General features: G+C 42.1%; 12 protein-coding genes across 18 annotated transcripts in view; 6 read left to right on the forward strand and 6 right to left on the reverse strand.

Moving 5' to 3' along the window:
• Window positions 1-19,597, forward strand: part of si:ch1073-396h14.1 (disintegrin and metalloproteinase domain-containing protein 10) — a 24,259-nt gene extending 4,662 nt beyond the window's left edge. Inside the window, exons 5-15 of the mRNA XM_034531776.1 lie at window positions 2,376-2,461; window positions 3,260-3,382; window positions 5,992-6,084; window positions 6,529-6,697; window positions 10,611-10,774; window positions 13,487-13,658; window positions 13,809-13,953; window positions 14,161-14,344; window positions 16,326-16,425; window positions 16,791-17,011; window positions 19,105-19,597. Of these exons, the coding sequence (XP_034387667.1) occupies window positions 2,376-2,461; window positions 3,260-3,382; window positions 5,992-6,084; window positions 6,529-6,697; window positions 10,611-10,774; window positions 13,487-13,658; window positions 13,809-13,953; window positions 14,161-14,344; window positions 16,326-16,425; window positions 16,791-17,011; window positions 19,105-19,209 (1,562 nt within the window). The 3' untranslated portion in view covers window positions 19,210-19,597. The remainder of the gene's footprint in view (window positions 1-2,375; window positions 2,462-3,259; window positions 3,383-5,991; window positions 6,085-6,528; window positions 6,698-10,610; window positions 10,775-13,486; window positions 13,659-13,808; window positions 13,954-14,160; window positions 14,345-16,325; window positions 16,426-16,790; window positions 17,012-19,104) is intronic.
• Window positions 19,598-20,882: 1,285 nt separating this feature from the next.
• Window positions 20,883-27,987, reverse strand: LOC117730019 (lipoprotein lipase). 2 transcript variants are annotated; one of them, XM_034531469.1, is made up of 10 exons: window positions 27,747-27,987; window positions 26,733-26,929; window positions 26,229-26,408; window positions 25,728-25,839; window positions 25,403-25,636; window positions 24,061-24,303; window positions 23,533-23,653; window positions 23,054-23,272; window positions 22,783-22,890; window positions 20,883-22,141 (listed from the first exon to the last, which is right to left on the reverse strand). In XM_034531469.1, the coding sequence occupies exons 1-10, from the start codon at window positions 27,844-27,846 to the stop codon at window positions 22,120-22,122; spliced, it is 1,536 nt and encodes a 511-aa protein (XP_034387360.1). In that variant the 5' UTR covers window positions 27,847-27,987; the 3' UTR covers window positions 20,883-22,119. The 2 variants fall into 2 exon arrangements, with proteins under 2 accessions (XP_034387360.1, XP_034387359.1); XM_034531468.1 differs by having other exon boundaries at window positions 20,883-22,890.
• A 6,294-nt stretch (window positions 27,988-34,281) lies between these two features.
• lpl (lipoprotein lipase) lies at window positions 34,282-41,916 on the reverse strand. Its single transcript, XM_034531224.1, has 10 exons — window positions 41,666-41,916; window positions 40,582-40,787; window positions 39,806-39,985; window positions 39,062-39,173; window positions 38,060-38,302; window positions 37,287-37,529; window positions 36,447-36,567; window positions 36,006-36,188; window positions 35,804-35,911; window positions 34,282-35,677 (listed from the first exon to the last, which is right to left on the reverse strand). The coding sequence occupies exons 1-10, from the start codon at window positions 41,766-41,768 to the stop codon at window positions 35,626-35,628; spliced, it is 1,551 nt and encodes a 516-aa protein (XP_034387115.1). The 5' UTR covers window positions 41,769-41,916; the 3' UTR covers window positions 34,282-35,625.
• An 8,329-nt stretch (window positions 41,917-50,245) lies between these two features.
• Window positions 50,246-58,789, reverse strand: safb (scaffold attachment factor B). The gene is made up of 21 exons (XM_034531733.1): window positions 58,465-58,789; window positions 58,056-58,152; window positions 57,457-57,521; window positions 57,049-57,318; window positions 56,891-56,947; window positions 56,765-56,804; window positions 55,531-55,957; window positions 55,126-55,169; window positions 54,934-55,040; window positions 54,675-54,824; window positions 53,989-54,077; window positions 53,670-53,719; window positions 53,479-53,558; window positions 53,220-53,362; window positions 52,814-52,931; window positions 52,434-52,630; window positions 52,020-52,197; window positions 51,709-51,791; window positions 51,546-51,604; window positions 51,229-51,283; window positions 50,246-51,116 (listed from the first exon to the last, which is right to left on the reverse strand). Exons 1-21 carry the CDS (start codon window positions 58,615-58,617, stop codon window positions 50,999-51,001), a joined length of 2,580 nt encoding a protein of 859 aa, XP_034387624.1. The 5' UTR covers window positions 58,618-58,789; the 3' UTR covers window positions 50,246-50,998.
• Window positions 58,790-58,890: 101 nt separating this feature from the next.
• Window positions 58,891-67,146, reverse strand: malt2 (MALT paracaspase 2). Of its 4 annotated transcripts, none has more exons than XM_034531731.1 (17): window positions 67,066-67,146; window positions 66,165-66,965; window positions 65,498-65,664; window positions 64,766-64,896; window positions 64,481-64,637; window positions 64,195-64,382; window positions 63,795-63,891; window positions 63,625-63,675; window positions 63,163-63,255; window positions 62,841-63,044; window positions 62,440-62,617; window positions 62,246-62,320; window positions 61,988-62,115; window positions 60,844-60,993; window positions 60,583-60,740; window positions 59,815-59,952; window positions 58,891-59,621 (listed from the first exon to the last, which is right to left on the reverse strand). In XM_034531731.1, the coding sequence occupies exons 2-17, from the start codon at window positions 66,299-66,301 to the stop codon at window positions 59,190-59,192; spliced, it is 2,484 nt and encodes an 827-aa protein (XP_034387622.1). In that variant the 5' UTR covers window positions 66,302-66,965; window positions 67,066-67,146; the 3' UTR covers window positions 58,891-59,189. The 4 variants fall into 4 exon arrangements, with proteins under 4 accessions (XP_034387622.1, XP_034387623.1, XP_034387621.1 ...); XM_034531732.1 differs by having other exon boundaries at window positions 66,165-66,335; window positions 67,066-67,139; XM_034531730.1 differs by lacking the exon at window positions 67,066-67,146 and having other exon boundaries at window positions 62,440-62,554; window positions 66,165-66,335; window positions 66,759-67,051.
• A 302-nt stretch (window positions 67,147-67,448) lies between these two features.
• On the reverse strand, window positions 67,449-69,390 carry mrpl54 (mitochondrial ribosomal protein L54). Its single transcript, XM_034530890.1, has 3 exons — window positions 69,177-69,390; window positions 68,722-68,878; window positions 67,449-68,147 (listed from the first exon to the last, which is right to left on the reverse strand). Exons 1-3 carry the CDS (start codon window positions 69,301-69,303, stop codon window positions 68,015-68,017), a joined length of 417 nt encoding a protein of 138 aa, XP_034386781.1. The 5' UTR covers window positions 69,304-69,390; the 3' UTR covers window positions 67,449-68,014.
• Window positions 69,391-69,507: 117 nt separating this feature from the next.
• On the forward strand, window positions 69,508-72,277 carry fam32a (family with sequence similarity 32 member A). The gene is made up of 4 exons (XM_034530891.1): window positions 69,508-69,633; window positions 70,181-70,325; window positions 71,706-71,759; window positions 72,057-72,277. The coding sequence occupies exons 1-4, from the start codon at window positions 69,560-69,562 to the stop codon at window positions 72,123-72,125; spliced, it is 342 nt and encodes a 113-aa protein (XP_034386782.1). The 5' UTR covers window positions 69,508-69,559; the 3' UTR covers window positions 72,126-72,277.
• A 144-nt stretch (window positions 72,278-72,421) lies between these two features.
• fh (fumarate hydratase) lies at window positions 72,422-74,455 on the reverse strand. Its single transcript, XM_034530888.1, has one exon. It carries the CDS (start codon window positions 74,385-74,387, stop codon window positions 72,888-72,890), a length of 1,500 nt encoding a protein of 499 aa, XP_034386779.1. The 5' UTR covers window positions 74,388-74,455; the 3' UTR covers window positions 72,422-72,887.
• Window positions 74,456-75,388: 933 nt separating this feature from the next.
• Window positions 75,389-82,175, forward strand: hdgfl2 (HDGF like 2). The gene is made up of 16 exons (XM_034531549.1): window positions 75,389-75,657; window positions 76,167-76,243; window positions 76,781-76,922; window positions 77,420-77,599; window positions 77,723-77,842; window positions 77,955-78,023; window positions 78,125-78,305; window positions 78,461-78,545; window positions 78,652-78,949; window positions 79,068-79,201; window positions 79,340-79,407; window positions 79,514-79,584; window positions 79,678-79,779; window positions 80,360-80,528; window positions 80,628-80,745; window positions 80,987-82,175. The coding sequence occupies exons 1-16, from the start codon at window positions 75,586-75,588 to the stop codon at window positions 81,084-81,086; spliced, it is 1,986 nt and encodes a 661-aa protein (XP_034387440.1). The 5' UTR covers window positions 75,389-75,585; the 3' UTR covers window positions 81,087-82,175.
• A 289-nt stretch (window positions 82,176-82,464) lies between these two features.
• Window positions 82,465-106,008, forward strand: ap3d1 (adaptor related protein complex 3 subunit delta 1). Of its 3 annotated transcripts, XM_034530388.1 has the most exons (34): window positions 82,465-82,833; window positions 85,644-85,739; window positions 86,688-86,768; window positions 87,435-87,515; window positions 87,622-87,729; window positions 87,907-88,036; window positions 88,661-88,800; window positions 89,237-89,310; window positions 89,418-89,467; window positions 89,637-89,686; window positions 90,098-90,146; window positions 92,027-92,172; window positions 92,669-92,817; window positions 92,929-93,159; window positions 93,565-93,796; window positions 93,967-94,112; window positions 94,295-94,436; window positions 95,748-95,819; window positions 95,944-96,019; window positions 96,568-96,767; window positions 97,137-97,210; window positions 97,519-97,542; window positions 98,765-98,933; window positions 99,130-99,276; window positions 99,706-99,759; window positions 101,618-101,710; window positions 101,953-102,114; window positions 102,481-102,528; window positions 103,488-103,677; window positions 103,814-103,902; window positions 104,364-104,449; window positions 104,798-104,919; window positions 105,221-105,300; window positions 105,418-106,008. In XM_034530388.1, the coding sequence occupies exons 1-34, from the start codon at window positions 82,738-82,740 to the stop codon at window positions 105,511-105,513; spliced, it is 3,783 nt and encodes a 1,260-aa protein (XP_034386279.1). In that variant the 5' UTR covers window positions 82,465-82,737; the 3' UTR covers window positions 105,514-106,008. The 3 variants fall into 3 exon arrangements, with proteins under 3 accessions (XP_034386279.1, XP_034386281.1, XP_034386280.1); XM_034530390.1 differs by lacking the exon at window positions 99,706-99,759; XM_034530389.1 differs by lacking the exon at window positions 97,519-97,542.
• A 2,948-nt stretch (window positions 106,009-108,956) lies between these two features.
• cdc34a (cell division cycle 34 homolog (S. cerevisiae) a) lies at window positions 108,957-120,303 on the forward strand. Its single transcript, XM_034530035.1, has 5 exons — window positions 108,957-109,402; window positions 115,656-115,742; window positions 115,934-116,031; window positions 117,163-117,297; window positions 117,426-120,303. Exons 1-5 carry the CDS (start codon window positions 109,220-109,222, stop codon window positions 117,649-117,651), a joined length of 729 nt encoding a protein of 242 aa, XP_034385926.1. The 5' UTR covers window positions 108,957-109,219; the 3' UTR covers window positions 117,652-120,303.
• A 5,823-nt stretch (window positions 120,304-126,126) lies between these two features.
• Window positions 126,127-129,052, forward strand: LOC117729190 (C2 calcium-dependent domain-containing protein 4C). Its single transcript, XM_034530034.1, has 2 exons — window positions 126,127-126,210; window positions 127,093-129,052. Exon 2 carries the CDS (start codon window positions 127,147-127,149, stop codon window positions 128,389-128,391), a length of 1,245 nt encoding a protein of 414 aa, XP_034385925.1. The 5' UTR covers window positions 126,127-126,210; window positions 127,093-127,146; the 3' UTR covers window positions 128,392-129,052.
• The last annotated feature ends 11,213 nt before the right edge of the window (window positions 129,053-140,265 follow it).

Here is a 140,265-nt window from a genome sequence, read left to right on the forward strand (position 1 = left end):
TGTTTGTATGGTTCACACTAGGGTCAATGGATATATATTCCTGAGGAGTCTCTAAGAGATACAGAGATTAGTGTTATGTTAAATGTAGGATTGAGATTATTTTACACTTGAGCGAACCAACGGGGCACTTGAGGGTACTTGACCTGACCAAAGAGTGATTTGTGGGGCAGTTGTGCAATGACATTAGGGCAGAAAATACAAGAGGATGCATTTCAATACTCAATGCCTTTTTAAGCCTGTGTTGTGTTTCCCCCCCAAGGAAACCAAACTTCCTGAATCAAGAATACAAGTAAAATTTACTTAAATTACTTTTTCAGTGTTGCTCAAATATACTTTCACTGTTCAAGAGAGTCCAGCTGAAGTGGGGTTTTTGGGGGGGGGAGTTAACAGAATAACTAGTTTCCAACAGCTGCTGCAAGCCTGGACTGAAATGTGATACGATTTTTTTCATTTGGGAATCTACTTTCTTTCCCAGGAAAGTCTTGCACTGATAATTCGGCATTTTGTAATTATAATGTAGCGTCATTCATTGCAATGTAATCAACAAAAGCAAATTCGGCCAAACATACCAGAAACATATGCATCTCCTGTAGTGTGAGGGAGAAGGAAGAGACGCAGAAACCAACTGGGAAAGAGGGAACAAGTAGAAAGGTCTGGAAGTAATTCTGTCAGTGGGTCGACGCCCGGCATTTAGGCCTCCACATCCACCTCTCCCCCCACACATGCATGAAATCTATACAATGAATTACTGGTTTGTGATTGGCTAGAGGACCCTTGTAGAATGGTGTGATCCAATCACGTGCCTGTCGCTCATTGTAAACCCATATCTGAGTCAGAGGTCTTGTGGGATTGTACTGCTGAATGATTGTTTCACATGCACCTAAACACACATGCATACATGCAAAGACATTGTGCATTGCTCCTTGAAGTTCTTGTAGGTCAGAATTACCTGGTCAAAACATTGCCTGATTCTGTCACTCATATTACTGCAAAAGACACGTGAAAGTGATTATCGTGGCATGTGACTTCTGAAAGCTGTGGAATTCAAAGCCCCTTTTTGTGCATAGGATTGTAGCTGGAATAGTTTGTTTTCTGTACATAAGAATCCCACTGTATAATTTTACATAATTCTGTTACATTTCGCAGCAGATTACTTTACTTTACATGTCCTTCTTTCCTCCATATTCTTATGCAGAGTCCCCACAGTCCCTGATTGTAAACCTAATGCACTGGCTCCTTGCATTTAGAGGAATTCTGTGTCTTTGCCACTGTAACAAGACGGGACAATTCATGCATTTGCAATGCCTCCCTTTGACTGCAATCCTATCATTATTGCATAAATCTGAACGAGGCAGCCGTCCCAGAGGTGTTGCAAATCGCAGACGCTGGTGTTGTTTTAGTGAAATCCCTTCACAGCGGTTTCCACAGGCCGCCCAATGGCTCCCACTCCAGACCACAACGCTGATTTCCAAATGTGGGTCCTCTGGTTACTAAGGAACCAATTTCAATTGGTTTCTGCACTTTTTGTTTTAACTGAAAAGGATCGTTCAGTATGGAAAAATATCATGAAGTTTTGTATCTTAAATCCAGAAAGCATTAAACTAAGCCTCCAGGAAACAAGCCTATCATCTCTGATATGACGGGTTATAAAGCAATAGGTGTCTTTACTTTGTGTCAAACACAGACTTACTTTGTTACAAGACCTCGAAATCCCAAGAAAGATATCAGGAAACATCATAATAACACCTAAATGCTCTTAATTAAAATATCGTCATTGATTTGACAATGTCTCCTATCCGATAATGACTCTATTTTATAAATATTTCCTACTTTTTACCAAAGCACCCTTAAAGAGATAATATCTGTAATAGCCTTAATATTTAAATCCCTGATCATAACGCAACAGGTTGTACCTTTTCAGCACAAACAACACATTTTTTCAACATCACTATCACTGGTGTGTTTTATTTGCGAGCTAATCTTACACAACAGTACCAAACCATTCACTATGATTGGCAAACACTGTATTTATTGGGACTCTGTACACGCATATTAAAGTGAGTCACTGAAATGTTGCAAAAATATCAACACCGATATATTTTCCCACACACATATATTCACTCACTGACACAAATGAATTTACTGCCGTCCACATCTCATCTCTTTTTGTGATTTGTTTTATTAAATAAATCAGGGAATTTAAGTGCATTTTTGGTGTGCACTCTCCCTTTTGCGAGGGCTCTTCTTATCGGTCACGACAAGAGACGGATGACAAAGAAAAGGAGACAGAAAAATGGTTACATGTACCTCGACATATGCACATCTATATCTATATACTGCACATGTAACTAGTCTCTCTGCTTGTTTTTGTGTAGTCCTACCATCCAAGAGAACCGGCCATGATGGATTCTGTGGCGCAGAACATCTGAACCTCCTGGCCCAAAGCCTCAGACCAGCTGAGGTAGGGCAGTCCGGGCATTACCTCAGTGAAAGCTCCCACAAAAACACTTATGCACACTCTGCCCTGCTTTCTTTTTCTGTCCTCGCCCTGTACGTTTCCTCCTTTGCAAAATCCATTTATAGACAATTAATTCACCAGCGGGTCTGATTCATCTGTAAATATAACTGACCTTTTTCATGAGCGCATTCATTCTTTTGGTCACTTTTTATTTAGCCTGTTGAGTCACCAAGAGCAAATTACAGGATTTAATTCCAGCAAGGTGACAGTCGCAGAAATGATGCGTAAGATACAGAAAATACAGAAAGCTTAAAAATGAGCTGCCACATTCACAGCAAAAGTTGTATAAAGTTTAATGCTGCAGATCCAAACCAATCAAATAAGGTTGACTGTAATTATAAAACCAGGTATGACGCAATAAACATCTGCTAAATCCATTTCACTAATCTTCCCTTTGGGTATTTATTGTTGACCTTTGACAAACTAGGCGGTGATCCCAATGTTCATTGTAAACAATGGATGTCGGGACATTGTTATTGATCCATTTGTAGCAGCGTGCCTGTTGGTGGAGATCGTTTCCACTGTTTTGGTCTTGGAATGGTCTGAACAGATGTTGTTCCAAGTGCAGCATCCATGTTGTGTTCCTGGTGTCTACAGGAATACTGACATTGAGTTTTGATGTTTCAATCTGCAAAATAAAGACGCACATGCGGGTGATTTAGCAGGATTCAAATCTACCTTTTACACCGTGTGCCCTTTAAAATCTGTTCAGGTGCAATTCCTCTGCCATGTCACCCACAGGCGGCACCAGCGAGCCGGTCGAGGAGAACTGTGGATGAGTCAAAGATCAGTTGTCTGCTGCACGTCCATGCTGACCACCTCTACTACAATAAATTCAAGTCCGTTAAAGCGGTTGTGGCTCAGGTGACTGGTTCAAATCTGTTCTCTTTATCTTTATCTTGGTTTGACTTTGACAAGACACGATTGTTCATATGTAACACACAATTAGTCAGCAACGTTTCTTGATCTGCTGGTAAAAGGGTTAAAAACCAAATGGCAATCACTTATGGTCATATTTTTCTAAACACAAAGAAGATTCCCCCCCCCACCCCCCTCCTCAGAGTGATGCACTTAGATGCTGCTGATACCTGAGCTGCCCGATGTTTCAGGACCCAGAGAACACAATGTACGCCGGAGCAGTTCCACTGAAATGGAACGTGCAGCGTGAGCATCAAAACATAACAGGATTTCCTCGGCTGCTGGCTGAGTTTACAATGCTGTCCCTGAATACGGTGTTCGGGACCTTGGGAACATGGTGCTGCAATCAAAGTTCACACACATGTAATTCTCAGTCCCACAATCTTACCTTGAATGACACCAGTGAAACTATATGCAGGTAGTGTCATTTGGCGCTAGATTGCCCTTCTTTTAGCTGAACTGACCTTATATGAGCAGTCTGTGTACTCAGTTAGAGTCCTTGTGAAATATTTAAAGCTCTCTGATAAAGGAGCCGTTTCTGATCTTGATTGAAACTTTTATTTTCGCCAGTTTTACTCGAATGACCAACATCTAACGACTAAAAGGAAATGAGAGGGAAACAATTAGTTTTGAAGTGGTACATTATTTATCATTGAGATATTCAACAATACTATAAATAAAGGACCAAACCGTTGCTGCTGCGAGGCAGAATAAAGCAACACATGCCTGCACATAGGCACGCAGCTGTCACATCGCAGCACTAGGGAGCCTTCTCGCCCTCTGAGGACATGATGGCACATGTATTGCAGACATTTGTCCAAATAAGGTTGTGCGGTTGTAAGGTAAAGGCCTGACACGGGGCCGCCCGTCCACAAGGTGAACAAGCAGGACCGGTCACCTCCTCTCCTTCCCTTCAGCTGAACCCTGCAGCTCCTGTATGTACCTTCAGCAGAGAGTAACAGCGCTATAAGCGCCGCACCAAGGACACGCTGCAGATATAGTTAAAAGTACATCATTGCAATGATACAGCCTGATTTGATCTGTTGCATTTAATTCCCTCTGAGAACTCTGACGTGGTCATTACATTTAAAATGTCAAACAGTTTCACCCCCTGCACTCTTGACCTTTGACCTTATTAGAGCAGCAAAATGTCTGCAACGAGCCTCAGAGCTTCACTGAGGAGGGGCCGGTGGGTTAAAAAGCATTTGTTTGATCTTCAGAATGCTCTTTTTTTTTTCCCGCACAAGTGGCACACAAACCAGAATTTACTGATGCAAAGTTGAAAAGGAAGAATGCATTTCTGATTTCCTGGTTTAAACTTTGTTTTTGTGTTGGCTGAGCTGCGGTGAACTCAGGTTTAAGTGACATACTGGGTTAAAAGCTGCGTGCCTGCTGGCGCGCCTGCATTGCCTCAGTGCCGTGATAAAGATAACAGTCTTTCTGTGTTGAAGTTTCTCTGTCTGAACAAAGCGCTTGTCATTGGGGTCAGACGTCACATGAGATGCTATCCTCAAATTGAGTTCAGCCACATACTGATTTGGGAATTAAGTGACTTAACTTCAACATACTTTTGTAACTCTCCCTAAATTAAAACCAATAAACAGTATTTATTATTACATTCCATATTACATCCACAGACGTTTAATTTAATTTGATTATTTTGTATTAATTCTCAGCGTCTGAACCAGGTTTAGTTTGGAACAAGTTTCACATCTGTGATGGTTTTTAAATAAAACATTATTATTCTCTCTGGCCTTTCTCCTGCTGTCCACCCTCGCATCACATCTTTCACCTTAAACACACACACACATACACACACACACACACACACACACACACACACACTAGCTGCAGACCTTTGTTCCACCGGTTAAGAAAATACACCGTAACTGAAGCCGTGGTGTGATCTTTCAGTGTAAATAGACAAAATGCTGTTGTCACAATCTCTGCTGACCTGGTTTCAGTGTCACCGGAGGTTTCTAAGGTGTCAATATTTACATTTACGGATAATCTACTGTATGTTCATGTCCTGCTGTATGGACTCAGACCTTCACATGTGACTGGTTTGCACCTGTCTCTCTGGATTAATGAACGGCTGTTCAACCCACCTTACTTTTACCTCAAGTGGTCCGTTAATGAATCGTGGTCAGAACTTTGGCGAGGATGAATGGGTTCAGAGTTCAGAGGGAGTCAAGTATATTGTCAAAAAGATAAAATGCTAAATCTACTGTGAAATACTATTTTGTGACATTTTCACTTCCGTCTGGTGCTTTACGGTGAACCTGAGAACTCACTGCGACTTGAGAAATGTAAACAGAGATGACATCTTTACCAAGTTGGTCAATGTGTTTGTCAGTTTGCTGTTTTTCTAAATGCTGTATATGTGATGTCGAATTGAAGACAATAATATGTTCTTCATTTGCGTGTGTTTTGTCCAGCTGTCTGTGTTCTTCAAGATACTTTGTGCTCCCAGGGCCACATACACTTCAGCCACGCAGCAAACTGCTCTGTACGCACCAGGAGATGTCATTGATTGTGTTCTCCCATAAACGTAGGTGGCCTCCTACATACGAGCTGTGAATGACATCTTTGACAAGGTGGACTTCGCTGGAATGAAGCTGCTCAACTTCAAAGTGAAATCCATCCGCGTAAGATCCTTCTGCTCTCAAGCAATGACTCGATTGTGCCACATCTTAGGGATGTCAAGATTTCCACACTCTTATTATTGCCAAAAGAATTCACCATACCAATATTACGACAATATTTATTTATCAAATCAAAATAATAATAATAATAATAATAATAATAATAATAATAATGATGCTACCACTCAAATCTTTAACTTTTTAGTTTTTTGATTTTTTCTCGTTTTTGGCAAATGAATTACACTCAAAATACAATGTATGGAGACGGAGCGAGAGTCTGTCACCATATTATATACACAATATTATCATATGGATATTACTAATATTATATCAATATTTCATGTTTTCATAACTCCAGACATCACATTCTTAGTACACAGACTAGGACAGAGCTTAGAGCTGTGAAGGAGGTGTGTAAAGTGAGCTCCTTGTCTCATCTCTCTCCAGGTGATGACGGAGGAAGATAAAAACGATCCTCTGAACCCTCTGTACATCGGGCCTGAGAAACTGTTGAGTCTGTACTCCGAGAACAACTGGGGCAACTTCTGCCTGTCCTACCTGCTCACGAACAGAGACTACAGCGGAGTGCTGGGGCTCGCCTGGGAGGGCAAAGCTGGTGAGTCAGACTCACCGTGGCACCAATGCACGGACATCACAAACACATGCACTCACGCATTCTGGATATATATACAGTGATTTGCAGATTTAAAACAAACTCACGCTGTGCAGACACATATTGTTTAAAATCAAGTATGAAATGGAATTAAGAATATTTTCATTTGATGGAATAATGGAGTCTTGAATTACATCATAAAGCTTGGGATACGGAGTAAATACGGTATGGTCAGACCCTAAACCTAACCCCTGATCCTAACCCTGGAAACAACATGGGGGAAATGTGTGTTAGTGGGTTAAATTGCCTAATTGAACCTAAAACCTTCACCTAAACTCAGTTTGCTGCCCTGCCGCTCTGTTTAAATCTCTGCATGAATCTCAGTTGATCTGTCAAAGTGCAGCTCCTTCTCTGGCCCCCAGGACTCTGCGGCCCTCATTTGACACGAGTTCACGAGAGGCCACGCTCAACACTTGCAAGACACACTCACAGTTTGCACAAAGCAGGTGTAAACACTGCCCTGCAGGGCTGGTTCATTAGTGGGGTCAGTTAAAGAGCTGCAACAGATAAAGATGCATGTGAGCCTCCCTTGGTTTTCTTGGATCAAATGATGTTGTGGCACACAGAGTTGCAGGAATTAGCAGCTCCTACTTCAGGCCTTATATACAAGCAGTGTTTTGAATCGAGAGAACAAAAACGAGAGAACAAAACAAAACGTGAGTAAATTCCTCAATTAACAATCACCAGTGATTTGCATGTAAAGCTGGCTGTTGTTTGGAAATGCATTTAGGGACTACAGGGACATACTTCATACTTTAGTTGTGTTATTTACAGAAAAGACCTTAATGACACACACATTTACAACAACAAAATAATCTTTTACAAATTTACAAAAGAAACTCTTTTGCATTTTTGCTCTTGCTCTTTTCAATTCTTCTCAATGATGTACCAATAGAATTTAGTGAAATCCTGAAATCGGCCCCCTTAAGAAACATGGACATGTACTGTTACACAATATATTTGAGAGAAAACTCTCAAAGCAATGTTACTGAGTTTAATAATAACTCATGTCTGACATTTTAATAAAGAACAATGTACATCGTTTGTTTTAAGATTTTAAATATAAACACAAATCAGAAACTTTCTCAGTCAACTTGTATATTTAGGACATTATAATTCCATGACCTAAATAAACAAATTAACTACAATGTAACTAATAAACCACGTATATCAGCTCTGGTAACAGACTCTCTGTGTGTAGAATATTCTGTTGGAGGAAGTTGGACACATATGTTGGATTTGTTCTGGGAGGAGGTTCTTCCTGCTCGTTTCTATGACATTCACTCAGATGTTGCGTATGATTGGCTAAACTCAGGGGTGTGAGAGCAGACCACCACAACGACATGAACCTTTGACACACACACACAGACACACACACACACACACACACACACACACACACACCACTCCCAGACATCTTAGTGAGGATTTCTGAGCATTCCACAGCTTGATTGCCATGGCGACATCTCACGTGGGGCACAAAAACATTCGTGGTGGCTGGCAGTGACATTGTTGTGACCTACCTTCACAATAGTCTTGATGGCCAAGGTAATACATCTTAAAAGACGTTATGTACCAAATTATCCCAAACATTTCACAAGCACTGAAGTGTTTTTAATGATATGTCCCCTTTAAAAAAAAAGGGATTTTCAGAAAGTCTAGGCAATCTATCTCGTAAAAAAAAAAATATATATATATATATATATATATATATATATATATATTGCAGTGGCACTTCCTGGTCCTACAGTGATTGTGTCTCACTGTTGAGGCATAGATATAAAAGTATTTGCTGTCTAGCCAATCAATTTTCTTGTTGCGCGTGAGTCACATTTTATCTCAACTGCATATCAACGAGAATACAACTAAAACAAGTCTCAAGACGCATTACATTGTTTTCACGCAACAAAGAGTTAGTCGGTCTCACAACATAGTGAGTCAATCCTATTAAAATGTGTATAAATACGATGGACATTTGTAATGTGAAGGTCAATGAACTCCGGAGGCAAAAGGAGCAGTGACGGAAAGTCCTCGGCTTCAGTTATATTATGGAGAACATGTCCACTGTACTTTTCTGAGAACTTTGGTCGGTGTTATTAGCGGTGAAATCCGCTCGCTGTGTCTGTTTTTGTTGTTAAAGATGTTATTAGAACACCCGGACTCCCCCCACTTGTTTATCCTGGCCCTTACTATTGTTTGTCTGCTCGTATTAAACCGTGTGAAAGAGTGTGCGTGTGCGCTTTTTTTCTATGTTTGTGTATGATGTTAAGTGATACCATAATATTCCATGAAGTGGGTGTTATCAGGTGTGAGTTTCTGAGGATGTGTGTCTTGTTTCCTCTCGACGGTGAGTGAGTGCATTATGTGATCCGGCGGGTCGCTTGTTTCTCTTTACTGTGTTTTTCCAGCGAGCTAATAATAGGAGTCTTTCATTGCAACTCCTTTCCGTGGCGAAGACAAGAGGGAGGAGGGGACACAATCACAGCCCTTCTCTTCTCGCGCTGCTAAAAACCACAGTGCGGTCTGCCAAAGCTCTTTCTAGGAAACCCGGCTCTTTGAATGGCCCACCAGGGAGGCCATTTTGGGTCAAAAGCTGGGAATGCGAGAAGAGATGCATCCAGAATTCTTGATTTACAGGGCTGGATTAACAGTTTGTGGACATAAAACCGATGTCTTTATACTTTTAGCAAAGACGAGTACAGTTAACAATGACAATTCCTCTAATTTGTGGCAAAAATCATCATGTGATATCAAACACGAAGGGATCAAATAAAGTCTAATGTTACTGTATTATCTCTGGCAGCGTCCTTCTAATGGTCCCCCGTCCCTGAACGTCACACAACAGTGTAACAAAAACATGCCGGTGCAGGGCAATCCAGATGCCCGCGCCTGGTTCCCACAGTTCTCCACAACGTCGACTGAACTCAGATTTTCTCTGAAAGAGGCGCTGAATATCTTTAACAGACGCACACCTCACAAGCCTTACCCCTCAATATGGTATAGTGCTGACCACATTGTGTAGGAGGTGTTACATAAAGGTCACGTGACTGCAGAGACCTCCAACCTGAACCTCACATGTGCTTGAATGGAGGGAAACCAATGAAGAAGAGAGAGGATGGACACATGGAGAGAACTCCCACTTTAGCGGATTGAAAGACTTGGTGGTGGCAGTAAGTGCAGAATAAATGATGATGGATGCTGTAATAATTGTTCATTTTATTAGATTAGATGTACAGGTGGTTAGCATCTCCAGTATTACACGGCCCCCGTATTTAGTAGATTGTTGGCCCACGTGCTGTACAATAAGAGCCCATTCAAGTGGTCTGGTTGAACTACCTGAAGTCAAGTCTGACCGCTTTACTCAAATCCACAAGCTGCCTTTTGGAGGAACCATATCATCCATGCTCAGTTTGACCAATGGGATTTATTTCTGTCGATGCAGTCCTCTTGCTGGCCAGCTGGAAAATGATGTCACAACCCAGCCGCCCATTCATGTGAATGTGGCCAGCTGTTTGTAATTGTGGGAATGGCTGTCAGGGACATTACGTAAACCCAAAGGCAGATTGATGCGAAACTAAAGAAGCTCAGCAGGTCCGATGGTCTGTCTGCCTGCACCTCCCAGACCGGGGCCTCCAAAGGTCGCTAAACATTGTTGGTTTAAGGTGTTTTCCAGTAGCACAAGGTCAAATCTGAAACCATACTGTACTGCAAAGTGACAAGTGGGCATGTTTACATTATATATGACAAACTCTCCTTTGTTTATGTTATATCATATTGACTTTAATTGTCACTTAACGTATGAGACCTCAGTGGAAACCAAACTCAATGTGTATCCTCTTATCTGTGTTCACTTCAGGTAACTGGGGAGGAATATGTTCAAAGCAGACCGCCCTGCGTAACGGCCGGGACTCCACTCTGAACACAGGCGTGGTCACAATACAGAACTACGGACAGTACCTGCCTCCTCGACACGTCCAGCTGACCCTCGCTCATGAGCTCGGCCACAGCCTGGGATCCCCGGTTAGTCGCCATCACTGAGTTTACAAAACACCTAAAACATCTGTCTGAAACCGAATGAAGAAGGGGTCTTTCAAAAAGTGTCTCAATCAAACCCATCTCTCATGGTTACAATTAATATGGCACACAATCTATCGCTTCACAGTCGCCTGATGTCAATTTCAATGGTACTACAGTCACATAATTTGCATGTAATATTTAAAACTAAGATTCTTTAACAGACGTAAAAAAAATAAAGTTAATATCACAAATTCAACTCACATTTAAAGTTACAAGTAGACAGTTGCAAATAGCTATCCGTTGTCACTGACATTGCACAATGAACAGTCTACTTAAAGGGTGTATTTTCCCTCTAAATTATTGTTAATAAATAGTGGTTTACAGACATATAACTGGTAATGTTTGATGTTTTCGGTGCTACTTGATGTTTTAGGTTTGTCCATCAATCAGAGAGATCCCCGTGTCTGCTAGTCCACGTCGGTGTGTCCTTGGGCAAGATACTTAACCCCAAATAGCTCCTGCGGTGCCTGACTGGGTATGAATGTTAGTTAGAGTCCTGATGGGCAGGGGGCACCTTGCATGGTTGCCCCTGCCTTCGGTGTATGAATGGGTGTGTAAAGCGCTTTGATTCGTCGGAAGATACGAGTACAAGTTTACCAATGGCTTGAAAAGGCTTTTTTTTCACTTTCCATTGGAGAATTGACCGGTCCCATACTAATAACTGTGGCTGCGCTGCAAAGCGTTCAGGATCCTGGTATTGTGGAAGCCTGTTTAATCGCACTCGCATTGAATGGAGCAATCTGGGATTTAAAAGAATGTTTGTAATTCAAATGTTTGCAAAACGTTACCAATTTTACTTTGAACACATTTTGGTGCTGGTGAATCAGGAATTCAAACACTTTCTAGTCTAACATAAGCCCGCGTGGGTTGTGTACTGAATGATAATTCAACATGAGAAATCCCTGTGATACTAAATGTAGACATACCTCACGTACTCTCACGAGGCATACATGGTTGTTTGCACTGCACCGCAACAAATTTGCCTGTGAATGATTCACTTATGTGGGCATTAGAGACCTTGGCCTGTAGTGACTGGTTTGTTTCATAGATACTCTTGGCTCGGCCTTGCTGGTTAATCTGAAATAAGAGAACAAGAAGATCTCTGATTTCCCCTCGCCATAGTTATTTTCATTTATAACCTCTACTCCCGCCATAACAACACACTGCTAATGTGAACACACAAATGCATGCAGCTGCCATCTTGTTTGTTGGCTGCTAACACCTGCAACCTTTCTCTCAAAGCCCAAAATGCCAGCCACATTTCCCCCCCCCTCCTTCCCTTTGTTATTCACACTTCCACAGACCAAAGAGTACTGTGGGGCGTTCCTGAGCAGTTTAGTTCTGCCATCAACCTGCAGGCTTTTTATAAGTTAAACTACTGTAATTGATGGTGTCCTGGCTCCTGTGACAGGCATGTCTCATTGTTTCCAGGCCGGACACCTGAGATTGGTCGGAAATACGGTGGAGCAAGGGGGAGGGGGGGGGGGGGGGGGGGTAAACTGGGTAAACGAGTTGCTTTGGCCTTTGGCCAATTTCCTAACAACCACACATTCATAGAGTAGCTTTTTAAAACTGTGGGCTATTGTCCAATTTGCTGCTCAGGGGAAAGATAAATTGAAATCTAGCAATGCATTTGTCTTTTTCTGTTGTTGTCCTGCTCCTTGCATTGTATTTACTACAATACAATACAACAGTCCAAAACCACAAGACTTTCAGTTTACTATCGCACAACTCTAATTCTTACATTAAAATAGCTGGAACCAGATAATCTCTGAAAAAACACTGAACATATTAAATAGTTGCCAATTACATTGTTGTCAATTGACTGATCAATGAATTGACTTGTTTCAGCTCTATTTTAAATGAGATCAAGATCAAGCCACAGCATTAGATTTAGAAAAGACTTGCCTTCTTGAAGGGACGTTTATCCTAAAATTGTATCCTGGTCCGTTAACAGGAAGGTTAAGAAATCTTCAAATGGACACAGTACAGTAACACACTTGCCTGTTCCTCCTTTTCTGACTGCTTCCCATTGTTTCTTCTGTTGTTTTCATGACTGCAGCGCTAAATGTTAATGTTAGTATCCCAATCCCAACTATAAAATGTAATCCACTAAACTGATCAAGACCAGATGCAGAAATACCTCAAAACATGAACAAGATCAGAATGTGTCCCATGTTATGTTCAAGGCCTCTTAATTCACCAGTGAGTTTGACATCCAGAGGACACCGGCTCTAGAAAATGCTTCACAAATGCATCTCCGAACGCAGCAGGAGGAGCTCTCTGTCCTGTTCTCGGTGTCCCGCATATGAAACGCAACATTCCTCTGCTGTTTCATGGCCATCGGATATCAGGGAAATCTTTTGAGTGCGAAGAAAGGATATGTTTTTTATTTGGAAATATAACAAAGATATTAAAGTTACAGAAAACTGTCTTTGGCCTATTCAGAAAGGGCCTGTCACGTAACTGTCCATGAACATCCCTGAAAACATGTTTACTGTGTGCGATGGTGACCTTTAACGAATGGTTTGTTTCCCCCTGCTGTTTATATCTGCGGCCGATGCACTTTCGATGAAATGTCCAAAAAGATACATAATGAGTCCCGAAAAACACCGAAATTAAACGTTAATTTCTGATGTTTTGTTTGTGTTCCAGCACGATGAGGGCTCAAACTGCGGCAACCTCGGCTCCAGCGGTGGTAAAGGCAGGTATCTGATGTTCCCTCAGGCCACAGACGAGGTGCGTGAAAACAACGATAAGTTGTCGTCCTGCAGCATCGAACACATCAGCAAGGTCCTAGAGCTGAAGAAGGATGACTGCTTTGTGGGTGAGGAAGAAAAGATGGGACAGTGTCCACGTGCATGCTGCTCGCTAAGTTGGGGGCCAGATGTGTGTATTAGTCACTGTAAATAATTATACATTCTGTGTGTGTGTTTACTTGTGCGTGTTTCTCTGCATGCCTGCTCTTTCTGGCCAGTCAGTGATGAGCCCATCTGTGGAAACCAGATTGTCGAGGAAGACGAGGAGTGTGACATTGGTCACAATGACGCCGACCTCTGCTGCTTCAGCGCTAAGCAGCCTGTCGATGTCCAGTGTCGCCTCAAGCCTGGTAAAACCTGCAGGTACCAGTAGAGTCTGCGTGGAAGGTTTCAAGCATTGAAATGTACACATTTCTAATGACAAAATGCCGCATCTGTATGCAGACATCCACATTCATCTCAAGTATTTTGTCGATGTTCTATCTCCTCTGTGCCTCTTTTACCTCGTTTTCGTGTGGCTTTCATGTTTATGCGTCACCCTGGCTCTTTGCGTATAATGCTTTCACTCAGTCCGAGTCAGGGCCTGTGCTGCGGGCAGGACTGTGGGTTTAAGCCAGCGGGTCAGACCTGCGATGAGGAGACGGACTGTCAGAGAGAGGGTATGTGTTCAGGCTTCTCCCCGCTCTGCCCCGAGCCCGGCGCCAAGGATAACCTCACAGTCTGCAGTCAAGGAACACGTGTCTGCCTGAACGGGGTGAGGCGGCCACATCACCGCATGACTCAATATCTTTCAGCTACATTGCCCAACAAGCCAGCATCCTGCAAGTGTACAGTGTTGTTGCAAAGCTGGTCCTGAAAAGAAAAGTAATTGTCTATGTTTTAGAGGTCATTCTTGACCATGGAAATAATCTCACCATAAGGTCCTTTTAGTAGATGTTCTGGAGCTTTCAGTATTATTGTATGATATTCACCAACAGAGCTTAGTTGTCAACTAACCCAATTAATTAAGAAATAAGTTTGAGCTATTCATAGTTTATTTTTTACTAAGAAACAAATCTAGTGGCATGCGACGTGCTTATAAATCAGCTAACATGAGCAACAAACATAACACATTCTGGATTCAATCAGATGTTTCATCCAATAAGTGCGTTTACTGCTCACAGCCCCCTGCATTTGTAAACAAACGCACCATTACAACACAGTGTTACTAAGAAAAGGTTTGATCTAAGTCATATTTCCACGAGACAATAGTGTGCGACTTCATAAATGTTTTTTCTTGACCAGATTTTCCCTTCTGTAAAACGTCCTCTGAGCTTTGGTATTTGACGATGTCCTCTTAGCAGGAGAGGCAAGGAATTACTTCCAGCTGTGAATGTTGTTCTGGATAGTTTACTTCCAAGACGTGCTAAGTGTGCCTCTGATCCAGGAGCATTGATCATAACAACTGGAACAGTAAAGGAATGCAATCATGAAGGTGTTATAGTCTTCAAATCAATAGTCAATTATTTCAGCTGACACTTTCGTCAAAATGCTCAAATCCTTCTGAGAATCAAAAGGACAGAAAACAGGAAAACTGACTCACTCTGTACAAATAAACAGAGTTGAAACCTAATGTTGGTTCAGCTCCTCAAAACACTTCAAACTTGATGTTTATTTCAGCCTTCTGAAGAAAATAAAATGTTTACATAAAAAACAAATCTCACAAGTGCCTTCAGAATGAAAAAATGCCTCATAAATAAGGAAACAATGCCACTTTAATAAGAAAAATGTTTGAGTTTCAATGAAAACAAACCAATAAACAAAATAAAGCCTGTGGTCAATAGGTTAATAATTAGAAGCACAAACTCCAATTTGCTCAAATTCACCCTCAAAGAGAAAAGTAAAGAAGCAAACGGCGGCCTGAAGGGCGGTGTTTCTGTCTTAAGTGATACAATCAGGTCTGCATGTCATCAAATAGGGAAGAGAATGCCCTGTGTGCCCCACCCCCACCTCTCTTAAGCCCTAAAAGAAGGGCGTCGTCACTCTCTGATTGGTCAAGAGGGGAAAGGCCCCAAGCTGCTCTCAATTCTTAATTAGGAGACAGTACTCACACCCTGTGTAATCTAAATAACCCTCCAATCAACGACTTCAATGACGTTCAGCCAAAATGAATTGGGGAAAGGTAAATTACAGTAAGTCTCTAAGAATGAGCTCCGTGTGAAGTAACTTACTCACATTACGAATTGTTAAACTGTCAGGAATGTCATCCCAAAGACTACAAATAATACTGAATATAAAACTAATTATGCAATTGTTCAGTGAAATGCAAAATCGCCAAACACAGATATGATATCAGAAAACATTTAGGAAATACATGTTTATATGTGTGCAACATTTTTGTCTGATTAATGTCTTAAAGCTACAGTTTGTCATGTTGTATTGTCATATTTGTTCAAACTGTCACAATACCCTGACAGTAGTGTCCTTGAGACGGGTAACAAGAAACCGATCAAATATGAATAAATGTACTGCATTTCTTGCCTCAAATGTTTCCAGAAACATACTTTACAAAAGTTTCAAGAGCCTGTTAATATATTTTCATATCATCCAGGAGTGGAAAGAAATGGATGGTTTACCTATACTTGCATGTGTTTATGGGGATGAACTTTGAACCTTTTCATCTTTATCCAAAACTAGGTGTGTGTAAACTTGATAATGTCTTCTTCTTAATGAGCGACTCCTATTTCTCTCTGCAGGTCTGTGCAGAGTCCGTGTGTGTGAAGCACCGTCTGCAGCAGTGTGACTGTCCAGGAGACGCCATCAAGGAGAAATGCCACATGTGCTGCCAGCAGCCTGGTAACTACAGGCCAATGTGTCCGCTAACACTGAGGAATGTGTTTACACGCCAGCCGGTGTCAATTTACATTGAGCTCACTTTATTGTTTTCCATTAGATGACTTCAAAACTATCACAAGAGACACAATCTGACATAATGGTCCCTGAGGTGTATTGTTGATATCACATTTCCTGTTGTTGTCTTGGATGATTTGGTGCAAACGAGTTGGCTATTTATGTCTTAAAGACAATTTGTTTTTCAAATTCAATTAGTTTTTTTTTGCCGAAAATCTATGGTACCAAAGTCAGACATTTCTCAATTATATACAGTTTATTTAAGTAGAAATATATGATATTATAGTGTATCTAATGTGTTTCAACGGCAGATAAGCCTGAGACGTGTGCCAGCACTACCTCCTCCGTGCTGTCCCGTCACTTCCAGAGGACGGCGTTGCCATTGGTCGGCGGGGCTCCGTGCTCGGGGAACCGGGGATACTGCGACAAATTCCAAGTGTGTCGTCTGCTGGATGCAGACGGCCCCATCGCAAGGCTGAAAAACTCATTCCTCAATCTGGATGACTTTGACGACATCGCAGAGTGGATGAAGGTGAAGGTTTAGCGGTGTCATGATTAGTGTAATAACACATAGCGTTAGCGACTAGTTAGTGAACATAGTGGAGCAATTACCACCCAAAGAGCCTGCAGATTTCCCTCAGAAGTTGGTGGAGACCAAACACATGCTTTACTTACAAAGCTTAAAGCTGCTAAATAAAAATTTAGAGCATATTGAATCCACACAGCTCTCAACATGGTGATGGCTGAGCTCGCGGCTTGCAGCTTGCTGTGCTGACTGCGCCAACAGTGCAAACAACGGCAACAGTGCTGACAGAGCTAATAGCGTTTACCTGAGGAGGGATAACCAGAGACCAGCGCAGAGCAGTGGCCATTTAGCGCTCACATGCGCTAAAACGTGCATGCAGCCTGCCAGGCTGTGTCAACAAAACACAGAGAAGCTCAGATTAAAACACACACAAAGAGTGACTTTAGGGGCTGAGGCTCCTCCTCCATGTCTTTACTTAGCCGCTGCCATATTAATGCTCTGAGAGGCTGTTTAGCAATAGTTGCATCACTTCACTTTAAAACCATCCTGCTGAGTTTTTGATGTGGAGTAATGTTTTAGTGAGCAGGTCCTCCTGTAATTTAAATTGTGCTGTTCATTTCAGCCGCCTGCACCATTCTGTAACACCTGCTGTTAATGCACCTAAAAGGCATACACAATGTGAATGGAAACCAGCCTCTATTTGTTTACACTGAAAACTAGACATGGTTCATCTCATCAGTGTTTCATACCTGACTTTAATAAGCTGTTCTACTTTCTTTTACTACTTAAATACTCAAATAAATGTCTGTCTTATTGTACACATAGGCAGAGCTATACATCAGTAGGATATTTATTTATTGTACAGGACATAAAGTCACTCCACTGACCTGATCAATGGCTTTCTGGCCATCGGGTCAAACAGTACGCAAAATGATAATTCTCTGTATTCAATGGCTGTGGATGTCGTCTTTGTTAAGAGGCGGCAGATGTTTGCGTGATGTGACATCCTCAGCTCATTGTGTTTGTTAAACTTCCCGCCCTGATGTTCAGCTGTTTTCGATGTCTCAGTCGTAGCGGCCTTTGAAGGATTAGTTCCTCATGACAGCGTGGAGAGACAGGAATCCCAATTTGGGTTAAAGACCAGCCATCCATTTCCCTGGAGACAGAAATGACCCCTCAATTCAAGAAGCCGTTGGGCTATTTTACCACACATACATCTTCTAATGTACAGAGCTGCAAAGTAGAGAAAAGAACATTCAAGAACGGTGGATTGTGAGATGGAAGATGCGGAGAAATAATGGATTTTCAATATGAATATTTAAATTATCCCTTCAGTATACTGTACATCACACTAGAGATCACAGGGGGGAAAAGTGCAGGTTCAGAAGATACATAGTCATACTGCCAATATGAGAACCCGAGTCATGTGCCAAGTATGTGTGAAGATAGAAGGAATTTGACTTTTTTTGTTGCATCTCTATTGATGTACTTAGACATAAATAACAGATAGGAACAAGGACAACAAAGCTGGATAAATAAAGGTAAATAATAGACAGGACAAGAAGAGAAGACAACGATCTGTGTTTACATAAATATTTCATAAATATGTATTAAAATGACCAACAATAGAGTAAAAATAAAATGTGTACGTACAAGTCTGTGAGTTGGACACATTACAAGTAGTATAGGAGTTCCCATGAATCTAATCTACATTGCAATGTTTTGCTGTTGCAGATAGCAGCACATATTGTATGAGTTGTGCAAACAAAACGACATTTTGAATAAGAGCTACAATGACGAGTGATTTAATAAGTCAATAGACAGATCTGCAACAATTTAGATCATCGTTTAAGTTCAAGAAGAAATGATTACAAATATCCTCTGGTTCGAGCTTCTCAATTGAGATGATTTGAAAACAAGATACGTGAAGAAGTATTCTGTTTTGGGATGTAATGCTGTATGTCAATTTGAATTGTTTGTTGTATTTGCTGTAACTCCAAAATGCTGCTGCAGGGATAATAAAAGGGGGCTAATATATTTTAGTCCCCGTCAAAAGTAATCCAAACTCACGTCTAATATTTTGCATGTATGCCCTGCAGGCTCATTGGTGGGCCATCCTGCTGGCTATCCTGGTGCTGTCTGGCGTGATGGCCTGCACCGTCTGCCTCTGTGGCCACAGGCTGGACACCAGCGACCTGGAGTGACCTCTGACTTTTGCTCAACTCTCTATATGAGTATTTTCATTCAAGCCACACAAAGTCATTAGGATTCATTCATCTGGGATTGAGGGGATTGAACTTTGTTCCACAAACAGTGTGTGATCTGCAGGTGACCTGTGACCACACGTACACCTGTTCAACGCCTCTTGGTAACGGATATCTTTGCGCGTCACTATGCGGCTGTCAAATCTTTTTCCTCTTGTCACTCGCCTGTTCACATTTCATGAAGCAGTCATTTGCATTGCGTGTCAACAAGCTATTAAAGTAAATAAAGTGGCCATAAACATGTCTGTGATCTCAAAGAGTACTTGTTTTCCATTTAAGATTCACAGTAATGTAAACACACTAAGTATATTATGAATATATATATTTACTTAGTTACTGTACTTTATTTATTGTTTTTCCTATTTCGCATTTTGTATTTCCATTTTACGCAACTTTCTACTTCTATTGCTATTTGCTTCAGAGTTTTGTTGTAACAGTTCCGAATTTTCTAATTCCTTATTAGTATTTATTAGTTTGTTTTCAAAATGCTTCTGCTATTTTTCCTTTATTTAAGTTTTTTAGAAAGGTTTAGTTGTAGTTTTATCGTAGTTAGTTTGTTTTAATTAGGGCCAGGTATAATGTCTAGTTACATATACAACATTGTTAGAGGATTACAATATTTATGTTTAATATTTGCTCTACTTTATTGTCAGATGTGAAACAATTGCGGTGTTGGGCGATCTCGTGATATTTTATAGCTAAAATTATTACATTGATAGGAATTTACGTTCATTTCTATTTTATTGTATTTCATTTTTTAACCAGGTAATATCGTTTCAGTTTAGCTTATATTTGTTCTTAAAGGATATTGTTTTTCTTAAGTGTCAGTTTACTAACAATATTATTCACTGTTTATTTTTACAGTTTTAGTTTACTATAATAACCCTACTTCAGAGGGACATTATTAGAGTTCCTATTTCAGTTGTACTGCTATAGATACAAATACATTTATTTTAATGAAAGGTTAACATTTTGCATGAACATTGTTGACACATTATATTATAATACTTCATTATTTTAGAAAAACAACAAAGTCTAGAGAACGTACAAAAAATACAAATCTGTGGAGCAGAACTAGTTTTCTACCCCAATAATCATCTCACGGCCCCCCAGGTGGACTGGAGGTTACCCGACCCCTCAGTTAGGAACCACTGCAATAAACTGCTGTGTATAAAGCAGTAAATATCACAAGTTCATTTAACTGATAACACTTATGTGCTTTTCCTTTGAACACCACCACTAATGATTTACATGTCACAACTACAAAGTTTATGTGGGGACGAATCTAAAGCTGGCTCTCCTGATCGTGTCCGTCTCTCGGGTCACCTTGACAGTTGGCCAAACAAAATGGCGTCACAACTACAAGGACATGAAGAAATCATGAAGATTGTTTGGTGTAATTTAACAATTCCTCGCACTTTTCTATCAAAAACAGATGGGAGAGTTTAAATTGTCAAACATGTTTGGATCGCAAACAGGTTTTCCACTGATAATGAATAAGAAATGGAATAAAACAACCTTGCGCTGGTCTGAGTGATAAAAAGGAACATCTTTATGATTGTACAGTTTATTATTGTTTTTCACTGTCAAACACTGAAAATAAAAGTCGGGCTCAGGGTGACCACCCAAGTGGCAGTTTTGGTTTATGAAAGAATTTCAACACTACAGAGAATATTTACAAATATGTACAAAATGCACATTTTACAGATTAAATTCATCCAGAACCTACAAATATATAATTAACAGCGTTCCATACAACAAAAATCAAACATTTGTGTGATGGTATTTACATAACTCTACAAGTAACTCGGTTTAGCAATCTCCCCTTTTTTTCAGTGCAAAAAAAAACATTTCAACATTGCTGAAGTAGGTGGAGACGACGTCACGATGATCACAGTACCGATATCAAACCAGCCACGGTTTAGATTTGACTCAGAACTGGAAACGTAAAACAAACAAAAAAGCATTCGTCCGGATTTAAAAATGCACAGAAGAAACTGCAGTCGAGAGAGACTTGTGATAGACAGTAAAACAAAAAGGACTACATTCATAATAACGGTGTTTTACTCACACTGAGCCTCAATAAAACTGTAATAGAACTATGGTGGACAAAATTTCCGGTGCTTATTTGAGATAACAGCTTCAAAGAAACATTTTACAGAAGTGTAGCAGTGACTTTGGAAAGTTCAAATGTTTCAAAAGGTTTATAGAATAACAATAATACGAGTACAAAGAGGTGAAAAACAGCAACTAAGTTAAAACAAGTTACATTTGCGGCAGCTTTCATCTGGCGCCAGTCGACAGTAAGGCACACTGTTACCGGTCCCACCGTCACATACAGTGCAGTGAGCCACAGTGGTGAATGCGGTCAGTTAATAATACATTAATAAACTGTACCCTATTGCAATAAAAACCTTAAGAAAGTAATCTTCATGGTGATTTGTACTTCTTTTTGAGAAGTGCCTGCAGGCCTCCATGAACACAAAGAAGATATTATTCTTCACAGCGGCCGCAATATGAAATTTAACTTGAGGTACTTTACACAATGAGACATCAGTACCTCCAGAACTATGAAGGTAAATCCAGTCACACCTCTCAGTATGTGAGTCTCTGGTGTTACCAGTATCTGTGTCTCTGGATACAAGGCATGCACCAATGACCACAGCTCTTACTTTTATTGTACGAAGTTACAGTTAGTATCATAAAAACAAAAAACTTTCTTCACATAAATATTTTACAGTATACACACATATTCTTTTTAAATAACCAACACACCTTTACAAGTGTATAAATTAAAAAAGTGCTGAAATGGGCTGAAGGGCGTTCAAAGGTGGATTCTTTTCTCCAAGGTCAGTGTTTCTCCAGAGTCACTCTACAGAACAAGCAAAGTGGGTTTTTTTATTTAAAAGCATTAACAGTAGTGTGAAAGGCCAACTGTGTTTTTAAAACCTGGACCTTGTTCCCCTCCATGTTTTTGTGTCTAAAAAGGACAACCATTTAATTTTAATTGGTATTATTGAGCTAAAATGCTGCAGCCAGCAACAGGAACTGTAGGTCCACTAAAAGTGCTTTTGCTTTTGCTGTTGCCAGAATCATTGTTAATGCTTATTAATCGCTTTCTCTTTGTTATTGAGTCTTGTTCCTGGAAGACCACGGCGCACACGTGAGTCAGAGGAGTGCCAGCAAGTCTGTTGTGTTGGATTACAGAAAGCGTAGCTCGGCGTTATCTAAAAGATTATTACTGTTATGGCTGAATATTTAGCTGCTTTATACAAAATGTGGATGAGACACAAGATTTCAGAACAAGACTTAGGACTGAAGTTTATTTTGAAAAGACACAATGCTGCCCTTAACACGTCCAAAACTGGACACCAGAGGGTTTGAAACCAAGTGTTGGTATTTGACGAGTCGGGAGGGAGAATGTGTTGCGAAATCATGGGAAAGCGAGCTCCAGGTTGAAAAAATAAAGTGTCCCTTTATCGGCGATTGGGGAAACGGCATAAGGTACCATACCTTTTCGGAGTTTGCTTCGGGTTCGTCCTCCACGTATTCTTACATTTAACAAATGTGACCTCTTGTGTTAATTTCTGAGCTTCGTGGTCTTTTACACAGAACACCATCCTGAAAAAGAAAGTCATAAAACACAAACTATCTGCATGAGCATCCACGGAAATGGCTTAATCCATGGCAAGATGTTGTACTACTTCTACTGCTACAAATGGTGTGTTTCATGTCACATTACAAGTATTCTTTGAGGTATTTTTCCCAATATAGCACATCTTACTTTTGTTGGGTCTCGCCAGCTCGGATGCGGATCTTGTGAACCTCCATGTTGGCGCTGTCTGAGTCACCGGACCACCAAGAAGAAACCATCTTTAACATGTTGGAGGCCGACCAACCGTTTGTCTCCTCCCATTTAAACTTCAACATCAACAGATCGCCGATATCTTTCTCTGTCACGAGCAGGAATGAATGGGTCTTATTCGTCGCTATCTTCTCCTTTCTGCCACATAAAAACAGAGAGAAATGTCAGTGTTCCACTTGTAGCCAGTAGGAATATTTTATTTAGCTTAGCCTCATAAACACTGCACCATAAACCGTGATGTAACCCCACATAGTGAGAGCCAATGATGCCAAGTCTGCGGTTTATATCACCGTTTATAGTTTCTACTTCATGCTGTTTCTTTTGATTACTGTGCGACTGTTACAAAACCACAAGTGCTGTTATCCTCTTTTATGGAGCTTTTCAAATCACCCACTCACAGTTTAAGCTCCAGGTTTTCCACCTCTCCTTTTGTTCCAAACAGCGAGACAGTGAGCGACGGCTCCATCTCTGAGCGATTCACCTGGCTGGAGAAGTGGATCTTCAGCTGATAGTGGTAAACTGGAGAGGAGGAGAGTGCATGGAACATGTTAAACATGCATGACACTGCTCCAAATTAGATTTTAGTTGGTTAAGAGAAACTAAGCTGCAGATGATCAGACGTTTTCTGTGAAATCCACCAGAAAGGTTCCTCTAAAATCACTTCTTCGGATATTTTTTAGAAGTGTGTATTTAGGAATTAGCCATTGGACCTTGTTACTGCAACAATAAAAGTCGGACAATTGTGCAACTTCACACCAGGGCACCAGCATGCAGAACGTTTTTTAGCATGCGGGTCATATGTTATGTTATCATTTTTCATCATGTTTTCTGCCCTGACAAGGACACCCCGAGACCTCGCTGAGGTTCATTTGAACACGGGACAACAACAAAGAAAACAAACACCCCGGCGGATAAAGTCCACTGACCTCTGAAAGGCATGGAGGCTCGAGTCATGGTGTACATCTGAACGTTGCGCGCCTTGCGGACCTTACTGATGTCGTAGCCCACTGCGTTGCAGCGGCTTTTCCGGCAGCTGAGACACATGCCACGGTCAAACATGTCGTTGCTGCCGCATCTGTAGGCCTTGGCTGCTTCCCACTTGTTCAGTAGGGAGTCGATGAACAGGTGGATTGAGCGTTCGTGTTCACACTTCACTGCATCAGTAATAGCTGAGGAGGAAAGAGAGGGAACCGTGTTTAATTACACATACATAATGACATCAAGGTGTTGCTTTTGCTTGACCCATCAACCCCCTAAGCCAAAAAGACTGACCTTGTATCCGACCTTTCGTCAGACATGTTTGGAGCCCTCTGTTTATTTTCAGCCCGGTGTAAATAGGGTCATTGTGCGACTGACGGAAACAACGTTCACTCCCAAAACGGACTAATGACAGGCAGCGAGTAGCTTCAGTGTGTTTGGAGCTTCTGGACAACAAACTCTACGTGTCTCTACTAATATTCACAAAAATGTGCCTTGTAACTTGTTTGCAGCCGATACATTATTGTCTTCGGGTTGGTTTAAATACTTAGCAGCAGAGGTGACATGACTTGGACTCAAGTCACAAATTTGACAACTTTAGCCCCGACATGACAAAATCGAAACAGACATGCAACTCAACCTGGACTTTAAAAACCATTGACTTATACATCACTTGGAATTGGGCTTAAAATACTCAAGCCAAAAGATGAAAAGGTGTGTTATTTACAAAGTGTTGCACAAATCTATTTATTCCCCGACATTACCTCAATCAAGGTCTAGGCTTTTCCTCCCAGCAAATCAACACTTAATTCCCCAGTTTGATACTGTATATAATTACATTTTGTGAATAGATCATTATGACTCGTTTAGGACTCAGGACTCAGGATACAGGACTTGCCTACCTTTGACTTGGGACATACTTACTTGCAAAACAATGACTGCGCAGAAATATTGAATAATGCATTATTATGTGAAGCCAACATATAAATGAGGCTTTTTGCCTGTGTAAAACAACACGTATGGTCATCATGAGTCAGCCTGGGGGGTTAAAAAACAAATGATATTTGAAAGACTTTTTGCTGAATAATAACTATCAGCTGTCAACTATCATAACAAACGAGCTATGGAAAATTATCTGTAAACTTGTCTTAAGTATTTCAGAAATCTTACAGGGAGAAGTATAAATCAGTAAGTACTTTTAAGTCCATAACAATAACCCTAAATAGAATTTAAATCATTTTGTTTTAAACTAAGTTCACGCTTTTACATTTTACAGTAAGTCATTCTCACCGAATAACCCTAAATTAGCGATCTTCTCCAGCGCGCCCCTGAGGTTGCAACCCGGCTGGAAGCCTCCTCCGTTGGGGTAAATGTCGATGTGGCCGACAGGCTGCTGGATCCCGATGCTGAGACCCAGGGAGCCCCGCGTGAAGGTGTGGAGGACGTCTACAAAATGAGCGTCGTCAGGGGACAGACGCCTGTGGGCATGCTCTCCCTCAAAGTCAGGACCAGCTGGGTCCAGACCTGCAGACAGAGACAGATGAATAAACCAATTCACTCCCAATTAACTGATGGTTCTTATCAAAATACATCGTTGTTGTTGTTGTTTTTTTACCGGTTATTCTTCCGATTTTATTGGTTGCGTGGCTTCCAGCAAATCCTGCCACATGAGCCCCGAGGCTGTAGCCAATCAGGTGGATGTTCTCGAGAGGCATGTTGGTGGTTTCCTTTAAAGTGAAAATAGGACTTAGGAAAATCAGTTTGACAAATACTCTCTTTCGTGGATTAAAGTAAACATAACAAGATTTTTTAGTGACAGATCCTCTTCCAAAGTGACTAAATATATGAAAATGGATGTGACTATGGAGTTTACTAGCTAGTTTAGCAAGCATGCTCTTGTACCTGAACAGTACTATTTTGCATTACGATACAAGACAGGGTCTACTACAAAAACGTACTATTGGTTACATTATCTGTAAAAGTGTTTTAACTTGTTGTGAAGAGTAATGCTTTTAAATACAGGTTTGTTTTCCCTTTTGGAAAAACTCATGACCATTTGTAAATTAAGTGTTTTTAAAAAAAAAAAACGTTTACAGTTATTAACTATGCCACTGACCTCGATCCAGTCGATGAAGAGGGCGACCTCGCGTCCCACTTCTTTGGTGTTCTGAGCTGCGACCACATAGTGGTTCTGTGAGGAGGCGAGCCAGTCCACCACGATGACGTTGGCCGTCTGCTCTCTGTCGTACAGCGCTGACACCAGCTTCTCCACCCAGCTTTCAAACATCCCACTCAACTGTTGAGCAGACAACATTACACTTTAAATGCATGCCCATGTCATATACTAATAAAACTAATGGTAATTAAATGGAGTTCAGGGACAATTAGCTTAATGGCCACCTCTAGTCCAGCTCATCTTTACAGCACGTTCTTTGGTGTTAACTACAACATGTTGTTGCTTGTCAAGAAAGTTGGTTCGGTGAATTTAAGACTTAATGGCTCCGGAATTTGGCGATCTAATAACACACTCCGAGTCACAGGTGTTGTTTCTAAACCCAAGCAGAGTGAAGTGAACAAGGGCCGGGGGCAGGTCCCGGCAGGCTGAAGCGGCTCCACTCACCGTCCATCCGTGGATTACCAGGAAGGTCTTGGAGGTGCTGTTGAAGGCGCAGGCCGCCAGGGAGTCGGGTTCGCCAGGAACGATGTAGCACAGGTCATCATCGGGATGCGATGGTTTGCGCAGGGAGAATTTGGCGAAAGTGTGATTGCTGTCATCCTTGTGGTCAAACAAGTCTCTCAGGGGGTCGAGGAAGTTATCTGAAAGAGAGGGAGGACGACCAATTAGCTGTGTGAGACGAGAAGAGAAGAAGCCCCTCCGTCAAGCCGGGGTTTTTGTCAGATGTGTAAAGCTGATCTAAACTTCTCCGAGACGCCTGACTAGTTAACGCAGGGAATGGCTCCAATAAGACCCGGCCCCTGAGGGCCCCTCAGTAAATGAGCTTCCCTCCTCAGACAAGATCCGTCCTAAAAGGTTACAGGGGATCACTTGGTCAGACTGAGCTCCATGGAAACCACAGGGAGCTTTACCCAGCTTTGTTCCTGCCACCTCACCGACTATAATCGGTGCAAGTGGTCCTGGCACAGTCAGCTGACTCGACTCAACCAGGGGCTGTGCTGGTTTTCAGAGTGGGGGGTGGGGGAGGTGAACGCAGGAAGCATACAGACCATTACATTGACAAGGTACTGCAGCAGTTCGGGGGCCATATTATGAACAAAAAGTGATCAAAACTGCACTTAGATAACTGAAATTATGATGAGACCATTTAGTAGGCTGCATGTTTTGCTCACGGTGTTCCTCTCTGAAAGTGAAAAGCAACTTTTCTCTGACAGACAAGAAGTAGTAAAGTTGTATATTCGCCATGAAAGAAGCGCAAAGATAACCAGAGACACGTCACACACACAGTAGACAATAAACAGTGCATTTTATTGTCGGAGTCCAAACTACACACACACACACACACACACAGCTCACACAAAAAAAGGAATGAGCCGTACATTAAGACACTTGAAAATCCTGCAGCTTTGCCCAAAACGTGTGTGACCCGTACAGTTGCGTTCGAACCGGCGAACTCACCAAAAATAGAATCGGTGAGCTCTTCCTCCAGAGACGTCACGTACGGCACAGCTGCGTTCAACACCAGAAAGTACAGAAACCGAAGTCGCCACGCTTTCATCGCTTGTTCAGCCGTTTCCGTTTGGAGAACAAATGTCTCGAGGAATGAATTCAATCAGTCGGCTCTCGAGGCGGAAGAGTTTCTGTATTCCCGTCTGAGGATAATTCAGTGCGTCCGGTTGCGCTCAGAGCGCTGATATCTGAACCACCTTGAACTGCCCGAGTCTTAAATAGCACCTCTGACCAGCCATTGGCTGCTGAGCTGCTGCGGGCAGGGGGATGGAAAAGTCTGTGTTTGGTAAATCATTAGGAGAATAATTAACTCAGGGAAGACTCAATAAAACCAGTAGAATGTATTAAATGTGTCTCTAACTTTATTCGTGTTGTTTCCATCACCAACATGGAAAATGGCTGCTGTACTGCATGTTGGGCTCGGTGCTTAATTGCTTTCCTTTTTTTTTTGTTGCTTCATTGATTAATTAATTGATAGAATGATTGCTCCATTAGCTGCAGGAAAGATGAAACTATCTACACATTAATTCATCCAGCGAATGTTATACAAAAAAACAGACAGAATGTGCTGCACAAAAGATGACGATGAGACGGTTGCAAGAAATAAGACGTTAAAAACAAACAAATGTAAGACGTATTTAAAATGGTAGACTGTCGTAAATGTGTGGCAATTTTAACCAAGATGAGTTTCACATGTTCTCGCTTTCTCGCTTGGGCTGTATCGGGTGAAGTTAATAATCATAACAATATAATAACTTTATTTATAAAGCACTTTTCTTAAATGAAGTGCCTCACAACAAGAAAGAAATAATGAAATACAACAAATAAGGCTGACCCCCATGTAGTAACCACAAACATACAGTCGGCTATTTCATTAACTCAAACACTCATGACCTGCTTCTGCAGCCAGCAACACACACACTGACTGTAATATCTGACAAGAGATTAAACCAGAGGTCTTAAAATTCATCAGTGATTACTCTCCCTGACATTCCAGGACGCAGGCAGCTCGGCTGGACATAAAGGCCCCTTAGGGGCATTTTGGGGCCCCTTTCACTGATCTGCTGTTGTCATGGCACCAACGAGCAGACATCAGAGAGAGAGAATACAGAAGAGACACAAACCTGCATCAAGCATTATTATTTATAGTGTGCTGAAAGCATGCAAGCATCAGGTTTTAACTCTTTCTATTGTTTAAAAAAATGCCGTCATTAACTATGCATCATGGGTTATTAAAAGATTACTGAACAGATTTAGCATTGCATTCCTATAACTCTGACTCACGATAGACAGCAAAAGGAAAAAGGATTTGATTTGATGGAGCAAAAAACCCATACATTCTTCTTCCTTCAAAACATGGCAGCTATATTACCCACAATGCAACTCGGCCATCTGTATATTATGCTAGTAATGCTATTGTAACCTTGAGCATTGAGCCTCAGGCAGAGATGACGAGGCAACAGAAGTCTAAGTCGCTCACTTCCTTCTAACTCCACAACCCCAGATTTGTTTCTCATTCAAACTTTAGCCCCAACCGACAAGTGACATCACTTGAGTCAAATTATCACACTTTGCACACAACCTGCTGGAGGCATAAATGGCTTCATACAGCCATACATATGCAATACTCCCATACAAGACTTTAATGTGTAAACATCAATGGAGTTAAGTCATTAAGTTGAGTTAATGATTCTTTCCACTTTTGTATTATTTATAAACAATTTTAATACATTTAAATAAACATTTAAAAGAAATGTAGACTACATTCTTGTGGCAGGTTAACTATTTGAATCTGAATATCCTAATAGATATCTAATATGTTGTAAATAGTATTACTTACAACATTAATTAATAATAATTAATAATGTAATTTATAACCATTAAACTAAAAGTCTTTTTCAGGTTCCAGTGTTCAGACTCAACTCCGCCGTTGTGACATCTTGGCACACTCGACTCGACCAATCGAAACACACTTGGTATCAAGCATCAGCAACATTTGTGTGTGTTACAATTCGCAATCATTAAAGCTTTGGCCATCACCTGGCAATCGCCTACAGCTATTACAGAGATTCCATCGTTTCCATTTAACTCTGACCTTTGACCTATTGTATGAAGCAGTTCACTCACTAACTGGGTAAAAATGCTGTTAAATGCCATCTGGGGATTGTGTGCTAATATTCGGGCAAGAGTACTTGGCTTCATAGTGGAGGATTTGTTGCCCAAAACTCTGGCTCGAGATGCCAAGATAAACTGGGCAGGAGGCCGATGAGGCAATGGTTGAAAAGTTACAAGCTTGTTGCTCAACTGAAGAAAAGGGTTTACTGACATGGTAACACTTGACATTGTAGCTAATTTTAAATGATACCAGCGTAATAAAAACTGATATTTCTCTCAAAGGAATTTTCTTTAATTATTTTTGGATGAAAGTACTGTGGATACCTGCATATTTTGCTAGTGCTGCTGTGATAGATGCAACATTCAACATTTAGAGCATTTCTATTGCTTCCATAAAGCTCCCAACATGGCGACTGCTGAGCCGGCAGCTTGCAGTGCTAACAATGTTAACCTGAGGGGCAACCGGAGGGTGGCCCCTACATTACCTGTTTTACACTCTAGTTTACGATCGACTTTCTTTACTAACCATTCTCTTACGTTCAAGCCTTTTGTGAATGTAATGAATAAGTTACATGCAAGGACAAGTCTTAAGTCTTTGATTACTTAAAAACAGCAAAAATATCTGCCGTTTAATTGAGAGCTGCTCTGCTTCAAGAGGTGCAGTCCACACAGTGTAATACACACATACACACAAACACAAGTCTTCTCTCCCAGCTGGCTTCATGAGCTCTTTCTCTTCCATGAACATAACATTTTCCTCGAAAAAGCAGTGACTGCATATCTATTCCTGTGAATACACAGCCGTGACGACAAGGATTTGATAAAGAGCAGAGTGGATCGGATGCCAGACCTCCACAGCAGAGATGTGTCGGTGCCAGCAGAGCGGGAGGAGAGTGGACAAACAGCAACTCCTACACAAAGTTTGCAGACTATTTGCTTTTCTAAGATTTATTTCCTAAACTGATTTCTAGGTATGGCACGTGATCGCATGTTGTACAAATACAAGTCTGATCATTCACGTCGGTTAAAGACAAACACACACAGTAAATCGTTTGTGGATCAGTACAGATTCATGGCGCAGGTCTGAGCAGGAACAGGTTTTAAACGTCACCTCCGTGGCTTTGATAACACACCCGTCCACGAACAACACAAAGTCATGGAGTATTTCCACAGTGCATCTGTTTTGTTCCGTTGTGGACGATGTAACCAATTCATTAAACTTTAACATGTTTGTTTTTATGGCAATATGATTTTTACTGCTTTTGGAATTAGTATCATGTCAGATAAACTTTGAATACTTTCAGATACGGAAAGTTTTAGACTTTACTCTTTTTTGAAACAGCTCATTCTCAGTGGAGACTCTCCATTGAAGCTGTGAATTTCCACTGAGTGCTGGAGAAGCCAGTGGATCTTAGAGGTCTATGAGAAACTCAACATGCAGAAATGTCTTTGAGGGATCTCTCAGGAGAAAGCTGTGATTATGCATCATCATTTCTTTGGTATCCTATGTAATAAATGAAAAAGGGGAAACGTGTTTGAAAGTCAACATTTTGTCCATTGAAGATTTGATCACTTGAAGATCTGATCAATTCTAAACTTGAAAACTGCTGTCACCTGAGGAGCAGATGTCAAGCTGCATTAGTTACAGTTCATACAATGTCTCACTCCTTTCTCTTACAGTTCTCAACGGTTTCTTAATGCCGTTCCTGCCTTTCAGCGGTCTTATGGGAATCTCTTTCCGAGGAACTAATCCACCAGCTTGAGGAATCAGAGATACAACATTTTCATACTCATACTGTTGATCGGTTACGTGTTACGCAATAGGTTTTGAATTTCTAGCAGAGCTGGCTTAGTGATAACAACCAACTATAATCCTGTGCTATTAAAACATGTTGGATGGGGGCTTCAAGTGGCTTCAGATGCTGGCTGATCGACAAGGACCTTTGTGTTTGAGGAGCACAACCGTCACCTCAGGTGTAAGCCATGTGGGAGATGGGGCGCGCCTCTCCAATGTACTATACACTGTTGTACCGTTGAGCCTTTATTGTTGGTGTAAACTGAGGTTGACTTAACTTGGATAGTCCACAGTGTGCAGTACGACAGAGGCAGAATAAAACAGCAGACGTGTGTAACTGCGGATGTTATTGGCAGTCCTCAAAAGGATGCATTGAGGCACCATACAAAATGTAGGTCGTCTCAGAGGGCAATACACGGCTGTTGAGGTTATATGCTTTGGGTCGCAAAAGACTTTGTCAACAGCTGTATTGATTTCAATAAAAACGGATCAGTTCCATCAAACACGGACAACTGAAAAATCATTTGTTGATTATACTTGTACTTTATGCACCATGGCGCACAATTGTGCGCCTATTTACACATCATAGTTAGACTGTGTAAAATGTTACAATAAATATGAGCGAATATATTGATGTTGTACATCAAATTAAACAAGATAACTTGGGCTACAAGACTCAGTAAGCCATTTCCACACAACTCAAACACCAACTGAAAGAATTATGAAAATATCATAATCATCATTTTGTCAGGAGTCAGCCCACTCAGCACGTTTCCGGAACTAGCAACCCGTAGCTCGGTGCTATCAGAAAAAGCCAGATAGCAAAAAGCAAGAGGACTCCACACAGATTCTAAATGTCTTTTCAAAATCATTCTGCACCAAAGCATCTCTGATATATGAGCCAAAGAACACAGCAACATGAATCGATTTAGGGCTTACAGTCACAAATGTTGCTTCTTTTTGGCTTTTAAAAAAAAAAATCATTTTTCCTCTTCTAATCAACAAAGACTGCTATATGTGGATGTATTGAACACCATAAGTAATATAAAAGTGAAATATATGGTTTGGTACATGAGAAAATTCAAATTGCCCAAATGCCCATTTCGCCTAATTTATCTGTACTAAAACCTCTCTAACTTTGTTCTGCTTTACTTTTTCAAAGTCAAACTTTTCAGAGAGACTGATCACATATTGTGCCATGACCTCTGATGTGCTTTTCTGTTTCTGTGTATCTTTCAAAGAGATAATCATCCTGAAAGTGCTTTTTTTTCTAGGCAAACCTGGAAATTCAACTTTTGCTGTCTTTCATCTTTATTTACTCTTAACCAGTAACATATATACTAATATGTACAGAAATTGAACAGAAGCCCACATGTGTTGCCTTTATTATAACACCAACATTATTCAAATAGCCTTTGTGGTTGCAGAGCTACACCCTTTTTAGTTTGGGTATGATATTTCGAGCAGAAACCTAGAAAATGGCTTGGGGCTTAAAAGGTTAATTACAGCATCACACCATTTAAAATAAACACTTTGTCACAATGCTGTGGTAGAATAATCGCAAAGCATAGCTGAGGTCATTCGCTTTCGGGATTAGATATCTCGAATGCTGCCACCAACACCAAATCATGACCACAGTCATTGAGATGTGTCCCTTAAGGACTAGAGATGTGTGGTTTCCAGCCCTAACATCGGAAAAGTGTTTTTAATTTAGATGACAAAGAAAGAGGAGCATGACATGTGACCAATGCATTTTAAAATAACAGTCTTTAGAAATGTAATTTGAGAAAAAAAATTCATTGAAGATGTTGAACAAGAACTGTTGGGTGTGAATGAAAACGCTCCACAGGGTGCTTTTAACTCGGTGTGCTCCTCTGGGTTTTGTGTTTGAAATACTGCAAATACAAGATTCTTCAGTTGTTTAAAGGTTTATAAAACTCTCTTGACAGGAGCGAATATCACGCCAGGTTCAAATAAGCTCAAACTCATACATATACATGAGAATCCTAATGAAACATATGTGAATAGTTCAAGACATTAGAGGCATTTGAGCAGTTTGCATTGACACTGATTGAAGTAGAGTGGAATTTTGCATCAATTAAGAAACAATAACATTTTTGATCAACACAACTGGGATCATATGGAGTGTAGTTTAACATTAAGCACATTTTAAATAGTTGTCTGTGTTTAATGTTTTTCATTTGTTCATATTTCCATTTGGTAGAAGAGTTCCCACTGTGTCCGCCTGAATCAGCAAGCTGTCCCCCTGCAGATGCTTCTGTGGATCCCTCAGAGTGATCGCTGATATTTAAATATATATTTCACCTGCTTTTAAAAAAGATGAGCTATATGATGATGACGATGGTGCTAGCGGGCCGTTGCTTTTTTTTATCTGATTGGCATTAGATTGGAGGGTGACAATTCTTTTGATTATTTAATCATTATCTAAAAGCAACTGAAGCAGTCAGGAATATTTGAATATCTGGTTTATCTCTTTATTAAACCATGCTGGGCTCTTTATTATTACAGTGCACTGCATCGCAGTTCATGAAAGTAAATTCACTGAACAGCTGGCATGGAGACGAATTTAATTGATCTTTCCAAAGCCTAGTGCATAAAATGACAAAATGCTTCATTTATAAAAAAGAAAATACAGATGACAATGGAAGCCTCCCAAAATATATTACAGCTTAATATACAAATATATAAATGTACATTCAATAAATACAATATGAAGTATTCTTGAGGGGTATTATGGTTAACATGTAGGCCAGTCCATCACCAATTATCAGGTATTGAATATTTATTTTAAGCAATTTTAAAAAGTGAAATTTGACCTTTTCAAAATAAAGGCACTTTGAAGACAGAGTTATGTCAATGAGATAAACTACTGCAGGTGAAACACTGTTGGCCCATGCATAAAGTAATTAAGGAGCACCTAGTCATTACTGGATTTAAAAGTGACCTCAGTTGAATTTCAGGAAAGAAATACCCAAATGAATTGGACCGCGATCTCAATGACCTTTGACATCTAAATGGCTGCATCTAAAGTGACCAGTGACATAATAACCAAAATACAATCAAAGAACAAGAACGGCTTCAAGAGATCAGATGTTAACGCATTACTCATATTTAAAATATATATATATATATATATATATATATATATATATATATATATATATACATATACATATATATATATACATATATATATATATATATATATATATATATATATATATAGATATAATACTGATTCAAAAATGTATTTACAAAGACCGCTGTGATTCTCCGTTCAGTAGATAGTGAATACTTCTTTGGTCTCGGTCGATTGTTCGTAATTAGTGGTTCAGTAAAGAAAAACATTAGAGACAAAATTATCATTTTGCACATTTAAGAAACAAAAAAACAAACAAAAAGATGTGCCTAAATTATGCCTATCACTCTGAATCATTTACACATCAACAATAATCCAAGTTCACAAAGGCAAAGAAAACACCACTTCAGGGGTTAAAAGTACATTAAAATCAGTATGAACCCTATATATATATACATAGGCTACAGAAGCATAAACAAAGGATTACAAAGGTATGCAGCGAATGCGACTGAAAGTGTACATTTGTTGTATGTGAGCACATCATCACGAAGAAACCTGTAACATGTTTCAGCAGCAGAATATGCGAAGAGACAGGACAGAGTTTGTGAGCAGACGGATTTCCAGCACTGTGGATGAGGTTGTGTTGGTTAAAGTCATGAGGCACAACAGGAGGACGATTTAGAAGAATGAAAAAGAAGGCAGCATTCAGTATATGTCTAGTTGCTTGGTATGGCTTTCCCAGTGTTGCTGTGTGCGGTCCATCTTTGGCTCTGTGTGTAGAGATGGATGCTGCGCATGATGTGTGTTCAAGTGCAACTTCAAGCGGTGTTCTGCCCAAAAAGACTGCCCTGCATTTTCAGCTTGTGCATCCTGCAGAGAAGAAAAGACAAAACAGTGAACAGGAGAGCTTCTGCTTCCGAAAAAACTGGATTTTGAAATACATCAATTAATAACTGACAATGAATAACATATACTCGAAGCTTCTCCTCGACTTACAATTTCTCTTTACGGTTCATGTTGTCTTCTTTTGACTTGACAAAGACTCCATCTTCTCCGCCCCTGACGAGGTAGGCAAACTCTCCTTCCTTTGCGCTGAAGATCACCCTGAGATGGCACGGAGGGAAAAGAAAAGTTACAATAAATCTATCCTAGTTTATTCTAGATAATCGCGTCTTTGTGATGGAGACAAAGAACTTACTTGGACTGGGTCTCCCCGGACTTGATGCGCAGTTTTCTGATGTGGAACTTGCTGCTGCCCCACCAGTCTGACCAGCTGATGATTGTGTCCTTCTCCCAGCGCAGCTTCACGATCATCAGGTCTCCAATATCCACATCGGTGGTGATGAGGAACGACAAAGTGGTGTTACCTTTCATGACCGGCCTGTGGGGCGAAAAGAAGAGCAGCGTTCAAAGGTCAGCGGCTCAATTTGGACTGTCTGTCTGTCTGTGTGTGTGTGTGTGTGTGTGTGTGTGTGTGTGTGTGTGTGTGTGTGATATATGCAGCAATGGTGCCTTTATGGTCTTCATTCACGAAACACCATGTGTTTACATTTCTTTTGTAATTTCCACATGCATGTTTTTTTTTGTTTTTTTTACATGACGGTGTTGCAAAAAGAATCGCGCTGTTTAATATACGTACATTACGAAGGAAATGTCCTCCTTCTCTCCGTGGGTTCCATACAGAGAAATCTTCATTGGCTGCTCGGTGAAGCTCAGTTGGTCGTTGCTGAAGAAATGCACCTTGACTTGATAGTGGAAAACTACGAGAGAAGAAACAAGAGTTTACACTTGGGACACGATCCCACGCAGATCGACGGGCTCTCAGTCACTGGCCCACATCCCTCATAAACCACTACTCACAGTTAATTCAATACTTTTATCGGCCTAATGTAACCGTCCTCCGTCTTCATGTGACTGTCACAGTGCTGCATTCAAACACAGATTTGTGCTAAATCCTGGCTTGGTTACATTCCTACACCCTCATATATATCCATTACACTATAACTGTTTACCAAGCAAGATAATCCTTGAACAGAAATAATGCAGACTTTGATCAAATTCCTTAAATAAACGTTGCCATTCATAGTGTATCACATGCAGTGGTGTCGCATTACCTCAGCATGGCCCCAAGCAACTAAAATACCCATGACCTCTTCTTCGTGTGACCTCCTTAATGTCTGCTACTTTGTTTACATGTCTACAACTGCGTGAACACAGTGTGTCGTCTATGTGTACCAATGCTAACTGTACTAATATGAATTACAGCTCCAAGCAGCCACATCCACACTAAGCACATTCAACAACAGCTCACACACGGAGGATTACTCCTATTAAGGTATGTGCATCCATTAGCTTGAATCTTACTAATCCTAATAAAGTACATAAACCCAGCCAGACTTTTTCTACAGTAGTTCAGAGTATTTCTTTCTTGCAGTGCACAGAACACAAAGCCTGCATGTTCCACTCCCCCCGCGTTTACCTTTGTATGGCATCATATCACGAGTCTTGAGGTACATCTTGGTACTGCGGGACATGCGGACCTTGTTGATGTTGTAGCCCAGCTTGTTGCAGCGGTTCTTCCTGCAGCTGAGGCACATGCCCTTGTTGAAGGCCTCTCTGGAGTTGCAGCGGTAGGCCAGGCTCTGCTGCTGGGTGTTCAGCAGCGAGTCGATGAACAGGTGGATGGAGCGCTCGTGGGAACATTTGATGAGCTGGTCCATATCTGAAGCACACAGAGTACAGGCGCCGTGAGACCTCTGCGCTTTCATGCAACAGTGGAAATGTCTTCCTCGTGTGAGGCTTTTACGGCATGTGTCACTTTTAACCTTCAACTACCTTGCTCAGTTAAAAATGAATCTCTGGCTGCTAAGACTGGAGGCAAACATATTTTAACTGTAGCCTTGAAGGCTTTTATGTACTTTAAGTGTCCTACACAAGGCTATCTTGACAGCACCATTGTTGCAAAAAGAAGGTTTGTAACACACCAGGTCTGAGCAACCGGGGGAAAACCTACATTTAAGCTTTTAATTTTACATGTACATTCCGGGACACATTACATAAACCAAAGAGCATAAATTGTCTGTGAAAAACACTCCATTAGTCGCCACTGGAGTCTAATAATCAGGGCAGATACAAGCCAACATGCCACTAGTCATCTAGTTGAAGTTTATTAAATTGTAACCAAACCCAAAGCATCATCACAGGCACAAGTGTACTGAGGAACAAACAGGGAGAAGTGTTTGGAGTCCATACTTTGGAGGCCCTTGATGCCTTCTAATGCGATCCCCATCAGTGTATTCTGGATGTCGCAGCCAGGCTGGAAAGTGCCTCCGTTGGGGTAAATGTCAATGTGGCCTACGGGTCTCTGGATGCCGATGCTGCGGTCTGGGGAGCCCCTGGTGTTGGTGTGCAGGACGTCCACAAACTGGGCATCGTCTCGGGACAGGGTGAACTGGTTGTCCGCGTTCTCAAAGGTGGGACCAGCAGGATCCAGGCCTATTAAAAAAGGAGATGGAGGCAAATTCCAGCGACGCTTCACCAAATAATTTCTTTGTTTTGCACAGTTCTCCATAAATAATGAGCCTGTAGATCATAAAAGACCCATAAAAGCTGAATATAAATGCCTCTTGAAGGATCACATTTATGGACTGATCTATCCGATACATGTAAACAGTTGAGTGTGTGTTTCTTTTGGTCTCTTTTCTTCATGTGCAGCTCTGCAGAACCACTGAAGCTCAGGACAATGTGAAGTGGTAATTGTGGGTTGTTAATGGGCTCCTTTTGATCACATTAAACATATGATTGTTCGAAGCAGGTCAGAGAGATATCCAAGCTCAATAAACTCCATTGAGACAAATAGGGGGATTGGACCCGCATACTGACCGACTGGTTCACAGCACACTTACAATACGGGCCTGGAATGGCCGGCTGATCATATTTCCCAGTTGATTTTATGAGTAGAGCCCGTATGTTACATTACTGTACCATTATGGTATGTTTGCACGCATGAATTCCTTGGCTCCGAGACAAAATGTAGATATTAAAGTGTCTGTCAAATGAGCCAAGATGCTAAAACCCAATACACATGGTTGTAAATGTGCTCGTGCAAAAAAAAAGAAAAAAAGAAGGAGGTTACACACTGCTCTAATGGAGACAGATGAAGTCAATGGCACACTTCTCAGTGATATAGATCTCTGCTCACACTGTTTGTAAAGTAGGTCGATCATGATCCATTGGTTAAATTGACAATCTCACCCGTTATCCTGCTGATTTTATGGTCTGTGAGGTCTCCGGCAATTCCAGCCACGTGTGCTCCCAGACTGTAGCCCAGCAGATGAAGCCTGTCCCAGGGCAACTGCAGCTCTTTCTGAAAGCGAGGAGATGGATCAGATGCGCCAGAAGAACATGACCACATCACGTAAAACAGTTTAAAGTGAATCCCACAGACTTGCCGGAGGGATTCAAGCTAAAAGGAGGCTGTACCTGGCAAAGCGCTCTGTTCAAGTGTTAATGGAGTTTGGGGCATAATCCAAGATGAAGATTCATTTGTGTACTTGTATGCTTTGCCAAAACCTTGCAAGCTTTAAACTTGGACGTGACGTAAATGAAAAAGGACAAACAAATGAAAGCGGTAGTCGTGCCAATACCCCTTTTTGCCATTCAATCGCTTGAACAAAGTCTGAGCTTTGCAATGAGAGGCTGCTGTGAGCCACAGACACAGCCTTAAATCGCCTTTAATCATAACCAGTAGGAAAGCATATCCGCAGCAGCACCACTGGGCTCAAAAGCATTACACCATCAAATGCAAATATGTCACAGATTCTCCGGTTGCTCTAACTTCGTTGCTGGTAGATTAACGCAGAATGAAGTGACATTTTTGGCGATGCAAAAAGCACTGTGGCAAATCTACTTATTGACAAAGAGGATGAGAAGAATATGTTCCAGTTGTTTGTCAACTCCATGTCAGCCGGCTGGACACTGATCGATGAAAACACTCACTTGTATCCACGTAACGAACTTGGCCACGTCGCGGCCCACTAGTTTGGTGTAGGCTGCAGAGGTCGGGTAGTGCTGGTTGGCGCGGGTCAGCCAGTCCACCACGATCACATTGGCACTGGGCACACGCTCGTAGAGAGCAGACACCAGTTTGGGCACCCAGCTCTCAAACATCCCGGTCACCTGTAGTAACACACACACAAACACACATGGTCAAACACGTCTCAGAAGTAAGCTGCAGGGTGGCGTGATTCATTCTGGCCTTGGCCCTCTCATTCAGTGTGTTGTGGTTGGAGAGAAGCCAAAATGTCTTCAGGTTCAAATATTTAAATTTCTAAATCCCATTATAGGAGGATATGCAGGCTCTCTGTGTGGAGAGCTAACGCACTGCTCTCAGCCCGTCTGCTCGGAAATGTGCATTTACGATTGTATTCATCTCATCCGTTTAGACTTGGCTCAACATTCCCAATTTCAACATTTCATTGGCAAGACTCAAACTCTATTGTATGTTCAGATTTATGGCTTTGTTTTTAAACTGGTACTAGTGGTAGAATTTCACTTCAAAAGCATCTCAGAGCCAGAGGAGAATTACAAGTGTTTCACCAGAGGACCAAAACAAAACAGAGCACATAACCTACACAATACACAAATAAATACTTAACTAACAAAGCAGGCCCCCATAAGAACGACCTGCTGCGATACCTGCGATTTGAATATGCTTTTCTATCGTACTGCATGGTGGTAACAACTCCACATGAAATGCATTGAGTTCAGCATACCGTCCAGCCATGTATCACAACGAAGGTCTGTGTCTCGGAGTTGAATTGACACTCTTTGATGGTTTCTGGCCTGCCGGCCACGATGTGGCACATATCCTCATCTGGGATGTCGACGGTGCGCAGGGAGAACTTGGTCACGATGTCAGTGTAGTCTGTGATCCATTCAGAAGTGGTCGCCAGGGGAGTACCGGTGACTGTGCTGTTTACTGTTACAAATAGTAATTAGAGCATTATGGTACGATAGATCATTATGGTATGATATAAATGTAGAGGATTGCAAACTGGCAAACTGACCAGGCAATCAGTAAATGTAGAACAATATTATTACACCTTTTATTTCTATGCATCCATACAACAACCAGACAGCAATTTGTAAACAGTTTTATCACAAATTGTGATAAAATTGAGAACAGAATAAACGCACCGAAACCACAAACGGAAAACTTTTTCATGCAAATTACGAAACATGCTGCTTTTCTCAAATTAAATGACCTCTGATTGCACCAGTGTGTCAGTGAACCACGAGAGACGTAGAGCAGGGCTGTGTCGCCCCCTTTTGTATCCACTGTATTTCTACCACAATAAAATTAATTAAACGTTAAAATATTGTTAGGAGCCTGGAATTCCTTAAGAGATTCAGTTCAGTTGAAAAAGACTGGATACAACCTAAACTAATGAGATTATTCCACTGGGTCTTGTTTTGTAACGTACTAGGTTTTTAAAAATCCCTCCCAAAAAATGGCAGAAATAATCTTTCTAATGAAACATTGTAGAAAATAACGCGCTTTTTGGGGGGGATTGTACAATAGTCTTGTTTTGGACTGTTAATTTTGTCTTTTTCCTCTATCCAGACAAAAGGCCAGTAGCAGCCGCTTTTCTTCATGCACACATGGACCTGAATGGCATGAAAAAGGATGCAGACCTGAGCTGTGAACGCGTTTCTCGGGGTTACTCTCGGTCAACGCGGAACATCACGCAGGAATTAACCTGATCCCCGCGTGTAATTGCTGCCCCACCAGAGCTGCGGATGATTCATAAAAATGTTCTTTAACTGAAGGCAAACAAGCTGATAGGTCGCTCTTACCAAACACAGTGGTGGTGGTGAGTTCAGGGTCAGAAGAAAAAGTTGCAAAGATGTTTCCCAAAATTATCCAAACAGACAAAAAAAAGATATTTTCTTTTCCCATATTATTGAGATGTGTTTTTTTCTTCTTAAATATTCTGAATTAAAAGTGCTCTGGGTGTCGGCGGACCGGCTGTATATCCAAGCGTATGATTCAAAACACAAAGTGGTATGGAGTTGCGGTTTAGGAGTAAAGTTGCTTATGGTCTGTCACTGTTGCCGCTGCAAGTCATCTTTATGGGTGGCTCATTTGAATATTCAAACATGATTGGCTGAAGGTTAGAAGGCGGAGTTTAAACTTTGTCCCAGCTCTGAATCACGACAGGATAATCGTTCCCAACCCGCTGACTAACTGCAGCATCTGTAGGATCAGCTTTCATAGAAACGGTCTCATCAGTGTCATTTTTTAGAAAAATACAGTAAAGTTGCCTCAGACGTTAGGACACATTTTCATTAAAAAGTATTTGTTCATAACTCACAATTACATAAGTGAAATTCCTTCATTGAAAATACTTTTAAAATAAAAGTATGCAAGTATTCTCAGCAAAGCTGGGTACATTATTTTATGTTATATTTGTTGAAATTCTTCTTATATCCCAACAGTAATTAATTAATTAATTAATCAAATAAAACCACGGAGTCCTCTAACATAGGCCAAAAAGGATTTAAAAAAGTAAGTACTCAATGCAGACACATTTGTAATATACTATTACATGTACAACTGATGTATTATTGATGTACAGGATTTTACTGTTGTTGTTTGTTGAGTTACTCATTTTTCTATGCCATTGTAACATGTTTTTTATAAGCTCATTGCATGTTTTGTTGTAAAGTAACAGGTAAGCTAATTGTAGCCTTTAAAATAGGGTAATTACAAAAAATATTGTATTTCCCCCTGATCTTTGAAGTGGCACTAAATGGAAATGATCAAGTAGCGTATAAGTACCTCTTTCTTGAATAAGATAATATATAACATTATATCCAGTAAATTTATGGCTCTTTTACTTGCAATTCAATGTCAGTTTATTTCATTCAAAATCCAGTCAGCATCAGTACTGCGCTCCAAGAGCCCTGGGGATACCGGGGACATCACCAACCGGCTTTCCCTCTGACATCGCCCACCCAGACTATATTCTATGCTTCACAGAACATGTTAAATTTACTCAAATACCTAAAGTCAATAATCACTGACTGACATTTATACTATTCCTCGCAATCTGCATTCACACTCATGGTTTCCATCTTCTTTACTCATCTAATCTCTTCCGTCAGTCTAACTTTGTTTTAGGTGTTATTAAATGTCAATCACTCTAGCCTACTCAACACTGGCGTCACTCGCTGGCAGAAGATGCCGTTTTTGAGCGCGAGCCGGCAGCATGGCACCGGCACCAACATGTAAATCCTTTAAAAAGGTGGTGCTGAAAAGCTCAGGGAGAAAAAGAAATGTCTGGAGGAAGGTGCATCAAAAATATTTAATAATGTCTGACTTATTTGGGAAACCACCGACTGGTGACAGCGATTTGAAGTTGTGGCGTTGACTTGGCCAATGTTAGCATGCTTTTCACAGATGAGGTGACGTTCCCTACAAGCTAGCCTAGCGAACGTTAGCTAAATAAATGTCAAAAATTGAGACCGTTATGTATTGAGTGGGCCGGTCTGACGGTAACTCCCGGGCCACATTTTTCCTGCAGTCCGCCCCCGGGCCCTGGGTATATATCAAAGACAAACAATTAAAGATAACTAAGACAATTTAATCACAGTAATAACAGCACGTGTATGAATTATAGTCTTTTCAAAACCAACAATTCATCACACTTCTCTAAATATAATCACCGACATGTCACTGATGTTCATTAAAAGATTTAGTTAACTGATGCCATGGTGTTGTCAGTCAGAGACCACTGAAGTGTCTGAAAGCTCCCGTTCCCATTGGTGGACCACTGGTGAGTCTGCACTCGAAAACATTGACAAATCACAACTGGATCCCAAATTATTGAGAGAGAAAAAGGGCGCTTGAAAAGCTAAAAATATAATAAATCAAGAAAAGTGCATCCCATCTCCTATCATGTCATATAAAATGAAAACAAGATCTTAAGACATTCTTTATGTTGGTAGTTAAACCCCTTTGCGGTGCTCGGGGGCACAGAAGAAACTCAAAAATGGCTGAGGAATCAAAGACACATGTAAACTGAGAGTATGCATGAAGGAGGTGTGTCCGAGCCCCCACGAGCTTTATGCTCGTGGGAAGCAAGTGAGAAGTTAACCCTTACTTTTTGTCTTGTTTATCTTTACCTGCATAGTGGTCATTTAACATGTGTGTTCTGTTCACACTGGCTTTATTGCGTCATTGTTTGGGCTCCAACAAACCCAAGTGATGCATGTGCAAACAATAACAACAATTGCAAATTCAAATTTCCTGCAAATATCTTCTTTCTCCCTCTGACCTCATTAGAACCAAATAGAAAAGTGCTGGACTGGTAATCCTTCCCTTGTGCCGCAAACTGATCTTCTACATTTGCTGACACATCACATGTTGATAAGCAGTTCTCATAAAAATCAGAGAAAGTCATGAAATCTCAAGGTGATTAAATACATTTTTGGGGATGTTCACAAATAAAAACTCAACATAGCTTTTAATGCTAATGCTAACAAATAAATAAATAGGAAGAAGCTGATTAACTTTCCTTCATGAAAGACCAGCATTTTCTGCACAATTGAATCCCGAGTCATCAACTTCTGCTTTTTTCCTTCTCTAATTATGTTCAAGTATATGTCTATGAGGAGGTGTGTTTATATTAATGCGATTGTCAGGAAAGTGATGCTTATGGCCAGACCAACAGGCCCAACCCAGTGTTTAGAGAGGAGGAACGCCTATCCCCCATCGTTCACTGCTTACTGTCCTCGACCCCAAGGGAGACACCACAGAGATAAACGACGGGGCAGCGATATCATATCCTGTATGAGACACACCCATGGCATGTTTCTGAACTTCTTGAAAGTTTGAACGCGGAGAATAAGTGACGTAGAAGAAACACGGAGGGTGAGAAAGAGAGCAGCAGCTGATTGAAGACAGGCAGGCGAAATGCGGTTGTCAACGGTTGTCAGTAGCGACGGGTGGACTCTGCAGCGGACAAACCGCCTGCGGTGTGTTGTCTTGTATACAGTTTACGATATTTATTTATGATGTCAGTTTAATGTCATTCAGTTCTTCTGAGATCCAATTAGTTTGGCCTTGACCTTGAGACCATGCTGAGGAAATTAAAAGATCGCTGCAGAGAGAACATATATTTCCTGCTGGCGAGGCATTCCTTCACCATCCTGTTGATGCTTTCTCTTCTGGAGTCTTTTAAAACCTAAAAGTCTGCCCATTAGTTTCACATTCCTCTGTTTGCACTTCTGAGAGATTATGAGCAGAGCGGTGTTGAGTAACGGCGACTTCGTAAATCTGCCGAATGTTTGAGGCGGTGGCATTTGGACTCCATCTGTTTCTTTACGCGTGTTTACGACCACTGGAGCAAACACAGGTGTAACTTCAATCCCAAATAACAACAACACACATTCATGCTCACATGGACTCTCTGGAAGTGGGACGTAAACCTCTTCAACATGTGTTTAAGCAGCCGTGCAAACACACTCTCTCTCTCTCTCACACACACACACACACACACACACACACACACACACACACACACACACACACACACACACACACGGTGAAATCCTCAAGGCCTGTGCTTGTTTTTCAGAGGTAACAGCATGTGCTTACAGTATGTGTTTTCCACACTATTCCTGCAGGCTGGAGAAGCGGCTGCTGACCGACATGTGATCTGGTGTTGTATCGTAATGTATAACACTCATGTGACTTCCTTTTGATTTGGGGCTACACCTCCATCTTCTTCTCCGTCCCTTTAACTGTATTATTTGTGCTAGGTCCTCTTCTCATCGTGTGCCATATCTCCGTTGACACTCATCACACGGTGTTCTCCTTTATCCGAATGTTTCCGCTCTCGTTCTCGGCCTACGCTCGTCGAGACACAACAGGAGACGGATTTCTGCTGAGACCTTGAAGCCAGCTGAGGAGCACAATGTCAAGGAAGACAAACAAACTCGCATATTGGGTTTCGCCAATCATACGGTTAATTTCACATTAATGGCATGGAAGCTTAAGAGGCCACTTCTAATTTGCCAACGCCAGAGGGAATCTTAGCTTTATTGCCCATTCACAATCCATCGGATGAATCAGGACAGAAAGAAAGAAAGGCTCCTCAGTAGTGAGTTCAGAGTTCAGTTTTTTTTACGAGCCGCCTACTAAAGACACAGTACGGTAATAAAAGAGCCTCAGAAAGACTTGAGTGTGTGAGGAGGCCGATAGTTTATGCTTCTATTCAAGGGTGACAGGAAGAGGTTGCGTTATACACTTGTGCCGGCAGTTTAATGAGGAAAACCTAATTGATGTGTGAACTGCGCACGTGACATTCGGGTGTTTAAATCTAATATACACTGAGAGTGTCTTGTGTGTGTGACCTTTATATTAATCATAAAGTCCTCACTTTTCAGTAATCTACAATACTGTTCCTGGAAAACCTAGTTGTGTCAAAATCCACTTCTGTAGAATTCAGGAGATCGTAGATTATTATCATTACAAATTAGATTAGAGCGGTTTTACGAGTGAAAAAGCAGCTGAAATCACTTCTGCCGCCTCGCTGTGAGCCTATATTCTTTCGCGGGGATGATGAGATCTGTGGAAAGCCAGAAACATCTGCCATCTATTATATCGTGTTTTACGGAAGGACAAATAATGTGTGGAGAGAAATATGTTTCTGGAGTCGCTGCATCCATTTTTTGATCAACCATGAGTCTGACGATGTTATCAGAGCTCAATGCTAAATAAGTGAAAGAAAGAAGGAAAGAAAATTGACTGAGCCTGGGCCTAAAAATGAGAGCCCTTTTCCTTTTGTATTATAGGATGACCTCATGGGATCAGCAGGAAGCAAGACACATCAGCCTTCTTCTTATATCATGTTTGACACATACAGGATATAAATATATATTTACATTCTTGTCTGACAATTGGATGAGGCACGCATGTATATACTCCGATAGTGTGTCTGCACGCTTGTACAGTATGTGCCGAGGAATAAGTGTGAATAGGAAAAACACATGCACACGCACACAGAGTAACAAATGGGCTGAAGGCCGTACATCTGTTGCTGCGTGTCCTCTGTAAGCCAGGTCCTACAGAGAGCTTCCACTGTCCCCTACACAACACGTGCGCAGTACATGTGTGCGTGCATGCGTGCGTGCATGCTGGACAGTTGAGTTTTCTCCAGTGTCTCCGTCATGCCTGTACATTACAAAGAGGGCTTTTGCTCATGAATGTTGGTGATTATGTTTCAGGCAGCTTGTGATGTCGGGGTCGAGGGAGGCATGCAACAACGTGTAACCAGTCTAGTCATAATTCCTCAACTCTCTGATGACCCAACTCGGGAGGGAGAAAAGATTTCATCGCTTTTTGATTTGAACTGCTCCAGAAGAGGCCAGCGTCTGGCCTGTAATTCCTGTTGACTCCTGTTTGAATTATTTGAATCATTTTGCAACCGAATCTTATCTGAAACTAAGACATGATTTAGGAACAACAGCACACTGGGATGACCCGTCTTTGGCCTTCGCTCCCTTCTCTTCTGTCTGCCCACTGTCTTAGCTCAATGTCTTTGGCAGGCGGAAATCAGACTTACCATCATCCCTCCCGTTTTGCTGCCCTGGTTGGGATTTCCCCCCAATCTAAACATATGTTATCTGTCTGTGGTTTTGCCTAAATTCCTTAAAAACCCTGAGCATTAATGTCTTTTAAGGATTGCAAAATACATCACACCAAGACTATATGATTGGTCAATTTGATGAAGATATTTTCAACACACATTATTTGGCAGAAGCAGGGCAGGGTGAATACAGTAGATATACTATTTATTTTCTTATCTCTCTCCCTTTCTGCATTTGTTTGACCCACAACACTGAAGCTCTGCAGACCTTCTCCTCCCTGCAGGTCGAGCTGTTTGAGGTTGGAGTTCCCTCAGCTGCCTCAAAGAAGCTCCTGGTGGATCCGCCTGTGGGGGTCTCAGGGCTGGTGTACTCCAGACTAACATATGAGAGGAGCCTGTGCACATGAGCGCACCACAAACATCAGATGTGAGGCCCATCGTGTTGGTCTGTTTCTCACGTGAAGGATGCCCGGTGGGGGCTCTGGCCCCTGCTGTAGCCTCTTGCCATACATTCACAGATGTGCAATACCTTTAACACAGATTAACCATGTGATTACCGAATAAAAAATCTCTGCAACACATTCGCATCTTCAGGCCATGAACGGGAGAGGAGAGAGAGACACACACGAGACATGGAGGACACTTCAGACAAGTCATCGGGACTGAGAGAGAAAATAAACACATTCCAAAGGCCAGGGCAAAGGATGTTGCACAGCACGGGGGTGAAGTCGAGGATCTGTGGTGTTTGTGTGTGTGCGTGTGTGTGTGTGTGTGTGTGTGTGTGTGTGGGGGGGGAGGGGGGGGGGGGCATTCCTTTTACATTGACCTCATTGTGAGTGCTTACATACACATACATGCCTTTAAGGGTGTATGTGTCCAAGTGAAGTGTCTTGGGCCTTCTCCAGCTCAGTCATGTTGATTTTAGCTGCCTAGTTCTAGATCTGGTGGACTCTTTGCACTGCTGGTCACTGGTGCATGTCCTCATTTTATCCCCAACATCCTCTCACTCACAAGTCATATCTTCTGTGCCTTTATCTTCCGTCACAAGTTTTCCCACTTGTAGCGCTGCTGTCATCCATGTCCACGTGGATGCAATAGCCCGAGTGCGCAATCGTCAGTTCTAATTGTTGCTTATCATGTAAAAGTAAGGATTTCAGCTGGTTCTACTGTTGCACTCATTTAATATGCATAACAACATCTACTAAATGCCTAAAGTATGAATGGAAACAACCATTTCTTGCCTCTATTTGTGATTATATAACGCCCTCTAGTGGACACATATAAAACGACAAGAGGAAAACGGGGAGGATTAAGCTTCAAGGGTTTAATGGACTGATTGATACTAAGACTGGAATTACCGTGTGCTGTTTTGGTGTCTCCACGCTCAGCAGCCAGATAAGGGTCGACAGGTGGGTGGGGGAGGGGCCAGCGAGGCTGTCAATGTCACAGGCTGATGCACATCTCTGAGCCTGCTTGTTGTTTTGTGTGACCGAGTTGCAGACCTGCAGGTTTGCAACAGTGACAGGGGTCACCTGTATTGTTGCCACAACACCTGTGATAACAATTGTCTTGGCTAAACAGGCCTTTCTTGTAGAGGCAGTAATCAACTCAAATCACTATCACCTGCTGGTGTGGGGTGTTTTGTTTTTCCTTGGGGGGGATTGCTGACCAGCAGGTGACGATGATTTGAGTTGATGACAAGAAATGCAATTTTTTCCGCTTTCTCATTCAGAATTATCTCACAATCATATTGACAGGTGGTGAACCCGTGACCACAGAGGTCAAAATGGCATATTAAAAGTCAAGAAGAGCATTTCCTGTTGCAAATAAACACGTGATCCTGGACAATGTGCTATTCTGCAATGTTAATGCAACACTGACACTCACTGAGATGACTGTCACAAGTCTACATTGTTGGACTACAACCAGTTCTACCAGACCACCCACTGGGTTTGTTGTTGCAACCACTAGCTTCTAACCTAATTTCTTCAGTCTAGACCGAAGGTCTCATGTGAAATATAAAACGTCCATTCTCATTGGACTTCGAAGTTGAGGAACTCTCCCCCTGTCGTTTGGAAAGGTTTCAGGGCACCAGAACAGTCAAGAGTGCAAAAGGTCGGTGTAAGAAGTACTGAAGAGAATCGTAGCATCTTGGTGGTTTCTTTATTATTCCATTTAAGTCAGAAGGAAACATCCTGTTATATCAGTCTGCAACAATACTCCTCATCTTGGACATCTAACCACACGGTTACTCCTTTTATCAGAGGCATGATTATTGTAAGGTGGATCTCAGTCCTGCTAAATGTGTGTTGGAAATTTAATTTCAATGTAACTGGTTTGGGCTGGCTTGTAAAATATTTATTACTGAATATTGCTTTTGCTGCTGTCTGGCAAGTAAGATTTTCATTTTAGTCCTTTATGTTGAAACAAGTTCAAATGGAGGTTGTCAGTAAAGTATTTTCCCCAATCACAAATATGATTACATCTTTGATTAAGGATAATGTTATTGTCAAAGCATTCAATGCTGGCAAAACACTGCATTTTTAGTAAAAAGGGAGCTCCAATGGAATAACTGAAAATCCCTGACTTTTGGTAATTTAAAATAAGAGTCAGGGAGCATTTGTTTCAGTAGCACCACTGCAAAAAGATGAAAAATCTTTTATTTATAAGTCAATTTCACCCTGTGAATTTTACAGCTCAGCTCCACCAGACACCAACAGCTAATATTCCTCGACACCGAGCAGGTGCATTGTGTTAAATGAACCAAACAGAAAGACGTAACTAAATATAACACTTTTATGAAAAACAAACAAACACATTTGAGTTACAGAAAACATAGGCTGAAACATAATACATTAAATTGTAAGATTTAGATTTTATAACAGATCTTAATCAATAGTTTGTGAACAGAATCCTGCGGGGCCTTTATTACCATTATTCAACAATCGCACAAAAAAAAAAAAAAAAAGGGCCGATGTATTTTAGAATGTAAGGGATAATAAGACTGAATGAATTTACTTTAAAAAACATTTTACTCATCGGCACGACTCCAAACATCCGTTTTAAAAAGAAAGTCAAAAAAGAGCCTCAAGCTATGGAGAAATGAATTGCAACAAAGGCTCATTTAACGAGAATGGAAAACATCCACAATAATTCAGACAAACTGGGCTACAGAGAGAAGACTGGTGAGGTTAGGTCCATTGACCCGGGTGTCTAGGAAACATCTTAATTCACAACACAGAGCTCAGACGTGACTCCACCACAGCAGGTGGGATGCTGTACAACACATTCTCGTGTTGTACCAACACTTGGACTGAATGGTAAATACAAGGCAGGAGATTACTACAACACGCACACAACAAAAAGAAAGGAGAAGCAAAGAGAAAAATAAAGTTCTCCATCAAAAAAAATTGATTGGAATCGTGTCAAAAAAGAATTCCTGGTTTTAAAAAATAAAATAAAAATGTACAAAAAAAAATGGTCACATCCATCCTCATACGACCTCCTTTACAGTCCCACTATTGTCAGACGGACATCAGTAGCGTCGGCCAAAGGCTCCGCCCTGCAGGCCGCTGCCCTGCATCAGCTGGTTCTGCCTGTTGAGCGCTCCGGACAGGGACTGAGACGTTCCTGTGTTCATGTAGTTTCCACGGCTGGTGGACAAAAATACACAGACAGACACACAATGACCGATACGGTTCCATCATAATGTGATGAAAACACAAAAAAAGGGAGGCATGAATCCAGCTGATATTCACTACTCACCTTGCCAGTCCTCCACGAGCTATGTGGCTCTGGCCTGGGATAGCTCCGTCTCTACCTGAAACATCAAAGCAAAACATCAAACCTGGAATAGTTGCGAGTCAGTCTTGTCATTACGTACTAAACTAACTATAGTTTCAGGGCACGTTGCACCATCATCAGATTGCTGTTATAATTATGCCATCTTCCACTCCAATCCTCAGAGGGCTAAAAACTACTTTGAAATGTACATCATGGTATCAAGAAAAATAGTCTGTGTAACTAGCAATACAATCATTACACAGAGACACACACACACAGTAAAACACAAGGATAAGTACTTTGCCATGTTCTATCGCCATCTATTTTCCGACTAGAGTCCCAGTCTCGACCTCCTTCCCTAAGACAAAAAAAAAAACACATTAAAATGTGTCTTTCCTCCTGGAGAAATGCATCAGCGCTGGACACCATTTAGGTTTTTGAGTGGATGAACTGGAGCCTCACCTAGGGTTGACACGTTTGTCACAGCCTCCAGTCCAGGAGTCTCGGCCTTCTCTGCCATGTCTCTCTGACCTGTCTGAGAAGTGCTGAAAGAAAGAACACGAGACAGTCAGGATTCATTCACTCTGTGTTCCTGCACAGTTGCGACACTTTTACTTAAAACATTCATCCACAGTGACGGTGTGAGGTCGCACACGCACCACACTCATGACCATTCAGTCACCTGTTCTCCCCATCGAGGGATTATACTTTAACTGTAGTGAGTGCATGAGTTGCATCTTAACTTGAGTGAGACGACGGTCAACATTTCCTACCTGACTGTCTCGGTCTGTAGCGACGCTACGAGTGTTGTCTCGCCTGTCTATCATCAGGTCGTCTTGGTAACGGCCCCGGTCTCTGTGGTCAAAGTCCTGATAACGTTCCTGACGACCGAAGTCTGAACGGCTGTAGCGGTCATCAGTGGTCATGCGCTTTTCAGGCCAGTCGTCTTTCCTAAAAGAGGAGCAGAGCAGACAACGACATCCAGCATGAAGTTCATCCACTGAGCTGCTCTATCCATCCGATATCTACACCACACAATCAAGAGCTGGAGAATTTTTATAAGATTTGGTGGAGGGTATTACTGATGGTAATATTTTTAATGATTGAGAATCCAATCTCTGCCAAGCAATACATCCATTTATCACCCTCCTGTTAAGCATCACTACACTGTGCAAGTTATTATTTACCTGCCATCTGCATCATAGGGCCTTTTAACAGAGCGGCGGTCCTGTTCAAAACGCAGCTGCTCCTGCTGCCGACGCAGCTCGTCGCGCTCCCTGAGGATCCTTTCCTGCTCGCGCCGCCTCTCGTACTCTATGCGAAGCCTTTCCCGCTCCAAGAACTGACGCTCCATGCGGTCCGCGTCGAGGCGCTCCTTCTCAGCCTGGGGAGTCAAACCGTTCACGGGCACAGTGAGAAACACGGAACTCGTGGGAAAGCAAGGCCGACGAGGACATTTAATTGATATATGGGAGCAAAACGATCCAAGAACAGATATTTTTATTTCTGTAAATCAACAGTCTAGATACAAATATTGGAAATGTGGGTGCCGGGTGACTAACTGTACCTCCAGCCAGTTTCTCTTCCGGATCAAATGTTTCCTCTCTTCTTTCTCTCGGAACAGACGGATTCGCTCGCGCTCGCGGTCCGGGCGGTTGTCACGGTTGTCCCGGTCGCCCCGGTCGCTGAAAGAAGATGTCAAAGATCAACAATCTCTCAGCACCACATGTACATGTTTTAAATATAGTTTAACAGTGTCAAGTGTAAAATCACATTGTACAAACTGCTGCAAAAGGTCATTTCTTCAGCCTTCAACAAGGAAGATTTTAGAGCCCTTCTTATTACAGAAATAGACAGCAGTGTTGTAAAATGATATTTCCCATTGGCCAGGTCAATTAAAGTAAAAAAACTAACTTATCAAAGTGAATTATGTTATTAAACCCTATGGTGGGGTCAGACAAAATGGTCCTTACGTGAATCTGCGTCTCTCCACCTCTCTGACCTCTCGCTCTCGTTGTCTCTGCCTCTCCTTCTCTCTCTGCTCCTTGATCTGGTCGAACGACAAGATTTCTTTCTTCTCCTTACTGGGTGACTTGCGGTCCCGGCTTTTAGTTTCCTGGAGAGAGGAGATAATGAAAGACGACGTAAAATAGCAACCTTGTCTGCTGGCATATGAATGACCACGGTGTATTTTAGTGCCATCTTATGAGGAAGAAGCTTTTGTTTACGTACCCGTTCCTTGCTTTTGGCTTTGACACTGATGACAGGCTCTCCTTTGGATTTGTCCATAATTACAGTCCTCTCATTACGCCCTGTCAAACAATTCATACGGTCAAGAAAATAGGAAAAATTCCTTTTTCCCTGTATTTACTTTTGAATTATTATTTTTTCATACACGCTGGAAATGATCACACATTTCTCACCTTTGCCATCTTTTCCGTCTCCCTCAGACTTTTCATCCTTTGATTCAGATCTACAAAAAACATGAGCGGTGAGCCGGTGCAGTATCAAGTGACATTTTAAACAACAGTTCAGTGAATGGTTTATGTTTTCTCCCACATAGCTGATAGCTTAGCCACACTTGAGGAGTTGTGGTTATAGGTTATTACTGGGACATGCCATTCTAAAAACGTTTTCACCCATCATATTTAAAAGCCCACCGGACCAAAATACAGAGCTGACAGGGCTTTTTTTTTGTAGAAGACTATTCTCAGAGAAGCAACAGCTTGCAAGTGGTCTTACTTGGAGTCAGAGGAGTGTCTCCTGTCACCGCCAGACTTCTTGGGGTCATTCTTGTCCACTGGCTTCTTCCCCACAGGCTCATTTTTAGCCTGCAATGTAATAAACGGGAAGGTGTTTATTCACAAAAGCTGAATGAACAGATTACATGTCACACTGATCGTACCATGCAATGAAAATGAACAATAACGCCTCTTTGTTAGGCATCTGATAACGTGTGCTCTTTAACTTAATTCATTTCTAATATTCAGCAAAATGATACAACTATCAAATGTTTAAAAAAAATCCTTTTGTTACCTACTATTACACTGTTGCTACGATGTACAGGCTTCACCAGAGACTTCAAGGATGCCATTTACAAACTGTTTTAGAGAGCCTCACCCTCAAGATTACAACTAACTTTTGGGCTTTGTTTTCTTCTTCTGGACTTTATCTTAATGACCCAAGTGTATGTATTGCTCAAGGCAAAAAATAAACTCAAACTTGTCGAGTGACTTTCTTTCTGTATGGGTTTCTATTTAGAGTGCAATTAGGATACTATCTATCAGGTTAGCCGAACATTTTAAATTCTCCTATTAAAGCCAACAGAACTTAAACTTAAAAAATGTAGTTCTGCATAAATAAATAAATAAATTCAGATTCACTCAGATCTATACGTGATTATGTGGGTGGATCACACCGACACTCACCCGCTCCACAGAGATCATCCTGCCATGCAGCTCAGTCCTGTTGAGGTGGCTGATACACTTGGTGGCCTCCTCTGTTGAAGACATGGTGACAAAACCATAGCAGCGAGCCCCGGGGCTCTTGGCGTTGGTCACCACCTTAGCACCAACAACCTGCAGGAAATGGACAGATGGAGGAGGGGACGCAGGGACAAATAGGTAGACATGATCTTTAAATTCTCTGCCTTTTGACGGCGGTGTGGGACAGTCTGTGTAGACTAACCTTGCCATATTTGCTGAAGAGAGTCTTCAGATCAGTCGCTCTAGTAGTGGAAGACAGACCACTGACCCACAGATTCCTGCTACTGCTTGCTGCAGCATTTCCAGCGGCTACAAACGCAATAAATTAATGAACATATATCCACTAAATTTGAAGGCCGGAACAGAAAGAAAAAATATAAATGTATCCACTCACCCTTCTCATCTTTTGACTCAGTCTTGCCATCTTTCTCCTCAGGGCTAGAGACAAAGAAAAAAAAGCAATAAGAATACAGCAGTGAAATACCCGGTATCTCTCCTCATACAGATGTATCCACTATGCGTTTTATGGTATAATACATAACCGACAGTGAGCAGCGCATCATGTATCAGAGTGCAGTGATTTAACAGTGAGTAAATGGAGCTATACCATATGGCAATCCGAATACTCGTTAATGGGTAATAAAGTGGGATAGCTGAGCCTAAAGAATGACAAATGAAAACAAAGACAAATGTACAGAACGTTTTTTACCTCCAAAGAGCATCCAAATTTTGCTAGCACAAAGGAGCCAATGCAACAGAGATAGCCATTTTGGTTTCTAGTAGACAGAAAGCAACAAACCTCTTTTTCTGATCATCGCCCTCTACAGAAGAGGACTCTTTCACTGTGGAGGCTGAGTCCGCAGCAGCTTTCTCTTCTGTCTTCTCATCCTCCTCCCCCTTCTTAGACCCCATTTCTGAATCAACAGTTTCACCCACAGCGCCTTGTTCGCTTACACTAACAGCCTGCGAGCTTTTGTTTTCAGCGTCAAATGTCTCTTCTGGGGCATTCTGGGTATCCCCAACCTCTTTGGTGCGAGTCTCAACAACATCCATGGCGCTCTCCACGTCTCCAGAGGCGAGGTTCTCGGACTTGGCACCGGTGTTGGACACATTGTCTTCCCCTCCGGCGGTGGCAGCTTGCTCTTCTTCAGGGCTCGTCTCGAGGCTCTGGTGGTGATCTTCGTTAAGTGGCTCAGATAAACAAGAGCCGGCTACTTTGTCATTTTCTACGGATTTAACAGGAATAGAATGGCACAGAGTTTAATCACTTCTGAAACACAGCAATGGTTAACGAGGAACTGGCAAGGCCTGGATTAGGAACGTCATGACCACTGGCCTGTGCTCTTAGAACTATGTATTAAAACGATGAAGTAGACCCTAACGAGAGACTGGAAGAGAACCCAAAGGCTGGAGGACAACTGAGCAACTAGTGCGACTAACACTTGGGCTCATTTTTCAAGTTGAACCACTTCACTGTGTTCACCTGATCCAAAGCAGACAAAGAGTTCAGTGCTGAAGAGAGCCACAAGATCAGCAGTGCAGCAGCAGATTCTCGCTGCGGTCCACCTTCTTTCAGCCTTTGACTTTCCCCAGTGTCCATTCGTGGTGATGACAAGAACATTGGCTCAAGTCCAGCGCTTTCATATCCAGCTGATTTCCGAGTCAGAGTCTTTAAAAAGTGTTGTAATAGTTGATGAGTCTTGATGGATCTTCATTGTCTTGTTCTTCATGTGGCAACCTAGAAACACTGCAATCACCTGCAACAGCTCACACCGCCCTGACCATGAAATACAATTGCTGTCAATGTGCATCAAATTGTTAACCACCGTTATTTTACTACTGCAAGAACATAACTGGCAAAGTTTTTACCAGGGAAATTATTAATTGTGGTTAACTAAATTTCAACACAAAGCCAGCAATTCCCTTCGGGCTTCCAGTCTCTCTTCCTGGTTGAAACTAAACTAAGTGTTTGCATTCCAAGCTCAACACTAAAAAGATTCCTCTACCTTTTTCTAAACCATTTTCTACAGTACCTGTTACTTCTTGCACGTCATCTGCATCTGGATCCTGAGCCTAAAAGAAAAGAATGTCTTAATGAAGGGGACAGTTTGCAATACCAAAGCTTCACATACATAAGAAATATTTGTGAGGAAACATACCTTATTGATGGATGAGCCTGGTATTTGTTCAGTCTTATCTAACATCTCAGACTCCATCTGTGAAAATAGATACAAATGCAGTCATATTAAAACATGGCATTTAGACAGATAAACAATTTAAAAAAATTAGTAGATAGGTTTGTAGTCTAATTTCTCACCTCTGGGCCTCTTGCTTCATCTTCTGACTCGAGGATCTTGTTGTCATGTTGTTCACTCAACTGTGAGTCTTCGCCATGTTCTTCATTCAACAGCGCATCTTCATCATGCGCTTCATTCAACAGCGCATCTTCATCAGAGTGACAATTCCCGGCTTCATCCTCATCATCATCCTCGGCCGGTATCCCGTTGTCATTCTCCGTCTCATCCAGAACGCTCATGTCAAGGATGTCCATTTCCTGCATGTTCTCATGATCATCCTGAGGCTCTTCCTGAATAAGAAAGGAGGAAAGTTGCTTTAAAAAAAACAACCTGCTATTCCGATACTGAGCTTTGCCGTTAAGGAGGGGCGATGGAAAGCATCATTACAGTAGTGCTTAGACATGTGAAAAGAAGTTAAGCAATCTCACCTGGCCATAGTGAGAATCCTCCTCGATTGTACTGTCCTCTGGTTCATCATTCTCTTGTCTTGTATCTAGAGTAAAATGCATTTAGTTTAGACCAAGAGCTCATACGGTCATCTTACAGGTATCAAAGAAAACATTTGCGTTTCAGATTTAACAGGCGACGGACAACCAATCCAATACAATGTGTTATGGTCCAACTAACAACATAACACATTTCAATACACAACTACTAATACTTTCCAAATGCCCATCACCTGTATAAAAAGACTCCCTTTGAGTCTCAAATTAAATTGGACCTTCCAAGACTCAAGTTGAGCAAATGGGAAAATAAATACAGTGAAACATTGTCCATTTATATAATCATTCACTTTTGGTGAGAGACCACTGGGAAAGTGTACATTTGTAATGTGACCTGACTGAAGTCTCTCAACCGTTAGAGTATTTTCTGTCGGGGGGGAATTAATTAACGTCGAGTCGGAGTGACTAAAGGGGACCATGTGACATTTGGGAATCGTACCGATAAAGTTTCATAATCTCAGATATTACAGACGTGCACCGCGTCGGTTGAACAGTGTCCGCTTGACGTGTTGTGGGAACTTTACCTTTGGAAGGCCGTTTCGGTGTCACGTTAGATTTCTTTGGGGTCGACTCCGGAGCGAGAATTATCTCGTCAGGATTTCCACCCTCTTCCTCGATTGCCTGTTTGATGACAGAGACACGGACACTTTAAAACACACACACACACACACACTGTGCACATCAGAAACATCTTTTTTTTTTTAAATAGTCGACGTCAAGTGAAATGATGGTTAGCTGGCCGTTTGCCGCTCGCTAGCACGCAGGCAGAGTCCGCGGGCCCTCGGAGGCTAACACGTTAGCTTTAAGTTCAGCGTACGTTTGGTTTGACGACGTTCACGAAGCCACAAAACACGGGCCTCGACGGTAAGGTTAGTTCACTCGGGTTAGAGGCGTTCGGGGACTAGTTGTTTCACAAGTGAGCAGTTACACGACCTTTTTGAGGCGCTCGGACAGCACGCTTTTGACGCCCGTGATGTCCAGGTTTCGTTTCTTCAGCTCGGCCTTCAGGTCGATAACCCTCAGCTCCGACAGTTTTCGGACCTCTGCGCCCTCCGGAACCTTCACGTCTGCGGATGGGTCAGCCATCGTTTTGTCCGTGAAAAATATCTCTTCCCCTTTGCAATAATCCTTTTCAATGCACGGTATCTACTGATGCTGCACGACGAACGGGAGCAGCTAGCTTGCAAAATACTGCAAAATGGAGGCCGTGGTGAGCCACTCGGAGTTGATTTTACGGCGCAGGCGCAGTGCAGTTGTAGTGCAGAGACAAGTACAAGCTCAGGAGAAATCACACAATGTCGGATGTGACGGCTGTACGGATGCACATGAGATGCAAAGTTACAAAAAGCTGAAGCATACAACAGTTTATACGATCCATCTTAAACGGATGTGTTTTTATTTCTTCCTTCTTACAAATATAACACAGTTGATCTGCAGTCTTTACTTGTTCAATGCATTATAATGTATCAAATTCCTGTTAAAAAAAGAAGAAAAACATTTAACAAAATTGAATGCATAGTTAAGACTATAACAATAATTATAACAATGAGTCTCTCGTCAGCTTTACTAAAACGGCAAAATGTACAGGCTTTTCTCTCTTGTTTTTTGTACTGCTGATTTGTCAGAGTGTAATGGTTTAATCGTGAGTTTCATAATGCTCAGTGAGAATGAAAATTGTACATGTCACTAAATTTGTAGTTGGTGTCATTTATTTGGCTGTGGGGCAGGCTTTTGCTGGCAACGAGTGGTTGAGGGGAATGAAAATATTCACTGTCAGTCTCCTCTGGAATATTGGCCCTTCTGGATGTAGTTGGCGAGTCAATCGTGGAGGATTCCCTGCCAGATTGTGCCTCTGATGCATGATATGACCATGCATCAGAGTCAACCGAGGCACGGAAGGAGGTCTCGGGGACGTTGAAGGAGTCGAGGCTGGAGGATGAGGAGGCAGAGGGGGCGTGAGGCGGGCGTGGCTCATGCAGGTTGAGTTTGGAGACCAGTGGTTTACCAACTGTCACTGGTTGCCTTTCCTGTACCTCGTCATCCATGTTGGAATAGGTGTAATGAAGGCAGATGGTGAATGTGAGCGCCCTCTATAAAAGGCAAAACAAATGTTTTGTTTAGCTTTATAGAACATTTGGGTTTCATTACACCTTTATCAATTTAAAATGGTGGTGTAAGACTTATTCTTGACTGTGCCAAATACTACTCTTTTTTTCAGATTTTTTTTCGGCTTGGACACAAAAAAGAGAATTTATTATGAAAACAATAACAACAGTGTCTGACCCTGAGTCTCTGCAGGCCTCGGATTCGTGTGTAGAGACTTGGGACTTCTGGTGAAGGAAGATTTTCTTTGATCAATAATAAACTGCCGGCTTCAAGCAGGGTCTCCTGGTTACTCTGCTTCAAATCAATGTCCACATCCTGCAAAAGTAAGACAGATGACAGTCGTTACAGTAAATTATTGTTTTTGTGTATCTACGTGTTACATCCACTGATTTTATCTCTGGCCTCTTGTTGGAAGAGAGCAGTCTCAGGTCTGCCACACCTTTTTCTCAGTGTCTGAATCGCTGACACCAGATCACACCTGGACCTCCTTCAACAATCATTGGATATACTTCCAATTTCAATGTTCCTGTCCCCATTTGTCTTTATGTGGCAGCATCTTGACGCAGCTCTGCTAAAACCGTGATCTCCTTTGATTAGAGAAGCCTTTAAGGGATTTCAAACATTTCTTTTGTTACTACGTAGTTTGGGAGTTTAGTATTGCCTCTTTGTTTTCAGTAGAATAATAAATAAAAACATTTTTAGTTTGAAGAACCTGACTCCTTATTTGCTTTATCTGGTAATCATTTTTTTCTCTTTCCCGTTCATTCAAAGGTTGGCTAAACTTTGTTACTCCTTGTGTTCCCCTAGACTTCAAGTTAAGGTCGTAACATGATAAATGAATTCCCACTTTAAATAGTGTAATACGATCGCATGATGAGTCATTACAGGCTGGAACAAATGCTCCTTAGAGTTTTTTTAAATCATGTGTAATATCGTCTTACAAACCTCGGGGAAATCGGTGAGCTGAGCACAGCAGGAAACTATTTCATGGGGCTGCTCAAGTATCCGAGTGTAGATGACCATGACATTGGAGAACTCTGCAGCAAATCCAAGCTGAACCTTCACTCCACAGTCAAACTGCAGGCAAAGGCTCTTTGGTAGGACTACAGAGAGACGTTTGAATTATACCCCGAGACGATACTTTTGATTTCAACAAACAAATTAATCTATTAATGTGACAATAATTCTTGTAATATAATCGAGTACCGTGAGCAATAGCCCACTGCAGGTTTCGAGCTGAATGGGATGCAGAACACTCGGCGGTTTCTATCTGGTCGGTGAGGGAACGTCGTTCTGACAGATTACTGCGTAGCTCCAGAGCCTGTCTCCCTCGGGTGATGTCACAGCTCCCCATGTCTGATCAGAATACATATATTACAACAAACAACAAGCATTCATTAGTGCTGTTTAGGAGGTGTGCTCCATCACATGCCGATGCTGTGACATGTCATGTGGTATGTGGCCAGACCTGCTACTTGCTCAAAAAGTTGAACCCCAAAGAACGTAGACCAGCATAGAAACACTATGTATTCCTCCACTATACATTTCATCACACATAACTGGGAACACTAGGGGTGCGTTCAAACCGCAACATTTTTTAATGGTTTCAAATATTTCTCTGGTTAAAGAAAATGTTCCACCGACATTCTTGTGCACCAGACAAAATGTGGAACTGTGTTTATTTGCTGCCACAGCAGGAAAAGCATATGTTACCATGTTGGTGTGTCAGTAAACCGTGTAATGGAGCCAACATGCACAATAAGACTATCTCGGAGCAGACAACTGAACCTGTCGGTGTAGGAACAGCACAGGTGTTGCTCATCACACTAACGATGGCTCTGTACGTTCTGGTGAGAGTGACAGTGAGACACTTAAAGCAGTCATCAATATTTTGATTATCTACACCTGTGCTTTTCCTACTGTGACAGGTCAAAAAAAATATCCTCAGTGAAAAAGGCCAATACCAGAGCCGTCAAGAGGGGAAACGTTAACAATAACGCCACCGTGGCTGGTCAGGTAAAGTTATGATTACACCTGTCATTTCAGTGTAGTTTTAATCATCTGGTCGCATCAGTTACAGTATAAAAATAAAGCAGATCACTAATAGTAAGTAGATGCAGAAGCGTCCAGGTACTGGTGTGTATTGATTTGAATATAATCTATGCACACATGCAATATAAATGTAAAAGACAATTCACATGAAGGAGCTGCATGCGAGCCACATGAGGCAGACCACATGATGGGATTGTCTCAAACGTTAAATGAAAAGGTATAATCATACTTTCCACGCAACATGGATATCTCATAGCATGCCCAGAGATCTCGTGCTTCTCACGCCTGCTCCACATACCTTCAGCCACTCTGTCTAGCATGACTGTGACCTTCTCGTCTTCACAGACTCGCCGTTTGAGGAACCTTATGAAGATGCCATTTGACACGTCTTCCCCCTTCACTTCGTATGCTTTAGCGTCTGCGCATCTAAACACAACAAGCTACGCATGAGTGACACCTTTTAGCCCAAATCGGAGAGATTAGTTCAGCCATGCACGTTTATTCGACTGTCTGCAACACCGGGGGGAGGGGAATTCAAACAAATCATCAAACTTACGTGGCATATCCAAACACTATATTTGCCGTCAACTTGAGCAGTCCTGGTTGTACAATGACATCATCATATAGGTTTCTAAAAAAATAATTCATGAAGGGCATTAATATATTTGCTGCAGATGATCTAACTTCAACATGATATTTTAAACAAGCCGGTACATCAACTCAATAATAATAATAAAAAACAATTCATACCTTTTGCGGCACATGTCCAGCAGCAATACGTTAAGTCCAGTCTCTTTCTCCTGCATCCGGGTCAGAATATTCTGGACACACAAACAGTGCTCTGATGTGTGGGAGGCTGGCGCATCTATGGGAAGCATAAAACTGTTGCCGTAATTCTCATAACCGTGACCAGCAAAGTATAGCAAGCCTGTGGAAGGAGTACAAAATATGTGTTATTGAATTTGATTTTAAAGAAGCATTTAGTGAATTTTACATTTTATTTTTTTTTAAAACAAAAAATAAATAAAGAAGAAAATGAAGAAAAACAGTGGTACTGTACATCCGTTTAAATGATTTATTATTTAGTCCTTAAAAGTACAAACGCATACAATTCACGTTTTGAACATAGTGAGCATATTGTTCAGACCAACCATAGACGCCCTTGTCGAGCAGCAAGAGGAACTCTGTAACAGCGCTGTGCATCTCCTGCCAGTTGAGGTCGAGCAGGGAAACCACCTTGAAGTCCATTTGTCTGAGCATGTTGGTCAACTCGTGGACGTCAGCGATGGGAGCACACAGCTGAGTGTGGTAGTGGTAGTTCATGTTTCCGATCAGGAGAGCAACTTTGTCTGTGGCTGTGGAGGGGAAGATAAAGGGCATCGTGAAAGAACTAAAACCAAAGAGAAATTATAATGTAATCCACAAGTACTGAGTGGTGATTGCACTGTGTCTATTCGATTGCACAAAACTCACCATAGAAATGCTTGACTGATGAGGGAGGGTTGAACGTCTGTCGGAGCTGACTTAGTCCTGGTCCAGAGGTTGACCTATGGACCTCCTGTGAGTCTGTCAATGCCAATAAGAAGAAGATGTAAATACATTACAATTTAACATTTACAATTTTCTGTTTAATGTCTTGTTTTCATTTATACAGTGCTTCGTAACAACACATGCTGTACACATTACCTTCTGTTGATCAGATGAACCCAGTACACAACTGATCGAACAGCATGATTTCAACACACACACACACGCACACGCACACGCACACACACACGAGCTGATTTGACACAGAAAGCTTTCCACTGGAAACAGGAATCAAGTCTGATGCATTGTAGTAAAAGAAAGGATAAAAAAGGAACACACATTCTCGTCTAGTTCCTCTCTTCACTACTATATATATATATATACACACTATCAGAATATAAAGAATACCTAGACCACGATCAACTTCTACCCAGGATGCATCAGTGATGGAACTGGGGCCTGCATAAAAGTGCAAAACAGGAAGTTATTCACTGCACAGTCCGAGTGTTTCATTAAGTCTATAAACGTGCAATGTCAGACTCGATGCTGGTCTATCTTTGTTTACAAATTGCTCTCACCGATGGTGATCGTGGCTGTGTCACTCCAGACCTCATGATACAAATTGAACATCTTGCACCTGTACTGTCCTCTGTGTGCTGTGGTCACACATGGGATCTACCGGGAATAAAAGATGATATGGAGACCACATTTGAGAATTAGTTAACTGTGTTTTGATTATAAAGTCTCGACACCTGCATTAGTTTGACGTCACGTGTCATACTTACATGCAAATGAACCTGGATTTCTGTTTATATACTCCCTTTCATGATGATAGCACAGGGCTTTGTATATCTATGGTGTTGGTTGTAAAGCCTTTTCACCTTTTAAAAGCATTAAACCACCAAAACAAAAAGTTCTGAAAGTGTTCTTAAATCATTGTTCGACACAGTCAGTAAGCAGTTCCCAGCGCCAACTTACCTTGAGAGAGCGAGTCTTGTGTTGTGTCATGCGCACCATGTTGTGGTACCACTCGTACTGCACAGGCGGGTTGGCCTCTGCAGTACACTCCAGGAACACAGAATCGCCCTCAGACGCTGCCCGGGACTGAGGCTGATGAATGACACACAGCCCACTCGCCGACCCTGGAAACAGACTGCTGCTCCAACCTGAGAGGACAAGATTTTTGAGGATATGACGTCACATGAGATGGAAAAACAAACAAACAAGAGAAACAGGGAGACGAGAAGGAGGAGAGGAGGAGTACCTGGACTACAACCTGCAGTCTGGCTAAAGCGAACGTGAGCCCACTGGGAGAAGATGAAGTTCCCTCCGTGGTGGACTCGACAGATATAGTGACCCTGATGGGCCGGGACTGTAGGACTCAGAACCAGCTCTGGTGTATTGCCGGTCTCATCCAAAATCTAACACAAGCAAATAATCTATCACCACATAATATCACGTGATAATCTGATCACCGCATTATCATCCGTATGATCAGAATGCGCCACATTACTCCGGGTTTCACATAATCAAATAAGGTTCGACTGACCTCCTCTTTGCCTCTAAACCATTGGTAGCTGAGTCCAGGGGGGCCAGAGGCTCTGCAGGTCAATACCACCCTCCCCCCCACGGGGGCCTGCTGGGTCTGTGGCTGCACTGTGATCTGGATCAGTTCTGCCACTACCACACACACACACACACACACACACACACAAAGTAAGAGAGCAACGTTATTTTATTTAGATGTGTGTAGCTACATGTTTTAACAGCATCTAATTAAACTGAGCCATCACTAGCATCACTGTGTGCTGCCCCCCGTGGTGAATAGGGGTGCTGCAGCAAGGGACAGTGGTAGAGAGACAGGGCAGATGGGGGGCCCCCTCTCTTTTAGCCCACATTTATCGCCAGAACGGGGAAATTGTAATTATTCATAGCCGTGAAGAAATGTGCAAAAGAACTGAATGAGTATCATTGCGTTTATTGTTATATGTGCGTTCTTAGTCTTTTGGAGAACCAAACCGATGAGGGGTGGTAGATTTGTTGAACAAAACGTTTGCCATTTCAGCCTAATTTAAACTCACATTCTACTGACAACTTAGACCATTTAGTTAAACAGATTTACTAGTTTCGATCAAGAGGTAGAGTAATAATGTGACACCCTGTTTGGAAAGCAACATTATTTCAGATCCCTTGAGTTTTACACTTAAAGAGGTACATTTTGGGGAAAAGGTGCCTTAAAAAAGGTTATCTTCCACATTTACATATGCCACTACTTCCTCACAGGTGGTGGTAAGGTACTGCACAGCTTCCTGGTGGTCCATCTTCCTCAGGCAGTGCAGCAGGAAGTCCAGGGAGCAGGAACGGTCAGCAAGCCGACCCAGGAGGGTGCGTCCTGGGCTGCCTGCAGTGCTCAGCACCTGTAGTGAGCAGCTGGTCAGCTCGCTCTCACTACAGAGAGGGAGGGCAATGGGCAGAGTTAAGTCTGGCAGGGAGAGTTCAATGGGCAGAGTTAAGTCTGGTAGGGAGAGTTCAATGGGCAGAGTTAAGTCTGGTAGGGAGAGTTCAATGGGCAGAGTTAAGTCTGGTGGGGAGAGTTCAATGGGCAGAGTTAAGTCTGGTGGGGAGAGTTAAATGAGTTAAGTCTGGTTGCAGAGTTCAATGGGCAGAGTTAAGTGGGGAGAGTTCAATTGGCAGAGTTAAGTGGGGAGAGTTCAATGGGCAGAGTTAAGTGGGGAGAGTTCAATGGGCCTGACACAGGGTAGGGCCCCCAAAAAGAAATTGCAGGAACATGCATTATGATGGAGACAACCCTGTTTCTCATACATGTCATACATCAAAGATAATCCATATATTACAGGATGAAGTGTAAATGTTCAAATAAGTGTGGAAATAATTGATTTTTTGTGTGTGTGGAGCGCTTCTATTGAGTGATGCCTTCACTGTCTCACCTGCAGCGAAATTTCGGCTGCTCGGACACAGCGTCGGCCAGCTGCCTCCATCCGCAGGTGGTGTTGTCCAACATCGTTGACAGCCTGTCCAGGACTTCTTCACTCACACTACCGACGCGCATGTTCCGCTCCTCCATCTTCTCACGTGTCACCACAAACAAACCGAGGGCTCTACCGGACAAACGGAAACTTTTAAGGGACACTATATGTGCTAAATCCCCCCCCCTGTCCTCCTCCCCACCTGTTCGCCTACACGACCGGAGCCGGTGCACCACAAAACATTAAATGAACACCGGTGTCCCGTAAACGGTAAAGTACGCACGCGACCGGAGATATTAATCGTATTCAGGAAATAAGACAACGACTGGGCGAGGTCGATTAGTAACTGCGCTGCCGCTGGCCGCTTCCGCAATTAACAGACAGACGGATTACAATGTACCGACTCTATCGCAAGTAAAACGGACCGGTAATCAAATCCGGTTGAAGAGAAAGAGGAACGAGTGCCTTTCTACATGAACGGAGCCGCGCGGTGCACGTCCCCCCCATCAGGGTTCTTCCAGTCATGATGTTGTTCCCCAGATGATAATGATTCACTTCTCTTTTCGGTTCCTCATTTCTTCTGCCGTGCCCGGACCGTGACCGACTAACGAGACGCACGTCATCTCCGTTCAATCCAAACGGTAGAAGTTCGGTAGAGTTGGAAAGAGATTCACAGATTCGGATCAATGACTCGTGAGCGAAACGTTGTATTCAATAACGTCTCGTGGCATTCATCTGAGGGCTCCTCTTGGTAACACTACCCTTATTTTAGAGGAGTAAAAAAAAAAATCATATTTGAGAATTTCCATTGTGACAAATGTTGAATAACTTCACTGTTATAAAGTGCAATGACCAAACTCACTATATACAGCAAATGTCTCTTCCTGGTTGTCCTACATTGATTTTGGAAAACAATGAACCTTTTGCAGTACCGGTCCGCCCCAAAGCTCTGTGGCAGACAGGGGGCGCCACATGGTCTGGAGGTTGAGAGGTTGAGACTGAGCGGCCTGGGCCATGATGATGCCTCCTGCAGGGCATCCTGGATTCTCTATAGGGCCGGTTCAATAGCGGGCATCACGATGCCATGGTAGACAAGACTGCTTCACGGCCAGGATACCTACACCCAAATCAGTTTTTATGCCCTGAGGTTATCACCTCCTCTTTTAGGTTGTATTTAAATTATTAGTTCCCCATCTGTGTTATAAATAATGAATTATAGTAATATATAAACTGATACACTACACATACACTTATGAAGGGTGCTTTATTATTAGAATGGCAGCTACCATATTCATATTATAATGTAGTTTGAAGAAAGAATGGAAAAGCAAACTTTGCAGGACATTTACTTACATCTCTTGATGAGTTTGCAAAAAAAAAAAGAAAAGAAAAAACAGGGAACAGGATTTGTGGAAATATGAGCAGGCCATTTTCCTCCAGATATAAGACAAAAACAGAAGGAAAGATTAAACATTTACAAACTAATTCAGTTCGATGCAGTAACCCTGAACCAAATAAAACTAAATTTATGAAATTGACAAAATAATCTCACCACTAAGTGAGAGCTTTCCATCATATCACATGATCTTTACAATTTTTTTCAGTTTTCGTGGAGACGGTTTCATTGTTGAGGCTTTATTCTGGCTGTATCTTCTTTTAACATGACCAACATGAGCTTTCAGGTATTATTACCAGAAGGCCACTGAATATCTTGTGTAACTCTGAATATACAGCATGTCAGGTAATTCAGTCCCCCGAGTCTGAAGCAACCCGACCTTTGGGAAGAAGCCCTCCGTCAGTCCAGTGAAGGCCTAAAACTTCTTCCCTTTATGTAGTTTGTTGAAACGCCAAATGTTCTCCTTCCTCAGACGCTTCCAGTATTCCCATGTGTCCGACTCCAGCTCCGGCAGCTTTTTGGGCATTCCCAGGTTCAACTGGAACAACCTGAGTGAAAGATAGAAGGAGAGAGGGATCAGAGCAGTGGAGACACACCTGCATTGTTTATTGGCCAAATATGTTTAAACATTCGAGGTGATGTCATAAGTTAAAACTAGTCACCCAGTTATGTTAATAACTCTCTGAAACAGTCTGACAATTGTTTTTTACTGATATAAATGTATATATTCTTCTTACAATGTAATACATCATCAATCTAGAGAACCTAGTGAGTTTATAATGTCTTGCATTACCATGAATACCATTCAACTCCCTAAAGCTTGGGCACCATTTAATATGTGTAGGCAAAGAGAGCAATATTATTTGTGAAAAGCAGCATTTGATGCCTGAAATAAATTAGATGTACTTACATAAATGAGAACATAAAGTAACACTCCTTATTTGAAAGATGTGCACATTTTTCTGCTATAGAAGGAGACGTTTACATCTTAATTTATATCCAGCTTTGATCATGACATATCTTGAAAAGGAGGAAAATGCATTTTACAAAATGCAAAAAGAGTTAAGATCTAAACCATGATGAGAGAAAGCAATAGAAAAAAACAGAAATGTGTGCCCTCACCACTCTGGATATTGATCAGGGGGCTTCAGTTGGGGGTCGTCTCCTTGTTTGAGGATGTTGACCCCTACTGCATAAGAAGTAAGTCTGACGGGGTCTCGACACACCTCTGGGCCTTTTGACTCATCTTTCGCCATACCTTTCCCTTTCCCTTTGGTCGCTGCAAAAAAATATACATATTTTTAATGTTAACATAACAATTGAGGCATAATTGTGATTGGTGGTATTGAGTTGATTGAAAATAGAAAAAAATGACAGTCATTAACAATGGTTTGATAGCATATGAAGACAACAGATATATAACTACTTACAAGACAAGTATCATTTTTTAATCAGAAAACTAAACGGGTCAAATCGATACACATGTGTCATAACTACAACTCACAAACTTAGTTCACAACTGGAACTGAATAGCATTTTCAATAGAAACGGTAACGTCACACGTCCTATTTACTCACCAACTTTCTTAGCATATCCACACGTCTGTATTCTGTTGAAGACCTTCGTCCTGCACAGCGACGTTGTAGCGTCGGCTGTGATGCATTTTGTTAGCGTGGCTATCCTAAATAAACTACACCCCGACATGTTTTTCTGTAGGTTACTAGACAACACAGACCACCATGCTACAGTTTGACATTCATAGTTCCTTCAACTTCCGTTTGCTGCTCTGTGTTTTGGCTCTGTTTGAAATTATCTGCTGCCCCCTCTGGACGGGCAGACAAACCGCAGGACGACTGAGACGAGTAGTGGCATTTCAATCCGACAGGTGGCAGCACCGCCGGACGCGTGCGTGGCACTATAATAAACAAAGCAGAAGAAGACGATTTACAGGTTCGAGAAAATGGCTGAGTACGCCGCGGTACAGAAGAGTGGCCTGAAATTAAAAGGTATTGGGAGCATTTCAGCAGGAAAAAGGTAAGTCTATTTTACATTTGGTAAAAATAAACGAGAAAGACGAGGAGTTATAGTCGATGTAATTACTTTCTAACGAATAGTCGCCTGGTATTCCGTCGGGGTTAATGTTAGCATGTTTGCTAATAGAAAATCAGTGTTACGTTAACGTTTACTCTGATTAATGGCGTTCGTAACGATTAAGTGATATGTGGGCACATGTATTGATGTAAAAGTATCGAATAGTGGCAAGTGGTCTCACCTGTTAGCTACCTTAATACGGTTAGCTGTGACATTATGGAGGGTTGCAGATGTGGCTAAAAACATTAGCTCACGTTAGGTAATTTGAGGTTAGCTACGTTAAGACAACACAATCTCTTTAAAACGCGATCTCAGACAGTTGCATATGAAAAAGTACAACTAAGACGCCTCAAGAACATAAGTATAAAAGTAAAAAGATCCACTCGCACCTGTGTGATCATCTGTCTTTGTCCTTGCCTGTTGAAGGAAGTGATTGGCCTGTCATGGCTCTTATCAACTAACTAACTAACTAACACACGTCGTTTTTCAGGAAGAAGAAGAAGGATAAAGAGACTAAACTTCGCTTGGAGCAGCTTGCCACCAGTCAAAACTACGAGGAGGAGAAAAGCAAGAACTCATATGTTGACAAAAGAACACCGGCACAGATTGCTTTTGACAAGATGCAAGAGAAGAGGGTACGTTATAGTTCTCCAGCATTAAGGAGATGCAGTGATTGACATAGCTACTATAAATTGTAATAGTTCAACCTTAGCAGAAGTAATACATTTACTAGATTAGACAAAACGCTCTACCACAAGTCTTTACCACCACAATGCCATATTAGTATGAGGGTCCATACTTTGACACGCAACCCAGCATGACCAAACCATTTCACACAAGTTGTCAGATTTACACAGAGGGGTCAGTGTAATAAGAAACACTAAAATAGCAATTTCCAAAAACGCAAACACAGAAATCCAAAATAAGTTTTAGATGGGAGATTTTCCAGGCAAACAGTTTGGCAAATTAGGATTTTGCTTTACAACCAGCAATACTGCAGTAGAACCCAAACACCAAATCATCCATATGGTTTGTCCATTATTAACTTATGTGCTGTTTTGAATGTTTTTATTCCACCAAATTATTATTATTATTTTAGAAAATATCACTGTGAGCGACTTACAATCATTTTACAATCGTACACTGTAGACACAGCAACAGGGAACAATTTGGGGTTAAGTGTCTTGCTCAAGGACACATCGACTAGGGTGGGGATTGAACCACCAACCCCCTGATTGAAAGACAGACCTGCTAACCACTGACCCACAGTCACCCACTAATTATATCTTAACACAGAAGAGTAATCCGTTTTATGCTGCTAAAATCTGGAACAGTCTTCCAAAAGATGTGAGACAGGCCTCAATTCTGACTGTTTAAATCCAGGCTGAAAACGGACAACTGAAAGTATTTTATATGCACCCTTCGATTTTAATATAATTAATATATTAATTTTATGTTTTTATGGAATGATTTTATTTGCCTTTTTGTAATTTTATGTAGCTGTAAAGCACTTTGAATTGCCTCGTGTACGAATTGTGCTCTATAAATAAACTTGCCTTGCCTAATCCCAAACTGAAATTGTTTCAAAATAGATTTGTTACCTCAGGTATTGTCACTGATGTTTCATAGTCTGTTTAGTCCTCACAGCATATATTGACAATGCTTATCAGTCCCCTTTCTACCCAAAGGAAAGGACAAAGTTCATTGTTTGAAGTGAGTGTTGCGACATAATGTATAGCGGTGCATACACATGAAGCACCATAACATCGGCTGCCCAAGAACACGGATGATTTTTGAATAAAATAAATATTCCTTCTATGTTTAGAATATTTCCAGCTGCAGCAGGCCATTGCAATAGTTTTAGCATGAAGGAAGTGTTAGCTTTTGATTTATTGCAAAAGGTCATAGTGTCAAAAACCTCATCTGTTTTGTAGAATCGTGATGTGTTTCTGGAGGTGTTTACAGTGTGCATTACAGGTGTTTACAGTGTGCCTAAATTCTCTCTCTCTCTCTAGCAAATGGAGAGGATTTTGAACAAAGCCTCAAAGACACACAAACTCAGAGTGGAGGTAAGTCATGTCAGGCATGGCACAATTCAGTACAGCTTCAGTCGACACATTTATCTGTTTACATTATTTTGGCTCAAGACAGTGTATATGTGTGTGTGTATATATATATATATATATATATATATATATATATATATATATATATATATATATATATATATATATATATATACATACACACACAGAGATGCAATTTTAAATTAAAGATACAATAATGTATGTAGAATATACATTGCATCTGAAATTATTTCAGATCTTTTTTTTAAACAAATAAATGTCTTTTTTGTTAATTTGCAGGATTTCAACCGCCACCTGGACACGCTGACGGAGCATTATGATATTCCCAAGGTCAGCTGGACCAAATAGAAGACGAGCAATTGGTCTTTTTTTTTTCTCGTCTTCCCCATCACATTTTAGTTTGTTTTGTATATTTACAATCTAAAATCCTTCAATTGGCGTTCAGTCACTCTTGTCTTTAATTCCTGGTGTATACAATAAAGGATTTGAGTAAACGCAAATCTTCTGGGTTTCTTTGTCTTATGTTACAAACATCCTTGTGATTTAACCACAGAGCCGATCAGCTGATATGACACTTTAAAAGTGTGAACGTGTGTAACATTTTTTTATAATTATGAAGACAAAAGCAGAAACCATGCAAATGCTTGGTTTTTAAATCAATACATATTTTAATTGAACTGGGACGCTGCACATATGGCACGCATGCTGTAAACCAGAGCACACAAGGTACACAAAGCATGTTGAATCATTTGGGATGGCACAATGTGAACACCTGAACGACCCTGAAGGTACCAACTAACAGTCAAAGTGTTTACGACTTTAAATAGTTGGTAAACAAATACACACATTTTACACTGTCAATCAAATGGGTGAATCCACCGTTTTAACAGCACTAACGAGTGCATTTCAGTGAAGGTTGAACACAGTATGCAAAACCGTAAGAAGCTGCATCCAACAACAACAATATATATGTATTAAGAGATGAGATGTTCAGGGTCTCCACGTTTGTTTCATAAAGTTCAACCTCTTTGATTTAATAGGGAGTAATCTTTTCTCAGACTACAGACGGGTATTTTCTTTGTTCCGTAGCGTTTCTCGTGCTGTCAGAGTTCACTTTGGCCCCAGCATTTCGCTCGGCTTCACCCATTGGTCAAACTGCTCCTCCGTCAAGTAGCCCATCTCCACGGCCACGGCCTTCAGCGTGGAGCCCTTCTTGTGAGCCGTCTTTGCGATGGCGGCTGCTTTGTCGTAACCGATGTGTGGGTTGAGAGCGGTGACCAGCATGAGGGACTCGTTCATGAGCTTGTTGATCCTCTCCCGGTTGGCCTCGATGCCCACCACACAGTTGTTGGTGAAGGAGACGGACGCGTCTCCGAGGAGCTGAGCCGAGTTCAGCACATTCTTGACCATCATGGGCTTGAAGACGTTGAGCTCAAAGTGGCCGTTGCTGCCTCCGATGGTGACGGCCACGTGGTTTCCCATTACCTGGGCGGCGACCATGGTCATGGCCTCGCACTGCGTGGGGTTCACCTTGCCCGGCATGATGCTGCTTCCTGGTTCGTTCTCTGGTAAGATGAGCTCTCCCAGGCCCGAACGGGGTCCTGACCCCAAGAAGCGGATGTCGTTGGCGATCTTCATCATGCTGACAGCCACCGTGTTCAGCGCTCCACTCAGCTCCACCAGGGCATCGTGGGCCGCCAGAGCTTCAAACTTGTTGGGAGCGGTCACAAACGGCAGGCCCGTGAGAGAAGCAATGGTGGAAGCCACCTTTTCGGCAAAGCCGATGCGTGTGTTGAGTCCCGTCCCGACTGCCGTGCCCCCCGCCGCCAGCTCGTACACCCTGGGCATGGCGGCCTTCACTCTGGCGATGCTGTACTTCACCTGTTGGACATAGGCGCTGAACTCCTGCCCGAGCGAGAGCGGCACGGCATCCTGGGTGTGTGTGCGTCCGATCTTGATGATGTCTTTGAACTCTTCGGACTTGGCGGCCAGAGCGGCGTGCAGCTTCTCCAGGCCGGGCAGCAGGACGTGGTGGACCTCTGTGGCGGTAGCAATGTGCATGGCAGTGGGAAAGGTGTCATTGGAGCTCTGACTCTTATTGACGTGGTCGTTGGGGTGGACGGGATCCTTAGAGCCTAGTGTTCCTCCTAGGATCTCAATGGCTCTGTTGCTGATTACCTCGTTGACGTTCATGTTGCTTTGAGTCCCAGATCCAGTCTGCCACACCACCAGAGGGAAATGATCGTCCAGTTTACCAGCTGCAACCTCATCTGCTGCCTGGATGATTGCATCTGCTATCTTTGGGTCCAGGCCGAACTCCTTGTTAACCTCAGCGGCCGCTCTCTTCAGGACACCAAAGGCTTTGATCACTTGGATTGGCATTCTCTCACTTGGTCCCCCTATTTTGAAGTTCATGGTGGATCTGACAGTCTGGGCGCCGTAGTACTTGTCAGCGGGGACCTTGAGCTCGCCAAACGAGTCCCGCTCGATCCTGTACTCTGAGCTGGCCATTCTGGACGTGCACACGTGGAGCTTCGCGCTGTCGCTGACTCTTTGTAAAGTCAGGAGTTTGCAGTTAAACTGCTGAACGCGTCTCAGAGACCGAAACATGGCTTCTCATTAGAGGTGAATCCGGGGGGAGGTCAACGCAGCCTTCCACTTTATGATCTGTCATTGGGTGATAAAGAAACTGCTCGCGCGTCAGCCAATAGGGAGGCAGGAAAGGCGGGTCTTCCGCCGTGGTTGTCGTATCAAATGGAAAAGATCAGGCTGCTACATCCGGATCAGTGAAGCTTTTCACAACATTGCAGGATTTTATATCCGGTATGCCAACGAAGGATTATTTACCATGTAGAATAAAAGTTAGTAACTTTAAATATATTAATGCAATGCACACATTCAATTTATCCAACAGGGAAATGTGTAAGAAATACCGATATGACATTTTTTGGAATAGACACATGTATGGTAATTTACAATGCCTTGAAAACTTGTTTTTCGTTCATATATGCATGGACCCCAGTTTAATTTCTGCGAGTTAATTCTTCAAATTTGTATACAATATTGTATAAACAAAATAAAGTCAGTAACACCTGAAAGCATTTTTACAATCTGAATGTACTATATAGTGCACACTGTTTATTTATTGTATGTAATGAGACTGGAATAAGAAGTTAATTATAAGTGATAGTCGATATATGCAATCTGTACTTAACATGAAACCAACTGGGGACAGAAACCAAATCAAAAATCAACATGTACTCAGTAGTACACAGTGAAGTAGTACAATGAGATATACAGCGTACTGCAAACTGCTGGATTAAGTTTGCAAATGAGTTTTAAGAATATATTCAAATGTTGAGGTGTTGAGGAATCCTAAAGGAAGGAGCTCTGTGCGATCTGAAGATACTGCTTTACTTATTCTGGATAACTATTGAGGTCCTTCATCATGTGACACCAAGGCCTACTTTTATGGTGTCCTGACATTCATAATTGGATAGACTTTTCAAATATGTTTGTGAACGTACAGTCGGTTTATTTTATTTCATTACAAAGTTGTTGCATCGAATAGAAACTCCTTTTACTTTGAAGAGTGAAAACGTTATTCCACCGGAAGTGCCTCGACCGATGCTGCTATCTTCCCTCCGCCGTCTCTTCTCGCGGTAACGTTAGTACACTGTTAGCTTGCTAGCTAACCCCATCGTTTCCAGGTTTCGTGTCGACCTGAAAAAACGCAAACGAAGAGAGGCACAGAAAGGCTACGCAGCCGAATACTTTCTAAACCCAGGCTGCACTGAGGAGCGGGACAATGCCACACAACTTCCAGCCCGGAGACCTGGTCTTCGCTAAAATGAAGGGGTACCCCCACTGGCCAGCCAGGGTAAGCAAGTAACGTTAGCAGCAGCCGGAGGGGCGGAGGGGATGAGCTGCTCTGCATGGGACGCTGGATAAGGTTCTGTGTATCCTCGGCACTGTCTAACATGGATACCTATCACCTACATAACTAAATAGTAATGTTGGGCTGACAGGCTATGCGTCAGGCCCGCAGGCAGTGCACGAGCAGCATAATATGTGCATGAGATGCTGTTGGCCTATCGTTAAACTGCATGAAATCGTACAGCAGCGAAAGCTAACGTTATTTGGGAAATGACGTTGGAGATAATTGCATTTTTTGTTATTATATATATATATATATATATATATATAAAAATATATATATATATATATAAAAATAAGGAAGCCCTCTTCTAAACGTAAATATAGCACAAGTCCTTACAATTTGAATGAGTTGAAAGTTGCAATGTTTTGTTTTCAAGAGGTAATAAACATCAATACATTCTTCCATCATGTTTGCGTCCCAGATTATTATTTGTTGCCACTTGTTTACAGATTGAAGATGTGGCTGATGGGGCAGTGAAACCACCTCCTAATAAAATCCCAATTTTCTTCTTTGGGACACATGAAACGTGAGTACAGTAATTATCAGTCGTTAGATACATACGTTATTGGTATGCACAGACACTTAAATGGCTATCAATGGATTTACCTTTTTAAAAAATCTATTTTTAAGGAGGACATTTAAATATACAGTTTGCTGAAATTTATGATTCAAGTATAGTGTTTTTTGTTGTTGTCAGGCAATGTGTAGGCGCCTCACCTGTTTGTTTGCATAATATCCTTTTTGAGTGCAATGCTGTTTGACGAAAACACAAATCACTACTTTTATTTGACACAGTTTGTCTCCTCTTTTTTGAAGGTTCCCTATGAACCAGTGATTTCTTTCAGTCTGAGTGTGCAGTATGCTTTTGAGAGATGTGTTGATATGTCTGATCATACATCTGTTTGACAAGATGGCACCTGCAGTATATTAATCCATCACTAGGTGGCACAGTCTGCTCTTTCTAAGTCTCAAGTCAGTGTAAAGGGTTAACCTGGTTTTTCGTGATAATATAACAGTTTATAGTTATTTTGTCAACATGTTCTTTTACCTCACTGTTTCACAGAGCATTCCTTGCAGCAAAGGACCTGTTTGCCTATGAAAAGTACAGCGAACGCTATGGAAAGCCCAACAAAAGAAAGGGATTCAATGAAGGTTTATGGGAGATCCAGAACAATCCACATGCCTCCTACAGCGCCCCACCTGTAGTAAGTTGCCCTGATGTCCATAATCCTAAATCCTAATCCTAAAGTATCCACTGTTTAACAATAATGTATATGCTTAAAGATACTGTAAATGTGGACTTTGAAGTTAAATCAAGGTGGGAAACCTGAAGGTATTTCCTAACCATTCGTGCTTGTTTGTTGCTCAAAAATGTTATTTTTATTTCCATTGTTTTAGAACTCACATGCCGGTCTCTGCTAGACAGTAACTTTTGAAGCAGTTTGAATTTCCTTGGTATTGAAAGCTACAAATGAACTTGTCTTGTCTTTTTATTAAAATGCTGCAGTTCAGACTAGGGCGTCCTGATGCCCAGCAGTTTAAGGTGTGATGCTTACTGCAACATTTAATATTCCATTCTTACCAGGGAACTTTGCTGCATCCCTGTCCCCATGTTTCATTTCATTGTCAATGGCTGAACTGTCAAGGAAAGGTTAAATGTCACAAAATGTTGTATTAATCTCCACACGGTTCGCCTTTGCAGCCGGCCAGCTCATCTGACAGCGAGGCCAACAATGCTGGAGGAGGAAGTGATGAGGATGAGGATGAAGAGGAAGCCCCAGTGCCTCAGAAAGTAGAATCGGCCAGCGAAGTTGACTCCGATTCTGGGAGTGAAGACCAAGGGAAGGGCGAGGGAGTGAAGCGAAAGCCACCTCCTGCGAAGGTAATTGACATTTAATTTCACTTTCAGTGGAAATTAATTACTGCTTCAAATAAACAGAGCTTCAGTGAAATAGTTGATCAAGTTCAATTGTTGCATTTGAATGCATGTGTTTTTCTTTTTTAGCGGCCTCCCCCTGCAAAAAAGCCTCGCGGCTCATCCAGTGACCGAAATGAAGAGAGTGGCTCCCCCTCTGAATCAGAACCCACGCCCTCAGAATCTGACTCTGGCAAGAACAGTGACCAGGTTATTACACACATATATATATATATATATATATATACACACACAACATGGTATGATTTCTGGTCGAAACTAAACTGTCCATAAATGTTACTCGTTTGTTTTCTTCCTACAGGATTTTACTCCAGAGAAGAAAACTGGTGGACGGGTTGGAAAGAAAGCAGGAGGCAGAGGGAAGAAAAAGGTGAACCATCAGCCTTTTTGCACATTAGGAGTTTTTGAGTTTTTATAGCAGGTTGTAAATTCTTCATTTGTCTCCTCCCCCTTCTATCTGTGATGTTGCAGAAGGCTTCGTCTGGCTCAGATTCAAACTCGGGATCAGGGTCAGAGAAGAAAGCAGCGGACAGCGACTCAGAGGACGAGAAGCCGCGACCGGCTCTGTCTGGCTCTGAATCCCACTCTGGCTCAAAGTCTGAATCCGAGTCAGATCCACCTCCCCGGAAGGCCCCACAGGCACGCAAGAAAGGTGTGGGTTCAGTTTTGCTTAAGATCGGATTGATCAATTCCATCTTTGTCCACAATTCTAGAGCTGCATGGCCTGTGATATTGAAGGAAAGATCTCCTGCTCTTCGTTTTGCTCACGTCAATGTGCTCGGGGCATCTGTTTTTTCCCACCCACAGAGAAGCCAGCACCAAAGCCTCGTGCACGGAAACCCAAACCCGCTCCGGCAAAACGAGCAGCCTCATCCTCCGACGACAGCGACAGGTCCGGCTGCTCCACGGATGTTTTTCATATTGATGCCCCATGTATTTTATATATAAATATGTAATGTGAATTCTAAAGGAGCAGAATGTTTTGTTTTTTCCCACAGTGACAGTGACACCGACCGCATCAGTGAATGGAAGAAACGAGACGAGGAGCGCAGACGAGAGCTGGAGGAGCGCCGGAAAAAGGAGGAGGCAGAGGAGCTCCGCAAGCTTCGGGAGAGAGAGAAGGAGGAAGAGGAGCAAAAGAAAAAAGACAAAGATAAGGGTAAAAAAAAGAGCGACAGTGACAACAGCAGTAGCTCCGATGAGGGTGTAGATGAACACCCATTGAAGAAGTCCAAGAAACCCCCTCCAGCCCCAATCCCTGCACCTTCGGACTCTGATTCTCCAGCGCCAACTGAGGTACAGACGCTTAAGAAATAACGACATGTTACATTTTGCTTCATTTCAAATCAATAGGACTGCAGGCGACTATGTGCCATTGACACATGGGACTTCTTGTGCTTTTTCTCCTCAAAAGGCGAAGAAGTCATCCAAGAAGCCTGACATCCAGAAGAAGGTGAGAATAAAGAAAGAGAAGGAGCGAAAAAATCGGAAGGAGAAAGAGCTAAAAGATAAAAAAGCCAGGCGGTCAGAAGAGAAGTCTCGAGCGAGGTGAGTCCACAATGGGGAACAGACTATGCTTATGGTTATGGCTAAGCAGAACGTTGGCTTAGAAGAGACTAATTAAAATGTAGTGTACACAGATCAAAGAGTCAACCCCCCCCTCTCTCTCCCTCCCTCCTCTCTCAGGTCTAAGCCTGAAAAACCCAAACGCAAACCAGAGAGGCCGCCAGAGAAGAAAGTGGAAAAGAAAAGGGGTAAAGTGTTCCATACAGTCGCACAAAGATCAACTGCTTGTTTTTGTGAGAGGGAGCGTAGTAATTCAGCACAGCATCTTGACTCTTACTTTGTGTCCACATGCAGAGCCATTGCCAGAAGAAAAGCTACAGAAACTCCACACTGATATAAAGTTTGCACTCAAAGTGGACAACCCAGTAAGTGACATCTATGAGTTTGATACAGTTTCCCCTTTTTCTGTTTATATACCAGCCCTAAAACTGAAATGTTCTATATTTGTGTGTTTGTAGGACATAGACCGGTGTCTACAAGCCCTGGATGAACTGGCAGCTGTGCCCGTCACCAGCCAGATCCTCCACAAGAACGCTGAAGTTATAGCCACTCTAAAAAAGGTGCATGTTCTTGACGATTGTTTGACTATCTCTATTTATATTTGACCCACAGTTTAAATAATGGAAATATATTTCATGACATGGCATGGTTTCCTAATTCAATATGTACTTTTTTTTTTTTTTTTTTAAACGTATACTGCATTAGTCAGTTATTTCCCAGAAATGACACGTGTGTGTCTCTGGAGGTTACCAGTTGCTGTCCGGAGTATTTATGATTGTTAGATAATAATAATATTAGATAATAATAATAATAATCCACTGCTTCATTCTGCTTCTCTTTGAGATGATACAATGAAAGTAGGAATACCAGAACCCTGTAGTCTGCCGCATCTTCTGTGTTTTCTTTTTGTAATAACGCCATGTGGTTACTTTACTTTTCTAGTTTTATTAATTTGTACTGTATTTTATTAATTCCTTCACACGTGATTTTACAAGATGTAAAATGTGGAATATTGGCATACCTTGTTTTGTTTTATAATCAAGGCTGTCAGGGCAGTACTGTTTTTCTTTTTATTTATATAAAAATAATCCCCGCTTTTTGCAACTTTTCATGTTTGTCTTTTTGTTATGGACAATATAGATTCGGCGGTATAAAGCCAGCAATGCAGTCATGGAGAAAGCTAGTGAGGTCTACAACAAGTTAAAACTTCGCTTTATGGGAAAGCCGGAGGTGGCAGCTAAACCTCAAACGGAGGACAAGGAAGCAGAAGATGATGAGGATGATGATGAGAAGGAGACGACAAACACGGGTAAGAAGTCACACCTTGGATCTTGCCTCTATCGCATTTGATAGTATCTCTATTTTGTTTGTGTAATTCTTATTTTAATCTACATTCACATTTTTCTAGACTCCACTCCGGTGAATGGGGAATCAGAACCGAAAAAAGATGATATGGAGCTCGAAGAAAATCCCAAATCCCCTGCCCATGAGGAGAATAATGATGATACTGCTTCAAGTCCAAACAGGTAAACACCCCCCAGCTTATTGAGAAGCAATATACAGCATCTTTGCTCTACTCGTCATCGTCATGGGCAACTAACATGAGATGAAAGCAGATCTTGGTCGATGGACCATAAAATCGCAGGTATCTTCTGAGAAAAATGCTTATCAGGGTTTAGGTGGGACCTTATATCCAATCTCTTTAATACAAAAGTAATCCCAATTAAAGCACCGCAGTAGTTGTGACTGATCATGTTCTCTGTTTAGACAAAGCCCAGACAGCCCTGCTGAACCAAATCTTCACATCGATGAAGAAGCGGACAACTCCATCTCTGCAGAGACAGAACCACCCGCTGTAGAAAGCTGAAAGACCCTGAACCACCACTGCAGTGGAACAAGTGCTAAAGATGGTGGCCTCTTAATTTGACGTCATACAGTGCTCCTGGCCCAACAACATCACAAACACACACAAACACACACACAAACAAACAGACACACACACACACAGCATTTCCTACAGTATCTGTTACGTCAATGTTGATGTTTTGGATATTTTGTACCATAATGACATCAAACCAGAAGGCTCTGTTGCGCAAACTGTTTGGTCCATTATCTATCATGGCAAAAGGAAAGCTTAGTAGTGTGGTAGTTTGTGGCGCTGAGCAAACTCTTTTTATTTCTGAAAATTTACTTTTTCTTTTATACAACACTCGGCCCGTCCTGGATCTTCACCCTGTACTCCTACTTCTGGTGACCTTGTTCTTTCTACCACATGAACTCCTATTTTGATCTTTTACACTGTATGCATATGGAATGATTACATTTAAAGCACTTCTGACCGGAATCTAGGCTGGAGGATAGTATGGGAGGAAACTTCAATCATTTTCGTGGGAAAATGGAGCCATGCCATTAGTTTTTTCGCTTGGAAGATTTTGTGCAGCCCTGACATCCGTTGGCTTCATTTTTTTATAAAGTCTACAAAATATCACAAAGGCCTCTTGTCTGTGTGTATGACATTGTGTGAGTGGTAAAGTACTATTTGTGAGTCTTTTATGTTAAGTATATATATTTTCTAATTATCTGGTCTTGATCCAGTTAATCCAGTCTGAAATGTAAAGCCATTTACTGAGTCACTTAAAACTGTTTTACAATTGAGGTCCACCTATGTTTTTTATAGCATTGTTTGCAAACAGTTTTGTCTAAAATAATAATTGCTGTGGAGTTAAACACCTCGCACTCTCGTCTCCCCATCCTGTCTGCTTTCAGTAACTTGCTTAATAAATGGAATAACTGTACAGATTGAAAACTGCCCTTAAAAGCTATTGAGATCTCTTGTAGCTGCAGCCTATTTTGACATTTTCCTGTCATAAGCATACAACAGGTGTTTTTAGTGCTATGTAAATTGTTAAAGCATTTCTATGACTTAGTTGAGACTTGAATAAAAATCTCAGCATGGTTTTGTTTCCATCTCATTTCTTGATGAGTAAAACACGCTTTTAGTGAATTATCTGTGTTTGTGTAAAATACTTTTTTGCCTGACAAGTTGCCTGACACTATTCTGAGGAATTGGCACACACATTCAGACTAATAGCTCTTTTATTGTTATTTAATATAGCTTGTTCATTTCAAACGTGCGGGTGTCATAAAACATGTTGCTATTGTGGGCGGGGCTGGGGGGGGGGGGACTAGACCTTTAATTCCACTGATTCCCATCTGGGAGTCTCGCATCATACTCGAGTCAGCTGACTGAAGACGCCATTTTGTCAGCCATTTCCTACACTGATCCGTTGCCAGCGTCTCTGCACAGCACAGGACGCCCCGTCCGGCCTCAGCTTCCTCTGCCCGGGCTTGGTAAACAGCAGCAGACCCCCCCCCCCCCCCCCCCCCCGCCCCCCATGCACTAACGGTACCCGGGTGGATGAGAGACAGTCTCGAGGCTCGGTCGGCACCCACTAGACCTCTGGAAGGCTCTTCGGCCCCGCAGGACTCAAGCGGCAGCTTACAAGTCGCAGGCGAACATGGCTTTGAAGATTGTCAAAGGGAGCATCGATCGGATGTTCGATAAAAACCTTCAGGATTTAGTACGTGGCATAAGGAACCACAAGGAAGACGAGGTAAAAAAAAAAAAAACTACAAAAAAACAACAACGAGCAAACGCTGTCACCCTGAAATATTTTAAACCTTTCGTTCATTTATGTTTATTTAACTCGACACATATTTTACAAAGTACCGTTATCGCCGCCCGGCTAGCTCACAGCTAGCGTTCGTTCGGTAAGTTACCGTAGGGCAGCTAGCCCCGCGAGCTAACAGCCGCTACAACACAGTCGTGTTCCGCGTCTCGTGGTCGTTTTAACGTGTTTTTAAATGACACGTTAAAGAATGCGCGCGGTTGCTCACTTTGTGGTCATGCTACGTGGACGGTTTTAAACGAAGATGAGGGATGGATGAAGAGTTGTTACTGACAGCTAGTTAGCTAAACCTAGCTAGCTGACTGTCAGACAGTTGGGAGGAAGCGGCTCGAATAGATTATCACACTTCATCGGGATTACTTTCCGGTACCAGAGAGCACTGCTCGTGTGGACAGTGCTACCATAAGGCAACCATTGCTAACTTTGATCAATGGTTGGCCTGAAGTGACTGACTCATCCAGCGGTCTTCAATATTATTTCTCACTCTTTTTTTGTTGAGTTGAGGACCCCAGAATCCCTCGACTGTTGAATGGATGACGTGATGCTCTGATTACATATGCAAAGTTCAGAATATAAAAGAGGCCTAATTTATTGTATGATTAAACATGCACATACGACCATGCTGGGTGTTTTTATTTTATTTTTTATATTAAAATTGCATCTTTCTATAAACTCGTTGATGTCTTGAAATGCGTCAGCCAGCAGCTCGTTTTGAAACGTCCCATCAGTGATTGAAGGTGATCCCTGTCCCAGCTATGTGGGTGACGACCGGCCCATCACAGCACCTGGATAAGTGGGAGCAGGGTGGGATGGGCCGATAGAGGGCACTGTTTTGGGGGGCAGCCACGTTTAAATCTCTCGCATCAGCCTGCTCTTCTTGTGAGCTCTGTGTTAGCTTTGTCTAACCCTGTTCCTGCTGGGGTGGGGTTGAGGTGTAATGAATGGGGTGAGGGTACAAGGCAGGTTCCCATGGTTGGTGTTACACAAAGCGGCTGTGCTGTGCACACCTGTCTCAAGCTGTATGTCAGATGTGAAATGTAGAGCTAGTGTGTCTAACCCGAGGGCGGTTTTTGGATTTAGTACTCTCTCTCTACGTGGCACATTTGTCCTTGCTCACCATCTCACCCAAATACCAATTTACAAGCATTTTAAGGCGAAACCACCAGAGCTAATCATCTATATTCACATTTTGCTCGATTATTACGTCATCTACATTTGTGTCTTTTAATATTTTTGGTCAATCAAGCACTCGGATCGCTTGTTGCTCGAGGCTATCAATGCCTGTTCTTGTGATTCAGGGTATGAGCTGAGATGTTCACCAGATGTAACCCAACCTGGGCCGCCTAGATAAGGTGGTGGTTGCCCAGTCAACAGGGAACAGTTCGCTGAAATATTAATACGCTGTGTGTGTGCGTGCATGTCTAAGTGTGTGTTGACTTTTTCCTGGCCAGCCCACAGTTTGTTTTTCACATGTGTGCCTAGTCCTTATGTGGTTCATTCATTCCCTCTCCCTCCTCTGCCTTTGGAACAGCTGGCATATTGTAGGAAGGGTGTGAGGATGTCCAAAGTGTAATTCTGTGAGATTAGTTATTTAATTGTAGGTATATCTGTCCTTGTTGTCTGTTTATTGCTTCATTGCTGGCTGATGGATTGTCTTTTCAACTTTTTCTGTTATTTCAATGGGTTCTGAATCGCTCATTGATGACAAGTGTGCTGCAGAAGCGCTGTGTGTCTGGTGATCTTGTGTTGAATCCCTCCTCCAGCTACAGTTTCTCCAGGAGCAGCATTAGCAGAGCTCAGCGCGCCCCCCGCCCCCTTCCTCCTCCTGTCATTGTGCTGTCTCATGACTGCAACACACATGACCAGCACACACTCGCACTCTACAGAGCGATATGTGTGTGTTTTTATTTTTGCAAGGTTGCTCCTCTCAACAATAGATGACTGATTGCTCTATTTAGAGGACTAAATGAGCTTGCCCTCCACTGTTAAATGAAATGTACCTTCTGCTCTTTCCCTTTCATTGAAATCTAGTGTATTATAACATGGTAGTGAGAACACCTATTTTCTTTCCCTCATTCATTCAAATGTGAGGCTCCTGGAAACACTCATTTTATTAAAAAATAATTAGAGGATGGGAGAGCTGTTAACCTGTGTAATTAGTGAGTGAATATTTTGCTCATGTTTAATATGTTTTGTTCTGTAAGCACAGGCAGTTTGTTTTTGGAGCTTATGTGTACCGTATTTAAGCGGAATCAAGCCATCGGACCATGCAAGATGAAAATCTCTTAGACAAGTGGTGTGTGTGTGTATGTCAGTATTGTCTATCGGGGAAGAAAATGTTCCTGGCGTACAAGCCACAGCCACATGCCATATGATGTTTCAACTGCGATTTGGCACAAGACCTCAAAATAAAGTATTTCAGCAGTCCGATACTGGCTAGCACTCCCGTGGAACATACTCTTGTCACAAGTCATGAATTTAATGACTTTAGACCTGCCATAACTTTAAATCTAACACCAACGACTCGTGACTTGAGTTTGTCTTACAATTTTCATCATAATACTTAATAAGTATAACGTCTAGGCCACCTCTGCTGGCTGATGGATAGCAACAACAGACAGACCAGGATTGTCCAGCTTGTTCCTGGTGCTTGGGAGCAGGCGCCCTCTCCGGATATCACTCCACCTAATCTGATCTGGTTTCTGTTGTTTGTCCTCTCCTTTCTCTGCCCTCAGGCCAAGTACATCTCCACATGCATCGATGAGATCAAACAGGAGCTCAAGCAGGACAACATCGCTGTCAAAGCTAATGCTGTGTGCAAGCTCACCTACGTAAGATCTCTCTACACCCTCCACAGGATCACTGACTCTTTTTTTGTCTTTCACTTCTTCATACACATAATGAAGTACACCATCGTTATGTAGTTCTCAGTGTGAGCTCACCTGTGTTTCTTTGGATAGACGCACACAGTTCATGTGGCTGCTTCACTGGCAACTCGCTAAAAGCAATGCCAGTTTTTTTGTTCTCACAATCATCTCTAAATATTCAACACCCAAGATTAACAAATGCCCAAACTAACCAAACAAAACATATGATTTCATTCATAAGTATCCGGTTTATATTATCACCTTTTAAGCAGGTAAGAAATATATTCTTGGTCACAGATTATCTCTGAAGTTTATTCAAATGCCAGCTCGGGAAGATTTAGTTTTGATCAGATATTTAATGTTGTACCTCCCAGTAGGCTCAAACTGTTTCATGCTTTTCTAAAGTGGCATGCCGTGTTGAGCATGCACACAATGTTAAATTCAGTTTGGTTATGATAACTAGACACGAGATGCTTATAGACTTTGTTCTTTTTCTTTTCAAATGGCATCATGCTGAATCTGAGCCCATTGTTTTGGCTCAAGGCTTCATCAGAGGCAAATAGAAGTGACCAGTTAAAAAACACTTAGTACATGTTTATAAAGCAGGTACAAGAGTGCATATACAAATGGTGTTTTGTAGCTCACGATTAGTCAGTATACAGCCTAATGGCTAGGAGCCGGCACTTGTTGACAAAAGTGTAACATTTCTGTTTTACTAGAAAGCACTCATTCTATTTATAGAGCAGGCCAACATTTAGGTTTGGATGGCTTTTTGCAACAGGCATCTGTGTCCACTTTCAGAGCTTTCAGCTCAAATAATTTAGTTAATTTAATGTGCACCTCAGCGTCAGCTTCGATGCCCCCTCCTCCTCTTGTTCACCCACCTCCCTCTCTGTCTTTTCTGTGTTACAGCTCCAGATGCTGGGCTATGATGTCAGCTGGGCCGCTTTCAACATCGTTGAAGTTATGAGCTCTTCCAAGTTCACATACAAGGTAAAAATCGGACGTATTGGAAATGCAGAACATTAAACCTGGTCACTTAATGGATTAATGGTCACGATGCTATGACTAGTGTACGCCCACGTGTGGATTTGTCAAGAAATTGGATACATCTCACAAGCTGTCCTTAGCTGTACCATTTTAGTTAATCTCTCCACATACATACTCAAACATGTACTGCTGCTGTATCGCTCCATGGATCTGCTGTTTATAATTATGGGTTCTCAACCTTTTGTAATCAAAGGCCCACTTCTGATTGTGAAAAGAAGGACCACATTCCCTAATATATCAAAATGAGAAATAAACACAACATTACAAAATACATAATAACAAAATAAATTGGGCTGTGAATATGTTTTAGGCCACTGTTGGTTGTAACGATTGATACAATAACAAGTATGTTTCCACTTGAAGCTCTTACTAGTTCTGTGTTTTCTCCCAAATCACTTTTACATTCAAGTCTGATCCATTTTGTCACTTAATCCGGGGGACGTTAGCTCGCTAATGGTGGCAAAACACGCTCTCCTCTACCTGCTGATGACGATAACGATGATGATGATGTTGCAATATTCAAATGTGAATATCTGCTGTTCAGTCAGTGATTAAAGTTAAATTGCAGCACGGTGTGTAAATCTTTCTGCTTTCGTTTATTTCCTCCAGAGGATTGGCTACCTGGCGGCCTCACAGTGCTTTCACGAGAGCACTGATGTCATCATGCTGACAACCAATCAGATCCGAAAGGTCAGTGATGTTCTTCCTCTGGCCCACTATGAATATCGCTTGTCCAATCTCTTCTGTCTGGTAAACTATTCCTTTCTATTTTTTATTTTATTTTTTTCTCTCCCAGGATCTCAGCAGTCCCAACCAGTATGACACAGGTGTGGCCCTCACCGGCCTCTCTTGTTTTGTGACTCCTGACCTGGCTCGGGACCTGGCCAATGACATCATGACACTGGTGAGTCATGGAGAGTGTCGAGAGGTTTACCAACAAGGACTTGTGCTCTCTACTTTTCCCTCGTTAACTCCTCCCGGGTCTTTATTGACCTCAGAACTTTCAGTCAAGAAGAGGTAATTCCTTTTTCTAGTTTGAACGCAACCGTTTCAGCTGTCTTTATTTTCCCCCCCACCCTAGATGTCTCACACTAAACCCTACATCAGAAAGAAAGCGGTGCTGATCATGTACAAGGTGTTTCTGAAGTACCCAGAGTCCCTGCGACCCGCTTTCCCCAGGCTCAAGGAGAAACTGGAGGACCCAGACCCAGGTATCAGGACCGACGCGCTGCATTCAGTCTGTTACGCAGGGAGCTTGTGCTTTGTCACCTGAACCCTGTGAATTATTCAGCAACTAAGAATATGAGATTAAGGACGGCTCGTTTGTGCTACTGTCACAGCTGTCTGGGAATATTCAACTGCTCACCGGACTATTTCTGTTCTGGAAACAAAAACATCTCGCAGGGCATTTATCTGACTTTATGGTGTCGCACTGTCCATCAGTGAAACAATATTTATATTTGTTGTAAAAGCTACTTTCAACTGATGTCAAAAGGATATTTCAAATGTGATATGAGGTGAAAACAAATGTACCTTCTTTACTTCTCTAACATTTTTACCACTTATGACGGCACAAAAAATTTCTCTGCACTTAAATGAAAATAATTAATATTTTACCAAAAGCTCCTGAACAGATTGTATACATTAAAACGTTTTTCCTTTGCCTGTGTTTATACTGCTACACTATTTATCATGTTTTGTAGCCATAGGTGATTCACCCCAACTCCAATAAGCATATCAAATTAATTGTTTTGTTTTAGTTATGTTAAATAGATTATATTCGTGGCGTTTTTATTCTGATTACTACTTTTCTGATTATCTCTTTTCCTCTTTAGGTGTCCAGTCTGCAGCAGTAAATGTTATCTGTGAGCTGGCTCGGAGAAATCCCAAGAACTACTTGTCTCTGGCCCCGCTCTTCTTCAAACTCATGACCTCTTCTACTAATAACTGGGTTCTCATTAAGATCATCAAGCTGGTAAGTCAACAGGATACAGGGAACTTGAGTTTCTGGAGTGGTGATGAAATACTACACACCGTCTTAAAAAGCTTACTGGTGCATACTGTGCACCACCAAGCCATGGTTTTGTATAACAGTAGCAGTATTGCACCAATCACACAGGGATAAATCATCATAAAAGAGGAATTGATACTTGTTCCTTCACCAGTATTGCTTAGCAAGTTGTTTTCATGTGAGCAGAAGCGCCTCTTTTTTTTTCTTTTTTTTTTTTTAATAACAAGTTCTCATCGCTTCTCCTTGGAGTTGTTATAAAATGATTGTACATTTTCACAATAAAACTCCTTGAATCCGTTTTGTTTATGAAAAGATAGTTTAAGTTTATCCAAAGTTACTAGTAATTCCTTTTTGTGAGACATAATCTACTGTGTGTCGTGGTGCTCTTTGTGTTTGACAGTTCGGTGCGCTCACTCCTCTGGAGCCACGGTTGGGGAAGAAGCTGATCGAACCTCTGACCAACCTAATCCACAGGTGAGATGAAATGATATGTAATGTAACAATAAACGTTTTTCACAGTAGGTAAAAGCGGTTTGATCTGATGGGGTATATCAATAATAATCGTTCCTCCTCTCTCACAGTACCTCTGCCATGTCTCTGCTGTATGAATGTGTCAACACTGTGATTGCAGGTCAGTAATTGTATTCAATGTGTGCAAAGTAGTGGTCTCATGTATTTATTGTATGCTTTTGCTCTATTTCAGTCCAGTGTAATCCACGTCTGTCATTTTTTTTTTTTTTTTTCAAACATATTTTAGTTCACATTCAGTTCTAATTGCTTATTTGGTCCCTCCCATGCAGTGTTGATTTCCTTGTCCTCTGGGATGCCTAACCACAGTGCTAGTATCCAGGTAAGCCTCTGAGGTCCACTCCTCTATCTGCACTTTCCTGTGGTTAAATATTAATCATAACCGATACCAACCCAGTCGAACCGCATTGCATGCTTTCACAGTGTTTCTTTCTGTTCACAAGTCTGTCTGTTCAAACATGCTTTCAAGTAGAGACACAGCAACTATAGGACAAGCTAGCAGATCTCATGAAGCTGTTTTTCTTCTTGCTGTCAGTTGTTACCGTCAGTAATGCATGAACAAATATCTTTGCACCATGAAATATAAGCCCCATTGCTCCCACTTTTGTTTGTCTCCTTTTTATAATTTCTATGACAAGACTGCAACTGTTTTCGAAAGATTAACAGTGATGTTAATGGCTCTCCCTTTCTCCCTCCCTTTTCTCTTGCTCTCTTTCTCTTTCTCCGTTTTCAGCTCTGTGTGCAGAAACTGCGAATCCTGATCGAAGACTCGGACCAGAACTGTGAGCCCTCTGTCAATGCCTGCAGTGTGTCATTTTCTCATTGTCTGCGTGTTTCTGACTATGGAACAGTCCACCCTCTTAGACGCCAATAATGTAGATCCCCTGACTCTGGATAACTCGAACATTATGATAGTCCCATTCTCAATTGAAGGGCCTGCTTAGAATACCATTATCGTGAAGTCACTATAACACTTTCACACACAAATCCTGTGTACGACACAAAGAGTGAACAACTTGCAGCGTGTTTCCCCCCCGTGTTGCCTCAATTTAAAAGGGATACAAGTTGCTGTTCTCAAATATAAGGCGTGGCTCTATAAATACACTCCCTTGCACTCTTCCAGTTGAAGCTGAGAATACTGCATCCAGCCATTCGAGTTATCTGGACACATACATAGATAGTTGTTTGTGTGGAGTAGACTGTAGACCTCTGATGTTCACAAAGCACACTGTGAACCTGTGGTTTTTAGGTTTTGTTTATCTGTTTACTGCACCAAAGTGATGCGTAAGCTGTAGCACTTTCAAATACATTGATAAGTTAAGTAGGTGAAAGATCACAGCTTCCCTAGATTTTGAAGATATTTTGCTGATGGAATCGGTTAAAGTAACGCAATTTAATGCCGGAATAGGCCATGTTGGAAGTCATCATTATTTAAAAATATTATATGCAAGCGAAATATATTGCACATTTAAGTTTAATTTAACGAAGAATTTGTTGACAACGTCATGTTAAATGCATTAGGTGTAGTGCAGTTAAGTATAATGGGAAGAATCTGATGCTGCGCACCAGATGCAATAGATTTATTCCTCGAAATGTTTGCTTTGTCAGACTCCCCATTTTATAACCTCGCCTTTTTATAACCAGGCTCACTTTACCACCAAGGTCACGACTACAGGCACACACTTATTGATCCAAAAACCTGAGAGGCATTGGTCTTAGATGAAAGACAGAAGGCTGTGATTCAGCAGGTTTTTCCAATTGTTAGTATTTTAAATTGGTGAGTAGGAAAAGCTGCCGAGGATTCGACAGGATAAAGCAAAACAAAACTACTGTGTCCAGTGTGTGTGTGTGTGTGTGTTTGTGTGTCCTTTCCATATTTGTGTATGTTTTGTGTTCCTTTCCTTTATGATATTTAGTTAGTCATTTCCTTGTGTTTTTTTTGTATAGATTATTCAATAAGATAAAACTTATTTGTTCATATTATATTAACATATATTAGTTAGTCCTTTCAGAGTGACTAGATTTAGGGAAGCGTAGTAGTAGTAGTAACTGAAATATCTTTTTTTTAACAAGTAGTCCAGTTTCCGAATAACTCTGTCCAGGTATTGTATTGGTTCTCTCACTGCAGTTACAGTCAAGTAAGGTTAGTCAGGTTTATACATGATAGGAGCTTGATTAAGAAAATATAACAACATACTTAATTGTTAATGTGGCAATCCTCAAGATATGGTCCTGGTTGATTTGGCGACACCCTATTCACTGGTTGTAACAGCAGATGTGGTTTTAATGTATTACTACAGGACCCAGAATAAAGGGGGCAGCGAAATAAACTTGTCAGTTTTAATAAAGAAGTCGGGCAAATAATTGGCCTTTTTTTAAATCACTCTTTGAGCAACTGCGATCTGATATTTATTTTGTAGTAGTTAGTTGCCTCACTAAGAACTTCGAGGTGTGTAGCCTCTCGCACTTCATCTCATAGGCCATTGTTATTCCCTCATTCTGCGATAGTCATTAAGACATTTATTTAACTGAAAATCTTCAAGACTGCCACTTTTAATGTAGATAATAATGTCAGCTGATATTTGTATTTGCTAGGGTTCGGTGAGCTAAGGGTGCTGTAAATCTGTGTTGAAATGTGCTGAGTCCATGTTTGTCTTTGCAGTGAAGTACCTGGGCCTGCTGGCCATGTCAAAGATCCTAAAGACTCACCCCAAGTCAGTGCAGTCTCATAAAGACCTCATCCTCCAGTGTCTGGATGACAAGGACGAGTCCATCCGCCTGAGAGCTCTGGACCTGCTCTATGGCATGGTATGAAGCGAGACGTTTGTTTTTACACATCAAGGTTTTTTAAGTCAATTCTTAGTTTGGATCATGTTACTTACTCAGATTTCTAGTTCTCTCAGTTTTACTGCCATAAAATTACCTCCGTTCTTGGCAGGACATGGGACTACCTCTTACCATAAGTATTTGCACGTGCACTGTTTATATAACAGGACTTGATTTACTTGATTGGTTTACAATAGGTTCGTCGGGATGATACAGTTGCTGGCCAGAATAGCTAATGGGTGATGTAGAAGCTTCTGCAGGAGGTGTTAACTCGATACCAGTGGTTGTGTGATAGTATTGTATGTCATATTACACCATTCTGTGATATGTTCGCTGTGCAAGATATTATTTAGTTGTATCCTTCATTTTAAAGCTGTTTTGAGGAAATTATTCCTCTCTGGCTCAGTAGATCAAATAATTTTTTTATCTGAAAGAATTCTATCTTTGCGTCTAAATTTGAGCTGTGTTGCTCTCCCAGGTATCCAAAAAGAACTTAATGGAGATTGTAAAGAAGCTGATGCTGCATGTGGACAAAGCCGAAGGAACCACCTACAGAGACGAGCTGCTCACCAAGATCATAGACATCTGCAGCCAGAGCAACTACCAGTATATCACCAACTTTGAATGGTCAGTTGCTCCACACCAGCATTGTCTTAACTTTCACTCCATATTCTGTGAATTTTGTTTGACGTCACTCTTTGACGAGATTTTTTCAACCATACCCTTCACGCTTCACAGGTACATCAGCATCCTGGTGGAGCTGACTCGGTTAGAGGGCACACGCCACGGCCACCTCATTGCTTCTCAGATGCTGGATGTGGCTATTCGGGTCAAAGCCATCCGGGTCTTTGCCGTGGCCCAGATGGCCACTCTGCTGGACAACGCCCACCTGATGACGGGCAACGTGCAGCGGAAGGGCATCTGTGAGGTGTTGTACGCAGCAGCCTGGATCTGCGGCGAGTTCTCTGAGTACGTTGATTTTGCTCGTTGGGATGCACACTGACTTCAGTAAAGAAGACGTGAACATAAGAAGGGAGCCATTCCCACAATAGGGAAGGTTGACCTGAAGTAATTTAAAAATGCTGCGTAAAAATGACTATTAGGATAATATGATGGTATGTAGTTAAAGGGTTCCCATTGTAGGTGATGTGTCTGGAATGGTATTTTTTTTTTACAAATTTCCAAACCTTTCTTACACAGTAGCTGCTTTGTTTAGAACATCCTTTATTTAATTTTTTGGAGGATCAAAGAACTTCTTTTCATGAGAAGAATTCAGAAATATTACCTCAGTGACGTGCTGGAAATTGCATCAGTGTTGTGATTAAATGTAGTTTTCAAATTAGGTCTTTCTCTAAATCCACCTCCTCTCCTTAGACACCTCGAGAACCCGATGCAGACGCTAGAGGCCATGCTGCGGCCCAAGGTGGCCACCCTACCGGGCCACATCCAGGCAGTGTACGTTCAGAACGCAGCCAAGCTGTTTGCCACTTTGCTGAAGAACCAGGAGGGGAACACGGACCGCACGGCAGCACAGGAAACCAGTCAGCTGATGATAGACAGGCTGCCGCTGTTTGTCCAGAGCGCCAACCTGGAGGTGCAGGAGAGGGTAAGATGTAGACATGCATAGATGTCACCACTGGTTTTCTTTTGCCAAAGCAATAACAGAGATACTTACGTTTTTTTGGAATTGTATACCTCAAAAGGTTGCCCACTACATACAATCTGATAAATGTCTGCTAATCTCCCTGTCTGCCTCACCCTCTCTCATGTCCTCAGGCGTCTTGCATCCTGCAGCTGGTCAAGTACATCCAGAAACTGCAACAGAAGGACGTAGAAGTAGCGGAGGAAGTCATTGCTCTGTTCGCTGGAGAACTCAACCCTGTCGCCCCCAAAGCACAGAAAAAAGTGCCTGTTCCTGAAGGGTGAGTTTGCTCAGTAAATGAGGAACACATACATTAGAAAGTTATTAACACAACATTATTAAATAGTTTGACATGTATTTTTAATCTTTTTGAGTAAAACCCATAGGACTTGTTCATACCGGTCCACCAGCATGTGTCTGTTAGTGTTGGCCAGTGAAGTTTAAGTGAGTTTGTTTGTGCAGTCTGGACTTGGATGCCTGGATCAACGAGCCTCCATCTGAGAGTGAGTCTGAGGACGAGCAGCCCAAGGCTATTTTTGCCAAGGAGGAGCCCAAACACTCCCGCGCCCGTCACACAGAGGTGGACGAGAAGGAGCTGGCAAAGGTGAGCTGGTCGATGATTGTAGCCTTGTTGAGCTGAACAAGCAACATTGTTGTTTAGTGTATTTAGTACAGTAGAATATATATATATATATATATATATATATATATATATATATATATATATATATATATATATATATATATAGGTTTATATTCGGTTTATATATATTTTATCATTCGGCCTCAAACAGGCCGAATGATTGGCCTGTGGTGTTACTGGGTGCAAGTTTCTCGAACTGCGCATACAAACAACTTCCCACTGGACGCTGCGCTTTCTTTGGGTCTTCAGCAATATACCTGCAATGAGATAGCGGTGTCACTCACACCCCGAAGTCTCAGCTACTTACCGCCTGAAACACCAGTGAAATAGGCCTACAGTCTGGTTCACGAGAAACAACACCAGGGGCAGATTAAGATGGATAAGCAACCAGGGCCCAACTAAAAGGACCCCAAACAGCTAGAGATTTATTTTTAGGTTTTAGATGTGCAAAGTATTGAATTATGTTACTATTCTAATTAATTATTCCCTGAAAAAATTAACAAAAGGCACCTAAAGCACTTAGAAAATATACAACTTACTGTGTATTTCTACTTTAGAGGAAAACATTGTTGCATTTACCTGACGACAGAGAAATGTTTCAAATGTTTTAAATTGCCAAATCATGTTTGGCTCACAAAAGAGTGATCAAAATATGATTCCTTATTATTTTTTTAAACCGTTCAGCATCATAGACTTGAAAGCGCCGCCTTGAACAGACTTAAATTTAAGTACATTGTGCAGATATTGCCTCTTTCATTTGTTGACGGAAGTACAATTGTATTTAGGACTTTTACTCTGCAGTATTTATAGTTTGGCTATTAAAAGTTAATAGTTCTACTTAAAACATGTTGTACTTCTTCTACCATTTGCAATACCAACATTCCCAGTAAGAGAGAGGGTGAAAAATAAAGCAAGAACTCTGCCTGCTGCAGTCACTGCGGCATGGAGGGAGACCGGGTGCCCCTCGAGTCGGTTGAAAATCGACCAACTTTCCCTTCAAATACCTATTCAATGTAATTCCTAAGGTAGCAGGCAGACAAGTTATATGACTACATTTACAGGACAAAAGCTTACAAAAAAAATAAACAAACCTGCATCGCTTTAACATACTGATGTCGTAGCATTTTCAGCATCGTCATTGATTACGCAGTTAGTGATTTTCAGTCCAGACATGATCATGCAGAATCTGTTTGCCCATGTGGTTTCCCTCTAATGCTGATCCAAGGCAGGCCTTCATTGATTAATTCATGTAACTGTTTTTCTTTCTCCCAGAGGAGAGAAGCCAGAAAGCAGGAGCAAGCCAACAACCCGTTCTACATCAAAGCCTCCCCATCCTCTCAGAAGGTGTGTCTGTTTCACTGCACATGTCTCTGTTGAATCCAGTCTGTTGTATTAGCAATACTTACAGTATGTTGAATACCTGTAGTCAGACAAGTTATGTTTTAAATGCATGTCTTCTTTTGTGTAGGTGTACCAGGAGGCTCCAGGCGTGGAGCACATTCCAGTCGTGCAGATTGACCTCAGTGTGCCTCTCAAAGTCCCAGGTAGCACACTCTGTTACAAAACACTTGTTTTCACACGAGCAACCTTTGAAATGATACCGACATTTTACTGCCATCGTACTAGAATTAATTTCCTTGTCGTGCTACAATTAATTTTAGAGTGAACAATAATTTGGCAAAGTGTCTTTGGCAACCATACCCCATCGTGACGTAGTATATCTAGGGCGTAGAAATGCTGGGGTTGGATCAGGAGCATTTCCCATGCAATGTGATGGAGGGGGAGGGTCAAATCTGTTCATCTGAAATGACAACTGACGCAGCAGAGAGAAGAGTTTTAATGCTTTGACAGAAGTGATATGATTGGCTTAAGGATGCTGTGGCTAAATGTGGTTTGTTCATGTATCGATCAACGCCCGTAGTCAGCTGATAAGAAATGATCAGCTGACTGGTGATTGTGAATGAATGAGAGCAAGAAGAGAATCCCCCTGACTAAATCATGCTAAACTTAATTTGTCTGGCTTAATTACTTATTTTTCCTTTTTTTATATTTGTCTTATTAAAATATGACTCAGTACATCTCTCTCCCACAGGTCTGCCTATGTCTGACCAGTACGTGAAACTGGAGGAGGAGCGTCGTCAGAAAGAGAGAGTAGAGAAGAAGAAGAAGGAGAAGAAGAAGCGGAAAGAAAAGCGCGGCGGACGAGGGAAGAAACATGATTCAGGCCCTGAGAGCGAGGAGGACATCACGCCTGCGCACATGGTCGACATTGTTACCGAGGAGATGCCAGAGGTATGATGGAGCTGTGTAAACGTCACAATCTGTTTCATAAAGGCATCCTGACTCATGGTATTAAAATACATTTGATTTCAATGTAATTATATACATTACACAGTGTAGCTCTACCGGAGATTGGAATTTAATGTGAAAGATGATCTATCAGTTTTCCTCTCTTGGTTGTAAACACATGTGGACATAAATCTGTCAGAAGTAAATACCATAATTGTTTACTTGGTCGTTTGGGGTCTCCGCTCTGAGACAACTGAGACTGGAAGTCAATACCTCCTATAGATCGCTTCACATTTTGTGTATTGTGTTTATAGATTTACTTTGAAAGTTATAAACTCAGTTTTATTGATTGTTACCCTCTCGTTACTTCAGAATGCCTTACCCAGTGATGATGATGACAAGGACCCCAATGACCCTCACAAAGCCCTGGACATCGACCTTGACAAGTGAGTCCACACAATGTAGATTTGCATAAGCTCAAACGCTTGTTTAAATTTAACTATGGGCAAATTGTTGAGTTGAGTTGCTGAAACCCATGATTTGCGTATCTGATGGAGCCAATCGACCAGAGGATCACTACATTTAAATCTTGAATGTCTCAGTCTGATTTTATTTCCTGACATTACCGTCTGCAGTGTCACAGGCGATGTGACTCAGCCCTTTCCCTCCTCTCACTCCTTCTCATGGCGTTCTGCTTTCTGCTTCCTCTTTCCTATGCCTACACACACCCATCACTGCCTCTTTGTGTGGGCAGCTTGGTGGAGATGGCTGGGCGCAGGTGAGTAGCATCCCCGCTGCGGGACCTGAGCTCCGACTATACATGGATTGCCCCTCTGTCTTTCTCTCTAACTAGCTGTCTTGCTCCTCTCACTAACATAGCTGCCCCGTCTATCCAGGTAGTTTGCAGTACCTGCTTCCTTTTTTTGCTCTTCTTTCCCAGTATTTTCGATATCGCTCATTTTAGCCTTTGACCTAGTCTAATATCTATAACTCCTTTCTCTTATCCTGCTTCTTTTTTTAACTTTTATAATCTTGACAATATCAGCAGCATATCATTTCTAAACAAATTGTACCATGATTCTAAGAAGAATTCTCCTAAAAGAAAGTGCATCTTCGATAAGAGTGACATTGTTCCATATTTACCAAAAGATCATGAACTGGCTGCTGCTGATCTTCTTAGGATTTCATCTTTCATCACCCGTCCTCCTGGAACGGACTCTTAAAAGTATTTTGGCACTTAACACCATCAGCATCAACATGCTTTCAGGAAACTTACCCCAGGAGTTGGGTGCTAGAATTCTTTCCTCAGTTCGGCAGACTTCCCAATGCCTCCAAATTGTCACCAGTCTGCCTTTGGTGGAAATAACAAGCACATGTGCCTTGAGACCAATGCGATGCTTTATAGTCGATCATTTAGAATTGTTTTATAGAATATGAGGTTAAAGACTAAGAAATGAAAGGGTCAAGTTAGTGCTTGTGATTTCTATAAAGTTTAAAATAACAGTATTGAATGTGTCTTGATAGCTTTCTAAAAAGGCACAAGCATTATTACCCGGCTGAAGCCAGACAGAGCAGTGTGCCTTTTAAAAAAAAAAAAAAAATGTTATAGAGAATAACCAGCAGGGGGCTGCAGTGCATGTGGTTATTGCTTTAAAGGTTCTGGCCCAAGGATATAAACTTGACGCCTCCTATTAGTTCAATATGTAGGAATTTATTGGTGTGGTTTCTAACTGTCGGGAAGTTCCAGAACTTCTTGCTCTGCCAGACGAACGGCTTAACGCTTTGAATGAGACCTGGCTGCTGCACACTGCAGAATATGTACCTGAATGCAGTAGATTTCTGCATCCTCCAACCCTTGTCCGCCTTTTCTAACACTACCAGAAAATACAGTAATAATTATTTTCCAGATGATGGCACCAACTTCCAGGTGAACCACAATCTCATCATCAATCCTCATCCAAACACAAAAAATGTGTGTCTCTGCATTTCCGTTCGTCCAGGCCACTTGCCGACAGTGAGAAGCTGCCAGTCAGGTCACATCGTGCAGCCGAGGCTCTCAAAAGTCCAGCTGAAGATGGCGATGCAGAGAGTCCCGCTTCACAGGAGCCCAAGAAGAAGAGCAGCAAAGAAAAGAGAGAGAAGAAGAAGGACAAAGACGGGGATAGAAAGGTGAGCGTAAAAAATGGAAACCCCACTCGTGAAACTGCTTTATGGATGTATATTTATGGAGCAGTCTGAGCAAGAGGGGGGAGGGGGAAACAACAAGGACCTGTCAACCATTATGACGTGATGAGTCAAAGGTTGTGGTTCTCAACCTAGTTGTGACACAGAGATGAATTTATTTGCGGGTTGTTGTTTTTTGCAGAAAAGCAAAGATGATAAAAAGAAGAAGAAGAAACACAAACGTGAAGAAAAGGGGGAGGATCTGTTCGGGGGTCAGGCAGACGAGCCTGTGGTCCAATCGGAAGAAATCAGTGAGGTGGCTGCACCACCCGCCTCCAACGCTGCTGAGGTATGTTCTTACAAAAGGGCGGAGAAAGGCCGTTTCTCTCCTAGCAACAGAGTTTATATCTAAGATCTCACTTGACCCAGAATTCAGATTTTTAAATTGAATAACCCAATCTAAAATTCATGATTATAAATGTCTTAAGTATCGTTTTATGTAGTGTAGAGTTCCCGCTAAAGCGTTACACGCACACAGATGTCTTTGATCATTTTCATTGGCTCCACACTTCCATTGCTTCCTCCCAGCTTGTCTTTCAATCCGCTTTAGTGATCAAGTAGCAGACCGCGCAGTCTTTCGCCAAATACTTGATTTATTCATGAAAGAGAGCAGTGTAATCTCTGTATCCATTTTCATGAATAGTAGAAAGATACAGAACCTGTTTGGCCCTTGCCCCTCTCACCTCCTCGCACTCCTCTCCCTCCCTCCCTCTTCTAGGTTTCAGATCTGGATTTCTGGCTCTCAAACGCTCCAGTGCCCTCTAACGCCCAGGTTGAGTCCCCCCTCCCCCCTCTCTTTCTCTCTCTCCCTCCTCCCCTTATCTCTCCAGTTTATACTTTCCTCTTTTATAACTCCATGTTTTATTGATCTACTTCATATGTTTTTTTCCATATGTTATCTCTCTACTGCCTCTTGATTTGGATCATTTTTTTTTTCACTTCACATCTTCAGCCCCTCACCTTTTTGACACTTCTTCCTCTTTTTCACAGGTCACATAACACTTTCCTCTCATTCTCCAGCCTTCTTATGTTTTTCGAGCATGTCTGTGTGCACAGTATGTGTGTATTTGCCTCACAATGCTAGTGGTTCTCTTCCTCAGTTTTTTGTTTTGCTCGCTGGGTGTCGTGTCGGTCTTGAGGTCAAAGTAGATGTCGTTATTGTTGTGTTGGTGGTAGTGACACGTGAGCGGAGGTCTGAGGTTCCCTGGAATGTGGCTTGGAATCTTTTTTTCTCTTGTTCCTGTCGCCACATTTGTCCTTTTGACCGCTTCCGCCATGATCACATGTGGGGTCGTGCTCATCTTTGTTTCCGTTTGACCTTTTGAGTGTCGAAACTGCACAAAGGGGCATAAAAAAATGAAAGCGTTAGCGCTACCGTATGTAATTATTAATCCTTTTTTTTTTTTTTTTTTACCACTAGAAAAGCTATGAAGCAATGTTTATTGTGAACGCGTCTCCGTTCTGTTTGTTTGCACGTGCATGGACACCTGCCGGTGCCATCATCATCAGTCCTGCCGCAGATTTTCTGCTGTTTGCGGTAATGCTCAATGAAATGTAGCAACGCGCCATTAAAGGCAGTGAAGAAGAGCACCACGAGCTAGTAAACATCGATGGAAAGACTTCAGGATATTCATGACATTGTATAAGTTTCATTTGCCGATGTGGAGGGCAAAAAAAAATGTCAACATGTTTGTTAGATCTCAACAATTTACACAAACATAACTTTTGTTTTCTTTTACGAGATAACCTCCCAGTTTTAGGTAAGTTGCTCTTACCTAATGATTCATTAACAAAATCAATAATGGTATCGTGTATATATACTTTTCATAATGGCACAGGAGGACATTTTAATCCAAAAATAATCACTTTTTTTGATTGTATGGATTTGTTACCTCTTTGCTATTTCCCCATTTCCAGTCTTTATGCTAAGCTAACAGACTGCTAGCTCCGCCTCCATGTTGAACTCTGAGCAATAAATTGAATGGGCACATTTCCCAAAATGTCACGCTATTCCTTTAACCGTACCCGATAGCTTGTGACCTTTAGCACAGTATTGTACCTTCCATACCTTCTCCTCTGGAGCTTTATTGGTTTGGGAAGATCAGGTATTTTAATTTTTTTGGGGTTTGACTACTTCGGTTTTTAATCATGTGAGCTGTGAGGGGTCACCCCCTAAGTAAAAGCACTTCTGGGCTAGAAATGTTACCTTTTTTAAAGACGCGCCTCGACATGTCTTTAGTGGAAGACTTGTTTTGGTATTTGGTTGTCACAGGGGACCATAGAGATCTTCCAACAGCATTCATGGAGGCTGTCACAAAGATCATGTTAACCAGGGATCTGTTGACGGCAGCTCTTGTGGCCGGTTCGTACAGTTTATCCAACGGCACAGGAAAAAAAGCCATAAGACGTAAAACAGTTGTGGATTTGCTTATTTAGATGGTTAGCAGTCTTGTATGTGAGGCACTAGGTTTACCAAATAATTTTTTTTCGGAATGAGTGAACTTTATCAGCACATAAGTGGCAAACACTGTCACATGCTGTGGTTGCTCACTACTAATGCCTCTGTGTGTTTTTGTGTGTGTGTGTGTGTGTGTGTGTGTGTGTGTGTGTGTGTGTGTGTGTGTGAACAGGAAGCAGCCACCTTAGCAGCAGAAGCAGCCCCCGTGCCTGAGAAGGCCTCTGGCACGGCACCAGACTCAGAGCCTGATGAGCCAGAGGAGACTGTGAGTACCCAATGATGATGCAATAATTGCGACGTAGAAAGTTTCACTGTGGTGCTCGAGATTCCCAATGACCTGACAATGTCGCACATTGGCAGCTCTTATTCTCAATTGTTCTGTAAATGATGTGCTACAGACCTGCCACTTCTTATGTGATCTTTGGAGGAATATGTCGACCAGTAATCGTGTTTCATTACCAGAATATCTGATGAACTGTTACTGTCTTCTTTGTGGGGATTCTCAAGGATAAGAAGTCCTCCAAACACAAGAAGAAGAAGCAGAAAAGGGAGAAGGAGGAGAAGGAGAAGAAAAAGAAGAAGAAGCATCATCACCATCATCACCACAGTGACGGTGGTGGCGAGGAGTCGGTGCAGAATGGCACCGTGGAAGAGGAAGAGCCTCTGCCGGTCAGTGTTTGTCATCAGAGTTTCACAGCCTCACCTCGGTCAAGTGTGAATGAAAATACTCAGGATAAAATCTTTGTATCTTTTCTATTGAGGGGGAGAAACAAGTCACATGTCCCTGACCTCAAAGGCACAAATAACCTGATGCTGCATTTAGGCAGTATTATTTATAATACTTTTGATGTGTGCCTCGTTCCTCGACTGTTCAAACCACGTGACTACTACACACACGCATACACACACACACACACACACACACACACACACACACACACACACTCACACTGTGTGAACCAGCTCCTGTTGCCTACTTAGCATACAGAGTGACAGAGAATGCCTGATCTGACCTGAGCTCTTCTCTCCTTTCAGCCCATGTCCAATTACTGCCTGCTGGCTGAGAACTCCTACATAAAGATGGTGAGTGATTGCGAGATACTTCTGAAGGAGGGACTTGTACCACTGTTTCATGCTCCTCTGACGGGGCTGTTCCCACCATCCGATTGTGTTGGGCATTCTTTATCTGCCTGATTTTTTTTTTAATATATTCTTAATTCACTATAATAAAGAGGGGTGAGGGAAGATTTGCACTAGATATATGTTTGCTTGCCAGATTACAACCCACATGTTTGTGTGCTTACTGAGATGGAGAAACTTATTTGATCATCTGATGAACCTTGTGATGTTTGCCCTTAATCGGCTCCGTTGTTGTGTCGTCTCGACGCGACACTGCATATCACTGCAATAAAATGAATAAGTAAAATGTTATTACGAATACTAAGATCCAGATTGTGGGAAATCCTGCATTTTGCCTGGACATTGAGCGAATTCTAACCGTCCTCTGAGTAAACGAATATGGACACGATCGTGCTAGTGTGCGTGTTTAGGCTGTTTGGTTTAATGTGAAAAGTATCTAAGACAACAGTAGCAGAAAAAAAGAATGTATGCAGATCCTTTCTTTTTCTCTCCCTCTCTTCAAAGATGATGGAGGATGTCGATCAGGTACTCGGTAACTTTCTGCCAGTGACAGAATGTTATCAAAAACGCTTTTCTAGATGTGTTTCTCTCTGTCCGTGATGCTTTTCACGGACTAACTTCCACGGCCGACTGTGAACGTTTCTGAGAATGATTCTGTCCTTGTGATTTTCTCCTTGTGCTCTGTGTGGTTTCTTGGAAATGACAATGTGTGCTTCGGTGTTGGGTTTATGAATCAAGATTTGCTGTGTTTACTGTGTCTATTCGAAATAATCATCGCTCAGTAAATTACAAAAAGGGAGATGTAGAAGACTCGTGTTTTGAATAGTCATTTCAAATGCAAATTATTAAAATGATTCAATTTAAAAAAAAATAATTCTTTCTCTTTTTTTTCTCCCGCAAAGGAAATTGACATCCAGGGAAACCTGCAGGATGGCAGTCAGGTTGTGGTATCTGTTATATTTGAAAACAAGTGTGACAACTTCCTCAAAACCATGGAGTTCAACGTCCTGGACTCTCTCAACTCCAAGCTGCAGAGGCCAGAGGGGTCGGGTCCACATGATGGCCTCAGCGTCCCCTTCCAGCTTCCACCTGGTACGTTGATTTCCCTAAAATATACTCCTGCACAACATACCAAGTTCTGTATCATGTGTAGAGCCATTGTGTTCTAAAGTGTCACTTTGGGAGGTTTTGTTGAGTCTGATTACTTGGGGTGAATGTTTCTCTTCAGGGGTGTCCAATGAGGCGCGATTTGTCTTCACCATGCAGAGCATCGTAATGCCACAGAAACTGAAGGGGACCCTCACCTTCATCATAAAGGTCTGAAGGAAAACACACACACACACACACACACACACACACACACACACACACACAAATGGCACAAATATCAACTCAGCAAAAAGATATGTTATGGAAGATAGCTTCCATAAAGTTTTAAGATGTTCATATTTATTTTTAAAAGCTCTGATATAATCCACTTTTTATTTATTTGGCCGCTGCCATCCCCAACATGCCAAACATAAATTGTAGTTGTTGGATATTGTGGAGTTAAAGCAATTGTCGATTCCACCCGTGTCCAAAACATTTAGGCTCCAACAGGGAGGCGTAGTAGTACAGAAGCTGCGTGTTTAAGCAAGACGAGGAATCCTAACCAGCTCCACTTTTCACTTTAGTGCCTGAGCCTCCACCTCCGATGTCTCTACAGGTGCCGCAGACCAAAAGAGACTCGTTCAAGTGGCACGTTACGATTATCTGTATTTGTTATTGTGTTCCCACAGAATGAGGACTCCTCCACTCACGAGAAACTGGACTTCAAACTGCACTTTACCTGCTCATCCTACCTAATCACTACTCCTTGCTACAGGTTGGTGTTAAGTTTCACACCACATTGAAACCCACAATATGGAGGTGGAAAATCTGCACAGTGACCTTTTCTTTTTTTTTACATTCTTTAGGGGTTCCTCAGAATAATCATTCAAATAACAGTTGTGCATAAGGATGTGTTCGTAATGTAATCTGGTTATGTAAAATTGATAATGTGTGATTGACGATGGCACCAGAGAGAAAAATCTGTAGGTCACCAAAAACCTTTTTAAAACCCTATTGTCTGGGCACCGTGTGTGCATGTAATAACGGTTTGGTTAGTCTTAGCTCTCTGTCATGTTTTTGTGGAGAAATTGCAAATGGAGTTTCTCATGTTTTGTTTGGCTAGTGATGCGTTTGCAAAGCTGCTTGAGTCGGGTGACCTGAAGTGCAGCTCTGTCAGACTGGAGGGAGTCAACATGCCCTTCCACCACCTACTGGCCAGGATCTGCTTCCACCACCATTTCTCTGGTACATACACACACACACACACACACACTAGGCCACATAATATTTGTCTCAAGTGAGAGACTTTCCCTAAAACATAAGCGTACCATATGAGGAGAGTGTTCCTCTTCCAGAAATCATCAATGCAGTGTTAATCAGAAAGTTGTGACTATCATAGTAAAGTGTTTTATATGTTTCTGTGTTGGTAAACTTGTGCTTGTCTAGTAAACCCCATGTGGTAAAGAAACGTGAAGAGAATCGGATCATCTGATTACATGCAGTCGTTTGTGTCTTTGACACTTGTGTTCTTGTCTTGTTGGATTAGTTGTGGAGAGGATCGACTCCTGTGCCTCCATGTACAGCAGGTCCATCCAGGGCCACCACGTCTGTCTACTGGTCAAAACTGTGAGTGAACCAATTCAACTTATTGTCAGCAATTTTTTTTACACCCAATTATTTAAAAAAGTGGACTTTCAGATTGTGAGCTTGACATCCTCTCTCTCTCTCTCTCTCTCCTCCTAGTCTGGTCAGACAGTGTCCATTGACGCTAAATGTGACGAGCCGACGCTGCTTGGGAATGTGCTGGATGAGATCAAGCAGACCTTCTCTCAGTGCTGATTGTGTCCGACAGCCCCAGGGTGCCGCTGACCCCTCCATGCCACCCCCTCCCTCACAACATAATCATGTTACGAAACACTGCGGCTGGCACTTCCAGTATTGCCCTATTTATTAGTCCTCAGATTCTCAAGATTTCTATCCCCTTACCTTCTTCTTCAGTGTCCCACACTCTGTTATTCCGCTGAGCTCTGTGGTCACTCCCCGACACTTGATGTTGTTTGACAGACTCGCTGTGTACATGCGCCGTCTTCTCTGCAAAGCACTTTCATCTTCACGTCTGTTTTTTTTTTAAACTCCCAACAGCCACCCTGTCGTGTCGTCCCCCCCCCGACTCGGACTCCATAATGTGCATCCTCCGCTCTCTCCTGTGTACCTCCGCCCTTCACTTTGTCCCCACAATTCAGTCTGTGACAGTTGTGTAATGTTTGACAACTGGACTTTTGCTGTTGATGGTTGAATTGTGATTTTACTGTTTTGAAGGTTTATTTTGTTGTTGTTTTTGTCTAAAACCTGTCTGCGCCTTCGTCTCCCCCCCCCCCCCCCCCTTCTTTCTGCCCACTAAATCTGTGTGTGTGTGTGTGTGTGTGTGTGTGTGTGTGCTGCTCGGCTTTGTAAGCCTGGAAAAAAACAAAAACGTGTGACTGACTCTTTCTCTTAATCTGGTCCTAGCTGGGGAAAATGGGGACTCTCACCTGCTCAGTTAGCAACTGCAGTGAGAATAGTGCAGAGAGGAAACCACAGCGACATATATGGTATGGGATTTAAACTTCTGTCACAGCACATTGCCCCATTTTGCCTTTTGGCTCAGAGCAGATCTGCTCGTGTTGGTTCGATGATTTGCACAGTAGATCAGTGGTTTTGCTCTGTGCCTTAGCTGTGCGGTCTGACCTACTCCAGCGCTTCATGAGTCTTGTAGAGCCCCCCCAACCCCCTGAGCTTGCAACATATCGTTCCTTTCACACATGGAAGATTTATTGGAAGGCAGGAGAGTATACAAATATTTGAATGAAACTCCAGAGTGTAATGTGAGATTTCTATTTCATCACAGGACAGTTTACTGTGTTATCGGCCTCCTCTTCAACTCACAGATGGTTTCGGTTAGTTGTATAGAAGATATTATATTACTGTAATACACAGAAGGATACTGTTATTTCTATGAAACTGCTATGGTGCTGAGGATGCTCATTTGTGTCACCACATGGTTAAGTTAGTGACAACATAATCTCGCATGACGAGCGCTGCCCATGTTACATCACCGCCCTGCCTCTTTGCTGGAGAAAAGTCTAATGTGGCTGGTGAAGGGACAACAAAGTTACACAATGACACGCAAGTTGTGCTCGCTGTGAGCCGGGAGCATGAAGTGGTTTTAGGTTCCCTTTCAAGCAGTATTGGGCAACGTAGCGTCCACTCTGTGAGCAGCAAACTGCAGTTTTATCTTTGTCTTCACGTGAAATCGTGCGAGACATTTACGCCTGTGCCACCGTGACGTTTGCATCAGTCGCTGCACGCGGGTTGGCGGTCACCCACCTGGCATGTACCCAGATAAACCCCAATGTTTTCTTTTCCCTTCAGAAACCGCCTTGCCACGTTCTTGTACATTGACACATTATCATAAACATGAATGGCCATTTTTCAGAAGAAATGGCCTCCTTTTGAAAACTCTGAGGTACTTGATGTTTTTAGTTTCTGTTATTCATGTCTGAGGTCACTACTCGGTCCAGCACGACTCAACCTTGTAATAGCAAGCTCAAAACTGACTTGGTAGCGTCTCTAATCATATATATATACTGGTAAGGCCCTCTTCATATCTGTCTGCTATTGTAGATAACTACTATGATAATGATGTCTGTGACCTGAAGAGCAAGTCAGCCATTCAACAAGATATTCTGTCCTGTAATAGTCTGAGTACAGAGGTGATCAGCTGTATTTCAGGAATGTCAATTTAAAATAAGTGTACGTATTCCTTGTTCCTGAAAACGACTGATAAAATAGAAAACAACTCCCCTAATCATACATTGTCATGATTCTGATCATTTTATTGTGCATAATATTTGATTAAAATGTGTATATTGCATGATTAGGAATGTACACTTTTTATTTCCTTTTTTTCTGTTCCATTGACCTGCTTACACAAAGAAAAACATGTCATTCCATTTCGTCCTTTTTTCTTTATAGTTTTTTCTTTCTTTTTTTTGTTTAAAGATTACTTGACCATTCTCTATTTTTGATGGTATTGTGTTTTTATCTATTCTAAGTTCAGACAATTAAAAATAATTGATATTGTTTAATGTTTTAAATTATTAAACACGGGGGAAGGAAGGGGGGGTTATATGTGGTGTCATGACACTGAGGCCAAGGGGCTCTGGATATTAAGTTGAGTAGAACAGGTCACATGAAGCAGTGTACTGAGAGGTAATTCTCTTATTGGTTCAGTTGTAGTGAGTTATTTTACCCACGTTTGGCTTGTGACATTGGGTTAGGGTATACTCGTATGACTCTTTGGAAGGTCCTGTCTGTTCATTTCTCCATAGCCTACTCTATTATCGAGCTGTAAAATGTATTAAAGGGGACAACATACATTATCTACATTGCCTTTTAAGGAAAGTCGACCCAAATTGAAAAAAAAAAAAAATGCTGTAAGAAGCTGCTGTAGTCTTTTTTTGTATTGTGTTACAGTGAACGAATAAACACCCAACATGCCAACATGTTTAAAATATTGATTGTGGACAGATGTGTAACAGAATGAGTGAGGGGGAGGTATGGTGTTTTTATAGACTTTTTTTTTTACAGTCTGTGTTTTGCAGATAACGTTAAACACTTAAGCTAAACGTATTGCTTTGAACTTCGATTTCCAGAAAGCTTTGTATGACAGCAGAAGTAATCGAGCTCTTTACGGACTCTCAGCTGAGTTTATTGAAGTTCAGCTGACAAAGCCGCGGGTTGTTGGTGTCATAGTTCACACAGAACTGGTTTATTTTAACGCAAACGTCGCTCAACCGACTCTGTTTTATGTGCGAAAGCAACACACCCGAAAGAGGAGTCATGCTAGCTTTCGTTAGCATCACTGCCAAGCTAACGGGGAAAGGTTTCCCGGTTTCCCTTTCAAAATAAAAGTCCCCCTAAAATCTTAGACTGGAAACGTTATGCTTTGTTGTATATTTTTGACAACAGGACTATTTTAGGTGGAGCTTATTTCAACGAGTTAGCGTTAATATTGTATTTAGTTAAAGTTATCACCAATTAGCCTGAACACCACAAGAGGGATACTCTCGAAACAAAAAATTGATTAAAAACATCGCTACCTCAATATTGGGGTTTATATATATATTTTAACTATCCATTTACACATGGAGAACGTGACAAAAACGTAAGAAATTACACACACGCTTTATTTCGAAATCTGTAACCGGAAATTGAATAGCTAGATGCGTCTGGCTTTCTAGCAGTAGGTTCAGATGCTTGTTAATAACTGGGGCTGCCCGGGATTGTTCACAACAACAGAGGAAGCAGCACCAGCTCGGACCAAATAAAGCCCCGTCGCGATTTTTTAGATCCTGTTTTGGAGCCACACGAACGGAAACTAGCGTTCACGCGTTCTTCAACTGAGAGCCATTGTTTGCACCGAGCTAGCTTTGTCCTTCTTCTTCGCAGCCGTCACAGCTGTGGTGGATCGCTGGTTATATTTATAGAGAGATCGTTGTGGAATATGGCTCAGCATGGACATCATGTAGCCAGTTCCCAAAAAGCACTGATGCTGGAGATGAAAAGTCTCCAAGATGAGCCGGTCGAAGGGTTCAAAATAACTTTGGTGGACGAGTCGGACATGTACAACTGGGAAGTAGCGATTTTCGGACCCCCCAACACACACTACGAAGGGGGGTACTTTAAGGTGAGTAGCTAGTGTTAGCTAGCAATCGTTCTATTGTTCTTTAGCTGGTAGATTTAGCCGACATTTAAGTAAAATAGTCCGCGAGCACAGTCCAACAGTTAACCAGGTAACAGCTAATAACGTTAACCTCGCTAATTGGCAGCTGTTCCCTGTTTAACGTCACAGTGATAAAAACAATCTCCCCTTCTTTGTTCAACTTTTAAATGAACTCAATCAGGATTGTTGCATTTTTTTTGTTTGCTGTACTGTTTACAGCGTGTAAACAATTAACACTTTTTTTTTCTCCCTATGGCGTATTTTTATTTATTTATTTTTTTTTACATGTAACTACAGATGCATTGGCGTCCTTTTCTTTTAATAGCGGCAGTTCGGCACGTGAGCACGTTTTTACGGAGTTACTTTTGTGCTGATGTAAAACAAAAGGTCGTCGGCATAACCACCTCCAGCTTTAACGCAACGTCCTATGATTAGCCGAACTAATTCAATCACTTTTCTTTGTGTTGTTCGTGACAACTCAACAGCCCTCGTGCGATGGGACTTTTTTTTGTTTGTGTGTTCAAATTAATTCAATCCGTAGTGTATGGGGCGACCTTTGCTTTTAGAAATGTAGACGGACTCAATCTTCGTTTTTCTTAGTCAACAGCCGTTTAATTTGTTTCCATGCACACTTCCTCCCCAGAGAGTGGACATGTTTTGGTTTCACAGATATACTCATATAAACGGGAAACCATATCTTTGTTCTCGACTAAGAGGGTTGGCCTCCACTCATTTATTAATTACTGAATCGTCTTGGTATTTAGAGGCACTTAATGCTGTTCGATATGTTTTAGGCCCACAGCAACGTGAGCTCGACAGTCATTTTGTGTTGTTGCTGAGGCCCCTGACTTGTTAACAGCTGGTTGTTTGTACTGTTTTTGACCAGTTTGAGCTACAGAACCTGATTTTACACTCTGGTTGAGCCCCACACACCTACATTGTAAATATAGAATAGCCTGGCATATGTTGCCACAGCAGAGAGTCCTGATGTGTGTGTGTGTGTGTGAAATCCAACTTCTGATGTTGCAAAACGCTGAGTGGATTCTTGCTCACCAAGTCCTGTGCTAATGTGGTTACTCGTCCTGTTAAGCACTTTGATTTATTACGTTGCCTGGCAGAGTCAAATAAACCCCTTTTACTGCTGCTTCAAACGTCCCCTAGATGGTTGTTTTATTGGACATCAAATAAAAAATAATGAGCTTTTATTAATGGTCCTGTCTTTCTGAGAAAAAGACAAAGAGACAATAATGTAGGTCGGGGCCCTGACGGAACATAACAATGTGGTATGAGAAGCAACCATAAATGGCACACTCAAAAGTGTACATGATTTCCTTTCAACGGCATTTTGTTGCTAAGGCCCTTATTAGCCCGTAGTTGTTTCTATGTTACAGCTCAACCGTAATATATCAGCGAAGGCTCCAGATTATCCAGCATATCTTGAATGCTCTCCGTTTTGTAAGTAATCACTTCGGCTGTACAGTGCTTTTGTTATTCCAGTTCTTGAGAAGCGTGTTCATTTTGCCCCTGGTCTTTTTCCAAGCCTGTGAACACACAAACGGAGGGCCTCTGTCAGGCTACCGTAGACGGTGTTCAGTGGATCCGTGTGGGTGCTGTGTACAGGATTCCTTTGTCGGGCCAGGAATGCACAGCCTGGCTGTGAAATCCACCGCATGGTTGTGACTCATTGTTCTCTGCCGGGTTTCCATCCAACCAGTTTGTTATATTCAAATGAAAAAGACAAAGAAAAAAAAAGACCACCCTGTTCTGATCCAGGTCAAACAAACAAACACGACATGCTGCAGCTGCCCGGACAGGTAATGACGTCATACGATACTGAGCTGAGTCAGGTTTTTATTTCACATGGGTGTTGCTCTCAAAGAGTCACACCGGGGCGACTACATTGTGCCTCCTGGCCCACAGTGGACTGGGACATATTGATATGTCATTCAAACGACACAATATCCACAGTACTTAAGTCAACACTGTACCATATCATCATAAATTGATCTGTTGGTCTCACAAAAGGCCCCGACATTCATTCGCTGGTTCTGAGACATTTCCAAGCTTACAGTCTTTTTGTGTGTGTGTGTGTGTGTGTGTGTGTGTTGCCTTCTGCTTTTTCATGGGAATTATCCCTCCGGGCTCGGAGTGTCTGATGTTTACTGGCAGAGGGCCAGTCGATCCCATAGACAGCAGTGGTCCTGGGACATGTATGAAGCAGATTAGCGGGGTCGTTTTCACTCGGATTGCAGATTTAACGCAGTGTTTGGACAGCGACTCACTGTGCGTGTGTTGTTGTACACATTCAGTTTGATTGTCCTACTACTTTTTTAATTTGATTGAATATAATGTTAATCTGAGGCTTAAATATGAGCAATTTTAAATTGATATGTTTCCGATCTACTTCAACTGCTTGTTGACTAAGTCATATAACCATGACTAAAACATTAAAACTGCATCTGTCTATCTCTCTCTCTCTATATATCTCTCTCTCTCTATTTCTAGTGAATCAACGCACTTATTTTGTTGCTGGAAATTTAGCTTGTGGTTATTGTTGAACTCTCAATCCTTCTGTAATCATACTTTTTTATTTATGGCTTTCATAAATGTATTGCTGTCTACTCCAGCACCCACTGTGCTGACTTCTGCTTTACTTGTTGATCAGCTTATTCGGTTAATAAAACAACGAGGACGGCCTTACGGCCAACGTGTGCCGGTCTATAAACTCCACAATGACGTTGCTTTTTCTGTGACACTCAGTGTCTTGTCAGTTCTCATTTGGCAGATTTGACCCCTTACTGTTTTGCGTTGTACAGCAGAAAAGGGTAATGTGTTCCATTTGCACAGCTATACGGTTGCAATGTACGACAGAAACGTGTGTGTGTGTGTGTGTGTCTAAGATCTGTAAAACCGGAAGGGTGACCGTGTTTGAAGGGATGCCGTGTCAGCACCTGGCAGCTTTAATTGTCATTGTTGTTGTATGTGATTATGTTGTAAATGGGTTCATCTTTCATATCTCAGGCAAGTGGTTTTCTCGAGTGGCACAGACCACGTCTTCACAGCAAACAGGAAAAAGAGGGGTGTCTTTTTTAGCTTCGGTCCACAGCCGCTCGGTACTGTCGAGCAGCTGACTCGGTGCCTTCCTTCCTCTTCGTGTGCATGCTACATAATGTGTCCCAGCCGTGGAGGGGAGGGAACGGGCAAGAGGACCCGGCTGCAGAGGCCTCGGCTGGGCCGAGCTCTTGGAGTCATGTTTCTCCCTCTGGCTGTACCACGGACAAACGAGAGCAGGAAAGAGGAGGGAATACAGAAACTGCCAGATCAAGAGCAGGCAGAGCCCTTTCCTTACAGTGGTGCCTTTTTTTTTTTTTAAAGGAGAGCCTGCTGTGAATAGAGGTGAGTGTGACGTGAGGCCCCAGTAGACAGTTATTACCGTCCCCTGAGGCCCTGGCCATGTGTTCGTTCTCCTCTTCCTGTATGGGCCACCAGTGTGGAAATATATATACTCCGCAAACATAGCTGCGCAGGCTGTTTTGTTTGAAATCATGCTCACACTAAGAATCAGTTTGTCACGTAACTTTAGCTTTGGATCCTTTTTCCCGTTTAGTTAGAGGCGGGGGCCGTGTGTGTGTGTGCGTGTGTACGGACACAAGGCCTTTATTTTCTCTTCTCGCGTTCATTATGAACTTGGCCTGGGTGTACGAGGATAAGGTCTGTAGCGAAGGCGAGGAGGTGCTCAGGGAGAACGGAATGATTTGTTCTTTTCAGGGTCTTTGCATTGACCTGGTTTACTTCGCCTTGGTGTCATTTTCCACACGGTGGGCGCATTCCCTCCTGTTCCTGTTCTCTCTCAAGGCAGCTTTTTAGCTCACAATCCAAGGAAGATTTACTTTTTTCTTTTCTTTTTTTATTACAGAAAGAGGAACACTTATCTAGTGTCCCGTAGTCTTTGTAACCAGCCTTTCACAAGTCCTTTTTTTTAATGCTTGCCAGGAAATTGGCTGCACTTCAAATGAACTGTTCCTCACCCTTTGACTGCGGATGCTGTTAATTCTGTGCTCGATCCAATTATGAGGCATGACATGCAAGCCAGCTGTAGCATTTTGCTGCAAGTGTACTCGGGCTAGCTCTTTGTCATGGCCAGAGATCTCCTTGAGTGGCGGTATCTGAAGCAAAAAGTCCTTCCCAGTAATGGAGACACAGCGAGAGGGGAAAGAGTGGGTGTCGTACAGTAAAGGCTCACGTGTGAGAGTATATAATACGGGTGGGAATAGATTTATTCAATACATGACAATGGGGGTAAAAAAAGAGAGAAAGCTGATCTAGGCCCTCGAAGACCCCGCTGAATCGTCCTCTCTTTTTTCTCCTCCTCGTGTTTCTTCTCTGCTCGCCAACCAAGCACCATCATACTTCTCCACCCTCCTTCCATCGATCCACAGTTTGGTGACACGCAGGTCAAGAGTTTCAGCATTGAGCGTTGAATGGTGACGGTCTGCATTGTGTTCGTGGCATTGTGTTGCCCAGATATATCAAAAATAAGATCACAGTTGCCTACTTCTCAGTCGGTGGACGGGACCGGTATGATCTTGATGCTGATATTGTTGGAAGACGAACCAAGCGCTCGCTGTTGTTCCCTGTCGCCCTTGTCTTCCTCCCCATCCTGACTGGCTGCTGTGTGTTGCACTGTTGCCAGTGAGTAATGTGTACAATCTTGGCTTGGACCCTGCACTCTGAAGGGTTGGCAGGGTCAATCAGGGGATTTTGTTATTCGTTCTCTCAGGTGTCAGTGTTTCCCCGCCACTCTAGTTCAATATGGTGAGACCAGGCTTATTCTGCAAATCCGGATGACTCGAGACACCACATATTGTTCTTGTTTGGAAAGTCAGGACATACTGACACACACTTTAGAGACAACAGACCCTGAAATGCAGCTCCAACGGGCTGATTCTGTGACCGGGAGCAGGTCAAACTTGATGAGCGTTGATGTGATACTGCTCCATCCAGCCTGGCTTAAAGGTTACAGTGCATGCAGAGAGGGATAAGACCTTAATGTTAAGCACAAGTATTATATAGTGCACAACCCCTTTTTATTTCCATGTGAAATCCCCCACTACCACATCACCACCTCCTTGCTCCCATCCAGCCGATTCCCCTCCACCCTCCCGCTTGTCTGCTCACTATGGTGCAGACCAGCTGACCATGCCGAATCAGCAAATGTATGTGTGTATATATATATATGTGTGTATATATATATGTGTATATATATATATATATATATATATATATATATATATATATATATATATATATATATATATATATATATATAAATTATGACAGGGGAGATAAGCAGACGGTTTCATGCTGTGCGTGTGTGTAATCAGTATCTGTGTGTCTGCCCCCACCCCTTGCTACCCAAGGCAGGCCTTATGGTACGGGAGGAGGGGTCCTGCACACATAGTAGCATTTATACTGTGTGGTGGTGGTCTCGACGTATTATAGCAGAACACGAGTAGTGGATTGTCTTGGGTTGCAGTGACAGCTGGAGAGGACAAACCCCCACAATGTCTTTTATGCAAGCAGCCCCTCCCTCCACCTATCATCCCCCCCCCCCCCCCCCCCCCCCCCCCCCCCTCATATTGGTGTGTCTCTAAAAGCTCCACAGACTCGGCAGCTGAATGCACTGCGAGCCTCCCTCCAGACAATATTACATTACACTGTCATTAGCTCGTCCATTCTCAGCCACCTTGCGTTTGCCATGACATGTACAGCTACTATTTATAGGTTTTTCTCTCAATCACGACCAACGCTGATCAGCATGATTGTGGAGATCTTCATTCAGCAGCTGCTTGTTGAAACCAGTGCTGCAAGCGTAGGTCTTTGTGACGAAAAATGTTGAGAATCAAGCACTCTCTTAATCGTGTGTGTGTGGCAGGCATTGTACAGACTTTCATTCTTGATTTTAGTTTAGTCTCCCCTGGGAGAAGGTGTCCACAAGCAGTAGTTTTTAGTGTGTGTACAATACACACTGAATGTTTTCTTTCAGTAAACTGCACCAGTTGCTCTGTGAAAGTATATCTCTAAAGGAATCTTTCTCTGGTACATTTGAGATGGCATGACTGAATAGGTGGAAATGGTTCTCCCAAACAGCAATAGTTTGGAGGGAAGTAGTCATGACTTGTCTGATATGTTGTTATGTGTCTTCTCTCGCCCTCAGGCTCGGATCAAGTTCCCCGTCGACTATCCGTACTCTCCACCTGCTTTTCGCTTCCTCACCAAAATGTGGCACCCCAACATTTATGAGGTAATTGTAACCAGTACAAAACATACAGGAGCTCCTCATATATTTAATTAATATACAGACGGGATATGTGTCATGGATGTAGGGTGTGTATGAGTAGATGATAAAACTCTGTTTCAGAAGGATTTTTAAAGCGAACTATAGTCTTTCAACTGCATCTAAACTGTTGTTGGTGTCTTCACTCGTGTCCCTAGAATGGGGACGTGTGCATCTCTATCCTGCACCCGCCAGTGGACGACCCACAGAGCGGGGAGTTGCCTTCAGAGAGGTGGAACCCCACACAGAACGTCAGGTACGCAACATAATGGTCTCAATTCTGTCCCGAGTTTATTTGTTAAAGGGCAACGCGCACAACACGATAGGCAGTACGCTGTTTGTCCAGTGGCTTACAGCTGTCTCTTTTTTAAATATAATTATTTTAATCTTCAAACTGTCAAATAATTATTTATTTTTCTCTTTCCGTCACTGTCCACATTTCAAAATGTTGTTTAGTCAAATAATTTGTGGTTGGGAGTCTGTGCAGGCACTGATTTCCTGTAGCTTTGGACCTTAATGCGATGTTGCATAACTAGCCTCCTCCTACTGTCCACACCTCCCCATTGTCTCTTTGTCCACCAATCATCAATAAGTCATGCAAGTGTTTATGCAGCTTGTAGCCCATTTCTTCCTCCGGCTAAGTTTTTAGATTGTTTTCTTATCTAGTGAGCAGGATTTAGATGTTATCCTGTTGTGGTGGTTTTCATGACTTTCTGTAGCGTTCTTCTTTTTTGGCTATTGTATGCTAGTTTTTCACCCAATGTGTACCTCAGATGGTGTAGTATCCTAGGAGCAGCTAACCGATCACAAGCTAGTAATCTGTAACTATTGACTCTCCAGTTCATGGAGATAATATAAAGACACTTGTGTAAAAGGTATAAACGTCCAAACATTATGTATACTTTATAATTTAATATATTTATGTACAGACACAAACTCCCATAGCTGGATATAACTGTGTCCACAGTAGCTCATCACAAAAACTGAATCTAAATCAGTCCACATTCTGTCTCAAGTAAAAAGGAGAGCTGATGGGAGATAAGTTTATTCACAAAAGTAGTCAAAGGTAGACTTTAAACGATGTAACACCATTTTCTGTCTGTATTTTTAATGAACCGCTCTTGGAGCTAAATTCAACAGATGACAGCAGAGACAAATGGATGTTCTGGGGTTTAGAAGGCTGGTTGTCTGACCCTAACCTTCATCCCTCCCCCTCTTGTTCTCTGTGTCTTTCCTTTCTTTCCATCCGTGTACGACTCTTTGTCCAACATTCTCAATGTCTCTCGTCTCGTCTTACCCTCCCCCCCCCCCCCCATCTCCCCCAACCTCTTCCTGTATTGCTTTTCTTGTATTTTAATCTCTCTCTCTTCTCTGGCGTCTCCCTCAGGACCATCCTGCTAAGCGTGATCTCTTTGCTGAACGAGCCCAACACTTTCTCCCCCGCCAACGTGGACGCATCCGTCATGTACCGCAAGTGGAGGGACAGCAAGGGCAAGGACAGAGAATACATCGAGATCATCAGGTACCGAGAGGGGACCAACGACGCGCACACACGCAGCACTCTTTACGCGTGTGACGGCATGGGGCAGGTACACACTAAAGCTCGGCGTGGCCTCATCGGTTTCTCCCTTCTGTCTTTCCACCTCGCAGGAAGCAGGTGGTGGGGACCAAAGCGGACGCAGAGCGGGACGGCGTCAAGGTTCCCGTCACGTTGGACGAGTACTGTGTCCGCACCCAAGTCCCGCCCACAGACGACGGCTCCAACCTCTTATACGACGACTACTACGACGACGAGGAACTGGAAGACGACGACGATGACGACGACAACGAGGACTGTTGCTATGACAACGACGACTCGGGCACCGAGGCCTCCTGACCGTGCCTTCCCATGACGTCCCCGTGTCCCTGACCAGTCCCTGCCCCTCCCCCTCTCCCGCCACACACGCCTCCCTCTCTTGTCATGGACTGAACTTTAATCCCCTGCCCCCCTTCCTCCTTAATAAACCCCTCATCATCCTCACTTATCACAACCCCTCCCCTCCTCCCCTGTCCACCTTCTGTCACATGTGCAGTCAAAGTATGCACACTGAAACCTGATGCATCGAAGCTACAGTTGTTTTTGATTCTTACATGTTTCTCTCTTTTCTTTTTTAATTTTTTTATTAGTTGTCTGAGTTGAGGTTACACACACAACATACACACAGCAACGCAACAATAATAGTACTTCCTTATATGCTTCTGGTCTAACTTTCCCAAACGCGTTTTAGCTCCTGTTCCTTCCCCCGGCTTTGAGTGGAACAAAGCCTGTCTGATGGCAAGTTTCTGGCCAGGGAATGGTCACGCCTTTTCATCAGCGGAGTGGAATGTAACGTCACAGGTCAGATCAGAGTACAACAAGCAGGGAGCATTTCCAAAGAAAGCTTATTAAGGAGAAGGAAAAAGTAAAAAAAAAAAAAAGAGGCACGGTATCTGTTAATAGCCGAGTCACTTCTGTCTCTGAGCCGTGTGTGTGTGTGTGTGTGACCTCTGGTTTAGCCGGGTGTTCGAAGCCCTGCCAAGCCCCAGGGCTTGTGCTGCTCCAAACAGGGAAGTTATCCATTTCAAGAAAAAGCTGTTCACGCTCCCTTGTGCCTTCCCCTCACTCCCTGATATCACAGATCTGGGTGACTTGTGGGACGGACCGTATACACAGCGGGTCAAAGGTGGCACGGGGTGATATTCACGCTCACAAGATTTCAGGTGAGGATAACGTACAGACTACGCCCTCCCGATGGAAACAAACTTATTTATAGCAGCACCTGTCACGATTTGTCCAGGGTGTGAGTGAGAAAGGTGTACACATCCAACAGCTGAACTGAAGACTGGAATGTAGATCCCACAAACGTCCTCTGACTGCCACGCAGCCTTCATCATACAAGCACGTGCTCCTCGTGGCCTGGATGCATTAGGAAAACGGCTAGCTGCGCCCGCTGCTGCTCATGAAATCCAATGTACTGTATTTAAAGAAAACTATGCAGTCAGTGCTTGAACCTACTCAATATGCAGTGCTTTAAACGTGGCAGGGAAGCTGAGCCTTTCAACAGTCTGACCTGAACTCTGGCTTGAGCTTAACAACCTGCGAGGGCTTCGGACCGACTGTCCTTTTGTTAGAGGACATGTGCATTTGTATCCGTCTCTGTTTGTCGGTGGTTTGTCGAGAGAGAGAGAGAGAGGCACAAGTCTCCAGGGCGGAAGGGACGAGAGAGAGATTGTACACTCGCCTTCATCAGAGCTCGCTCCCTAGTGGTTAGTGGTGGCTCTCTGTGCTGGCACTTGCCCCCCCCCCCCCCCCCCCCCCCCCTTTCTGAAATGCTCGACTGGGCCGCAGCCATCTTGACTCACCTGAATCAATGAACCCTGTTACCTCAGAGGAGATCGGGTAGCAGTGCGAGTGACTCATAAGAATGGAAATGGCCCAGTGAATATGCAGACTGACGGGCTTTTGTTTTCAGTCCACACTGTCCAAGCCCCCCCACCCAGGTTTCGTCTCTCCTGTCTGCCAGGAGTGCTCTGGTGCACACCCAAGACACGTTAACACCACCCAACAGTATTTACGATGGAATCCCCAACATCGCTGTAATCATGTTTCCGTTTGTGTGTGTGTGTGAATATTCCCCGAATTTTTTTAAGATGTGCTGAGAAGAAGCAGAGTTGTGAAGGAAGTGGAATAGGGTTGATCTTTTGAGCATGAACAGGAGAATGTGGTTCTTCGCTAGCATGCTGTTATGACGTGTTTGTGGTTTTAGGTCCGCTATAACAACCGGGGATTGGGGGGGGGAGGCTTCTTTTACTGTTTTGATGTAATCTTTGATTTCCGAATTGTGGTGTGAGATGCAATGATTTATATCTTATATGTATTAAGTGCTATGAAATTGACCTGATAGGATTGTTCACGGAGGAATGACTCAATGTACCAACTTTATTATACACAAATGGCATAATAGCAGAAAAGTTATGAACCAAATTGACACAGCACACCACATTATTCCAGCCTTTTATCGAGCCCTAAATCTCAGAAATGAGTTCTCTAATTGACCATCACACACCCTAATAATGACCACCCCCCTTCCTCCCGCTGTTTTTTTGTTGACGTTTGAGGGTGAATGGGATTTAATTTGTCAAACTACTGTTATTTTTATCGTCCCTCGTCCCCCAGTTCTCTGAGCTGATTGCGTCGCTGAGGGGAAAGAACCCAGCAGTTGATAACAAAAAAAAACGACAAGAACCTCAGGAAAAAACAAGAAACATCTACCGACCAACAAACAAATCCTTTTCCAACTGCGTGAACCTTACCCCGGAGACTCTCACTCGTTTGGCTCCAATGGACTGTTTACAATCTCTACCTTGATATGCACATGTGGATATTTGACGATCACTTGATGTTTATTGTTTTTTTTTTTCTTTTCTTGTTTGTATTTTTCTTTTTCTTTTTTCTTATGGTTTGTAAATCTATTTAAAATCTGAAATAAAGATCTTTATTAGATATTGACTGTTTTTGTTGCAATTTCTTTTTACGGTGGGAACCCCAAGCTATTTTCTAGGTTTCTACTTGAAATAACATACCCAAACTAAAAAGGGTCCATCTCTGCAACCACAAAGGCTATTTGAATAATGTTAGTGTTGTAATAAAGGCAAACCATGTGTGCTTTTGTTCAGATGTGTACATATTATTATATTTGTTACTGGTTAAGAGTAAATAAAGATGAAAGACAGCAAAAGTTGAATTTCCAGGTTCGCCTAAGGAAAAAAAAAAAGAAGCACTTTCAGGATGATTATCTCTTGGAAGGATGCACAGCAAAGGTTAAAAAACCCATTTGGGTGCCATGGGGCTTAAAAGGTTAACGAATCGTTCTCTTATAGACAGTGTTTGTCTATGAGGCGTTGCATCATAGACGACACCAATGGGATCGGCAGTGAGGGGGTCTCTCTGTGGTCAGTCTATCATCATCGGTTCATGTCACACTGACTTCTCGCCGTTTGTCTCTACAAACGGACATTAACTGCATTATGGGTCTGCTAAACACACAATTTCACTTTAGTGGCCTCCATTGACAAATACTGAAAGGGAATAATTAAGTGTTTGGGAACAATGCTTAAATATTATTGTGACACGGGATTAAAGTAATCTCACTTGGTCCTGGGTTAAAGGTAATACTGCACATTATGGAGGAGGTTAATAAGGTAGAAATGGACCAATCATAGAGGTGGGGAAACTTTAAAATGTCTCACTATCTAATGTGGTTCTTGACATGACAGCCCTGTCAAATGTACTCATGTATCTCTATCTATTCACAATGCATGTTTGAAATGTAGTCAAGTGAGCATGCTTTTAATTGACTTAAGATAAAACTGAAGGCAGAAAGACCATTAAACAAGCAGCAACTGAAGGAGGCCGCAGTCAAGGCAACGCATCTCAAGGGAGGAAACTCAGTGTTTGGTGATGACTGGGTTTAAGACTTCAGGCAACCATTGACTGCAAAGGATTCCTCTCCAAGTATTAAACATTATCATTATATCCACTTTTATGTTTTTTTTTTCCCATTACTTCTGAACCTCTGAAAATGCTGGGGACTGTGTACAAATGGCTGTAATTCCTAAACAGTTAATGCCATATTTGTGTTATATCCATTGAAATAAAGCTGAAAGTCGACACTTATTGACCGACCACATATTAACTGCTTTATTTTAAATCCTTTGCAGTCGCGTCAATAGGCACAATTAGTCTAAATACTTATATACAGGCCCTGACTGTATAAGGAAAATACTTTATTCAAATGACCTTCTCCTGTCTTGTATCTGCAGCTCTATTAGAGACAGAAAGGAGTGTTTTGTTTGACTTGCCGATACTTATTGGGCAAAGTCACTATTTTTGAAGGAAGTAATAAATGTTGCTACGACTGTGTCTTCTTTTCTTGCCGATGCTTTTAGGGATTGATTTGATCCTGCAGAAAACTAAGGTAATACTTTGAATAACTACACAAACACCATAATGCAATAACCTTTTCTTACTGCTCTATTGTATGTTTTTACTCAGCTCTAATTCTTTATTGAGTGTGAATTACAGCTCTCTCTCTTTGGTGTCAATGTTCATGTTGTGACTCCTTCATGCCTGTAGGGGGCAGCAACAGCTCGCTTCTTGTGACATTTGAATTGTTTCTCTGTGTTCTTTAAAAAGCCGTGAAGGATGATTGACTCCAGAGACCAAAAACAGTCTCTCACATAAGTGGAATTTTAGACTTTTTTTTCAATAGCAGTGTGCTTAAAGTGTGTGTATCTGTTGTTTTCTCAGCTCAAACGTTTGATTCAAAGGCAGGAAGCCCACAATGTGTTCCTGCCTTTGATGTCCACTAGGGAGCGCTGCCATCCCCTTAAATATATATAAAGACATCAGAGAGTAGCATCAGCCATATATTATGTATTCACTTACTCATAGCAAAGTGCCAAAGTATCCTCTTGTCATTTCCACTTTTCTCATCACCCACTGCGACTCTATAGGCAGACAATATAAGTCACATACTGTCCCCATATAAGCTACTTCTTAAATACATACGGTTTATTTATTCATTTATTCCTGGTAAAGTTGACCCGCCATTGATCTAGATTCATTTCTAGGAAATGAAAATCATCAATCTTTGAAACGCCAATTTACTTGACAAACACATCAAGGCTACTGCTGGTGTTTCAGGCCTTCTCTATGTGTTTAATCTGTCCATGTTCCTGAGCTCTCAGGTCATTCCATCCATCTCCCCCCCCCCCCCCCATATCAACTGTCCATAAAATGTGTTTCCCGTAGCGACAGGTCTGACATTCGGCCCTGCGTGTGTTCAATCCAAATGCCAGTTCAGTGGACCAGAATGAGCTAGACACTGAAATGATTCTGGCATTTGCAGCATTGCTGCTCTCCCGGTGGCGCCTCTTCTTTCAAACAGTGACAAGGATACCGCTCTGTTTAAACTGCAGGGTATAAAACTGGATCAGAGCCAGATGTTACAACCCGTGGTCCTCTCTCAGGCGGGGGTTCACACTGTGACCATGTCCTCCTGCTCCAGCTGGCGGATCTCCAGGCTTCGGCCGGGGAGTCGGAGACCTCGGTGACCTGCGGAGAGCTGGACGTCCCGGGGAGGACGAGCAAACTGGGTGAACCGTAACAGACTGGAGAGGTGAGGAAATGTGAGACGAGAGGGCGAGAACAGCTTGTGATGGAGGGGAGGAGAGAGAGGAAGAGAAAGAGAGGGGGGGAGTCGATCCATGTGTCAGGATATGAGATGTCTCCAAGGCAACAGAAGTTGTGTGGAAGCGGGTTGGCAGGAAGGAGAAAAATGGTTGGTAACACCAAGAGAGACTGGGGTAAAAATGGACTCTGTGACGTGTCAACCATTATGAGTGACCATGTGGGTTAAGGGTTAGGAGTCAATGCAGACACACACACACACACACACACACACACACACACACACAGGCTACCTGGGGTGCGCCAAACCTCCTACAGAGGTCATCTGAAAGCCTTGTTTCTCTGTACCAGCCGCAACTCGTACTTCCTTTCCTTCCAGGAAGCATATCTGGGAAATTGACAAGCTACCCAATAAGTTTAATTAGCTTCACTTTTATCAGCTGCCACATTAAAGTGATCCAATAATCGTCCGTTCTGTATGTTCAAGTATGTTCACTATTTTAAGTATATTTTAATACTAATATTAGTATTCTTTAGCTATTTATTTTGAACTTTCACTGTATTTAAAAGGTACATCAACCTGCTTTATCACAAAAAAGACATGAACAAATATATGTTGTACAATATGGGACCCAATAAAAGATTTGAGAACTTCTTCCACCACCGGTGGTTTGGCCTTCACCTGTTAATCCGCTGAGTTCAGCCACCCTTAAACACTTGTTCACTGAGGAACTGCACTTCTCTCGGTGTTCCTCACATTTCCAGACTGACACAGATGTAGAGTCCGGCCCATTAATGAGAGCAGAACAGACACATTAACCTTTTCTCGGGCTGTTCTCGTCTCAGACGCTGAAGATTCACAGGCGCTCGAGTACTGATCTCATTATTTCGTAAAGGAAGCTGTTAACAGTGTGCGCATGGACTGGCATTCAAATATTCCTCAGAAGATATTGTTTCCATTTTAATGAACTTATTTCTTTCCATAAATGTTCTATTTCTTTCTTTTAAACTAACTAACTAACTACTATTAAAACACATAAGGTAGTATTGAAACATGTATTAACCACTAAAAACTCTCTTTTTGTGACCATGTCTTACTTTATTTTTACAGATGCAGATTTTAAAGCTCTGATGCTAATCTCAGTGTTTTTCTCTGCTTTATATCTCTTAAATTTGCCCATTGTGGGGGTTTGATTTGGACCTCTAGAATTTGTGACATGCAATTTCTCAGATTTTCGACCAAACCGTTCAACAATGACAGTCCTCATCAGTGGCATCAGTCAGTCAACTGATTTGGTCTGTTCTCAGTCATTCTTGGCACAGTCTGAACTGCATGAATGCCTCTAATTAAGATGGAGAAACCTTTTCCCTCGACAAATGTGACTGGCCGAGTGTCTACAGGCCGAGCCTGGGTGAGCGCTGTGGCTTCAGTTGGCGGACTGCGGCTGTGAGGGTTCAAATGGGCCTCTGCAATCTATATGGTAAGTGGCTCTTTTCACAGTTTGATTACATCAAACAGTGAACTCTGAGACGACCTCAGAAAGGAAAGGTGTGTTATTATCTCCACCCAGAGCTGGAATAGCTGAGTTTACATGCCGTACCGTCGCCGCAGCTTGAACCTTAACGTCCGGGTTAACTTTCGTCACCTGGCGAAGAATGTTTATCCTCTCATGATTGTCTGCCTAGCTCCTGTGTTTCCACCTGTGCCCTCACCCTGTGTATATATTGTCTGCGTCTTCCTTTGTCCTGGGCCAGTTCGTCTTGTCTTTTGTGCCAGAGAACCAGCCATTTATATGAAATTCACCAGTCACCAGGTCATGATATTTTGTTACTTTGTTCATGTAGGTTTTCTGTTTGTTTGTTTCCAGTTAATTAAAACTGTGATTTTTGTTGTTACTTTGCCTTGAGTCGTGCGTATGGGTTCTAGTCCTTGTTCGGTCATGACAGGCTGATCTCTCGTGAGTGAGCCATCCCGACTTAAAGTCCCTGAAAACAGATTTTTTTTCATATTTCTGTGCAACTCCATGTGCTACAGTCACATGAAAAGGAAAAGACATATATTAAAGTTACAAAGATATAAGTATAAAAAGTATAGTAAGTTAATTTGACTATGTGAGGAGGCTAATGGGCGTCTCGAGGATAAGATACTGTCTGGACTAACATGTTTATTGCTCATTGTTTATTCCCCTCCTGGGTGTTGTGATCATGATTCTGTATAACGTGGCACACATTAAGGCTGGGCTTGACCTGAAGTCAAAGTTTTCCACATCACTGGGCTTCAAAAGAGGCTGAAATAAATCACATTTTCCACCCGAGTGAGGCAGAGGAACTCGTTACTCATTGTTTTGGACACCTGTTTGTCACCAGATGCTGACGCTCACAGCTGAAATCGTACATTTCTAAATCCCTTCCTGTCAAGTCAATGCAGCAGTGTTATCGGATCTGTTCCCCTCTCGGTCCACAGGAAACATGGCACTTGACTTAAAACCAAGCAATGTGGACAAGTAAAGTGCTTCAAATCAATGAAATCAGTGGGGCCCTTTTTCTATTTTAGACAAACGTATTTGAGTTTCCAGGGAAACCGATCAGTCTGTTGAAACCATTGGCTGAAACCCACAGACAGACGGACAAAAAGAGAAGCTGAACATTTCAATGAGACAATATGCTTCATTGTCTGCTCAGCTGCATGTGCTTTTCCAAGTCAAATGGTCTTATTATATATATTTATATATATATATAATGATTTTCTGACACACACAAGTCTATTCTCGGCATTAATGGTGCCCTTTTGAACACCTTGATTTCAAAGAGAGAGTTTCATATAGGCTGACTGGTTCAGATGCAATAGAGTAAAATCAATTAAAGCACCTGTTGTGCTGTTATGGGGAAAGACAACAAGATGAGTAAAGCAGAGCGTGTTCTTTATTCTGAGAAGGTGCACTTAACTATTCCCACACACCATCTCGACGTGGAGCGGTGACGGTGCTGGCCAAAGCCTCTGATATGTAACCAGTGTGTTTCCTATAGTTGGTTGTACTGGGAAACACTGAAACGCACACTGATCTCATTGGTCAGCTGCAGCCCTGGTGCCGGCTATAAAACAGGCGCTCCAGAGGCTGAGACCGTCTGAGGACGCAGAGCAGCGGCGCGCAGCGCACAGGCTTACCCGAGGAGAAAACACCTGCTACCGGCGGAGCGAGTGGACAAAGACGACTGTGTCCCTTGGTGAGTACATGATCTGTTCATGTCTGCAGACTGGAGCCGTGTGTTGTTGACAGACTACACGGAAAACACACCATTCTGAGGTTTGGTAAAAAAAAAAAAACGGACTGGTGCGCAATTGGAGGAAGTCTTTGTCGCACCTGTTGAATGAGATGTTCGTTTGTAACTTTTATTGGATATGTTTTCTTCATCCTTACATTCTTACATAGCATGTAAACAAGCGGAACGATAATCTGCTGTTAGATCATTCCTTTTAAGATCGTTAATTTAATTTAATTAGACAAAATGATCTACAGTATTGTTTTCCTTCTGATCTCGTCTTATATGTTTTTTTTAGTAAAACAGAAAGCCAGAAGTCTGCCTTTTTAGTAGTAAAGTGCACACAAACGAGGAAGGAGCACAAATAGTTGATGTTATGCTGATGAATACAAAAGAATAAAATATAATAGAAAAAAATTAAAACAGTAAAGTACCCTCTTAGTTGTTATTAAACAATTCCTAGACTGACACTTTACTCCACCATTCGATGAAGCCACTCTGCTGTCTAAAATCAATTATGTCTTTTGTAAATGTTGTAGTTGAATTCAGGTTGATTTGTGCATTCAAAGATTTCACAGTCCGGCTTGTTGAGACGTGTTTTCCCTAAAATGTCGAAGCAGTTTAGTTCTTCAAACAAAACCTTTTTTTATTGTTCTTTGTGAGAGCATCTGTTGTCAATACCTTCAAAAGTTAAACTGCAATATTATTTCCGTTTTCTTCAGTGCCGTTTCATATCAGCGTCATCAGAGCTAAAACTCAGAGGTGTTATTATTATCTCTCTGCTCTCTGTGGAGTTACTGTCCTCTGATCATTTACATCTCCCACCTGTGTGTTTATTAATTGCAGACACCTGACTGCACCTACTCCACTCGCCCACACATCCCACTGTCTGGCGGGACCATGTGGGTTCTGGAGAAGATCCGTGGCACGGTGGAGAGTGGCGTGCTGCGTCAGGGGGACAACGGAGACAAGAAAGACGTCCCCTACAGCAACGTTCTCACCCCAGACAAGATCCCAGACTTTTTCATTCCTCCGAAGCTGGTCAGCACCCCCCCAGAGCCTGAGATTTCCCACGTTACGGCCAAAGAAGGACTGCAACCCTCAACTTCGGAGCTAACTATCAGCAGTGGGAAGAAGATCAGCAGCCCGAGAAGTCCACGCCTGGTGGCGAAGATCGCAGGAGACACCAAGAACCTGCTGAGAGCAGCAAACCGTCACATCATACAGATAGAGAGCGCTGATGATGTCGGAGACACCAATTCAGACCCCCAGTCGCAGACAGCAATGTCCCTGTCTTATGTGCCTAAGACTCAAACCCCATATGGCTTTGCAACCTTGAAGGAAAGCCCCCACACTCGCCGTAAAGAGTCACTTTTCCATTGCGAGCTTACCAGTCCTATCACCTCCCCAAACACCCAGAGGAAGACCCAGGGGAGAAGCGGCGAAGGGGGAAACCACCTGAACCCCGCTGACTGCAACACGTCTCACATGAACCCCTATCGCTACTTCAGCGGAGGGGAAAGTGACACCTGCTCCTCAGCCGAGTCCTCTCCCTTCAGCTCTCCCCTGCTCTCCCGCTCCGCCTCCCTCCTCAAGATCTTCACCCATGAGACGCAGGCCAAAGTCGTGAAAGCCAAGCGGTCGTTCGCCCGCCACAGCTCTCTGTCCACCGACGAGTGCAGCTCGGCCGAGCCCAGCCCCAACATCCAGCGACGGCTCCACGTCCCCTCCTTGCACGGCGCGGGAGCGTCGGACCACGGGCTCCATCGGGAGCACACCATCAACCTGCACAAAGGCGGGACGGTGAAGATCAGCGGCAACTACGACTCCGGCACCTCCCGCCTGCTCATCCGAGTCCTCGTGGCGGAGAGTCTCTACGACAAGCACTTTGACATCAAGAGCATCAACTGCTGCGTGTCCGTCTACCTGAACCCGGGCAAGCTGCAGAAGCAAAGGAGCAACATCATCAAGAACAGCCGCAACCCGGTCTTCAACGAGGACTTCTTCTTTGACTCGATAAGCTTGGTTCAAGTGAAGAACTTGCTGGTGAAGTTCAAGGTGGTGAACAAAGGCACCAGCCTCAAGAGGGACACCCTGCTGGGAGAGCGGGAGCTGCCTCTAGCAAAGCTGCTCTCGGGGGTTTGAAGCCACAGGACCCGGGCGTCAAAGGAGGCAGAAAAAACAAGGACATTGATTGAAACCTAAATTAGAAGTTTGAACCGGTTTCTATTCAAACTCCTCTTTTTATTCCAATGAAAATCGTGAACATTACAATTGAGGGAGAGGCAGGGAAATGCATTCTCAGAAGGAGTGAGGGGCTTTCTTCTGAGATCTGAAAAGGCCGCCAAGCTCTTGATGTTCCTGGATGGATGATTTATGGTGTTTGAGGCCGGCCTGGTTCCTTCCCCCAATAATGAATGCTCATTAAACCAAGCCGGGCTCGACAGCAACAGATTCATTTGACAGATGAAGGGTTTCTTTTTATGGACGTATCTCCCAGCCAACTTCCTCAGCCAGGTCCGGTTCAAAGGTTGGACGACACCTGTGCATCAGCCCTTACCGCTGTCCTTGCCTGCACTGTGTTTGTCATGTGTGGCATGCTTTTATTATTGTAATGTGACATGAATCCACGACAGCGCAGGATGTGATTCCGCATCAGCTACCCCGTGCGTTCAGCACAAAGATGCTTTTGTGAATCAGAGCTTTGAAGTGGTACTACATCCTGATGTGCAAATGACCCTTTGATCCCAGTTGCCATGGCCCACCTCTTACTGGGCAGGGCGAGGGACAAACAGAGCAGTCACAATAGTCACATTTACATGCACTTAAAAAATAGAATTAGAATGCAAAGTCCTGTGATTGCCATAATTTGATTATATGTCAGTCTAATTACTTTCTAATTAGTGCTTAAAACATCTCTAATTTGTTTTTGTAGTTCAGTAAAATGAATGTAAACTTTAAAGTAGAAGGTGCCATGTGGAGTTTTCTATTAAATTATGTTGACACCTGAGGTCTAAAAAAAAGTGTTGAATGCATTTCCTTCCCCATAAAACAACATTTTAAATATTTAAAATACTGCATCGTTTACATCCCTGTTCGCTTGATTGATTGAAGTTTGTCTGTCAATCAGCAGAATTGTATTAAACCGATGGCAACGTGCACGACACAGAGGAAATGAGCACCCACTCTCACAATCACTACTCACCAGCGCCACTGCCGGTAAAACACTCCGCAGGGTACCTTCAAAGTTGATTTTTCTTCAAACAAATTAAAAAATCCGTGCAGTAACGATGTTTAAAAAAGTTTAGAATGCAAATCATTGTATTTCAAGTGAAGTAAGAGATGGCTTCTATCTTACGATAGGGCTGCTGAGTGCAGAACCTGTTGATGCAACTTGGTTTAGGACAATATTGTGGTTGGGGTTAAATTAGGTTGATGTGTTATCTAACTCACGTATGTGGCGTTAGATAAGTTTGTAAGTTACGTGACACAAGTAAGTTGAAAAGTTATTTGTTGGACCCATCCATACAGCCCGACCCCACGCCATGTGTGCTTTGTTTGCCTTTACCACGTTGTCACTCACTTTTACATGGGTTATGTATGAATTATAGTGCAGGTATAATTACGAACATTGAATGGGAACAGAAGTTGATTTCTAATGGAAACAGGTTGAAAGATTCTTACTGCTATTTGTATATTATTTTCTATTTTCTAAAAATGTGTTTTTAAAGTTAAATTATAGACAAAAATTCATGCAGTGCATTTTAATGTCACCAGTTTTGTCTTTAACCGCATGAAACCCAACACACTCAGACACACACACACATATGTGTGTGTGTATGTATATATATATATATATATATATATATATATATATATATATATATATATATATATATATATATATATATATATATATATATATATATATATATATATATATATATATATATATATATATATAATTGATTTCTGTGAGGTTGATTTGAACTCTTTGAACGACCTGTTCCAGCTGCAGTCTGTCACGCATGGTTCATCCAGTGTGAGCACCTTGATTGAATCTTGTGCAACTAGGCAACGAGCTCTCGCCACATCTCCTCTCTGCATTCAGACCGGTCGGCGATACCTCCGTATTATTCTGCTCAGATTCTCAACAACCAAGACGATTAGCTTAGGGAGCATTTTAGTCACTCACACAGCATTTCAGCTTCAGACAAGATTTGTCTCTCCCAAAGGGTGAATAAAAAGTCACACTTTTTACTGTGTGGTGAAATTAAACATTTCCGTCATGTAAACAGAAGTTAATGATCGTCAATTTATGCAAAAAGGCTGCTGCCTTAGTGACAGTATTGGCAGTGGACAAATACAGTGTGCATGTAAATGTGTTAGATGTCTCACATGAGAAGAACAGAGCACGAGTGTCACGATGAAGATTACCAGTTGCATGGCACAAATATGTCACTGACACATACTCGTGTTTGCATGACATGCTCAAAGTTTCATGAAACCCAAAAGCCTTACCGTGTGTGTGTGTGTGTGTGTGTGAGAGAGAGAGAGAGAGTGTTTGATCAGTATGATATTTCGTCCAAAGTTATGAATTTTCTACGTACAACATGTATTTCTTTTGGTGTGTTGAATTTGTACTTTACATATCTACATATTTATGTACTAGTTTCTACAATTGTTAGCGAAATGCCAATTATGCACCAGCGAGTGAGATGCTGATGAGAGGCATTTTAATTACGTCTGTTTACATCTCTAATAAAGCCCTGGGGGAAGAGGTAGAAATGTAAAAAAGAAGGAACACAATGTGTTTTGACAGCTCGCAGCTCTCTCCTCTTTCGACCGAGTTGAGCAACGACAGACAGAAAAGAAGTCGGAGACATCGCAGAGATGCAAATTACTGAGGTGTCCTACACACAGCCAGGAGCTTCATTTGAGTTCTGAGAGGATTTCGCTCACCTGGTGTTAGTAGCTCTCTTGTAGCACTGTTCTTGATCTGCTCTTTATATACATCACATACAGTGACACTGCTGGCTGGCTTTGTTATGGTGTGAAAATCTGTGATCTGTTGTAACCCCCGTTGCAAACATACAGTGCCTCCTCGTAGGATTATTGTATTTTCTATTCAAACTTCCCAAATGGTATTCAGCTCTGTTGTTACCAAACAAGGTTTCTTCTAGCATGACTATCAAACTTCAGTAGTGGCAGTAATGAATTTCAGTGGATTCAATATTGGTGATGTGTTTTGCAAACTGTCCAAATGAGACCTGTTTTTTCATAACTAATTGTTTTGAGTGTTTTATCATGTGGCTCATCATTTAATATAATGGAAATGCAGGGAGAAATTAAAACAGTAACCCGTTATCTAACCAGGCCTTATCACAGATTCACAGTATGCACACATGTCTGAATATAACAACCTTATCAGTAAACATATGGGGACTTGAGAGACATCTGTTCCACATTTAAACTTAAAAAAAAGTTTTTCTTTGACTTTCTCTCCCTACCACAAGTGCACCAAAATCAGCAATTTCTTGGATAAGAAGCCTGTTTTGGATTCAGAATCATGTTTCACTTCAGAAAAAGGCAGAAACCGAAGACAAAGATTTAGGCTTTACATTTGACATTTTACAACATAGCAGCACAAATTTGAATCTGAATGACGTGTATTTCCAGGGTATTGTCCTTGATGTATTGGTGCACAGTGGACATAATAAGAGGATGTACAAAAAGAAAATACAGACAGAGTACTGCAAAGTCTAGAGTAGATAATAGAAAAACTTAACTTAAAAAAGGTATTTAATATGTTTGTGCACTTTTTATTGCTCTTGTGGTATATTTTGAGCTGAGGGGGGGGACTTACTACATATCTTTCACATAAATATATTGGACAATGTTAAGTGGTGTGAAGTCCAAATAAGTTCTAAATAAACAGTTCATTTTTGACGTGAAATATTCTTTGTTTTTGTGAAATGAAATGCTCCCCGTTTAACTAGTTTGCTAGCAAGTGAATGCTCTCAACATGTCTGCATGGATAGAAATGAGGAGGTAATGTTAATCACAGTGCAGGAAATAAATAAGTGTGGCCAGTGGAAACCATGTTGTTGCTATATTTATATAAAAAAAGGTTCATCCTCTATGCAGTGGACATTACATTATACTCTTATCCAGCTAAGCTATAGGTTCAGACTCTTGCTAACATTAGCATGTTAGCTTGTTATCCTCAATGTCAAAGTGTAGTTGAGGATGACAGGAATTTGGTTGTTTGCTTTCCCAGAATAGTTACAACGCACTCTTGCGCTTTCTTGCCAGTTAGATGAGAAGATTGATACCACTCTCATACGTGAGCTAAGTATTGAGCGAGAACCAAGAGGCAATTAGCCTTAGCTTAGCATAAAGATGGAAACACAGGGAGATAGCTAGCTTGGCTCCCTCAGAATTTGGTAATATAATAAGCCTAACTACCAGCACCTCGAAAGGTGACTATTTAACGTGTATTGAGTTTGTTTAATTCATACACAAACCAATATGTAACAATGAACATGTATGGTGTAATGTTACGTTCTGTAACTAGAACCTGCAGCACAGCGACAAACTATTCCTTTAAAGGTGTTTTGACGTGGCACCAGAAGACAAGTGGACATGTTGACCTGTCAGGATTCTTCCTCTGAGGACCATGAATACTAAATGTTACGGCAATTTATGAAACACTTGTCAAGTTTTGTCCCAAAGTGTTGAGCCAACACACAAACGATCACCATCCCCCAGAGTCACTCCAATCGTGTGGTTGAAAACAAGGTTGATTATTTTAAATGTTGACCTTTGTTTGATCCACAGAGGAACACCAGAGTTAACTTTCCCATTATCCAGCCTGCTGGTGGGAATCAGTCCTCATATCGCTGCACTCAAGAGCTGTTAAATTGAATAAGGGGTGAAGAGGCTTGACTGATAACATGTACAATGGGAATTGAGTGCCACTGTGTGAGTGTGAGAGACTGAGAGTGGTCTGTTGGATGTTGTATTTTGTTGACAGTCAGACTTTTACTTCCAAAGCTTTGGAAAAAATATATATATATATATGCTGAAGTGTCCCTAAAGTCTTCCTGTCTTGGAGAATTCTCGGAAAATTGAAAAAGTGCCCATCCATTACTTGATACTGAAATCTTACATTTTTCTCCAGACTTATATAAACAATGGATGTTGGTTGTGCTGTAGCTGTTCTTGTTGTGTGTCGGGCCTGTGAAGGTAGATACTTTTTTACTGTGATGCTACAACCACTGACAGCTGTTCTCTCTGGTTATCCAATGTATTGATGGATGTGAAATACTTTAATTAAAGGAAATGTTCCACAGCCTCTCTGCTTATGTCGTTACTCATTTGAAGTTCATCAGTATAATAAATGTGTGTCTAGATTTGGTCACATTTTCTTTTTCAGAAAAACCGAAGGATTAAATGCTCTTTGAATTTGTTCTGAGCTGCAGAAATTCTCTTACTTCTTATGTTGCATTCACAATTTCAAACTCATTGGACTATATGAAAAATGCATTCCCAATTTTTTCCAGCTTTATCAGCTTATTCAATTGTTCTATAGCAAGACCAACAATTATCAAAAATATTATGTTTTTGATATAGAAATATCGTTGATATGAAGAAAAACAGTCTCTGATTTTATGTTTTTTATTCTGCATCTGTATTTGTTGGTTCATACATATTCGTATTTATAATTGTTTCTAGTTGTATCTTGCTTTAAGGTAAAAAAAAAAACGTGTGCAGATTGGCATCTTAGTGTTTTAACTGAAGCAACTAAACAGATATTTTATCTGCACGCTGCGAATAAGAGATACAATTGTGACTGAGAGAATGAACACATCCATGTGCTCCTCAAGGCTCTCCTCTGACTTTGACATTTTGTCTTTGTCCTTTATGTCTTTCTAATTACTTGATTAAAAGTAATGTGACACTCTCACTCCCTCAAACTATCCCCAGATCCACAGAGTTTTCAGGCCTCCTGTCCTTCTCAACTGCTGTCCCTCTTCTTAGCATTAACAGAACATCCATTAGACTTTCATATCTGCCATGCTGTCTTTAATTAGCAGGGTAAGAGTACTGCATCATCACCATTAGCCTCCGGGAGGAGTCAGACTTGAGATGCCTGTTTGGAGAGGGAGTGCGTGGGAGGCGGGTGGAGACAGGAGGCACACTGTTACACACCACTGTTACACACCACTGTTACACACCACTGTTACACACCACTGTTACACACCAGCAGGGAAACAGACACATAACTGCTGCCAAAGTCACTTTTCAGAATCAGAATCTAGAGCGGGCAGGACTTTATATTCTTGTCCATGGCCTTTTCATATTAACAATACCTCAAATAAAGTCTGTGAAAGTGGTCGCTTATTAATGACCAAACAGAGAATTATTACCCAAATCCGCAGCGCCCTCCAGCGCGTTGGATACTTTGAGTGTCTTTCAGTGCATCGTATTGATTTCAAAGCCCATGATTTCAAAGATCTTGGTTCACTCTCACTGCTCTTATCGTCATTGTTTCAGAATATAATATCTGATAACCTCTCAGTACACTATCTGCCAGGCACCAATTGACAGGCAGACCAAATTAGCAACTAGCTGGTGAACATTGTGGAGCATTGAGCCGCTAAAGGGACGGATGTTTTTCTCTGGAGCTGGTGCCCTGTATGAGGCTATACTTCAAGTTTAGCAGTGCTTTGAGCTACATCAGAAGACAAAGCACCCGTCTGTTCTGGATTATAACTACTATTGTTGTCAAGTTCAGCTTGGAAAGACTTGAATTTAGCATGTTTCAAACATGTTCGGCTGACGTTCATCAACTAACCGGTAAGGCCGATCTTTTATTATTTTTGAGATGTTACAAGCTGATAGTTAACTGCCACCAAAACGGTTTGAAGGAGTTACACGGTGCTTTATGGGTGCCATGTTGTTCACCTGCAATGTCAGTTAACGTTGGTTACTTTCTTTCTTCCAGAGAGAAAGCTTTTATAAACCAAACATTTTGCGTTAAGGGGAACTTTATATAGCCTCAGTCTCAGGTCCGGTTCGGGTGTGGACATGGACTTTGGGTTCGGGTCTTGGGCTCTTTCAGAAGTCTGTCTGACATTGTTATCTTTGGAGCCAAGTCGCTAGCATGCCTACAAAGGAATTATTCCAACGTTAAATTTGAGCTCAACCTCTTTGAAACCCCCTTTTGTAAAGGTTGGCCTGGCCACAGGACACGCTGCACTCTGAGCTCACTGATGAACACATGAAGATTTTGAATTCCCAGTGGTGAAATGAGGTGGATTTCTTTTTGTCTCTTCATCCACCACTGCACCGTCTCATTCGACAATTGAGTTACCTCAAACAACTTGGCCTGCTATGACCGAACATTTCCACTATTTATTATTCAGGATCCCACACAAGCAACCGACTCGTACAGATCCTCGCCGCCTCTCCTTGCCCCTCCTCCTCGTCCCCAATTCATCACACACACAAAAACACTATTAGGTTTCCTGTGCCAGCTGCACACGAGATGATGCCACTGCCTCCACCCGCTCACCGTGGCCTCAAGAAAATGTTTTCCAATATCCTTCATCTGCCATTGTTCATTTCCATCCTCTACTGCATGTCTCTTGCAGCTTGTAAATTGATTTATAAAGCTGTCTCCTCCTGAGTAGGGTGGAGGATGGGCCAGGGACACACAGTAGAAGCTGGGGGTCTGGTAGAATGGGTGGAGGTTCTGCGTGAGACATTGCTTCAGCAATGAAAACCCATAAACTCTGTAGGGCAAATTCGATTGGGCAATTTCCATCGCTTGCTTCCTTGACTTGTGGGAAGGAAGGTTTGGGGCTCTTATTGGCTTTGGGATTACTATGGCAACCACAGAGCAGAGTGGTTTGCTGAGTGAAGGAATGAGATGAGTGTGTGTGTGTGTAGTGTTGTTGAGTATTGCTGTTTAAATTGCAATCTGGTATAATTGCATCACATTGTGTTTTTCCTTTCAGAGTTAACCCTCAAATAAAAAAAAATAATTGGTTTGATCTTAAATTAGTGGCCTTCAAATAGTTTACAATGTTTGTGTCCAGTCACATACTGAATATTTATTTTGCAATCAGACACAGATGTTTTACTGGAAACCATAAACATTAATGCAAGTGATGTCACATTGTAAAAGAGCACCACTCTTGCAGTTATATGAACAGAATATACAGCAGCAACCGACCTGTTGCACTGTGGTTCTTTACACTAATAACGCTCATAATGTCTGCTTTTCAGTCGGTCAGATGAATAGAATACAGCCATCATTAATGTCAGTAGCCCACACCTCTGATTTGTTAACTATGAAGGTCAAAATGTCCACTGTTAGAAAATTCTGACGCTTCTACCGGTGTCATCACTGCAATGTGGTGTGTTACTGTATTTGCTCTTTCCAAATATGTTTTTTAATTTTTTATTAAGTATCAAATAAGTATCAAAAAATGGAGCAGGGAGACGCTAACTTCTGTCTCTCTCTACCAATATTACCTGCTCTGCTGTCAACAATGTTGGGCTGAAAAAAATGTGCATGCAGAAATTCAACCGTTTTAATCTGCGGCGACTTAGATCAAGTAAGAATAGAAGAGCTAAGAGTGAGGAAAAGTCTCCTAGCTAATAGTCTAAATAGTCCTGTTAGAGCTTCTCTGTAAAAAACCTTTTTTGTAGATTACAACTTGAAATTCAGAAGGATTTATGTTTTGTTTTTGTAATGTAATGTTTACACTGAAGGAGGCTCACACCGAGACTGGTATTATTTTAGATTGATGTAGTCTGATTTTAGACTTTCTGATCAAAATGTATCAGACTACTTGTATTAATTGATGAAAATAGAGAATAGTATTACAGAAAAATGAGCGTGCGATACATTTAGAACTATGGAGATGCATCCAGAATCGTTGACAGGTAAATGGATTCGACTTCGGAAGATTCACACCTTTATTGTTAATACAAATCCAGAATTTTACTGTTGTAGCTGGTTGAGGTGGAGCTAATTCTAACTGCTACTGCCCCCTCTAGTGGCTTACAAAATAAACCTTGCGTGATCGCAAGATGATTAATGGAATAGAAAAGACGGAAACAAAAAAAATGTTGCTACACAAATCTGTATTCATCAATTGGACTTTGCTGTTATTTGGGATATATTGAATAAAATGACCTCTCGGGGCCTCACACAGTTATTTAGATAAAAAACATGTGAGCATCTTAAACAAAGTATTGTATTTTCTAAGCTTATGCTGTTTTGTTTATGTTGTTGTGCTCTTACAGTACTTGAGTAAATACATGTTCCTCCTCTGACCCTGATTGGTCTGTTTCTGAGCAAGTGTTTAAGCTGGCAGGTTTACCGATATTAATTCACCACCTTAATGATCCTTGTATTATCTGTCTCCCGTGGCCTTCGGCTTGTGAATCTCCCACTGCGACCCAGAAACTAATAGCCTCCTTATTCATAAGGCAGAATTCTCTCCACAATTGTGATAATACAATGAAGCAAACCATCTGATGCGCCTTTCGCCCCTCCCTTTCATACTCACTGTCTGTGCATGTTCATATATACCCTTTGGAAGGAAGAGTATACAACTGAGCCCCAAACCAATGTGCATTTGTACTCCTCTGCTGGACGTTCATCGTCCTGCAGACGTGTTATGAATAATAAATAGTCAGAAGCTTAAAGGTTGATTGTTGGATCTCATTATTTTAAACATCTCATCCGAAGCTTGTGAATCCGAGTTACAAATAATGGATGTGATGTTTGTACGAACAGGGGCCACACAAGGGTCATTGCCAGCATGAGCACGACATACAAAATATATGATTCAAACCTGCAACAATTATCACGTGCAGTATTTGTTTTTATACAGTGGTCTTTCTGTCACTGTATCTCCTGAAATGATCATTCGATGAACATTAAATGACCAATTATAGCTAAGCAACCGCAACTAGACAGGTCCCATCAATCCAGCTTTGGTGTATCATAAGTGGACCAGCACATCTTCTGCAAACCCTACAGCAGAGTGTTAGGGTTGTGTGGTGTGGAGGACCCAAACGCACGCTCACGCAGCAGTTTGCAAAACTCAAAGTGAGGATCTTTATTTTCCTAACGAGTCGGGGGGAAAAAACAGCAAAGAATAAAACAAACAAAACAATGATCAGAATTGTCCAGCGGATCCAGAAGCTAGTCTTCCTTCGCTGGAGTCGGGAGGGCAACTCGACCGAACTCTAGTCCTTGGTACGAACGGGATCGGTAGAAACCTGGTGTTCCCAACACACGGTAAGGAACCAGACTGGTGACCGGAATGATCTGACAACTCGCCAGGGAATGCCATGGTCCTTAAAACAGCTGGTAGCACTTAGAGCAACGAGCCCCAGCTGAGCCAAAGGAGAGGGGCGTGGTAGTGGGCGGAAACCGGAGGTAGAATCAGACAGGGATCCTAACACAGAGTTCGGGGTAACGGGTTCGTCCTGCTCTTCACTGAGGAGGCTTTTCTTTTTCCAGGAACATTTTTCAGACATTTTCATATGTCAAAGCAGAAGAAGCTTTGGTGTAATTAGTAAAGTTATTGATGTTCGTATTCCATTTAGGTGTGCAGTTCCAGGGTATTGTTGGGCGATTGGAAGAATATATGGGCGATAGCTATTGCTGCGCGTTGTCTTTTTTTCCTTTGTGTGAGGTTTGTTGGGCTTTAGTTGTTTGCTATCAACTTTTTCAGTTGGTTGCACCGGCACATGATTTGTTCTTACCCTGTTTTTTTGGTGCAGCGTGCTATTAATCAGTGGTGGAAAGTAGCATTTACTCTTGTACTGCACTCAAGAACAGTTTGGATGCTCCACCACTCCACGACATTTCAGAGGCAAATATTGTATACGTCATGCCATTTATTTATGGGCACAATGCATTTTTCTTTACAATAAATTAAACCATTTATTATATAACATTCAATCAAATTAGCACGATTGCAGCCAGCTAAATCATTAAAATACATCTTACATGTTACTGCATCAATAATAATAATAATATGAATCTAATATTGGAATGTATAATATTGTAATAACAACCTAAGAGCACATTTAGCTGCATTGTAAGTACCTTCTAGATTATTTTGACTTCAGTAAGATTTAAAATGCAGGACTTTTACTAATGACATAGTTATTCATCATCAGTGGCGTCTGAGTCAGAAGCTCTCATTGTCGCTCCCTTGCTATCAGCCTCTTCGTCCTCTCTCCTCACTTTGCTTGTTGAAATAATCAGCTATAGACGGCAACAGCTAAATCTATTGTTACGTAAAGATTTCTGCTGCAAGAGGTGGGCTTTACTTCCTGTTTGATGCCTGTAGATGTGGTTGGAGCGGACATGTTGATATTGGCGGTTTTAGTTACAATAAACTATATAATATATATCCAGCTCACCTCATTCTTCAAACCCTAATCAAAGAACACATGCATGGAGTTGCGTGAGCAGCCAGGTGGAGTAGCTAGTGGCTGGTCTCCGGCACCAATGGTAGTAACCATCGTGCAATTGTATGAATGCAACCTCGCACGCTCACAAGAAATAGTCGTATATGCAACCATTTTGGTCGCAGCTTATTAAGGGAACATGGACACGCTGCGATGAAGTGTCAGTTACAGTTAATTCAGTCCTTTATCAGCACAGTCAGACACGTGAGAGGAACTCTATAATTCAGTCTATGGGAGACACACTGAGAGGCACGCGTCACAAAGGAGGGTTTATCCACGACAGCCAGCGCCATTTGATGACCAGCGGTCTTTGTTGGCCTGACCGCCAATGGCCCTGTTGGCGTCAGCTCCCAGTGGCTCTAACCAGTGAGATGGTCGACTCCTCAGCCGCCAGCAGCTGTCGCAACATATGCCCCCGAGACGTCATCTCATAGAAGAGAATAGCAACGGGGAATAACAATAAATGCTCATATTTCTTATCAGTTTTCAAAGTAGATGTCAATTACTTTA

Source organism: Cyclopterus lumpus, chromosome 4, assembly GCF_009769545.1.
Source record: "Cyclopterus lumpus isolate fCycLum1 chromosome 4, fCycLum1.pri, whole genome shotgun sequence".
Lineage (NCBI taxonomy): Eukaryota > Metazoa > Chordata > Actinopteri > Perciformes > Cyclopteridae > Cyclopterus > Cyclopterus lumpus.

Coding starts and splice junctions, on each gene's coding strand:
- LOC117730019 (XM_034531468.1), bottom strand. CDS start 27,846: ATGAAAGCGTGGCGACTTCGGTTTCTGTACTTTCTGGTGTTGAACGCA. Junction 25,637..25,727: donor TAAAATCGGAAGAATAACCG/GTAAAAAAACAA, acceptor CTCTGTCTGCAG/GTCTGGACCCAGCTGGTCCT. Junction 23,273..23,532: donor GAAAACCTGGAGCTTAAACT/GTGAGTGGGTGA, acceptor TTTATGTGGCAG/AAAGGAGAAGATAGCGACGA.
- lpl (XM_034531224.1), bottom strand. CDS start 41,768: ATGGGAAAAGAAAATATCTTTTTTTTGTCTGTTTGGATAATTTTGGGA. Junction 39,986..40,581: donor TTGTGATACATGGCTGGACG/GTATGCTGAACT, acceptor GTGTTACTACAG/GTGACCGGGATGTTTGAGAG. Junction 37,530..38,059: donor AGGCATCAAGGGCCTCCAAA/GTATGGACTCCA, acceptor TGTGTGCTTCAG/ATATGGACCAGCTCATCAAA.
- safb (XM_034531733.1), bottom strand. CDS start 58,617: ATGGCTGACCCATCCGCAGACGTGAAGGTTCCGGAGGGCGCAGAGGTC. Junction 57,522..58,055: donor ACCGAAACGGCCTTCCAAAG/GTAAAGTTCCCA, acceptor ATTTTACTCTAG/ATACAAGACAAGAGAATGAT. Junction 53,559..53,669: donor AGACGGAAAAGATGGCAAAG/GTGAGAAATGTG, acceptor ATTGTTTGACAG/GGCGTAATGAGAGGACTGTA.
- malt2 (XM_034531729.1), bottom strand. CDS start 66,826: ATGACGTGCGTCTCGTTAGTCGGTCACGGTCCGGGCACGGCAGAAGAA. Junction 65,665..66,164: donor CAGCCGAAATTTCGCTGCAG/GTGAGACAGTGA, acceptor CCCTCTCTGTAG/TGAGAGCGAGCTGACCAGCT. Junction 63,892..64,194: donor ACAAGACTCGCTCTCTCAAG/GTAAGTTGGCGC, acceptor TATTCCCGGTAG/ATCCCATGTGTGACCACAGC.
- mrpl54 (XM_034530890.1), bottom strand. CDS start 69,303: ATGTCGGGGTGTAGTTTATTTAGGATAGCCACGCTAACAAAATGCATC. Junction 68,879..69,176: donor TGGATATGCTAAGAAAGTTG/GTGAGTAAATAG, acceptor ATTTTTTTGCAG/CGACCAAAGGGAAAGGGAAA. Junction 68,148..68,721: donor CCTGATCAATATCCAGAGTG/GTGAGGGCACAC, acceptor TCTTTCACTCAG/GTTGTTCCAGTTGAACCTGG.
- fam32a (XM_034530891.1), top strand. CDS start 69,560: ATGGCTGAGTACGCCGCGGTACAGAAGAGTGGCCTGAAATTAAAAGGT. Junction 69,634..70,180: donor AGCATTTCAGCAGGAAAAAG/GTAAGTCTATTT, acceptor GTCGTTTTTCAG/GAAGAAGAAGAAGGATAAAG. Junction 70,326..71,705: donor ACAAGATGCAAGAGAAGAGG/GTACGTTATAGT, acceptor CTCTCTCTCTAG/CAAATGGAGAGGATTTTGAA.
- fh (XM_034530888.1), bottom strand. CDS start 74,387: ATGTTTCGGTCTCTGAGACGCGTTCAGCAGTTTAACTGCAAACTCCTG.
- hdgfl2 (XM_034531549.1), top strand. CDS start 75,586: ATGCCACACAACTTCCAGCCCGGAGACCTGGTCTTCGCTAAAATGAAG. Junction 78,546..78,651: donor TCCTCCGACGACAGCGACAG/GTCCGGCTGCTC, acceptor TTTTTCCCACAG/TGACAGTGACACCGACCGCA. Junction 79,408..79,513: donor GAAAGTGGAAAAGAAAAGGG/GTAAAGTGTTCC, acceptor GTCCACATGCAG/AGCCATTGCCAGAAGAAAAG.
- ap3d1 (XM_034530388.1), top strand. CDS start 82,738: ATGGCTTTGAAGATTGTCAAAGGGAGCATCGATCGGATGTTCGATAAA. Junction 97,211..97,518: donor CTGGACATCGACCTTGACAA/GTGAGTCCACAC, acceptor TTGTGTGGGCAG/CTTGGTGGAGATGGCTGGGC. Junction 102,115..102,480: donor AAGAGGAAGAGCCTCTGCCG/GTCAGTGTTTGT, acceptor CTCTCCTTTCAG/CCCATGTCCAATTACTGCCT.
- cdc34a (XM_034530035.1), top strand. CDS start 109,220: ATGGCTCAGCATGGACATCATGTAGCCAGTTCCCAAAAAGCACTGATG. Junction 109,403..115,655: donor ACGAAGGGGGGTACTTTAAG/GTGAGTAGCTAG, acceptor TCTCGCCCTCAG/GCTCGGATCAAGTTCCCCGT. Junction 117,298..117,425: donor GAATACATCGAGATCATCAG/GTACCGAGAGGG, acceptor TCCACCTCGCAG/GAAGCAGGTGGTGGGGACCA.
- LOC117729190 (XM_034530034.1), top strand. CDS start 127,147: ATGTGGGTTCTGGAGAAGATCCGTGGCACGGTGGAGAGTGGCGTGCTG.